At 35.1% G+C, this 144,179-nt stretch overlaps 8 protein-coding genes across 13 annotated transcripts in view; 4 read left to right on the forward strand and 4 right to left on the reverse strand.

Moving 5' to 3' along the window:
- Nucleotides 1-5,457: 5,457 nt before the first annotated feature.
- Nucleotides 5,458-86,169, forward strand: LOC115449483 (BAI1-associated protein 3). The gene is made up of 25 exons (XM_030177323.2): nt 5,458-5,895; nt 25,998-26,287; nt 27,579-27,783; nt 34,458-34,650; nt 44,533-44,752; nt 48,280-48,505; nt 50,019-50,197; nt 54,956-55,119; nt 58,386-58,621; nt 59,014-59,223; nt 61,810-61,893; nt 62,481-62,645; nt 63,080-63,131; nt 66,869-66,965; nt 67,079-67,214; nt 68,391-68,473; nt 71,169-71,232; nt 71,626-71,786; nt 72,684-72,774; nt 75,392-75,554; nt 77,307-77,532; nt 78,784-78,949; nt 79,171-79,330; nt 83,088-83,322; nt 84,057-86,169. Exons 2-25 carry the CDS (start codon nt 26,131-26,133, stop codon nt 84,149-84,151), a joined length of 3,768 nt encoding a protein of 1,255 aa, XP_030033183.1. The 5' UTR covers nt 5,458-5,895; nt 25,998-26,130; the 3' UTR covers nt 84,152-86,169.
- Nucleotides 86,170-97,356: 11,187 nt separating this feature from the next.
- On the reverse strand, nt 97,357-102,040 carry LOC115449476 (lipase 3). The gene is made up of 5 exons (XM_030177315.2): nt 101,842-102,040; nt 99,475-99,679; nt 98,869-99,239; nt 98,149-98,307; nt 97,357-97,823 (listed from the first exon to the last, which is right to left on the reverse strand). Exons 1-5 carry the CDS (start codon nt 101,995-101,997, stop codon nt 97,413-97,415), a joined length of 1,302 nt encoding a protein of 433 aa, XP_030033175.1. The 5' UTR covers nt 101,998-102,040; the 3' UTR covers nt 97,357-97,412.
- A 3,986-nt stretch (nt 102,041-106,026) lies between these two features.
- LOC115449477 (programmed cell death protein 5) lies at nt 106,027-107,462 on the reverse strand. The gene is made up of 3 exons (XM_030177316.2): nt 107,250-107,462; nt 107,032-107,143; nt 106,027-106,896 (listed from the first exon to the last, which is right to left on the reverse strand). Exons 1-3 carry the CDS (start codon nt 107,313-107,315, stop codon nt 106,682-106,684), a joined length of 393 nt encoding a protein of 130 aa, XP_030033176.1. The 5' UTR covers nt 107,316-107,462; the 3' UTR covers nt 106,027-106,681.
- An 895-nt stretch (nt 107,463-108,357) lies between these two features.
- Nucleotides 108,358-110,968, reverse strand: LOC115449473 (tRNA-splicing endonuclease subunit Sen34). Of its 2 annotated transcripts, none has more exons than XM_030177310.1 (7): nt 110,893-110,968; nt 110,546-110,632; nt 110,329-110,464; nt 109,664-109,779; nt 109,368-109,481; nt 108,865-109,011; nt 108,358-108,578 (listed from the first exon to the last, which is right to left on the reverse strand). In XM_030177310.1, the coding sequence occupies exons 1-7, from the start codon at nt 110,951-110,953 to the stop codon at nt 108,382-108,384; spliced, it is 858 nt and encodes a 285-aa protein (XP_030033170.1). In that variant the 5' UTR covers nt 110,954-110,968; the 3' UTR covers nt 108,358-108,381. The 2 variants fall into 2 exon arrangements, with proteins under 2 accessions (XP_030033170.1, XP_030033171.1); XM_030177311.2 differs by having other exon boundaries at nt 110,698-110,906.
- Nucleotides 110,969-112,670: 1,702 nt separating this feature from the next.
- On the forward strand, nt 112,671-116,264 carry LOC115449472 (epimerase family protein SDR39U1). The gene is made up of 5 exons (XM_030177308.2): nt 112,671-112,975; nt 113,152-113,356; nt 114,192-114,426; nt 115,133-115,366; nt 115,843-116,264. Exons 1-5 carry the CDS (start codon nt 112,951-112,953, stop codon nt 116,071-116,073), a joined length of 930 nt encoding a protein of 309 aa, XP_030033168.1. The 5' UTR covers nt 112,671-112,950; the 3' UTR covers nt 116,074-116,264.
- A 124-nt stretch (nt 116,265-116,388) lies between these two features.
- Nucleotides 116,389-124,679, reverse strand: LOC115449471 (purine nucleoside phosphorylase). Of its 4 annotated transcripts, none has more exons than XM_030177306.2 (6): nt 124,401-124,679; nt 121,028-121,122; nt 120,313-120,491; nt 118,560-118,802; nt 117,789-117,932; nt 116,389-117,293 (listed from the first exon to the last, which is right to left on the reverse strand). In XM_030177306.2, exons 1-6 carry the CDS (start codon nt 124,511-124,513, stop codon nt 117,093-117,095), a joined length of 975 nt encoding a protein of 324 aa, XP_030033166.1. In that variant the 5' UTR covers nt 124,514-124,679; the 3' UTR covers nt 116,389-117,092. The 4 variants fall into 4 exon arrangements, with proteins under 4 accessions (XP_030033166.1, XP_030033165.1, XP_037294647.1 ...); XM_030177305.2 differs by having other exon boundaries at nt 121,010-121,122; nt 124,401-124,597; XM_037438750.1 differs by lacking the exon at nt 124,401-124,679 and adding an exon at nt 121,195-121,256.
- A 2,418-nt stretch (nt 124,680-127,097) lies between these two features.
- Nucleotides 127,098-139,977, forward strand: LOC115449469 (farnesoate epoxidase). 2 transcript variants are annotated; one of them, XM_030177304.2, is made up of 9 exons: nt 127,098-130,070; nt 130,418-130,669; nt 130,971-131,196; nt 132,091-132,271; nt 135,587-135,686; nt 138,141-138,327; nt 138,598-138,715; nt 139,031-139,169; nt 139,635-139,977. In XM_030177304.2, exons 1-9 carry the CDS (start codon nt 129,884-129,886, stop codon nt 139,814-139,816), a joined length of 1,572 nt encoding a protein of 523 aa, XP_030033164.2. In that variant the 5' UTR covers nt 127,098-129,883; the 3' UTR covers nt 139,817-139,977. The 2 variants fall into 2 exon arrangements, with proteins under 2 accessions (XP_030033164.2, XP_037294648.1); XM_037438751.1 differs by lacking the exon at nt 127,098-130,070 and having other exon boundaries at nt 130,417-130,669.
- Nucleotides 139,978-140,090: 113 nt separating this feature from the next.
- LOC115449489 (equilibrative nucleoside transporter 4) overlaps nt 140,091-144,179 on the forward strand; it is an 11,394-nt gene continuing 7,305 nt past the window's right edge. The window contains exons 1-5 of the mRNA XM_030177331.2: nt 140,091-141,982; nt 142,330-142,484; nt 142,754-142,957; nt 143,332-143,570; nt 143,824-143,899. Coding sequence (XP_030033191.1) covers nt 141,813-141,982; nt 142,330-142,484; nt 142,754-142,957; nt 143,332-143,570; nt 143,824-143,899 — 844 coding nt within the window. The 5' untranslated portion in view covers nt 140,091-141,812. The remainder of the gene's footprint in view (nt 141,983-142,329; nt 142,485-142,753; nt 142,958-143,331; nt 143,571-143,823; nt 143,900-144,179) is intronic.

Below are 144,179 nucleotides of genomic sequence, written 5' to 3' on the forward strand. Positions count from 1 at the left end.
TAATATTTATAGCAGACTACAAGGCAAACAAAACTAATTTACTAATAAGTTTTTGAACAGGCAGTATATTAAATAAACGGAAGAAAAATTTTAAAATAGTAATTAAGTTAGCAAATTCATGTTGACGTTAGCGAAGACTCAATGTGATGGAAATCAATCTGGCAATATAACAATCAATTAAACTGTACGCTCGTGTACAATCGGGATTGAGCGAGATCGAATGAATGTACGGGATTGTACCCCAAATAATATAGTCCTTCCGGAATCGAATTACTACACACTTAAACCATTCGGATTGGCGTTGGGGGCTCTCGGGCCTCGACTTCAGAGGTTCCTCACGGCATGTTTGGAGAGGGGCCAGTTTCCACTTCGTTGGAAGACGGGGAAACTGGTCCTCATCGCGAAGTATGGGCGCCCCGCGGACAGTCCGTCCGCATACCGGCCCATCGTCCTGCTCGACGAGGTGGGCAAGCTCTTCGAAAGAGTTATTGCAGACCGCCTCGTCGGGCACCTGACGAGGGTTGGGCCGAATCTTGCGGACAGCCAATTCGGTTTCCGCAGAGGGCGCTCTACCGTGGATGCCATCATGCGCGTGGGGTCTCTCGCGACGGGGGATGCTGTTTCCCGGGGTGTGGTCGTCTTGGCGGTGTCGCTTGACATCGCTAATACCTTTAATACCCTGCCCTGGAGTTGTATCAGGGAGGCACTCCGGTATCACCGGGTGCCGACCTACCTCCATCGCGTTGTCGGGGCCTACTTGAGGGATAGGGCCGTCATTTACCCTGGTAACCAAGGGGAATGGATCAGGCGAGAGATGTCGTGCGGTGTTCCACAGGGTTCGGTTCTGGGGCCGCTCTTGTGGAACATCGGGTACGACTGGGTGCTCCGCACCGACCACCCGAGCGGCGTCAGCGTAGTATGCTCCCCTACGACATGGGGTAGCTCGTCGCCCGAAACACCCCAACGGCCCGTGTGTACGGCGCGTAGTGTTCCACGCGCGCCTCGAAGAGCAGTGTTAGTGTCATTGACGGGGCCCTTTGGGGCCGGTGCCTGCCTAGGTTTCAATGCCATCGGATCTTGGACCTAGGCACATAGGCAAAGGATAGGAACACCGTAGGTTTTTAGTCAGTAGAAGTCTGACACGCCCTCCCGCCCATCCCAAGGCGGGAGATAGTCATCTGATGATTTACCTACGTTAAAAAAAAAAAAAAAAAAAAAAGAAACATTCGGATCCTTTGCTATAACAACGCATTCCTCGCATACAGTATTTCGCGTATAACTTTGTCAACACGATATTATGTTTTTGGACCACGAATTGTGTAGCCATTTATGGTTTGACGCAGGAATCGTGAGATTAGAACCTTGCAGCTTAAACAATTCAGTAAACCATATACCTTTGTACATGGACGACGTCAATAAAAAGTTTTAGTTTTACTTAGCTAACACCTCAACCGCCTTTATGTATTTGGGTAATAAAGATAAGCTTTAAAATACTGCGAAAATTTTGGCACCGACTTCGCCGCCGCTATCATCTTTGTAGGAATTGGGCACAAGATTATTTTTGTCTCCCGCTTTTCTACGATGGAAAGTGGGCGATTTATATAAATCCAACTTCCACCTGTAATTTTGTTTGATGAATTATGTTGCGCTCAAAATAGATTTACTCTCTCTCTTTTTCTTGGTATGTATGACTCTCTAGATCTAGAGATTTAGAACAGAGCGAATCCTACGTCTATTCTGTTACATTTTAAGAACATAATATTAGGTAGTTACAGATATAAGTTGGAGCTACAAATTATCATTTGAAAAGCACAAACTAACACTCAGTCTTATGGAAGAGTATATTGTGTTAGGTTTATATATGACTAGTTTTTACCTGTGTGAAAATGTATTTCTGGGATTAAAGTCCCGCTATATATTTTCATGAGATTTCTAAACCCCTTTAGCACTCAGGTGTAGTGTATGTAACTTCCTATTTGTAAAAAAAAAAACAAAATAGGCTTAGTTTCAAATAAATAAAGAAACATGTGTAGATTACTCTTTTTACATAACAATTATACTGATATTTCCATTAGAAGTATAGTATAGTATATTTAAACAATAAAATTATACTCTGAAGAGCTCATGCGACATAAGTTCACGAGAATGACGCACATGGCGGGCATTAGTCTGCTTACCATGAAAAGGATGTGACCGACCCCGCAGATGGCGCCACCTATTGGTGAGCCATCCCATCAATATTTTCAGAGACACTATTGTGCCCATTAAAATATACGTGCGTGGCAGACACAATCCATGATGTTATAATAATATGTCAAATAGACAGATAGATAGCTAAAAAGTTTATTTGTGCATTGTTTCAAAGAGTAAAGCACTGGCAATTCTGCTGGAACCTGGTTTATAGTTCTTGATAAATATTAGAAGAAAAAAAATGAGACAAAGACCTTCTTTAAATATCAGAGGTTATAAATTTCAACATCTATTACAGTATAGCCTAGGCACTAGATTTTTATGTACCGGCTCCATTCGGCTGAACGTCCCTTCCTGGAATACTTTCATTCGTATAATGCACTTTTATAGAATAAAAAGTAGCTGACACCTTTATCTACCACTAGGTCTTTAGCGTATATAAATTGATCTAGCGTTTTATGCTTTTACTATAACAAACAAACATCAAAGCAATTTCATGTTTATAAAACAAATATGAAACAGGTTTCACAAAACATTTATATTTTATGAAATACGTTATAGGCCGAAGCGTGGAAATTTATCAACATTTGTCAATGTATGCGTTTAAATCGCAGGTGCAATATTCCCACACGTAGCATAGAAACATAATCCGGCTTGTTATGCCTGCAGATTGATACGCATGGCACATCAATATACGAGCATCATTATATCCAGCTTTAGTACGTAGGTACATCAGTTTAAGATACGGTAGGTAAGTCTTTTATAGCTCAAATAATTAAACTATAAATATGTTTTATGACTTATGAAGCTTGAATAATTAATATCCAATAAATAAATATTGGAGATAACAAACCAATTTCCTATGAATAGGGGCAAGTTAAAGAATTAGGAAGGGCATAGACACCTTCAATGTCAACTTTCAAGCCAGAGCCAGCTCCTCCCTGAAAAGGGGTCGACGGTTGACAGCCGTAATTTGTAATCGTAAGGAGCCAACGAGGCTCAAGGATCCCATCAATTATAATAAGAAACTCATTCGGTTTCTTCATGTTGCAACACATAAGGAGTAAAATAAGAGATTTACGAAAATTCCTAAACACATAAATCTATTTGATATGATGTGTTACTTTAACTATTTATGAGTATATATCGTCGGTTTACTGCGAGAATTCATTAACTAACAAATACAAAAGTATGAATTAAGCCACTTTTAGTTTTAGTTACTTATATGGTTTTCCCTATATCACCTTAGATATAATTATATAAAAAAAAAATACTATTATATTCTTAAATATTTTTATTCTTAAAATCAAGTGAGTACGTTAAATATTATGTTCAGGGCGTTATAAACTGTAATTGATGATTTTTGCCATTAGTGAGATCTTGCAGTAAACCGACGATTGTATAAAAGTTTCTTACAATCACATCTTTTTCACATTAAAATATCGAAAGTCAATAAGCTAAGAATTTTCTTTTTTTGAACAAATTCTGACCTCATTAGTGGATGTCGAGATAACTTATTTATTAAATAAATAAAACTAGAAATTGTGACCGTACTCACGAGCCTTAGCCAACGTTATTAAATTAAAAATGTTCTTATTTTAGTGCCGAGGTACAGGGCAGTTTAAAACGGTAAAGGTTATGACACAAAAGTTAATTATATACTATCATCACGCGTGGCAGCAACCATTTTTTGCCCACTATTATTTTTGAGGGTAAGTAGGTATTTATTATTTAAAAGTTAAGTGGTTTTTACAATGTCTCAATAGGAAAATAAGTAACTAATTTTATAGTGCTGTTATTTGGTTTCTGGCTGGTGTTATCTTTAGTACTAGGGTCCATCGTTCCATTTCGTTTCTCCCAATTCTCTCGCTCTTAACTATCTTGTCAATGAAAACATTGAGCGAGAACATTAAATATTGCACACACCAAAATTAACAGGCAGTTTATGCAGGAACATTAAAAGTAAAGGCTAAAGTAAAACCCACAGTAATCGCTAAAAAACAAACGTGGTAACATAAAAGTCATAAGAGTTGCCACAACACATACGTCACAATTATTATAAAAGTTACAGAAATTTTTACTGTTCCTATCAATGAAGAAATTAGCCGTAAGCGTATGACAGTGAACGCAAATATAGATCACCAAACAAGTACCTACTTAATTAGATATCTACCTCGTATCGACCTCTTGAGAGGTAGTAGTTAACTAGGTTCTCATTATTTGCAGGAATATAGGTCTCATAGAGCTTTATATGAAATACACTTTAATTATATTACATATATTTACATAACGTGTATGATCTTATTAAAGACCCTTAAGTAATGTACTGTACTTATGTACTACATAAAAATGAGGTGAATATGTTATATTGTTCAATAAAATTATACAGAAATTCCGGCGGTTTCCTGCTTGTGGAGAGCCATACAATCGGCTGTAACGATAGGAAATGTATTTGAGGATGTGTATATTCTATTGCTGTGTCTATTTTGTCTGTCTTAACTAAATTTAATTATTACTCAATGATTAATTCTTCTATCCACATGTCTTAGTGATATAGATCGTTTGTTTTCTCATGTTTGACTGTTCTTAGTTTAGAATTATACCAATAATGTGTATTTAAAAATTTTGGTATGTTAATTTCTCATATTTTCCCTAAAAGATTACAACTGTTTTACCTAAAGTTCTAGTCACCCGGGATTCTCATTTTGTTTAATTTGAAGTCATTCTTAAACGTTATTGAATTTTTTAGAGTATAATATACTTAGTGTGTATTTTACTCACTCCTTAGAGTACGTACTTTATATTCTTTATAAATAATGTAATTTGTGCCGAGGATGGTCATTAATTATCAACGTTAAATATGATAATGTTGTATAATAAAGTAAGTTTTAATAAGAAACTCAATATCACAAATTCAACTTATTCTATTTATAATTTATTAAAGTATTCATTTATACAGGTATACGATACCACAAATGACATGAAAACGGCTTAGTTTGAAACGTGGGTTTCTTCTGTAGGTGGCGATTATATGGAGTCTGATCCAGAGATACCTCAATAAACCGCCCCGCATAGAAATGAGACAAATATTATATAATATCATGGTTTTAATTTTGATTATAAATAATACGAGAACTACAGGGATATTTTTTTCAGATTACTTTAGAAACTCCAACAATTTCTTGAAAACTCAAAACAAAGTTGAAAAGGTCATGTGCTACATTCAACATCTGTTGTAATCCGCCTACCAGTAGTTAAGAACCGCCAGTCTGTAGGAATTGATAAAATCGATAAGGAAATATAAACAGATGTTGGTGATTAAAAGGTTGCAGATCACCTGTCGCGTACACGATCAACAGGAAGGGGATCCGGGCGAGGCTCGGAGGACGGAGGACGGAGCAGGGAGCACGCAGCCTGCGAGGACGCCTCACGCCGGCCGCCAGTCGCCGCCCAGCCGCCCTTCGCGACCGCCGTCGCCTACGAGCGCAATTCGCAGCCCTGTGCCCGCCACACTGCACAATTTATGTCCGGTCACGATCTGATATTCATGTTTTGAGTATTTTACTGTGAAGACGTTTCGCACGCTAGCAGCGTTGCCAAATAACTTAATGTTATCTTAGAACTGGGGACGTCGAAGTTTACTGAGTGCCAACAGATAGAAAAGGATTCTCTTGAACCCTTTTAACGTATTCCGCTGAAGGCGAGGTAAGTTTTAGGTAGTATTAAATGTTTTTTCTAGATATGTTACGTCGAAGCTAAAGTTTAACTGAAAAATTGTATGTTGGACTTAAGATTCGTAAAATACCCTCTTATTACGCCGTTACGTAGACCCTGTACCGTTGAATTTGTTTTATTTTTTTATATGGAAAATATATTTGAGTTATAAGGAATCTTATTAGTCCAACTATAATTTAATTCAAGGTATAGGTACCTTACCCGTATTTTTTGCAAGTGTACTTGTACAATGCATCAATATCAATTATACAAACACAAAAATATCAATATTTTAGAAAGTTATATAAATATAACTATTGAAGTAATCGTTTGAAATAAAAAAACGTGCCTAAACAATATTTTTCATCAAAAGTTCAGTTCACCATTGTATGACTATTGTTTACCTAGTACAAAAACCGCATCTGTTCGAAGCATAACGCAACTCGCTGGGGCATTTAGTCACTGTAAGGTGACTTTGATTTGTTATTATTATTGGTCGGGGGTTCATTAGGCTCTAGTAACTGATCGGCCTCTATGTGACCCGCGACGTGACCCTTGTCCTATCATACACGCCTACCACATTCATTGTTCTACAACGTAGATGGTGTCGAAAAAAATATAATATTATGTAGGTACGCTCGCAGCACCCTTGTTTTGCTCGGAGTAGTGAAACTAATTGATTTCTCGCTCTATTTTAAGGATTCTCGTTTACAAGAAACCTATCAACGAAATTGCTTTTACATTTACGTGAGCTTTATATAAATTGTATTAGATTAGAAATGAGTTTTGATATAACAAAACTATTAATGTAACGTGTGCAGAGAATACACTAAAACTGAATATTAACTAAATATTAATTAAAATGCTACGGAGTAAAACACATTTATTAAGGGATACATTTTTGGTAAAACATATGATTTCTCTGAATAATTAACGAAATTAACTGTATTATATATATATATATATATATATATATATATATATATATATATATATATATATATATATATACACACAGTTATACATATAACGAATGTTTGTGAATTGCGTTCATGTGGTTTATGACAAAGTTTTTAAACACGATGGATGTGAATATCAAACTGATGGCCCGCCGTTAATAATAAATCCAATGCATTTTCAACAACATGTATAAGCATATTATTGCGAGCTGCGACCATTTAACTTGATAAAAATCTTCCACTGACAAGCTTTTGCGTAATTCCCAAAACAATTTGACAGATGTTTTATTTAGCGTAATAAATATTATTATTAATTAAGGATTTCTTTTGTTTTTCTTTATTTTAAGAAACACGTCAAAAATTGTCATCTAAGATTCAAAATTAGGAATCCTGTTTACAGTTATAGTACACTAGGTGATGCTTGCGGTTTCGCCCGAGTGATTGACTTCTCCTGGAATAAAAGCCTCACTGAGTACTTAATCGGGATAAAACGTAGCCTCTATTATATAATCCAAGAATTTTTTTGTTTGGCACAAACTTCAAGCTAATACGTCCAGCATTTTCTGTGTTTTCTTCAAACCAAGCATTCAAAGATCTACAACACTTCTCAATTGTAATATTATGAATAAAATTATTCTCATCTGAATAACTGTTGTCTTGAAACTCCTGAGTTAGGTTTCCATTCACAAAATTCTACATTATGTTCGAGGTTCATTTTAATCTATTTTAACCGTTAATATTTTTCTAAATTCTAACAGTTACAAAGCTACCAAACTACTAAAATTTAAAAACAAAGGAGAATAATGCTGCTTGGCAGCTGTCAAGCGGACCTCTTCTAAAAAATAACGTCATTGTATGCAAACTAGATGGAAAAGCTTTGACGTACAACACTTTGTGCTTTAATAATAATAAAAACATAAGATTTTACGGTCTCGTGTTAAGACATGAACGTGTCAGTCGCGACGTTGATAGAGTGCTGAAAGCCTGAGTAAGATCCGTCACAAGCGGCAAAAATGGCGACATTAGTTACATTTTCCAAGTATTATTTTGTAATGCTTGAGGCCATAATATCTCTTTACTCACTACAAAAGTCGAGCCTTCTTATTCCTAAACGAATGGCTTAATTGTCTAATTTAAAAGGTGTATATGCAGAAATTATTCCCTGACTCCTCATCTCGTCATTTAGATATACAACAAAGAGGAACGTGCGTAAAATCATCAATATTACGAATCCATCAGCTATTGATGCCATCCATTATTTTATGTAGGAAAAAGATCCTTGTTAAAGCTGACCGTAGCAATAACCGACAGTCTTTAACACAGACCAAAATTCTTGTTTTGAATTTTGTAGTTTCACTGGACTCGGGAGCAATTTGTTTTGACGTACTGGAGTTTTGAGAACCCAAGATAATCCCAATACGATGCATAGTGATGGGCTCCGAGGTTTTCCGAATGTCAAAAGCTGTTAGTACGAGATATTTCCTGAGTAGGTATATCGACGATGGGATTTCACGAAGTCGTTTACCAGAGTTTAATAGTGGTATTTATAGGATCTGGATTTAAAACAACTCACGAAATCTTCGTAAGTGGATATTCAGTCGCCAAAAAAATATTTTAGAAAATAAATTCACAACGCGGCGGCAATCGAAACACATTGTAGTGTCCTGTTACTGAAAATAAATTATATATTTCTTTAGACCAAACCGATAATAACATCTAATATAATCACTAATGTTGGATAGCAAAAGTTACTCGAGAATTGCAATAACACATAGGCAAAGTTTCACCACAAGATCCTCTTAGGCGCATCAAATTATGCATAATAGTCCTTTCCGGCAATAAAAGAACGCAAACTTATCTTTCCTGAATCACAGCGTTGAATAAAGTTTTTGCTATTTCATACTACTTGTTTAAGAGCAGCGAGTGATGCAGGTATGACCGAACTACCCCCAAACCTTTTCAGTTTTATTAAGTGTCATTTTTTTGACCAAGCTTTGACTATCTAGTCGGAAATATATACGAACTACGTATGTATGTTATGATATATTACAATATTTCGATTGAAAATTCTCAAGTTGCGAATATTATAGATGTTTAAACTTCCCGTATATTATGTAATATACGTGAAGTTAATAATAATAAGACATATTTTTAGCATTTACACCTTAAAATCGACTTTCATATAAGACCCCTGCGCAATTTTCATTTTGAGTTTACTGACAATAGATTCTTTGTACGTGACATTTTTATTTCGGAACTAACTGTTGCTCGCGGCTTCTTCCGCGTATTAAAGGTTTTCCCTTGATTGTCCCACTTTATATTTACCCGGGATAAAATGCAAATGTATTATATAATCAACAGATTATGAAAGAGAAAAACTAGAGAAGTTCCTCTCTGCGTCTTCGAAGGCCAAGGTCCTGCACAAATTTATGAAATAAAAAATTATCTCTTAACAAACACAAAAGAAAAATTTGCAGATCTACATCTAGAACAACCTTTAGAGTCTTTTATAAACAAAAAAGTAACGAAGTACGGCAATATTGGTCTTCTTCTGTCGTACGGGTACACTATTTCATGTTTTCATGTTTTTCTCTAATTCATGTTTGGATCCTTATTACAGATACCATTGCGATGCGATACTTCCAAGCGATTCCAGTTGGTTGTATTGTGTAAACAATTCACAATGGGCTGTGTGGCAACTTAAATTAAATCCGTCCAGCGCGTTTTGGGTTCGGCCACGCGTGACGCGACCGTTTGCCTTCCACAGACCCGGGCCCCCAGGGATAATAAAGCGTTTCATAGACCTGGTTACGGTTCACATGGTCGAAATATCTGGGAATTTGTAACCGTTATATGCTCTTTAAAGACAGTAACAAAACATTGATTCATTCCAGTACTGATAATTAATGTTTATTGCCATTAGGGCACGACGGTTGTTTCAGTTATGGTTTCATGAGGATACCGAGGGAGGAGGAGAGGGCAGCTGCCTTTCTCCTGGATTTAGTATGACTTCGCACTATTGTGTATGTTGAAATATTAGAGCTACCTTTAAGAAATACTTAATTACTCCCATCTTGTACTGAAAACTAAGTTTTTTCTTCTTCTTCTTTATATCAAACCAGGTCACGCCTATGAGTGGTTTAATTTTCAGTGCGCAAAACTACCTAGAGATATTCACTTTCGACGGGTAATTACTACACATTCCATTGTTCCAGTAATTGCACAGCTGTGGCAACTATCTTAACTGTAATCTAAATAAGAGATTATCCCTTGTGCCTCAGAGAGATTAAGTTATTATTATCTCATAGATACCATCCGTCCTTCAAGCTTCTCACTAAAGGCGGTTCACGTAGTATGGCCCACGTAAACTTTAGTGCGGATATAGAGAATGAACACGTGTATGGTGTTTGTAATAATGTACTTATTTAGGAAGAACTTGTTTGTGTGATCAAGTATGATAACTTATTTCAACAACTATTACGGAATAGGATTGACTAAGAGGCATGAAATAAAATCTGATTGTGTGTATGTTGCCTGGTATCTGGTAAACATTTTTTTAACCGACTTACATGTGGAATTAGTATGATAGAATAATTTCTTATATTTATGCGAAAGTTAGACATCGAAATAAAACTATTTTTTGGATTTTATCTCGGTTTTTTATATCATAATTTTCCCATGCGTAGATCGACCCATCTACATTTATTTTTTTTATTTTTTAATAATAATTTTAAATAGCAGGTAGATATTGTGAAGTAAATTTTTTGGGTGATTATTCCTCATAATGATTTCTTATGTTTACGCGAATGCTAGACATTAAAATTAAACTATTTAGTAAAGTTTAAAAATAAATTATTTAGAAAGAGTATAATATTAAAACCGCGATAAAATCCGAAATATAGTTTAATTTTAATGATTATACCTCAGTCTGCTCCATGATCATGAAATCTGCAGTCTTCGACAAGTCAGGAAAAAAATATTGGAATTAAATATAGCCACGCCACTGACCCAGCCCAGGCAGTTTCTAGGTGCATTGTTAAAGTCATCAAATTTTCGACCATTTCATATAAGTACGTACAACGTTTATGTGTACATTTATTTAAACTGTCAGTTTTCGTTTTATTTTTAATATCCAACAAGTACGTTTGTTAGCGTTATACACACGTACCGGCTGTCTGTATTGTTTACCGAGGACGGGAGGGAGCGTCGCGAATAACGATTTACTTTAACATTATACCCAAAGTTTGCTACAGACACCAACTACAGTTTTAATCAAAGGTTATATAGTAATACAAATCTATGAATAAACTGTAAATTTATGAAACTGTTATCTTCTCATTCGATGTTTATTCCGGGGAAAGAAACAATTAAACGAGTCATTGTTTTATATTTTATTTTTTATTTTGTGTCAGTAGTATTTACGAAAAAAGTGATTGTAATTGACTTATCATCTCCCAAGTATATATTGTATATTATGATGAAATGAAGGTAATGAAAATGCCTATATAATATATCTTCTATTGCCTTAGTAGGCAAAAGAGCAAGAGGTCCGCTTGATGGTAAGTAGCATCTGCCACCCAAAGACTTAGCAATGCCAAAGGCACATAGTCTAGCTATTGTTTTCCGGGAGATGAGAAATAAATTAAAACTTGCTATGTACTTATAGCAGATTTTATTGTCACGAGATTTAAATTACTTATGTTGTTGCCTATTTTGAAAGCAAATACATGTAATTAATTTCTTTAAATCTAATTCTCGGCTATCATTTAACTGTTTTGTCTTAAACATAACAAGAGCCTCGTTTTTACGAAACATCATACCCGCATCACAAAAACAGATATTGTATTAATAAATAATTATACATCTGTTATACTTGGCTTCATAAGTAACACAAAATTTATGACTAACAAAACTTGAATAAATCTTTTACCCATTTAATTAGAAGCACGTTTACTTAATACTTTCAGTAATTCGGGAAGTTAGACGTTTGTTTAACCTTTAGACTACTTTTGCACAAGAGACTTAAGGGCATTTATAAGTAAAGTTAGAGGAAATTAAATATCTGCGCCAAGAAAACTAATTAAAATTTGACATGTTAGTAGTAGTATAATTAATTTAATTTTCTTCTACAACTACTCGAAAGGGTGCCTTTTTTTACATAGGTAGTATACATAACAAAAATAAGTAAGTGGTTTCACATACTAATTATTTATTAATTCATGCTCAACTGCTAACAACAAATAATCTTAATTATAAATTGAAATTTGTCAAGACTATTCGTATAGATAGTCTTCAATCGAAACTAGGCTTAAAACATAATTACAAAAGTTGGCAAATGCAAGGCACAGGAAGTTGAAACACTTTTTGTGTCGGACTTGGGCAATCTTTAGTTACCGAAGTTGAGTAGATTAAAACCCCTGCAAATGCTAAAGCAATTGTAATTTTCGAAGATAAATAAGGAAATGTGATGGCTGTCATTAAAGTGTGTACAAATAGTTAAAAATACTTATGGTTTTCCATTTAACAAAGAGTTATGCCTGCACATAGCGGTTAAAACCACCTTTATACGAATAGTATGTTAAAACTGTGTCAAATTCTATACGACACATAAAATTCAAAACATGAAATTCCTATACATGAGAACAGGTCATTTCTCATAATATTCCATGTTGAATTTCGCCTCGAATGTTTGCACCGGGCTGTCAAGTTTCTACGTCACGTAATTTTAGTTCGACCAGTGCTCACTTCAATCCACGGGCAAATACACAAGAATTTATAGAACCATATGTCGAGATTGAAAGGCCGCTGACGTGTAGCGACTACCAAACGTGTTTCATCCCAAAAGCTTTATATAACTACGTTTGTAGGTATAGAAGTTGTGATTTTGTATACAATGGGTAGCTAATAAATGTAGTTTTATATAGATACATTCATATAAGGGTCAATGGGCTTTCTTCAATCCCTTGATTTTAATAGACATCATGCTTGACGTCGAGTAAATGTATGATACATTACAGAATATAACGAGGTAATATTAAAAGGTAGAAAAGATTTAAAGTTAAAAAAATTATTATTACCAATGATAAACTGCAAGACTTAGGTTCGTTATAATGTTTTTTACGTGTCATAGGGCAGTTGAGAATGTTAACAAAGTTATTTTTTTGTTTAATTCTCTAGGCACTTACTATTGGGTACACGGGTAGATAAAAAAAAATGTGGATTGAGAAATTTAAACTCACATAAAATTCATTATAAACAATCCTTAATCTCAGGCCAAGTGCATTGTAGTTAAGTTAAATCTAAAAACGTCAATCTATAACAAGGTTTAGTCTAATCGATTGTAATCATACAGTATGCAGGTCGGTGCCGAAGCGTGACTCATGGAAATTAGTCACTATTCACTATACCTAACAGGCTTTTCGACATGTCTCGTAACAAATAGTTAGTATTCCTAGGTCCACTCACGCCTCCTTAGATACTAAATCGAATAAAAATCGCCTGAAAGCTATAAAGAGGTGAAAACAATTTAGAGGACGTATTTTATTACCTTAGTAAACGAGCAAGTGGATTACCTTTTTTTATATAATAGTATATTATATAATATAATATCTACTATTTACAATTTGTTAATATTTTTATACTTTAAAAAGATGGAATAATACCAGTTCAGTTCGCTTTTGAACCTACTTAAAAAAAAGGAGGAGGTACTCAATTCGACTGTAGTTTTTTTATGTTTGCTACCTCAGAACTTTTGACTGGGTCAACGGATTGTGATAATTCTTTTTTTATTAGAAAGCTGTCGTTTCCCGTGTAGTTGTTAGACCATTGACTTCGGAGATAAATGAGACATTTCTTAAAATTATGTCGTCAACTACGATGACCTCAACGTATACTGATTTTTACTAACGCAACACAAAAAACGAAAAAATAAAAGCTTTTAATAAACAATTATACCGTCTTCACAAACCACTAAAGACCAAAAATAATTTAACATTACTTACATACTGGTTACCATTTCGGGAGTCGGTGACTAATTAAAATTTATTTTTATAAATTTATTTATCTAGCTTAACTAGCATTAAGCTAGATAAATATATGAACAAATGTACGAAAACTACATGTTCTCTTTGCTCCTACTAATGGCAAGTGTCATTTAGTATAGCAAGACATAACTGCGTAACTGATTTAGAATACACAAGATTTATTATTAGTAACACGGTAAGGGATTAAAACGTTTATTAAATTATAATGTAGGTTATGACATCCGAAAATATTTTAAACATAATTTATTTGAGACTTGATAAGAGTGTACCCTCGGCACGAGTGCCGCCGTCTGCGAAATCTTACTTAATTTGTTCATTAACCCTTAAAAGCTGACCTATATACAGGATTGGTAGGTTTCTGTGAACATAATAAATATAAATAATGACTAAGATGTTAATCTTGTTACATATACCTGCATAATTTTTGCAATTAAAGTATAGTGACTAGGTACCTACGTAATATGGTGATATCTGGATATTTATTAAAATATTACGGCAATGGTGAATAGGTTTTCCCAATTTTTATGCTATTTGGACATATCTAAAAGTGTATAGGAGAGGACATCCTCTTCGTTTTGCTTATCACTCATCGTTCTTGACCACAATCTATATTATCCCCTCGGCTCAAAACATGTACCTATATTTCGCATATGGATCTTCAATTATGTTTTGACAAACTTATACTATCTGACACAGACGAGAAAAGGAATATTTATTCGTGGTGTTTATACGGTGTTTAGCATACAATTAATGTATCTTTAGGATTCATTTACCAAATATAGTGGCGACACGAGAATACATTTGTACTGTCATAAAGTTCTGGTATAGGTACGGTTTTTATAAATATTTCAATTTCATCGTAAAGGCACGAAAATCTTTTTGGCCCTTTTTATTTGATGTATGGAACGGTAGTTCCTTTGACTCTAGATTAGGCTTTTGTGAGTCAGAATGATAATTTCTAACTTCTACTAATCAAACTGCCACTTCATGGCAGATTTCTCTGAGAGTGGGGCACCAGCACAGTTGAGCTAATCTATTCATATAAAGAAATAAAATCCCAACGAGGATCGAGGCCGAGTGCGAGGTTCGAGTACATTAGAAACTTTTGTTTCTAAGTAAAGTTGTATAAGTCCTAGAGCTATTTTTGTTTCGGGCATTGCATGCTAGCCTGTTATCACAATGTTTCCGACCTGCGTATCTAGCATTTTGTCACTGGCTCTTTATCGTACACCAATGAAGGGTGATTTATATATTCGCCACGTTTATATTTCAATCAACCTTTATAAACAATCTTTATAAATGGTGTTTTTTCATAAGACACACAATATAGCTCGTCGTGATTTTCTCACAATGTATTTGAAATGTGGTTGTTTGTATGTGTATAAACAGACGCTTTTCACCTCTTCCCTGTATTTTGTATATTATTCAATTACATTTAATTGCAGCTTAAAATATTATCTACCGTGGCTCGTTCTTAAGAGCTATATGGCTTTAGTAATGCATTTTGCTTATCATCTTTGTCATAATTTTCACATTGCTTTTCGACAGTTGCTTCTGTGTTACATAGTTATAGGTATGCGATTGCCATGCCATTTCTCTAAGGTGAAGATACAAAATTTACTTCAAAGACTGGGCAGAAATATTAAGCACAAACTAAAGCGTTGTCATGGGGCTGCAACTTCAATGTTGTATTTAATATCCTCAAACCAAAATTATGATGAAAATAACCGAAGAAGATTATATTACTATTTATACAGACAAAAGCTTTCAAAATGAAACTAATATATTAATTACGCCGGTTTATTATACATGACTGCTGAGAATTCATTAAAAATGTAAAGTTTATAATCTCTAGCAATTTCCTTTTTATAGGACGTTTTAAAATGATGGTTAATAATGGCGGGTGTCGGAAACATTATGAATGTTTGACACATGAATGAAACGATTAAGTCATAATATGCATGTCGCGTGCTGCGACCACACGATACTTGTCATATACTGAACAGACAATTAATGTCTCATATGATAGGCTGAGTAAGCACGAGTAAGGTTTTTATACGATACCTGCCATTTTGGTTTGACAATGGCGTTAGCTATTAAGGGCTCTTTTCTTAGAATCGTTCCCCAGCCTTCCTATAAGCACGTCCGACCGATCAATGATGTAAGGAAAGTTTAATATGGTAATATCGCAATCTAAAAATTCATCCAGTTTGTCATTGAAGGAGTCTAGACGAAGCAATTGTGCGTTGCGAAGTAAGACGCAAGCGGAACACATCCGACTCGCTTTGTAACAATGTTACTCGTTTGAGGTCCACCCGGTTTAATCGCGGGAAGACGATGCCAGCTCTTTACCCAACTGGGGTAAAGCCGAAGGAGGGTTATTAATTATAGCAGTATATCATATATAAAGAAACGTTACCTCATACTTTCTAAAATACTTATTTCGGCAAATAAAATATCAAGCAATGCGAACATTCCGCATGTCATAGTCTATAATTTTTATTGAGTTTCAATAAAAATGATAGGTTTATTAATTATATTTTTTTATGTGCACAATCACGAAATATATAATCTATCTTCTATACTTATAATAAATCTGTAGAGAGGTCAATTCTGTACATGAAATATATTTCCAAAATAACTATCAGGGGGTGATTAGGGATCGATACTGATGCCAAAAATGCAATTAGTAAAATTTTTGTCTGTCTGTCTGTCTGTCTGTCTGTATAACCGTTATAGAAACAAAAACTACTCGACGGATTTTAACGAAACTTGGTACAATTATTTATCATACTCCTGTGCTGGTTATAGTATACTTTTCATCACGCTACAATTAATAGGAGCAGAGCAGTGAAGGGAAATGTTGGGAAAACGGGAGAAGTTATTCCATTTTTTAAGCTTCCGTCGCGTGTGCAACCTTAATGGTTAAAGCTACACAGAAATCATGTATGACGGAAATGTTCTCCTTAAAATTATGTAAAAAATATCCCACGACAGCATATGTCTATCTTTTATGGTTGACTCACAATAACACGTGTAACTCCCGATAGCTTAGCAGTTCGAAGCTTTCTCATTATATTTGTCTACTCTTACGTTTATAACACTCTCAGTCATCCCTTATTAAATAAGTTAACATTATTAAATATTCCATAAAAAAGAATCATAGATATCGGTATAGAAACACCAAAGTTATACATGAAATACGCTAATAATAAGCCATCATGCGTGAATACTGAATCATGCTATAAGGATTATTTTTGTATATATATAAGGTCGCGAACGCACAGGCAGGCGGCTTGCTTGGCACCTAGAGGCTAGCGAATCACGTAGCGAGTAGCTTCGTAAAACGAACATTCTCGAACGTTCGCGACCGGCTCCATTTTTGAAGTCCGAAATCCACGCGGGCGAAGCTGCGAGCGGAAGCTAGTAGTTAAATAAGAGTTAAAAAACACTACAATCCAAAATATAATTGAACTGTACTGTATATATAGATTAATGAGAAATTATTAAAACAAAAGTAATGTAATTTTCTTTCCAATTTGTATTTTTATGATATGCGCTTTATATTATTTTTGGCATCGGTGATTAATTTTAATTGAATATTTATTCGTGTTTAATATTTACTAAACTTAGCTAGCATTTTAATTAAGCACCGACTCCAAATAAATATTGAGTCTGCATGTATAATATAAATAAAAATACAATAATTGGTAAGATTAAATTGCTTAAGTTTTATCAATTTCTTATTAACTCGTATATAAAGTTCAATATATTATTTTATTTGACTATGGTGGTTTTTGGAGACGGATTCTCTTTGTTAAAAAGATTTATTTTTCCTTTTTTGTTAGTTATAAAAGACATCTAAATGAACCCTGTATGAAAATAATCATTCAGATCCTATTTTATTTTGAGGTGGTCCCTGCTGTGTTATGGAAGTTTAAGGTCAAACTAAAATATTTTAAGATTATATTGAAGTTATGCTGAATAACCAAAAAAATAATCATCAAAAACCAATTTGATTTTGAAGAGTTTGCTCTGCATCTTCGAAGTCCAAGGTCCTATTACCAATGAAATTAAAATGAAACCATTCCGGGACTATGTAATCTAACGGAAAAGAACCACTTAAATTCGATCACCGAGTAAAAAACTATCGTTGAATAAACATTAAAAAAAATACGACGCATGGATAAACCTTACTTCTTTGGAGTCAGTTTAAAAAGTCTATTACCCGTAAGACTTCAGCGTAAGACAAAATCAATCTGTCTAGACTCTAGCTATGGTTTAGCAGAGTTTTGGGCTTGTTACACTTTTAGGCACCGCATTTATAAGAACATGTGATGATTATTGTTACGATTTATAGCAGAATCGCTTAACAGAATTTCTTCATGTTTTTCCTATTCCGGTATTATTGCATAACAAACATGATGTAAAGTATGAATCTTATGGCAATAATAAATATTAAATATTATTATTTTAATTAAATTAAGGTTCAACACACATCAAAGACGCATTGCAAATAGATATACTTAGGCAACCAAGCACGTTGCTTCACGAAGCACGATGTCGCAAAATAACCGTGCCACGCCCATTTACACTCCGATCATGAACGTTACATGACATTTGTTGACATATTCTGTCTAACATAGATAGGAGTGAGGATAGGAGTTAAAGTGTGCTCTTCTATGATTATTCCAAAAAGACATTACACGATGCCGAATAAGCTGAAACAAAAACAACAGTCTATATCCATTAATGCATCTAAATGAGCTTTTGTAAGGTAATATAAATAATGAATAAAGAAATGAACTTCGTACATTCAATTTAGAAATGTCAAAGCCAAAACCAAATTTGTAAAATAAAAATAGTCCATATTTTCTCTCTTTGCTTTATGCAGACTTCATTGGAATTTGGATAGTCGTTAAAATATTTTTCTATATGAATATTTTAACAACATTTTCATTTCTCTTGTTTACTTACATTACATGCATGAATTAACAATTTTATACAGGAGCCAACGTTTACTTTAAAAATAAAGGTAAAAATTACATTTGTTGTTTGAAAAGCATGTTGAAAAATAAAATGTTGATTGTTAGCTCTCATTACGAGACAATTTTCCGTCCATTCCAGCTCCGTTCCTAATTTTTTAATGGCTTGCTGCCATCAACACGTTTTAGCGTCCATCTATGTCTGTATACATTTAATGCGATGTTTGTAATAATGTTTCTACTATATACATTCTGCATAGTACTGTAGGGATCTCTCCAATTAAACTTCAGGCTCGAATATCTTGTATTTATTATTCACTTATTTTTCCTTTTATCACTTCACAATTATAAATCATTAGTTACATATCTATAAACTCTAACTATAACCAACTTAGGTACACTTTATATTTCTGGTACATAACTTGCCCGCAGTCTTACGCCGAATGACCCATCTGCCGAATGCACCCAGTATAAATACCCTTCTTTTTATCCAACTACCCCTTTTGATATAATTTTTATAAAAATGTCATTCCAAAAATATGAAACCTTACACTCGTCCATCCTGATAACGTGTATGTCCCCATACACGACCCTGTTGGAAACCTTACACTCGGTGCACTGACAGACTGGATCATTCTGTTAACAATAGTTTTTAATATTACACAACTTATGATATTGTTAAAACTATTCGTTGATAACATAAGGGGGTATGATTCAAATGATTTCTTACTATTAACATAAATTTTAAGCTCTCAGTAAATTAGCCTATTTTTTACATAATCTATATTTGATACCTCTTGATCATTAATTGAATAAAACCGACGAGTCAAGTTGCGAACCCATTCATTCTCGCAACTTACCCGTTAACCATATAAAAATGACGAGTCAAGTTGCGAACCAATCCATTCTCGCAACTTGCCCGTTAACCAAATAAAAATGACGAGTCAAGCTGCGAACCAATCCATTCTCGCAACTTGCTCGTTAACCAAATAAAAATGACGAGTCAAGTTGCGAACCCATCCATTCTCGCAACTTGCCCGTTAACCAAATAAAAATGACGAGTCAAGTTGCGAACCCATCCATTCTCGCAACTTGCCCGTTAACCAAATAAAAATGACGAGTCAAGTTGCGAACCCATCCATTCTCGCAACTCGTCTGTTCTGAAACAATACATAAAGCATTCTGCAGTTTACTTATAAAGAGAAGAATTCTAACGAGCTGATTAAACAATGCAACAAATAATCTATAAACGTAAACGTTCACCCTCAATGCTTTCACAGTCGTCATTTACGTCTGTACAATTGTTCTCATCGTCATTATCATCATTATCAAGGTCCAGAGATGCTATGTGAATCCAAGGTTGCATCCTATCCGAGGCTACAGTCGTCCTACGCTTGTTCTTCATACCTTCGAAGCCAGGGATAGGTGCAACCCTGTAACGATCCTTCCCCAAGACCTTATCTACTTTGAACGGACCTTCATAAGTTGGCAAAAGTTTAGTGCTCTTGCCATCGTTATGGAATGTTGATTTTACAATTTTTACCAAGTCACCTTTACTATAGATACGTGCTGGTTTTCGCCCTTTGTCATAATAAGCTTTCTGTTTCTCCTGTTCCCCATCCAACCTAGTCTTAATTCTCTCGCGCAAATGAGTCAGGTCATCGGTCTCACGGACTAAGTCAGTGATTTCATTAAGTGTAGGATTACTTTCACTATTCATCACAGTACCAAACATTACTTCAGCTGGTGCCTTACCTATGGTTTTTTGAACCGTATTATTGAGCCCCCACTGAATACGGCCGAGTTTATAATCCCAATCTTTCTCATTGTCCTTTAAATTTTGCGCAGTTAAAGATTCTAAAATGGTTCGATTATACCTCTCCACCTGTCCATTAGACCTAGGGCTTGCTACCGCATTTAAAATATGCTTTACGCCTCTGTTTAAACAAAACTTGCGAAAAGCGTGCGACGTGAAGCAACTACCACGGTCACTTATAACTCTATCGGGTGTCCTAAAGGTATCAAAAATTTCTTCTAACACCCGAATCACGTTGACCGCCTTCGTATTCCTGACGGCTCTTATGAACAGAAATTTAGTTAAAGAATCTACAACGACCAGTATGTGAGTATGACCACGTTTTGACCTTACAAACGGGCCCAGGTGGTCTGTGTGCAACGTATGGAAAGGTATTGCAACCTTGGTAATAGGATGCAATAAACCTTCTCGTGAATTATTAGATGTTTTCTTAGCGTACGCGCATTTCAAACATGAGCTAACATACTTTCTAACAAAACGCGCCATTTTTGAAAACCAATAACATCTTTTGATGCGTTCCAGGGTCTTCTCATAACCAACATGCCCAATGTCGTCATGATTCATTTTGCACACCTGCCACCTGGCCCCCTTCGGCACTACCCACCTCAACTTAGTTTTATCCCCATCTATGTATCTAAATAATTTATTGTCTTGAATGATATAATTTTCTTTAATATACTCAAGACCCTTCGGGTCTAGATCACTGCAGATAATAGCACGGATTCTACCCAACTCAGTGTCACCTAACTGTAGAGTGAAAAGCCAATCTTCGTCATTGATGGCAAATACATTTGGGTAGTCTGGTGCACAGTGGACTTCCTGATCTATGATCGGGTTCCTTGATAATGCGTCTACGTGTAACATCTTTGTACCCGCTCTGTATTCAATAATACAGTTAAACTCTTGTAAGACAAGCCACCACCTTGCGATGCGAGGAATAAGATCGCGCTTTTGGAAAGTGGATCGAAGAGCACTACGATCTGTTACAATCTTAAACTGTTTTCCTAACAAGAACACTCTGAATTTTCTTAGAGCACAAACGACAGCCAGAGTTTCCAACTCATAAGAGTGGAAATTTTTCTCTTCTGGAGTTGTTTGGCGACTGTAATACGCAACAGGTCTTAGGGAATCAGAGTCTTGTGGTTTTTGTAACAAAATTGCTCCTAGACCAATCCTGCTCGCATCTGTGTGAAGCTCAGTTTCCGCAGAGTGATCATATATCGCGAGAACTGGTCTGTTCACCAAACTAGCTTTCAATGCTTTGAATGCTTGTTGCTGGTCGTTAGTCCATTCCCACTTAACGTCCTTTTTTAACAGTTTAGTGAGAGGAGAAGCCAGTTCAGCGAAACCTCGAATATACTTTCTGAAGTAATTTACGAGACCTAGGAACTGTCTAACACCATGAACATTATTCGGCTGAGGAAACTCTGAACACATTTACATTTTGCTTCCCCTGGCCGTATTGCAGAGGAACCTAGCTCATGTCCCAAATATTCTATTTGAGTTTGTAAGAAGCTGCATTTAGACAAGTTTAATTTTAATTTAGCCTCGTCTAAAAGCTGTAATACTTCCTCGAGCCTTGAAAGTACTTCTTTAGTGTCCCTGCCATATATTAGCAGATCGTCTATATATACAGTGGCTTTGTTAAACCTAGCTGGTCCCAGAACACGGTTCATCATCCGCTGAAAAACAGCGGGCGCGTTTGCCAGACCAAATGGCATTCGGTTGAACTCATATTGCCCATCCGGCGTAACAAACGCTGTCAGGTGCTTACATGATTCTGCTATCGGTACTTGGTAATATCCCGACATTAAATCTAGAGTGATAAACCATGCCTGTCCAGACAGACGAGATATCTCGTCTTCTATTATTGGTATTGGATATCGCTCCTTTAAAGTAAAAGAATTTAGCATTCTATAATCTACACACATACAAAATTTACCGTCCTTTTTCCGTACCAAAATAATGGGGCTTGCATAATTTGAAACTGACTCTCGAATTATGCCAGCCTCTAACATTTCATCCACCATACTTCGCAGTTTGTCACGTTCGTGGTGGGATAGTCGATACGGTCTATATACTATCGGGTCGTTGGTGGTAAGCTCTATTTTCATTTCTGCGACATTCGTACAACCTAATGCTGATAATTTTGAAGCAAAGCAGTGCTCGTAACGTTGGAGCAATTCAAGTAACTTCATTTTATCATTTTCAGTTGCAGAATCGCCAAGCTTCACCTGACTTATATCTAATTTGTTGGTTAACTGCGATTCACTAGTCTCGATAGGTTTATAGGGGTCGAGGCAAAGCTTATTAACAACTTTGACCTTTTCAGCCCGAGACAACACAAATTTTTCTTGTATCAAACAAGGAATTGAACAAGGAGTAACGGTTACTTTAACGCGACCTTTACATACCTCATGCACGCCCCCGAGTATAACGTATTGTTCGTTAGGCTTTCCTACGACCTTTGTATCTAACCAAACGTCTCCGCTAAATGTCGGATCCATTTGTGCCACTAAAGACGCTGCGCCAAACAACGTGTGATGAGTTATCATCCATATCCGCATGGATTGTACTTCATCATCGTGGCAATGGGAGGGAACTACTGTGCCTACATTGAAGAATTGTAACTTCGTTGCATCCTTAACTACTACGATGTGTGGTTGCTCTGTAAATGACTGGCCTACTAGCAGTGGTTTGTCAAGTAAACCATCTTCTATAATTTTACACAACACTACGGCACTTACTTCATCTATCGTAATATTCAGTGATACTGACCCTAAAGAGTGCACCAATGCACCACCAAAACCCTTCATTACCGACCGTATACCATCATGGGTAACTCCTATTTTCGAAATCATAGATTTGCTTAATAGCGTTACTTCACTGCCAAGATCTACAAAGGCGTCCATAGTGACATCATTGATGCTAACAGTTTTTATGTACTTATCATTTGGTTTGGAATTAGATATACACATAGTTTTAGGCAACATGGTAGCCTTTGCAGACTGGTTTGGTTGTGTGGATTGACAACTCTCGGATTTATGACCTACCCTATGGCACTTCTCACACTTAATTAGCGGTTTTGTGCACTTAAGGTATGGATGACCTCGTTCTTTACAATTATAGCAGACCAAAGTTGTATTCACATTTGTTCTGCCGGATGTTTTACCATATTGATTATTATCAGCAAAACTTTGTTGCTCTGTATTCTTAGATCGAAAAGGTGTTGAATAGGTGCATTCCTTATTGCTCAATAAATATTGTAATAGCTGTTCTGGTTCTGAACATCGTAATGCTAATGCGCTTGATTTGGTGGTTTTATCAGACAGACCATGAATGATGCAATCAACCGCACGTCTACCCGTAATTTCACATTGATTAATCAAAGCAAGCTTTTCATAATAATAATTTTCAATAGGCTCGAGAAACCTACTTTTACGCCTTAACATATCCTCTAAGGACTGGCCATAATTCTGCTCACAAGGAAAAGCCTTAAGTAGCTTCTCCTGCCATTCAGTCCATGAAAACAAAATTGAAGTTAAACTTTGATACCAAATTTTGGCCAATCCCTGCAGTTTTTGCATAGAGAAATGTATTTTAGTTTTCTCGTCCCAGCCATAGACCATAGCACATTCGTTCACTTTTCTAAGCCACACATCCATCCGTTGGCTCTTATTAGATGGGTCAAATTCTGGTAAAATATTTTTACTATCTATTTTACTCATAGATTGCGCATGATGGTTCAATGGTTGTGACGAGGCTGTTTTAAGCGATTTAATAATCTCTACAATGTCCTTAGAAGAGAAAGTTGGGCTACATGACCTTGAACGACACCCGGAGCGAGTGTCGCGATCTCGATGTTCTCCTTCGTTTCGCCCCGAATCTCGCGACGCCGGTTGACCCGCCGCCCTGGAGTATCTCTGCTGCTCGTCCGTACGGGTCCGGACACGAGACCGCTCGCGGGGCTCTTGATACGATCTGTGTCGAGATTGCTGCCGCTGTTCGTTGCGTTTCAGACGCGCCACTGTGTCACGTTCCCTTTGAAGTTCATGCTCCAACAGGCGGAGCCGCTGTCTCTCTCTTGTCAGTTCTCGATCTTGAACTTGCAGGCTTCTACTGCTGGCGCGACTGCGTCTTTGTTCATTAATGCGACTGCGACTACGCGAACGACTGCGCCTCGCAACGCTATGGCCATGGCATGGGGTTGCCAGCCGCCGGGATTTGTTTTCATTGTCTTGATCCATGTACTGCAACTCGTAACCAAATTGGCGTTATTACTATCATACTCATCATGAATTTATCCTCGAAGCGGTATGCAGAGGCTTTACCAGGGTACCTACTTTTCGCCAAGCGTGTTTCGTACCTTGATGCGATAGACACATTCCAGACCCCGGGCTAACACTGAGCAGAAGAACCCAAATATCACTTTGCTCGTCCCGGGTTTCGAACCCAGGACTTCAGAACGCTGCCGTACTATGCATGCAGTACAACTACGCCACTGAGTCAGTTATTACTATTAGAGTTTAATAAACTTGTGTAAAAACATGGTTTGATTCTACCCCCTAAGATTTTTTTGCTCATCACATTCATTCCACATTGATTTTAAAACAACTTTAATTAGGTACATAAAATCCTCGACTTGTATTTCAAAATCCCTACCGCTTATAATCTTTAAAAAGGACTTCTAGGCATGCGTTCCTTAATTATTATTTTTTTTTTTTTTTACCTGATTGTTTTTGAAATACATCTAGATACTTACGCAGTTTACGTCGTCTATCCCACTTCTGATTTGTAGGGATCTCTCCAATTAAACTTCAGGCTCGAATATCTTGTATTTATTATTCACTTATTTTTCCTTTTATCACTTCACAATTATAAATCATTAGTTACATATGTATAAACTCTAACTATAACCAACTTAGGTACACTTTATATTTCTGGTACATAACTTGCCCGCAGTCTTACGCCGAATGACCCATCTGCCGAATGCACCCAGTATAAATACCCTTCTTTTTATCCAACTACCCCTTTTGATATAATTTTTATAAAAATGTCATTCCAAAAATATGAAACCTTACAGTACAAAGTACAAACAGGGCACATAAATTATAATAATTCATGAAGGATGGCAGGATTTTTGACAAATAATGTAGTAAATTTTTAGAAGATGAACTTTTAGGTCTTAAAGTAATAAAGTCAAGAACTAAATGTAGCTTATTTTCCTGACGCATAAGACTTCATAAAACTTATCTTGAAGCTTTTATGTAACTCATATTTTTTTTTTCAGGTACTAAAGATATGATGTACGATACCTAATAAGTGTGTAAGTGTCTCATACAATGGTTGTACATTAAGAGAAGCTCGTTTATACTGAGTGATAGTAACAAATGTGCGGCGAGTGGCTGTAAGTGCAGTGAGCCATGAGTTTCCTGACGTCGCTGGGTCAGTACGTGGCGGGTGTGGCGGACAGCGTGGCCGGGCTGGCGCTGTCGCCACGCCGCGCCCCACCCTCGCGCCATCGCTCCGCGGAAGAAACGCAAGCGAAGCAGCCGCAACCATCCACAGCCACTATGAGAGGTATGAATACAACATTGAATAATCTTTCCGCCCACCACTCTTATGTGGAAGTGGAGTCTATTTCAACCCATTTTTCAGGCATATTGCAGGCGTAACCTGTATGGCGTCAACTACTTTTGAAGAATTTAGTGTTAATTGCTGAGATTTTGGGTGCAAGAATGAGCAATAAAATAATTTTGTTAAAACTATCCATGTACTTTGTGCGGATTTATATAAATACCTATAAAAACTACAGACTAATTAAAGAGAAAAAAGGTTGCTTTTTTTTTCTCTACTTAGTCGTAACTCAAATATATAGGTATACCAGTGGGTATATAAAATTGAAATCAAAAATGTCAAAAATGATCTATCAAGTACCATATATATCGTTATCATACGCTCATAAGCTATTTCTATAATTTCATTTTGGGAGCCATTTTTAATTCTACGAATATTTCATAATCTACCCATGTAGTTTGTAGACGGTAAGTATTTATTAAAATGACTGAAAATCATGGAAAATTACTATTTGAACATGGACTTTAACTTTTTTTAAAAAACACCACACTAAAATTTTATTTCTCGGGGAGCATACAATAGCCACGACTAACCATAAAAACCTCTTTCTTGCGATTTAGAAGTAATAAGAAGACTGAGGAGTAATATGGTATATTAACGAGACTATCCCGCCCTCACAGCCACCACTACAACTCCTGTAAGCCAGGATCGGCGGAGGCACACATTTTATGACACCGAGCGACGAAGCTCGGCGAGTTTCAGGGAACACTAATTAGTCTTAACCCGCAACGAAATTAATCAAATAGAAGGGAGGAGTTGGATAATAGTATATTACAGCAAACAGATTGCCTGATTACGTGAAGCAAAAATCTCTATCTTTCTAAAAAGGGGGAAAAGAGTTGTTTGTTGATTGAGGCGAAATCCGTAGTCTCGGACGGCGGATCGGACATTTTGTTACTACGAAGTGTTACGAATCCGATCCGTTCATCGCAATATTTCAGACATGGAATTTGTAAGAACTTATAGGGTTTCGCCATCCCTTTTTAAAACCATCTGCGAAAATAAAGTTCCACTGCTATCTCTAAAATAAAATATACGGGGAATTGATCCTATCACTAAGGTAAGCTACAAAACGGTGACGGAACCGAAGTAATATGGTAGTAAAGATAAATCCGAAGTTCGTCGTTTCTTCGTTTCGGACCGACGTTTCGACGTTCGTTTTTCGAAGTAGATCGTCAGGAAACAATTTCTTTCACAGGCTTACAAAACGTTCCTAAAACCCTTATTCTTATAGGTTTCCCACGTGTGTTGCCGACCGAAGGAGCATCGGCGTTAAGCGCTCGCCGTCGTACTTTGGACTGCCTGGCTCCTGCACCACCGCCACGTCGAGGAGGCTCACTCCGGGTTCCAAGGAACCAACCACCGCCAGAGAAACCCACCATGGCGTTCTGCAAGCGACGTTTGTCCTGGCCCGAAGTGGACAACTCAGTGAATTCTGGGTAAGTCATATTGATCAACAAGTGGCTGCTATCCAGCTATCATTTAGTTGTTCGATAGGGGACAGCTCTAATCTCGCCGATGAGGATTACTGACGGGTGTTGACGTATATTAAACCTGTGGTATATGAAATTGCTTGTTCAATTATTGTGTTTTATCTTGTATTTTTAGCTTTATCATTCATATAATTATTACAAGGCGTTATCGCTTATTGTGTCCTGTTAGTATTTTATGTACACATCAACTACAGTAGAATCAAATTGATTTGATAGAGAAAACTCAATATCTCTCATTCAACACAAAATTTATGAAGTATCCTCCACATTCTGTTTATGTAACACAATAGGGTAGTTTCTTATATTTGATTTACTTTATATGTTATATGTAACAGAAAATAACATGAAAAAGAAATTCTTCTGTGAAATCAACATCAAAATTGGTTGAAATTTAAAGCAGTTATTTTGTATTTGAAATATTGTTGCGAACAAAAGAGGGGGTGTGGTGGGATTATCGCGCTGTTCTTTTCTCACTCACGCAACGTCATGGTCGGTGGCACTGGGTGACGTCGCATTTCACTGTTATTGACATTTGGCAGCTCCTCTTTCCATCAAATTTTAAAACTTTACAACTTATTTATTATTGCGTGGATTTCGGATAAAAACATGTTTCATAAATATGAAAATGGACAATAGAGTCAGTACCTCAAAAGGGTAAAACAAACCGGCTGCAAAAATATTTGAACAAACTGTAACTTGCCGTATTCTTTCCCTAGTAATAGTAAAAGTTCAATAATCTTAAAACAGCCTGACTGCAGCCTGTTCGGAGCACCATCATCATCAATAATGTTATTGGGGAAATCTCAAGGCCGCAAAGGATATTAACCTGTTTCTACGGAGGGGAATTGTAAATCTAAGCGGCAACTCTTTAGGGCCCTGTGGACATGCTGGGAATAGTGATGAGATGCCGACGAAATTTCTTATTAACGCTCAACGCTGATATTTAACATCCTTTATTTTTATTTTATCGAAGCTCGATATTGTAAACAGATATTTCTTAAACTTCTTCAAATAAATAGTATACTTAGTTGGGAAAATTAGGAATTTCGAAGCTATTCGAAAGAATATATATTATATTATATATATAAACAAAATACTTACACCCGCATCCCAGAATTGAAGGTAGTATTGCAACTAAGGCCCCTAAAACTAATGTCGGCCCTTTTCCTGAACGATTGGAAGCGAACTTATCGTCACATCGAGCACTTTAATTTTAGTGGAGTCCAACTCACGTCTGGTTTTGAGTTGAAAACTTCGTCATAGTATTTCTATGTCTGACGTGGTAATCGAATACTAGGCCTATCCAATTTACCAAATTCATAAATTAGGTAGACCCTCAAGTTATGTAAAGGTATGTATGTAGAAAAACTAGATTGCGTTCTTACACTACTGACACTTACATAACTTAAAATATTGTATGCAAAAACACAAAAATAATAATAAAAATCCTATTTGATTTCGAGGAGTACCCTTCACCATTTTTGAAGTACCTACGAAGTACTATATTAACATAAATAGCACCATTCGGAAGCTATACAAAATTTACAGAAAAAAATATTTAAATCTGATCCTGAGGCAGAAAGTTATTGTTGAACAAACATTTTTTATGTTGAATAGATAACCTCTTTTCTTTGAAGTGGGTAAATATAATAACAAATTGAACAAAATAAACGCATGTTATAGTTTTATTTTTTGTTTCTTTACACAGACATTGCAAGTGTAGGATATGTTTCGAGTCATTTTAACGAAAGGTTTTCGCACGGTAAAATCAAAGGCATTTTTTAATTCTATCATTGGATGTAAAAGGTAAATTGGAATAAGTGTTTTGCTATGCTAATGCAATGGTGTCGATAAATAAAGAAGGTGGGCGTCGAGTGGCGACGCAGCAGACATTCGTTAGATGAATCAATTTATCAGCGGGAGCCACATTTGGTCGAATAGAAAATTTGATTGCCAATTGCGTTTTATTTATTTTTTTCACTTCAAATGTAATCGATTTTTTCCTGAACTTGTTGAGGGTGTTTGCGGCCCAATTTCGGATTGAGCATTGCATATTACCTTGATAAGATGATTTGGGATAGGTATGGCAGTAAATATTGTTAAAAAGCATTGATTCAAATTATTACTCGTTAGCCAGGCATACAAGTAATAAAAACCTTGATATTACCTGCTACATTATTTTATGTATATAGAATCTAAGATGTTTTTATTACAAAGAATAATTTAAACTCTCATAAACCAGAGTAAGTATTAAATTAAATTTATATAGTTTCTGTCTGCAAATTTTTATAGTAGGCCTATATTCAGCAGTGGACTTCATGTGGCTGATGATGATGATGACGTTATGATAAATAACATAGATGTTGGTAAAATTCTACAATCCACAATTTTACACGTTGAAAATACAAACGGAATAGCACCGTAAAATATTTTATTTTGTCGTACTGAATAAAACAACACACAAAGTAAATTCCATTTTTATTCCGCACCTGATAAAATTTCCCTGTCTCTGTTAGTATGTTGGTGCAAGAAAACAGAAACATTTAATTATAATAGCAAACTGTGGGTCTACAACAACAAAAGGTTTTTATTACAAACGCCACTGTTTACGCGTTTCATAATTGAAAATGAAAGCACGCCGCGCCGGGCTCGAGTGCGTAGGCAAGGGCCTAGGGTGTTTAGCCTACTTGTGGAAATGAAAGGTATAGGGAAAACAGAAATGGCATATACAATGTTGTCTTATGCAGGCTGTGCAACAGGTAACTGTATTTATAATTACAAATGTATTGATTTCTCGTATAAAGGGCACGCGAGCAGGAAAAACGTCGCGCCGTTAGTAAGCGTCTATCAGAAAGCTTTTGAGAAGTAACGAAGAGATGTTTTTATAATAGGCTGATCTATGGAATATGTTCGTTCTCCTACAAAAGCAATAAAAAAACAATATATTTCCAGATAAGCTTAATAACAACAACAAACAAAATCAATGTTCTATTTAAATTAGATATTGACTTCAAACATGTTTGTCCATGTAAACATGACAACATAAATTATAAATAGATTCAATTGCTTGTGTTTTAATCATTTTTAATTTATCCGAACATAAAGTGCAATTATTTTTTAATTGTAGTAGTTTTTGGACATATCTAATTAAACAAAATACTAATAAAAATATGATTATTTTATTTTGAGGAGTTCCTACTGCATTTTCCATGCTAAAATTCAGACAACATTTTTAAGCGCATTTATTTACTATAATCTTTATTAGGACTTGTATTACAACTAATAGTTAATCGAGCTTTGTATTTTTGCGTATGATGTGAGACTACTAAAATTGTTTCACATAAGTAAATAAATTAATTATCCTTTCAAATCCCTGAAAAGAGTAGATTCTGATCATCAAATTACGTAAATAAATGAAATCTGGACTATCAGGGAATGACTAATTCTGTAAAGTTTTTAGGTTCTAATTAGAAGTTCGTTAAGCTAGGTGAGCCGAACATTTGTTCAATGAATAGCGTGTTCAATGGTTCAGTACATTTTCCACGCCGTCGTATTCAATTTAGCTTAAAATAATTCACAAGATTTAATGCTAATATCCTTGAATAATAATACAGATGTTTATTTTTCTTTAACCGTTAACGCACTGTTCGCAAGTCTCGTCGCTGAGTTAGGCCCCTGAAGTATCAACTACTTACATAAACTCGACTCCTTAAGTAACAGTCTGTTTGAATTATAGATTATTTGGAGATCACCATCTGTCTGAAATCCTTATGCATGCGAAGAAACGGTTCTTTATGCATCCTCCGTCATCAATTCCATTGTGAATACTTTGAATGTTCAACATTATGATATTGTAATAATCGTAGGTACTGCCCGATACCGAAGTATGATACATTATTAATATATTTTGGAATACTTAAGATTTTGTTGTGTGACTTCATGAAACGTATGACCCGGGCTCTCTTGTCACATAATATCAAACTTCGTTGAACATCCAATCCAGTCTACTTTATTTTGTTTGCGTTGAACATTACCCAATCGAATTTAACGTCTCTAAACTGACTTATCTGTTGCAAGTGTCAAGCGAGTTACGAAAATAGTTTTTCACGTGATTATTGGGCTGCAAATTACATCGGTCGCTTTGAACACTTATAGCATGCAACTTATGTGTACTAGGATAAAATAGCTAACTCAATGAAATCTTCCAATAAATTCATCTTTTGTACCATAAATTAATAATAAACAAAATAAAATGTTTTTGGTATTTGTAAAAAATAACATGCTCGAAAAATTCAAATTAGTTGGATAATGTAGTAAAGTACGAAGGTATATTATTCATGTTCTAAAATTTCTGACTCAAGGAATTATATTCACCACATAGAAGGCTTTTAATAATATAAAATGCCTACATCTTTTTAAAATATGTATCAATATTGTTAAACTCTGTTTTTACAGTAAACATTATATTAATAATTACAGAATACAATTTTAGAAATTTTTTAACAACGTCCAACCACAGAGAATAGTGGAATAGTCGCCGCGTAACATATGTATCTTCTCTTCTGCCAGCCTGGCCGCGCAGCCGAATACTGCCGGAAACGCCCGATGTCATCGACTAGGATAGCGGAGTGTAACAATATATTTGTCAATATACGCTATAGTCCCACAAACTTATCTGACCCGGTGAGAAAGTCGCTGTTATGTCAGCGAATGGCAGGCAGATTGACTTTTCAAAACGATCTCGTTAGTTCCTCTTTCGGCCACCGGGCCAGATAAGTTTGTGGCACTATACATGAGAGTAACTTTAATAATTCAGCACAGCAGTTGCGCAATAGAGCTTATTAAAGTGGATTGAAAAAAAAAAACTTAATTACATTTTTGAACTACGTAGTTTCAAGCTTTATACGAAGGCGTTCAATGGATGGATTTAAAGTCTCTTACGACCCGTTGGTCCGCCCATGTTGTATCCTATATGCATGTTTTCCAGAGATAACGTAGCGCGCAGACATTGTCAGCTATTCAGTTGAATATTTATTAATTATTTTCCCCGCCATCTATAAGTTATAAGTAACTTAGTTGTATGGTAGGTATGACTACGAAATTGGACTGCTCATCTCCGCCATTTTGTGCCGTGTGCCAGGGTTCCACAGTAAATAAAGTACTGCGCGGCATCTTAAATATGCGCCCAAAACTCCCAAATATGGCGAATGCGCGAATAACTAATCTATAATATTTTATTTGTTTGGTATTCTTAGAATTAACCCATATAACATCGGCTGCCTTTCTTGTAAATTGAAATGTTTGTTCGGCGTCTTACATAAAATTTTACTCACAGCACAAAGTAAATTTTCTAATAATTACTATTAAGGTTTCACTACTCATTTATATAAAGCACAAAGTTATAATTTCTAATACTGCTTTGCTACTCAGACAGCGTGGCTGTGGATATTGTCGGCATGGCGCAGCGTGATGAAAGTGTGGCGGGAGCACGGCGCGACGTTCACACACATCACGTCGCGTCGCGGCTGGGTTGAACAAGCCAAGTTAGGTTTGGCGGGGCTTGACAACTGTCATAATCGTCCTCCAAAACAATTTGCACGATTTGCTCAGTTTGATGAATAATATCAGACGATTCTGACGCACGAGTTCATTTTTATTACTTTTGTTTGTGCTAAAAAGTCAAAAGAGATAAATCAAATGGGTGCGCGAAATAAGTAAACGGAGACAAGAATGTGGACAGTATAACAAGATTGTGTAGAGAGCTTTCATCTCGTCTAGACAAATTTTGCAGCTATTTTCGTCTGTCTGAAAACAGGTTCTAAGAACTAAATATCATTAAGCCTTCAGATTCCCTATATTTTAGTAAACATTTAGATTAAAAAATTCCTTTATAAACTACTGAATGCCTTTTCATTATTGTAGTGGATAGTGAGCAGAATGTAAGGCAATACATATAAGCTCGCGCCTGATTATAGCACTATCTAAAAGTGTACCTAACTAAATGAACTCTTATCAGAAGAACAAACGAACCGTCACACGCATGCCAGGGCTTTCATAGACGACCCGGCGTCTATATATTATGTCTTTATGGGGCCTCCCCTCGTCATAGCCAGGATAATACAATTCCGTGAAGGTGACAGGAAGGTCTCGATCTTTGTTCTGTCAACAGCATTAGATTATGATTCATAAAAGTTTTATTTAAATTCATATAACATTGTTTCGTGAGAAAGAGCCGGCGTACAAGTATGATTTTCCATGTTGGCGTAAATATACATTGCAGCCAGTGTAACTACTGGACATAATAAGACTTAACATCTCATGTCTCAAGATGGCGAGCGCAGTTGAATAGCAAACAATATCTATACTTTGTAGTTCAAGGTGTTAAATAGTATTTCTACTGTTTATGAGTGGTCGTATCGCTTACCATCGGGCAAATGACAAGCGCATCTCGTCATTCAAAACAATAAAGAAAATAAACATATTTGTAATATTTATTGTCTATAGTACTAAAATCAGTTCCTAAATAAAAACCCTATTATATTTGGACTACACACAGATAAGAGAATAAAATAAGTTTGCTCTATTACGTATCGCTTATTCACGAGAATTTACATTACCAGGGTACAAGAGACGGACGGTTCGTACTTCGAGAGTTTTACGGCATTGTCATGGCGACAAGAGAACAGACGATTAGCTGCATTGAGGCTAGCCGAGGCGAGAGCGGAGCGGCCGCCGCCGGCGCCGCACGATCTGGGCCTGCCCAGCGTCCCAGCGCAACTCTCGCACAAAGAACACGAACATTTGTATACAGAGGTAAGCATTGTCACTTTCATATACTTAATCACAATAGTGCCTAACTATTGTCCAACACACTACCGCCATGATGTTCTGAACAAAATACATATCACTTAATAGGCATTTTATTATTTTTTTTGAAGAATATTATAAAATTTAAAACTATGTAGACCAAATTTAAAAAAATATTTTTACTATAGACACTAAACTTGTGAAATACACAAGACAATACTACACAAATATATTACCTTTTTATTTCATAAAATGTATTTCAAAATACATAGTACATAATAGGTAGCTTTAACTAGTTTCTGTTTCTGTGATGCTTTAATTAAGTTTAGCACATTGTTGTGGAGATTAAGGTTTTGTGTTTCGGTACGGTTGTTTTGACTGAAGAGGTTCTTATAAAGTAAAGTGTAATCTTTGTTTGGGCGTCGAGGCTTAGAGAATATTAAATCTAGTACCTACTTATTACAGCTAATCTTATCGTTAGTGAAGGCCAAGTATGGTAGGTTATACTAAAACTAACCGTAAAACGTGACTAAACGCGGCTCACCATTTTACCTTCCTTGCCTAATTTACTTGGAAAAGAAAATTAGGCAAATTCTGGCATAAAATATTAATAGCACACGTATGGGCTATTTTGTAAGCTTATGATTTTTTATTGAATACTAAGAATAATGGTCTTAGAACATGCGATATTGTCTTTATAGTGAACGCCATAAAATAACGACGAACATAATTTAAGAATGTCGCGTGAAATATTTGTAATGCTTTAAGTGTCCGGTTCAATTTATCTCAAGCTTAACGCTTTCAACATCTTTCATTCATTTTAATTAAGAGCATTTCGATCTTGTAAATGTCATCCTGAAAGGTCACAATATAAGCGCAAAGTGCTTTTAATTATAATCATTTATACTCATTGCCTCAATGGCTTAATGAACGTATCAAATTAACGTATTAGTCTGAATTCAGTCATTCTTTACCGGATAGAAATACAACCTGGTAGTAACAAAGGACACGGTTTTAAATATTTTCAAATAAATTAAACAGTATTGTTAGTTACGTATTTCAAGTTGTTTTTCAAGTTTTCAAGTTTTCGTAAACTTTTTTTAGTATAAAACGAATTATATTAAAAATTTCAATGTTCATCTTAATTACGGATAATGAGTTTTACTGCTAAGTAATTTTTAGAAGCGATAATACGTTAAAGCTCGGGGCACCGTCAATCTTGTTCCATTAAAAAATGTGAATAAAATATAAATAAGATATTTTACATTCAAGAAATATTTGACAAATACCGTTTTTTATTTAATGTTTGTATCGTTACACCAAGACGCACTTTGCTTTGAGAAATATAATTATATAGCTAGAAACATCCAATTTAAACCCAAACGCTTTAAAGCATAGAAAGTTAGAGCAGGCAAATGCATGAAGAACATTGTCATTGGTTGTAGGATGTATTGTACATCCGAGATGTAGCGGATAGCGACCACTGTACACAAGGTGTTAAAACCCATCATAATGGCCTGCGTAAGTGTGTCGCGTGCTGGGATCAGCCTGTGTATATTTGGTTCCAACAGGCCAGTATAATTATGTTGACTGCTAAGGGGTAATCATCTCTCGTCAGTCACCATTCTCTTGGACCCCACTCCACTTATCATCAGGTGCCATGGAATCACTCAGTCATGCACGTATAAAAAAATATATTGACAGTTGGCAGGCTAATTGAGATGACCCACATTTATTTAGCAGAGAAGACAACGAGATGGGAAATTCTTAAAATATGCATACAATTACATTTTTTTTGACTTCTGATCATTCCTAAGGCTAATTAGTTTATTAATTAACCGAAATTGACTGCAAGAAAGCTATAAGTTAAACATTTGGCATATTTTTATGTTTAATTTAAGGTAAATTAATTTAGCATGTTTCGTTCTTGCGGTTTAAGGGTTGTAAAAGTGAGTGTAACTCTTTTACCAATTGCAATTACAATGGGCCGAGGGAATAAGATACCGAATTGATTCTCAAAAATTCAGAAAAATATTCATAACTCTAAAACTATGAATAATCGCGGAACATACATGGGAGTGATTCGTATACCCCAAGGGGTGCTCTATCTATGGATCTCCGCTTGACACTATTTTCTGGGTCACCCGGTATTATAATTATGACGACACCACAATTATTGAAAAAAGAACGTAATTCCTGAACGTTTTATTCAACTGCGCTACGAGAATAAGACTTAAAAATAAAAAAATATTATACTAAAAAAATACTACTAATACTAAGTAATAGCTTCAGTAGGTTTGCTATATAAGCTTACAATAGACCTTAAGCCGTCGACACAAAAGCGATATAGCAATATGCGACATCTGGGTTTCCGATTTGCGACGCTATCGGGAAATTTTCTTTGCCTTTTTTATGCCTTTCTTCGTCTCCGCTCAGTGTAGTAGTAATTTACCAGCATTATGTGAAATGAAAGCAGTTATGCTTAGCTTTGCTCAACCAATGGATTTTTATTCCATTTTAAATTTATGCCAGGATCATTGGTCATGAGACCTGCACTTACAACTTTCAGAGTAAGCGTTTAGTATTACATCGCTTAATAAGAAAGCCGGAATTTCAAGTACAACTATTATATTTATTATTAATGTTTACGATCAATTAGCATCAATTTGGCGCCATGGCCGGGACACAATTATAAAATGATTAAACGATTTTTATTTTTCTGTCGGCATGCATTGACATATTATATATATTGAGGTTTAAGGGTCGCGCCCATGCTATTAACTTCTTGCCAAGAAACACTACACTATTTATTATACACCTGACACTCGCAGAAAACTGAAGCAACTGCGCGACCCGTTGTGTCAATGCACCGACGTTGCTATTATTTTTCCATTTCCGTTCCATTACATAAGTTTATAGAGGAACAAATATAGTGATTTTATTTGTTTCAGCCGGAAGATTGATTTGTAATAAAATATCTTAGTTAAAAACAAAATGTAACTCGACTCGTACCATAAATACAAATAAATATTTTAAACAAATATCATGATCTAGCTCAGAATATTTAAAAAAATGCTGTTTTCCTATATCAGCAACATTAAGAATGCTTAGAATTATGAAAAAACTACTTTTGAGAAGAAATAAATATTTGTATTCTAATTCTATGAATAAATTCTACTTATAATAAAACGTACAACATCTATCTAAGTTTACAAGATTTTTTAATATCAATATAACTCGTTTGCTTTGGCTCTTACCAAATAATATACGATGATTAACGTGAAATTCCAAAAAAAAATACGAAAAAAGAACACATATTTTACATATAAAGTTTGCAATTCAATTTTATCACGGTTGGGCGGCGGCATTCCGGCTGAAATTGCTCTTTTTAAATTATGTAAAACGGATAGTGTATTTTCGTCAGCGTTTTCGATAACCTGATTTGTTTTTTATGTGAATACGTGAAGCTGATGCAACGTTTCGTAAACCATAGGCGTCCCTTATATTAGGAGTAACATTACTCCTAAGACTTCTCCAACTGACTCCAACTCTATCAGGGCACTGACACGGTGTAGCTCCTTTGTTGTTTAATTTCCCCCACTCTATGGAATTTACTAAGAAATGGTCCTACCTAGTCCTCTTTTCTTTAATGCCCATCGAAGTACACACGTTTCTTCTGGATTATTCCTAATTATCTTTTATATGTTCCCTAAAAGAAAACTCATAATTGACTCAAATCCAATTCTAATATAATACAATATTATCCTGAACATAAAGACGACGGCATATCAATAAAAATCAATATTGCAATAACATCGATAGACAGTGACAGATAGTAATTGAACATCTATGTTGTTTTACGATCATTTCACAAGAATTTACTCAGTACTCGGAACGACGCCACCCCGCCGGCAATCCAATTAGCAACAAATAGTAAATAGTCATTTATTCAATTGGTAAACAATGTATCCTTTATTAAATTATTGTGAATAAATACATTGTATATACTTGGGTAGACTACAACTTTCAGACTAATTGAAACATTACATGTTCCTAATTCCATATTTAAGTTGAGCTATTGGTATCGAAGATTCATCCGATGCTCACATATTTTATTTACCAAACCAACAAAATAAAAATACATACTATTATTTTTTACATCATATCATGACATTTAAATAAACAATGTAATTATACAGATCGTAAGCATGCATGATGCTTATAAAAATATTATTTTAATATAATTGGTAGGAAAACATCGTAAGGAAACCTGCACACACGGTGGAGGAAGTGGTGGCCGCCATTGTCGGGACTACGGGATGCTCAGCTGAAGAGCTGAAGCCGGGAGCCCTACGTCCCGACTATGCGGGTATGCTGGCCATCACGGTCAGCTGCCCCGTGACGGCGGCCAAAGTGGTGGCTGAGGGCCGGAGGGTTTTTGGTGGGCTGGGTGTCGGCGCAGGTTAAGCTGCTCGAGCCCCAGCCTCTGAGGTGTTACCGATGTCAGACCGGACATCACGTCGGGGTAAGGTGCACCTCGGAGGTCGACCGCAGCGCGTTGTGCTTCCGCTGCGGTCAGCCCGGTCATAAAATCGGCTCGTGCATCGCCGACAAGCCGCACTGCTTAGCCTGTGCGGCGGTTGGCAAGCCAGCCGAACACCGGGCGGGGAGTAGGGCCTGCGCCGCTCCCGCCAATACCGGGGGCAAACGCCGGCCCACGGCCTCCACTGCCGCTTCCGCCGCGGCTCCCGCTAGCGCTGCCGCTGCTACTTTTGGAGAGAGCGCAATGGAATGCCATTAATGGCCCCATTGCGCTTTCTCCAGGCGAACATCAACCATTGCGCCAGAGCTCAGGATCTCTTGCTCCAGAGCATGGCGCGGTGGTCGATTAATATCGCCGTGGTCTCCGAGCCGTACTTTGTCCCGCCCAGGAATGACTGGGTGGAGGACCTGAGCGGCTCGGTGGCCATCATCGCGTCGGCCGCCGCCGGTACCCTGACCCACGAGAGGGTGAAGAGGGGCCAGGGTTGTGTCGCAGCCCGGTTCGGAGGGATAGTCGTAGTGGGGTGCTACTTCTCTCCGAGCCGAACTCTCGCCGAATTCCACAACTCCCTCAGGGAGTTGAGTGACGTCGTCATCGAGTGCGGTTCGCTTCCCGTCGTCGTGCTGGGGGACTTCAACGCCAAGAGCCTGGCTTGGGGTTCCCGGTACACGGATGTACGGGGGCGAATGGTTGAGGACTGGGCCTTGTAGGTTGGCCTGGACGTCCTCAACCGGGGTTCCGTCGCCACGTGTGTGCGGATGCGGGGTGAGTCCGTGGCGGACATTTCGTTTGCCAGCCCCGCATTGTCGCAGCGTGTTGTCGACTGGCGAGTAATGGAGGCGGTGTAGACGCTATCGGACCACCGGTATATCCGGTTCGACGTCTCCACCGATCCCTCGAGTGCGCCAGTCCGACGGGCCCCAAGTGGTCCACGTTGGGCGCTGAGACAGCTGGACAGGGAGCTCCTCCTGGAAGCCTCCATCGTCCAGTCCTGGGTGCAAGCACCGGTCAGGCCGGACGATGTGAATAACGAGGCCGACTGGTTCCGGGAGGCTATGTCCACTGTCTGCGACTCGGCAATGCCCCGAGTCCGCCGAAGCCAAGCGCGGCGCAAGGTGTACTGGTGGTCGCGGGAGCTGGCATCGCTCCAGGCGGCATGCTATGCCGCGCGACGCCGGTACACCAGGTACCGCCAAATCCGCATCCGGCCTGTGGATGCGGTGGCTCGAGAGGCGGAGCTATACCAGGGGTACAGAGACGCAAAAGACGCTCACCAGGCGCGATTCTAGAGTCTAAGAATCGCGCCCACCAGGAGTTGCTGGAGTCTCTTGACGCAGACCCGTGGGGACGTCCTTACAAAATGGTGCGGAGCAAGCTCCGCATCTGGGCGCCCCCACTGACGCAGAGTCTCCGGCGGGAACTGGTCGAGGGCGTCGTTGGCGCTCTGTTCCCTGCGCGAGGGGAGCACGCTCCTCCGCCCATGGCTCCGCCTCCGGCGGCGCCCGGCATGGACCACGACGACGACGTCACTGTTCCCGCGGTGACCGGGGTAGACTTGAGGGTGGCGGTGGCCAAGATGAAGGCCAAGAACACCGCCCCAGGGCCCGACGGCTTGCCTGGAAAAGCCTGGGTCCTGGCCTTGGGGGCTCTCGGGCCTCGACTTCAGAGGTTCCTCATGGCATGTTTGGAGAGGGGCCAGTTTCCACTTCGTTGGAAGACGGGGAAACTGGTCCTCATCGCGAAGCATGGGCGCCCCGCGGACAGTCCGTCCGCATACCGGCCCATCGTCCTGCTCGACGAGGTGGGCAAGCTCTTCGAAAGAGTTATTTCAGACCGCCTCGTCGGGCACCTGACGAGGGTTGGGCCGGATCTTGCGGACAGCCAATTTGGCTTCCGTAGAGGGCGCTCTACTGTGGATGCCATCATGCGCGTGAGGTCTCTCGCGACGGGGGATGCTGTTTCCCGGGGTAGGGTCGTCTTGGCGGTGTCGCTTGACATCGCCAATGCCTTTAATACCCTGCCCTGGAGTTGTATCAGGGAGGCACTCCGGTATCACCGGGTGCCGACCTACCTCCGTCGCGTTGTCGGGGCCTACTTGACGGATAGGGCCGTCATTTACCCCGGTCGCCAAGGGGAATGGATCAGGCGAGAGATGTCGTGCGGTGTTCCCCAGGGTTCGGTTCTGGGGCCGCTCTTGTGGAACATCGGATACGACTGGTGCTGCGCACCGACCTCCCGAGCGGCGTCAGCGTGGTATGCTACGCTGACGACACGCTAGTTTTGGCTCACGGGGGGTCGCATCAGGCGGCGGTCGACGCGGCTACAATTGGGGTTGCGACAGTCGTTGAGAGAATCCGACAACTGGGACTCGAGGTGGCGCTGCACAAATCCGAGGCCATGTGCTTTCATGGCCGGGGAACGCGCCACCTCCGGGTCTCCAGATCACGGCGGGGGGGGGTTCACATCGGCGTCGGGTCGACGATGAAGTACCTGGGACTCGTCCTCGACAGCCGATGGAACTTCAAGGAGCACATCCGCCTTTTGGCTCCCAGGTTGGTAAAATTCACCTGCATAATGCGGCGTCTTTTGCCAAACTTGGGGGGGCCAAATGCTCCCTGCCGGCGGCTCTACGCAGGAGTCGTGCGGTCCATGGCCCTGTACGGTGCCCCCGTATGGTCCGCAGCTGTGGCGCGGCGGCAAGGCCGCTTTCTGAACGCGCCACAAAGAGCGATGGCCATACGGCTGATACGGGGATACCGCACGATCTCCTGCGAGGCGGCGGGCCTCCTTGCCGGACTACCGCCATGGGGTCTCGAGGCGAAGGTCCTTGCGTCACTGTATGTGTGGCGCGGGGAGGCGAAGAGCCGGGGCGTAGCTCCGCTACCGCGACAAATTGCCGCGCGGCGGACGGAGCTCCGGCAGAACCTCATGGCGGAATGGCGACAACGACTGTCGCAACCCTTGGCTGGGCACGCCACGATAGCGGCGGTAAGTCCCCTCTTCGAGGTGTGGCTGACGAAACGTCACGGCGTCCTCTCATTCCGGACGACGCAGGTACTGACCGGTCACGGCTGCTTCGGCAGGTACCTGTATCGGATCCGGGTGGAGGATACGCCCGCGTGTTTTTACTGTGCGGATCGGCCGGAGGACACGGTGGAGCATACGGTGGAGGTGTGCCCAGCTTGGGCTGAGCACCGCCGTGTTCTCACAACGGCCATCGGTGGCGGAGACCTCTCGCGTCGGGGCCTGGTAGAAGCCATGCTCCGGGGCGAGAGAGTGGGACGCAGTCACCTCCTTCTGCGAGGACGTGATGCTCGCAAAGGAGGTGGCGGAACGGATACGGCGCCAAAGCGCCCAACGTCCCATCCGCCACGGCAGACGCACAAGACGCGGGCGTCGAACGTCTGCTGAGGATCGTCGGCCTCCGTAGGCGCGGACCGTCGGGTGACGAGCATTGGGTAGCTCGTCGCCCGAAACACCCCTAACGGCTTCCGTGTGTACGGCGCGTAGTGTTCCACGCGCGCCTCGAAGAGCAGTGTCAGTATAATTTGCGGGGCCCTTTAGGGCCGGTGCCTGCCTAGGTCTCAATGCCACCGGATCTTGGACCTAGGCACATAGGCAAAGGATGGGAACACCGTAGGTTCTTAGTCAGTAAAAGTCTGACACGCCCTCCCGCCCATCCCAAGGCGGGAGATAGTCAACTGACGATTTACCTACGTAAAAAAAAAAAAAAAAAAAAAAGAAACCTGCACACCTGAGAAATTTCCTATAAAAATTGGAGGGTGTGTGAAGTCTACAAATCCGCACTAGCCCAGCGTGGTGGACTAAATCCTAATCTCTCTCAATAGTAGAAGAGGGCCGTTCACAGCAGTAAATAATACAAGGTTGATATTATTATTATAATTGGTACATTAAAACAAATTTCGAATAATGCTATATATACAGGTTGTTTAAAATTATAATCCTTTATAAGTAAGTACCACAAAAATCTATTATAAAGTAAATACATTTCATTCATACCTAAATCAGGTAAGGAATGCTTGAATGAACCAAATGTATGGGAGAAAATGTCTGCACAATTGTTCGGTATATTCTATTACACATTATACAATTTTGCTATACGTATCAGAGGGCTATTATTTGACGAATTCAGCGTAGAAATCGGAATATCGAAGATACAAGGATTAATCACTGCCCAAGGAATCAGCCTCAGGTAAAAGTTACTGTTTAGGAACGCATCCATCATTCCCTTTACAAAGTTATAGAGAATAAGTAAATATGGCACTTTTTAAAAGTTAGGATTTATAAAAGATTGTAGTTTATTGTTATATCCAGATATTATATAGATTTTTGGAAACAATTCTTATACTTAGGTGTCTAACAAACCAGATTCAATTAATGAATCCTTCCAAGCCGAATTACAGCAGCTATTCTCAACGGAGATCAACCAGGTACGTAGAAGATATTGTACTGCACAAGTGTGTGCGCAATGCACAGGTGCACTCTTTGAGGAAAGGAATCAGGCGTAGGCCCAAGGTCTTTACGTGCTTAAACAAGGTCAACATAAGTGAAATAGTGAGGGGACCATAATTAGTCAGCAAATAATAAGTTTATCCTTTTATACGTCTTATAAGGAGAACTGAAATTATGTCCTAAAGTAATAATACGTAACACAGTATTATTCAATAAAGATTATAATAATGGAAACTGAAATTGAAATTATATAAGAAGTATTCTTGAAATTCTTAATCTTGTATTCCCACTTAAATATATAAAAATAGAAAGTAATTACTGAATGACTAAATAATAAATCATCTATACTCATACATATTTATAGGAAAGACATATTATTGGAACCACATAAACTCAGCTTAGTTACGGTTTTTTATTAAATATGGAACATATTTAAAGAAAGAGTAATAAGTTATGCATATTCCGTAGAGTGAGATATATTATGAATCAAAATACATAGAGTCGACTAGTTCCAATAGAGGGAAAAATCCGATAATGTCTTAAAAAAATCATCCGCTAAATACGGCTGCTCCATTTATAAATTGGCGGTGGCAATAACATGATTATAATTTTTATGATATCATAAAGCTTTGTTTAATCAAGTGGCTAATCCAAGCATCCCGCGCGCATTTCCGCCACATCTTTATATAAGAATAGTTATAACTTATAAGTTATAATATATCATTTATAATTATTTATTATAATATATTTTTGCTTACCAATTTATAAATAATATTAATTATTATTTTTCTTTCTTTTTACATTTGTTTCCACGTATTACGCAATTTCGTTTAGACATTGTAGAGCCTTGCTTTAAACTGTAATTTGTTTAGGTGCTGTATTGTATCGAGAATGCAGTCGGAGCTCCAGCACCGGACGGGCAATTCGCATCCTTTAAAGATGAGGTGATAGAATACGCGCGCCGAGCGTTCAGGATATCGCCTGAGGTGCACGCGCGTGCGGTGCGCGCGGCTGGCAGCGAGCGGCCCCCCACCGTGGTCCTCGGATGTGCCGTCATCGAAGCTGATGGACTCGAAGCGAAGGATGCTAATGGTCAGTCGTCATTTTACTTTTAGATTATGAACATACGACAACTTACGATAACTATAATTAGAAAGTAATTGCACACGAGCTAAATTACTTATTTATTACTATTGCTTTTATGATTATGATAAAAATTAAAGCATTTTCGTGTCTTATCGAGCAGTAGGCATGTCCTGAAAAAAACGTATTCCTCATTTAATATTTCGTGAGACGTGTGCCAATTGTTGCATACAAGCCGATAACTCGTCATCCAAGCAATTAATTGGTTAAACACTGACACGCGAGAGCTATCTACATGTTAAGGGGAAAAGAATTTGAATTCAGATTTCCTTACCAAAATAAAGGGCACATGTTACGTCAATCCCTCAGAAGAAGTATAACTGAAGGTCGATTGGTAAATGTTCAAAGGTCATCGCCAGAGAGTCCAAGTTTTTATACATACAATAACCTTAACCATTTATTTCAAAAACTTTGCAATATTCGTTTGCATGAAACAGCGGTGTATGTCTTAGAACCGAGCGTATTATGAATCTTTCGACCAAATTCATAATTAAAGTTAAAGATATAATCTGTTTGCTTGTGATCCTACTTATTAAGTTGAATGTTGAGTTTTCCCTTTGGTATTCATATTTGTGAATAAGAAATATAGCTTTAAAGTCATACCGCCCATTGATAGTGACAGCAAACCGCGTAGGTACTTTAAATACTGGAGTTCAAGAAAATTATCAGGACTTATTTTTTTTTTTAAATCTTTATTTAATGAATAAGCTTAGAGGCTTTTAATCTACAAGATTATGCCAGCCTCATTGTATCCTAAAACTAATTTAACAGTAAAGGAAGCATTTTATGTCCTTTTTAGCTTGCTTACAAATTTATATATTTTAACAGCATCTTCACTGTAAGGTGTAGAACACATTCAAGTTATTGAACACAACAATTATCAGGTCGAAAAATAAAAATGTTGGCATGTTTTAGTCTAAAAATACTTGTATTGGAATTTAAGTACCTCTGTACCGATGAATTATTTTACTTCACAAAAACAAAAATAATCCAATGAAACTTAACGTGTAGATGCGATTTCAAGTTTTGAATTTTTTCAACTATTTGTGTTTTGACTGAACTTAACTGAAATTCCTACTGAAACGATGACGTTAATACCTAAACTAAATATGACATCACTGGAGGTTTCATCAGAAATGTTCAAAGAGCTTATTACTAATCCGTCGTGAATACGGAATGGGAGAAAAGCTAGTTGTACATAACATAACACATGCGCGATATATACTCTAGAATCTCGATGCAAATCAGATAAGCAGTGGCCGTCAGCATGAGGGAGTTTAATATTCGCATGAGCGGTCAAACATGGTTACATCTCAAAATTAATATCTGATGTCGAAAGATACGGATGTTCTTGTACAAACAAAAATCTTCCGTAATGTCCAGCTTGTGGCGGTGAAAATAAACCGTCCTTTCATAGATAGAACTCGATCGTGGCTCTCAAATACGCGCTTTTACATGTCCCAAATCGTATTTGTTGTCACCGCTTTGAGCACTGGTATGAGCAGTTGACGTACTTTTTTCTTGTTTTATATTACTGAATACAGACCGCTGACCGGGTAGATATATCAGATGGATGCGCCATAAAAATATATTAAATTATGATAAGCATTTTTTATAAAACAGGCAATTTTATAATGTATTTGATTATCTATACATTTTTTTCCATATAAAGAAACAAAAAAAATATATTTTTTATTACCTTTAAGAAATGTAATGTAAAATACACTATTTTATGCTGAATTTTCTTTTCGTAGAGTAATAAAGTAATTCGTAACAACCTTTTAGGTACCTACACCCTACAGTTAAAATTGACTTCAATATACTCCTCAATTAAGTTTAAGTACTTAAATTTTAACTATCTCTCCAATCGTAATGAAGCCTTAAGGCCAACTGTAATACATTTTTAAATTAAATAACAATTTTACTATGCATTTTTCCTCCAGCATAATGAAAATGGTTTCGGGGAAAAGCAGTTCATGTTACATGTACGCAAAATAAAAATATTACAGAGAGAATGCGCGACGTATATACCTGAATACTATAGAATATCAACACTCTGTTTTAATAAATTACCTGATAGTAGTGAGTGGCAGGATATGCTATCGCATCGGACAACACTTTTACATGTTCATATCAACATTATTATTATTCAGTAACCTACTCCTTAAACTATGCGTACTAATTAATTGTTTTAGGCTTCTATTGATATTAAGTGTTGTTTGTTGATAATATAGAGAGAAGCTTTAATTTAAAATATGTAGATTGAGTCTTGCGGGTGAAGTAGGAGGGCACAACGAACAGCTTTAGATAAACACTTCTTCACTTGCAATTTGCAACCGCGCAATTTACATGTATTGCGAAAACTAACACTTAGGAGTTGAAATGAGAATTATGACATATAATACATTCTCGTTCCATATTAACACTGCCACATGAACTGAACTGCGCTATTCAATCGCTTCTTTAGCTCCGTCGGTGCCTACGTGCATACAATTTCTTTCATTTCTTATTTCTTTTACATCCCCTATAATATTTGTGTCCCTGCATAATTTTATACACGCTCACGTTCACCACGGGCGTGCGTAACAAACCACGGTTCTGTTTAGAAATCCGTATATAATAATCGAAACGCCCTGGCTTGCTATTATAGACAATCACAGAGCATTTTGATATGTATGTACTTAACTTTCGAAGATTTACATCCAGTCCTTAATACATAATTGGAGTGTCAGTCATATGAATTCACTTAATTTTTTACAGTTAGTATTTATCACGAATATAACATGTTTTTTATACTTTCTATGAAACCCGATATTATTATGTATCTAGGTGACACCACTACGGTTAGTTCCTGTACACTTTACTATACATACATGCATGTATGCAAAGTATAAGATAAGACATCTACAACACAGTAAGCTGTAAGTGAAAACTATAAATATTTTTGTTGCATTTTGTATGCTTCATACGTATTCATTGCCCAACGCATTCCAAACAGAAATGCAACTTGGCGAAAGTTGAAATCAAATTTCTATTCGTACGAAACTTTATTTGAACAACCCTGGCAACTGTTTATGAAAGTTGAACTGGTGTTTAATTACGTTTCTAGAAGTTGTAGGAGCAACGTACAAAGCTTTGAAACCAATAGCATTGGAATGCCATGTCTTTAGTTTCTGAACTCTACCTAACAATTTATTAACCATGACCAAAACAGTATAGTATAATACAATTATATAATAACCGTGAATACATACAAATATCAGTGGAGTTTAAGATAAAATGGATATATATACCTCCATTATTCTGTTTTGGGATACATATACGATATATTAAATATGAATGAGATTACCTCACCTCCTCTTACAGACTAATATGATTTTCTAAAAGGAAAAATCAAAATATTTTATGCTGTAATGTGGCTCATACCACATAGTAATTTAATTATTAATATTTTACTTTACCTCTCATTCCTGTAGGCTTTAGCGATCCCTACTGCATGCTGGGCATACAGCCGGCATCTCTACCAGCCTCTCCGCGGGCTTCAGAGGACGAAGGTCGCAAGCACGGTTTTCGCCTGAGTTTTAAACGTCGTGATGGTCGACAACAGCGAGACAGCCTCGGCAGACTGCCGGCCCGGTACATACGGGCCACCAGCGTCCGCCAACACACCCTCTCACCCAAGTGGAACGAAACATTTAAGTTGTAAGTGTACTTGGAAAATAATCGAGTTTCGATGGGTAATGTGCGGTAAAACTATTTCCAAATCAATGTGGATTTAGTTTTCCTTATACATTTCTAAAACGCCTGATTTCTGTAAATTTTCCCCTGACGAAGTTTAAGTATGATTGAAGTTACAAATAACTAATATTTGTTGAAAAAGTTTTTTATAATTTTATTGCGAAGACCAGCAAATAAGTAAACGGGTCATATTATGTTGATTTAATTGATTCCCACCGTCTCTAAATGTCCCTAACCGAATGAAACGCAATAGCTAAGCTTGAGTGAGACAGTGCTACTACCCCGATCTAACAGGACGAATTATGACGCGGACACCTTAGTGAAAAAGAAACTCATTTAACTATAAGTACTGTTATTCGGGTTAAATAATATTAAGCGTCTAATACACGCATCTCTATAATTGTATGTTATTGTTAACAGCGCTTAACAAAACATTATTAACATTAAATATTGTCCGACAATAATTTAATCTTGCTGTCTGCATGATAATATGGATTCGTTATATGATTTAATTAATTAATTATCCTGCGTCGAAAATGCTAATTGTTGATACTATATAGTTTCAATCAAAACCAGATATATCATATAGTACTCAGTTGTAAATATTCTACTGACGTGTTAACCAAATTGATTGATTCGAAATGTTTTGTGTAGCGTAGTAGTATTGTGTTCTGCAAAAGCATTTTCGTGTTCAAATTCATCAATCTCTGCCATTCTTTTTTGATATAGGTAGTTACAAAACACGAGCTTGTATTACAAATTTTAGATCCTCTGGGAGCACTTCATCTCCCTCCTACTAATAATTTAGCCATTGCGTCAAAGCTACGTTCGAGACAGTTACATCTGTAGTTTGAATAGTTTGGCTTGACCAGAGTAGAAATACTGTCTGGAGCACAAACTCAACTTTCTTTTCTAACCTTTATCCTTTTTTTTGCGGACTCTGGCATTGCGGTGATTTTTTGGCTTTGGAATTCACCTAAGAACAGGCCCACTTGTTCTCTTGCCAGTCTATGGTAGAAATAAGAAATAAGAAATAAATTTATTTTCCAAAAAGTTCCACAACTTATACCAATTAGCAACGATGTCCACTCTCGGCTATGCCTGTATCGTGGACATCAAAAACAAAGTTTAATAGGACAAACCATATACCATCTAAATTGTAGTACATACATTTAAATAAAATAAAAAGGAAAACAAAAACAATAAAAATTCTAACATAAAACTCTCAGAAATTTAAAACTAAAAACTCTGTTGAAAAAATTATAGTGGACGATGTGCAAAAGCAGGAGCCTAGGAATGTGTATGCGTGTGTGTAAGTGTAAGTATGAGTGTGTGTATATGTATGTATTTATGTGAAAGTCGCAATCATTTAAGCCTCAACTTTTAAAAGTCTCTCAGTAACATCATGATTCAAATTCAAAAGCATGCTTTTGACTGTTTTGATAGAAATATAAATATTATTTTATTCGTTGTACAGTGATATCGACGACATATCATCGGATGTTCTGCACCTAGACATCTGGGACCACGATGATGAGAGCTCAGTGCTGGACGCGGTGTCCCGCCTTAATGAGGTGCGCGGAGTACGCGGTCTTGGCAGATTTTTCAAGCAAGTCTGCCAGAGTGCAAGGCAAGGCAGCCAGGATGACTTTCTTGGTGAGTTTTGCTACCTTTTCTTACATAAGTAACATTTTTTTTATTACGAAATGATATTAAATTTTATTATATGTTATTATTGGCTCAGAGACAGTTTTCTAGTTGTCGTTTTTCTGCAAATTTTGAATTTTTTTAACCGACTTCAAAAAAAGGTGGACGTTATCAATTCGACGTGATTTTTTTTTATTCATCTTAACAAATTCTTGACTATAAAACACTAGCATTCATTCTGAAATAAAAAGAACAAAAGGAATAATCAATAATAACAATAGACCTATGTAGTTGTATAAAACATTGTATATTGAGAGAAACTAACATTACAGTAAAGTTGAAAGGGGAACTAATATGACCTCTATGCATATCTCTAACATTTTATGCCTTTTATTGGAAAATAAATGAGTACACAAATAAAAGCAACAGTGTCGTTGTTTTGTTGTCGACGGCAAACGGCTGGGGAAGTGCTCTCCGGGGAACTGATACGCGCACGTGCATGCCGACGACCCGGTATTACTACCATACAATATATGTGTTACATTGTGCTTGGTTTCAACCATGATGAATTTAAACCTGAACTGTTTGTTTCGAATATTTGTAGGATTCAGTTATTGATGTATATTTTTTTTGTGATCCTTCTTTATAAATTATAAAAAAATAAGAAACAAAATTATATCAAGTTTGTTTTGCAGAACTTATTCGTGTTCTTAAATATTTGAAAGTTACTTTATAATAAAAGTAATTACTCGGTCTACTACAGTGCTATTTTTAAACTAACGGCATTGTTTTCCTATTTATGACTTTTCAATAAGCAGTATTTTCATCATCTCAAAATTAATAAGTGGAGTGTTTGAGATTAATTCGCATCTCAAAAAATTCTCGGGAACATCTGCAAGATGATTTATTCGCTCACTATTCCCTAGCTATCTATTTTAGTTACAAAGTACTCTTCACTGTCGACAGGTATAATTTTCCATTAAAGCGAGACTTTCTTCGTAATTATAATTACAATAAAGGGCGAGATTCTTGATAATTAATTAGATATTGTACCGTAATAATGCCAGCTTCAATCATGTTTTCATTAATTACGCCAGTTAATAGACATTTCCCATAGCTGACTACAAAAGAGAAACTATGCCTGTTGTATATAATAGAACAATACATGTTGAGAAAATGATCAAAATTGGTATAAGAATATACTACTTATATAATAAATATAAGCTATTATTCTTTATTTAAAAGTTTTGGAATAACCAGACCAAAATTTAGGTTTCTCAAAAAATATCGTGAAGGAATTAGTTATACATATTTTATTTTTTTATTAAAAAAAATACTTTGTTATACATATAGTACCTACATTGATTTGATAAATACTCAGAGATGCTTCGGTTCTGGAAATATATTATCATGCATCTTACATATAAATAAATCTGGATGTGTTGTAAAAAAAACTAACACTAAATACATTATGAATTAACTTCTAGAAAAAGATTATCATTCTATGTGGGAATTTAGAATCTAATTCTCAACATTATGAACCTAATCTTATGAGCTACTGCTAAAGCAAATTAAGCCGCAGACGCAATAAAGAGACATTGGAATGTTTCCTTCGTTTTTAGGTTCGTTGATAAATTGGCAATAAACGTGAATACGGTGTGTTTGTCGGTTTAATTAAAACAGTCATTCTGTTCTAGGCACGGCTAATGTGAATAAACAGCCAGATTACGCAATAAATTTCTTATGCAAAGAAGCCAAGTGCTTGCATTTTATACGGGAAAGGGACAACATGGAGTCGACAACAGACAAACAAGGCTGGAGTACTTTGTGCCAAATTTCTGTTTAGTCTCATGTACCAGACTTTATTCAGCAGACTTGTGTCGCACAAACACATTAAAACTGTTTATAGGACTCTATAATCTGATAACACAATATCATCGTGTTGGACGAGTACAATCTCGAAATTACGCACATTGACGTCACGCTGCCTTTGTATACAAAATGAGATTGTTTCATTCTTTATACTAGGGCAAACGAATTACTTCACCACCCTCATACTACGTCATGACGCGCGTACTCTCTCGTTCCAGTTATTGCTAACTAGTTTTTGCGTAATAGGCTACAATTGATTAATATGAATTCATAAAATACAGACTTTAATTGAGGAAAATCGTTTCAACTCATAATCGTAATAATTTACGTCACACAGCTTTAGTCTATAAATTGGAAACTTTTTCTCGCGTCTTATTTAGCTGTGTTGATAGATTAAATAGGTAATAATTTGGATACTATTTTATTGGTCTTCTTGGTATTGCATCAAGAGATTTATTTATTGAGTTCCACTAGTTTTAATACATTTATTTAAATGACATATTAAGGAATCTTTCACTCGAATTCGAATTAAAACCTAGTAAGCTGGGTTCTTCTAAAACATCAACATATTAATTGACCGACGATTTTGTACCTTGTATTAGGAATTTTCTTTCAAACATAGCAAAATAATTCATACCTATCCAAAATCCTGGTACAGAGTATTCACATTTAGAAACCCTTTTTGTAAAATGGGATAAAATGCAAAGTTTTGACTAAAATTAGTAGTAACAAGAATGAGGGAAGAGATCCTACACAAGTATTTATGTAGCTGGTGACTGGTATAAGTATTAATCCATTCTAAATGGAAGTTATTGGCATGCGAACTCCGATAGGAGCCGGATGAGTGGTGTATAAAGGTCCAAAACTCACAGCGCACTTGAATGAATAAGCGCTATTTGTATATTATACTATATATCATAATGATTATTGAGGTAGTTCATCCGTTTGTTTGTAGAGTCTCCGAAACATGTCGAAATGCTAGTTTTAACGCACCCGTGTCAATGCATTTAAAAAGTATAGGTAATAAAGAATATTCAAATATTAGGTATATTGTTTTAAAGTACATTATAATGTTATAGAAATCAAATATTTTATTTAGTTTTAACATATGAATAAAAAAATATCTTTTTTATTGAAGCAAATACAAGTTAGGTTCCTTATTGTTAATAGGATTTTTTATTGATGGATGTGTCGTTTTAAAAATAAGTATATTTTTAGTCCGCCTTAAAAATTTAACTAATATATTATGTAATGTGAATGAATATACTTATAACATATATAGATATGCTCAAGTATACACATCTACCAGCATGATTTATAATTTATATTATCTATATCAGTCACAAAACAGAGCCATAAAAGTTTATTTATTTATTTATTTCTTTATTTGGAAAAACAGTAGTTGTTACATTGTAGCATGGATACAAAAATCGTTACAAATAATATATTACAATGTACAACACTTTAAAATATTTATAAATAAATATTGGTATTAAAACGATCTCACTATCCAAGCACTATTCACTTGCAGTATAAAGGAGAAATATTTCAAAATTAAAATTCTTTGAACTCTAGATACCAGACCGTACTAGGGATTTGTTCCACAATCTTACTAAACAGATTTAGTTTACAATTTCTATTAGTACCTAAGTATTCTTTAAAAATAAATACTTAAATAATTATTATTAACAAAAATGTGATAGCCTATTTGGACTGTGAAGATAGTAATTACCTGGATTAAATTAGGCGCGGCACTATGTTTAGTATTTTAATTTTTCAAAATAGAGTACGACGCTTTGTTGTTCTAAATTTTAGGTAGTGTTGTTTACGTGTAGTTGTAGCATTACAGAACTTTGCCAAGAAAAAGTTTACGTAGTGTTTACGGGAGACCGACACGTATCCGCTTTGGAGGATTTAATCAATTTCTAATCCTTGACAAATCATGTTACAGCAACATTTATTTTTATACCATAAATTTACTTGCGGATCTGTCCACGAAAAATTCTTTACCTGAATAACAGCTCCGTATGTAATGTGAATTTTTGCAAGAAAAAAAATAGCTTAAATTTCTCGCCAACCTTGAAACGCTTCATTCGTTCTATACATTTACAGCGTACGAGCTACGGAAAGAAATATGAAAAGATTTACGAATAATTTATTCATAAAATAAATTATAAGTGGACCTGACACTTTTTACATGCCAAAATGTTTCTTATTTAATTATCCTTTCTAAAGTATTGTTTGCAAATTGAAATGATGTGTTCTTTAGGTGATGATGCACGGAATCAACAATTTAGTAGCATATTCATTATGAAATGAATGAAACAATATCCACATTATATTATAAAAAAAATATTAAACAACAAAAGTAAAAATAACATATTTTAAAAATATGATGTTTTTTTCTTTAAGCATTATAAATTTCGAATCGAAGAGAGCTTCTACAATGGCAGGATGCCGTTTATATTTGAATGAATTAATAATAAAAAATAGGAGACAACCCTATTACTACCAATTCCATGACTCTAATTTAATTTTGTTAAAAATTGCAAAGTTAACGAAATGAAGGCTTTAAGCAAAGATCGTGCACGCGATATTGTAGATATTAATTCTTCGCTTATACACGAAAGTTATGTTGCGCTCGTTCATAGCTTTTATATGCCCCAAAGGTAATTGATTTCCCTTTCTGGGTAAAGCGCCCCATTATGTCGCTTCATTAAAGAACAAAGTAAATCAATGGAAGCGTAAAAACTGTTAATTGACAAGCATATTATGCTCTATCAGATGACGTCTCGTAAAAATATTTTATATATATTATATGTTTTGTTGTCAAATTGCAATTCTTATGTTTAAATGGTTGTCGAATTGCAATTCCATATCTAATATTTTAATTAGGTTGCGTTAACATCCCACTGCGTGAGATTCCTTCAACTGGTGTAGAAGCCTGGTATAAGCTGGAAGCCCGTTCTCAGCGATCATCGGTGCAGGGTCGCATCCGTCTGCGCCTGTGGCTGTCTGCCAGGGAGGCAGGCCGACATGACGATGACAACTGGCAACAGGTAATAAATTCTGGGTAGCCCGTTTTTTTCATTAAAGCAATTACAGGCTAGACCGAGTATAGTCATAGAAGTAATAAATCATGAAGTCTTGTCAAAATATGACACATTGCGTAGACGGTTTATGATAATAGTATATTGGTTTTGATGTATTTTGAATGCTTGTTTATAACGAATAAAATATACATAACGAATATTCGTATTTATTAATATATATTGATTATACATAAGTTAGTATTTATAAGGATTTTCATATTGTGTTTTGAGTCAGTCATCTAATTTTACTTCTCTTCTTATCTTACACTTAATTTCAAAGTTTTTTTTCTGTTTGGATCTTTTTACTCGGAATAACCACCCGCCCTGAAACGCCCGGAAAATGGTGGTTTAGTCTCCCTATTGTTGACCGTGTACGAAAATTTTCCTCTAACATTGCTCAATATTATAGACTTATGGATTACTGCCTGTTTTTGGAGAGTGTTGATATCTGGAATTGTGGAATTTAACGTATATATTTGGATAAAACTTTTGCTACTATATCCATTGACAACAACCATATATCTACTCGCTGCCCATTGAACACATTGAATTGTCACTATAGAGATGATCTGTGTTACTTATTAATATTAAAAAAAATGTGAAATTTTTTGTAAGCGCATCAAAAACTAAACAATTTTGGATGAAATGAACTAGATTAAATCGAAAGTTACTGTTTATTCCAATAATTTGCTCCCATGGGAAATAATTGAAATTCTTAATCTGTTTTAAATGACGACATTGGCGATTGAGGGACTTTTGTAGCAGGAAAGGCATTTCACACGGGCACAGTCCTGAGCAACACCTATAATGGGAATAAATTCAAAATTCTTATAAAACTCACAATTTTTTTACTTTTACCTAACATAAAGTTACAAATTTCCCATTGCCACCACTACGAAGAGCTGTTTGTTTCGCTCGCTCTACTAGTTTATCGGTGAAAGCTATAGTCAGATAGTTGAATATAAAAACCACAGGCATTTTTCCATGCGTTTTTATAACCTGTTCAATACTCAGTAATTGACGTACGCGAAATCTATGATAGATAATACTGTTCCTGCAATAACGACTTATTGGGCAATAAGGCACATAATGGATTTTACTATATTGTATTACAACATAACAGAGCATCTGTAATCTTCAAAGCCAGTGCACCGTACATAAAATAATTTATTGGCTTTTTGCAACGAACAAGAACCATTACCTAGTCGGTACGTCAATACACGTAGTGTGTAGCCTTTGTACCCACCGCGGCTCGCCGGCGGCGCCCGGCGGTATATCTACTGTACGTTATCGCGGGGACGAGCCGCTACTCGCGCACGCTCCGTCGCCCGTGTTGTTATTTTGGATCATATCGCCCCTTTTATTAGTTCAACAGCCCATAACCGATATAGATTTATACACCAGTGCCACTTTATAATTAACTTCGTATACCATAACGTCATTACATAAGCTACGGCTGCAAATTTTCGCTCAGACCTACAAACAAAATTTAAAAACAAAACTTGCACCTAATGGATTCCGTGTATATAAATTAAACATTCCAAGATAGCGTGATTGTGAAACTAATGTGAAGAAAATGAATCGTATTAGCTATTTGCAGAAGGCACAGATTATTTGAGAAAAACCGACAGTCCACCCGCTTGACGAATTCGCAACGAGAATTTAGACAACGTAATGTTGAAATGCATTATAAAGATATTTATCAACTTTTCATAATAAAATACAAATTCTGAAAAAAAATACGGTAGCATCTTCAGTATTACATTTATAAAGATCAACATAAAAAATGAACAAAACCATCTTTATAAAGCACCAGATTATCGGCGCTTAAACGCTAATAACTTAAAGTATGCATACCGAGGGGACAGTTCGAGTAGCTACGGAACAAACATTGAATACATTTACATCGAATATCACGATAAAGAATTTCCCAGTATCTCAGTAACGTATTCAGTGTATTCAGCGAGTGAATCTCTTTTGGCCCAGCGTAATCAAGTGAGCGAGCGAGTAAAGCGAAATTGCGATTACACGATAAATCCAATTCATTCGTCATAGGTGCTTTTTCTGTGTGATTCAGTGGAACTGGCTTTTTTCGCTTCAAAAATTTTGACATCCCAATTTCATTATTCAGCGTTTTAGGCTGTTCTTTGGTATCACCTTTTCCAAATGGTTAGAGATTAATGATCGGCGTACATTTTCTCATGCGGCTTAAGACCCGCACTCGACTAACTTAGAGGGTGGTTTTACAATTAACATACTTATTATGTTCAATTGGATATTATCATATTCTAGTTTTAATTTTTAAATCGTATTTTAAGTAGTCTATTTCGAAAGGAGTTCATGCGAATCTGACACGATATCAGAAAACAGACGCCGACAATAATAGTGATAGTTGGGAGACAAGTGCCATATTACAAAGAAATGACGTTCTATCATATTACGAGCAAAGAAACAGAACACCGGCGGATGAAACGTAAAAAGAGTAATAAAATTAAAATGAAACCTCGACTGCAAAATACTATCTTGACTGGGACATGAATATTCACTGCATAGTTACGAGCTACAGGTTCGCGATAGATTAAACATAACCTATATCCAGAAAATAATGACACTTTATTTGAAATACGAAACGAGTAATATACATACATAGTCCGGCATATTTGTATATATGGCATATCACTTCTTTAATAACTATGTAGTACAAAATGCTCTGGATTCACTACCTTGCTATTTTTTTCTCTTTCATTGTAGCTATAGGCACAGTCACACAAAAACTGCCTCACTCGTCTACCCAGACATATGTCCGAAGGAACGTCGTGGAATATTCCACAAATATGTAGAAGCATTCCCAACTTTCTAGCACATTTAGATCCGCTCCGAGAGTTACGAGAAATTTTCGAACTACGTAGATATTTCTAGATCATGCCGTACTCAAATATTCCACACTTAATACAGTACAAGTATTTACATGTATCAGCCAGCTTAATGCTATAAAATGTTTAACTTTAAATGTGTCTCCAACTGCGGTATTCATTTTTGCCTCTTTTTTTATTATTTCATTCTTCATTAATAGACAATGATTGACCCACATCTGATATTTTACATTCAAATTTAAACGTAACCTATATGGATTTCTACATCGCCGATAACCCAGTACGTTTATTCTTCTTTATTGTCCTATAGGTGATACAAAATAATGTAGGTAGTATATTCTTTATGATTTTTTAAACCAGGTTCGTCAACACGAGAGGCTTTTTGGCGTATTATTGGCGCATGAAGTGGAGACGGCGGCGAATGCAACGGGTGCAGAAGGTGAAGCCAGCGCCGCCTTTGAAGGAGAACTCTGCGGTGCAGCCCAGACCCTGCTGCACCAACACGCCATACAGGGCGACCTTAGCGCGCTACAGGCTGCTATTGCACGCTTCGCTGCAGCTTGCAGGCTCAACAGTGACGCCCCGGTTGACCCAAAGTAAAAATAAGATCTAGAACGTATTTTACGATTTTATATTTCTTTGACGCTCGTGGTTTGTGTTCATTCTTTGCCGAATCTATAGGTATAATAGTGCTGCTAGCACTATGTTTATTTGTGCTGTTTACCTACGAAACGGAAGTGTTATTCTGAAAATTCAATGACAATTTGAAATTAATGTTCTAAAATAAAATAATTGAGATATTGAGACAACGCTTCTAAACTAAAAAAGAAAATACATAATTTGTGTTAGTTGTAATAACCTATACGCTTTTTAGCTTTTATTTGGGCTGTTTATGACTGCCTAAAATGCAGTCTAATAAGCTTAAAATTTTCGGAATACACAGTTCAGCGTAGTTAATAGCGTTTGCATAGTTACTTATAATATTTAGGTACATGTACAAACTGCTGACCGAGTTGGAAAGGGCGTGGTGCTCGAGCGAGATTGACGCAGGCGCGGGCGCAGAGTGCGGCGCCACCGTCTCCCGTGACGAGGAGCGCTGGCTGGCCGACTGTTTTGGCGAGCTGGTCGAACGCGCGCTCCACCAACTACGCCTGCACAGGGACCTCTATCCTGTTCTACATCGCCTCAGTCTTAACAAGTATATACTCCTAATTTCATTCCATTTAATATTGATTTATTTACGTTTACCAAAAGATAAATTAAACGCCGATCTCGCATCGATATTTTTTTTACTTTTGCGGATGTTTATGGACGCAAACCTGCTACTGTTAAAAACCTCCTATATAATCACTTCTATATGACACTTACATCGTGTGTTCTATATTAAAGTGTAAAACCAGGGATAGGGACCTACGTCAGCGTTTCATGTTTTGCGATTAGCCTCTACTTGATTCGGACTGTGCAGGCCAGCGTGACTATGTATACTGGCGAGGTATAACATTCTCACGTCATTCATTATTCTATCTGAATGGTACTATACTAATCATCAAGTGCAGTAGTCACCTGCTATGCCAGAAAACCACTGTACTGGAACATCGACTCATGACGAACAAAATAATTTAACACGCTGCACTATAGTGTACCTAAATGAAATCCCAACATGTTCGCTGTCAGACTCATTAGCAATTGACGAGATCAGTAGCAACACTATTGGACAGATTCAATTAACGTAATGATATCTAGTTTATCTGTCCACTGCGAAAGCTCGATAATGTAATTTACATTTAATTTGCAGAACCAATTAGTATCATAACTTTGTCTTATTAATGTGCTGCGGAAATTAATTTATTAAACAAATTATAGACTATGAAAAAGATAGTTATATGATAATTGATCAAAATAAAGTAATCTAAAAATGCTTGTCTTTGAGAAAAGAGCTTATATTAAGCAACAATAATTTATTTTTACAAAGTTTATTATCTATATACTATTATATAAAGCTGAAGAGTTTGTTTGTTTGTTTGTTTGAACGCGCTAATCTCAGGAACTACCGGTCCAAATTGAAAAAATATTTTTGTGTTGGATAGCCCTTTGTTCGTGGAGTGCTATAGGCTATATATCATCACGCTATACCCAATAGGAGCGGAGCAGTAATGGCTAATCTCAGGAACTACCGGTCCACACTGAAAAAATCTTTTTGCGTTGGATAGCCCTTTGTTCGTGGAGTGCTATAGGCTATATATCATCACGCTATAACCAATAGGAGCGCAGCAGTAATGGCTAATCTCAGGAACTACCGGTCCAAACTGAAAAATTCTTTTTGCGTTGGATAGCCCTTTGTTCGTGGAGTGCTATAGGCTATATATCATCACGCTATACCCAATGGGAGCGGAGCAGTAATGGCTAATCTCAGGAACTACCGATTCGAACTGAAAAAATCTTTTTGTGTTAAATAGCTCTTTGTTTGTGGAGTGCTCTAAGTTAAATATCAGCACGCTATGACCAATAGGAACGGAGCAGTAATGAAACATGTTGCAAAACGGGAACAATTTATTAGTTTTGAGAGCTTCCGTTGCGTGCGCTGCGTAAACGGTTAAAGTTATGCAACAATGATGTATGACGGGATTGTTCCTCTTAAAAAGTTCTAAAAAATATATTATAAAACAAAGCCCCCCGCTGCATCAATCTGCCTGAACGTGTTAAACTCAAAAACTACCCAACGTATTAAGATGAAATTTGGTATGGAGACAGTGTTAGACCCTGGGAAGAACATAGGCTCCCGGGAAACTACTACTTTTATAACGGAAAACTTTAACCTGAAAAACTTTATAACGCGGGCGGAGCCGCGGGCAAAAGCTAGTTGCTAATATCAGAGACTTGTTACATCCAAACTTTTTTGGTATACGAAACATAGGTTTATCCCAATGGTTGCCGTTTGTTGTTTTTACTTAAACATAACTTTTTTATCCTTCATATTTCAAGAATAAGTTATCATCAAAATATTTAAGTATAGCACCGTACAATAATAATTACTGCTACAAATAAAATAATTCATAGCTAATAATATACTTGTCTACCTGTCGCAAAATCACTTACATTTGTTGAAAAACAATTATTTTCAATAATAATGAATCTTTACTAATTATCATCGCACTTAATGTTAAGTAGATTTTTTTAATATATCAATTCACATAAACAAACAAAAATTTCGAATATTTAAATAAATAACAACCGATGACTTAATGTAATAGTATGTCTCTAAAACTGGAGAAAATATACATATACGGACTATAAACTGTATTCTTAATAAAAAAAAATCTTTAAATCGGTAGTTCTTACGGATACAGATTTGAGTGCTTGTTTCATAGCTAGCCATCGCTGTTAGATTTCAAAATGGCCTCAATTTCACAGAGAGGCTTTGTGGTCAGAATAAGGCTAGGCAATGGCCACTCTAGTGCTAGGATTTTAAGTAACTCAAAGGAATGGTTGTTACCACTTCACCACAACCGGCTCAGTGTATATGCTCAAAGGTATCCCTAGTGGCTGGATTGAAAACACTAGCTTTAATAAACAAAATCAATTACGTAGAGACTCTTATACTTAATTATCTGGTTTTAGAAACTAACACAAAGAAAACAAATGTAAATAATCATTAAAACCCTGGTTGAAACAAAATGGTTTTCTTTTTATTTTTAATACAAATTGTTTACAGAATGATTTATTATTCGTCAAACATATTCAATAAGTTAAATGTTCAATGTTTCGAGGATAATTTTATTTACAGGTTGGAATATTTATTACGTTGTTTGAGCCAACTATCTCAAATGAAAGCATTTTGGCGCTGCTGTCCATTCAACAAAGAAATCAGGCAAGTATAATGATTTTCCAAATACAGGGCCCTTTAAAATTTTATTGGATTAAACATTCATTTGAAATCTGATATTAATTTCTGTCGAATTGTCTCGCCAAAACATTTATTGTTCTTGTTTAACATTTCGGCATTTGCTCTTTGTTTAAAATATAACGTTTTATGTGTAAAAGATATTTCATTATCTTTCAAATCGACAGATTCTAATGGCAGTTTTATTTTAAAGATTCGTTTTGCAAATATTATAAAGTTTACCAAACCGTTTCAAAAGATGTAAGTTTATAGTTCTTTCCTTTTGCTATTTGTTCACAAGATTTTACTAAACTGAAGTGTTTCAATCATAGCCCACCACGTGTTTCCGAAAAAAATCACTGACGGAATATTCATTCGAATTATTTTTATAATGTTGTCAAATAAATACAAATTATTATGCTATGTCACTACACATTTTTTTTTTAATTCAGTGAGCATATTTTATTACCATAACATTTCCATATGTGGATACTTATAGCCCTAGGACAAGTTTTTTTTCTTTATTGATTCTATAGAAATAAAACTGTTATGTAACAATCCACGATATACGACAGGAGTGAAATAGTGGGCGCCCTACGTAAAGGTACATCGGAGTGGTACGAAGCTCTTTGTGCTCAAGACACTGAATCGGAACGGGGCGAAGATCTCGTCAACTTGATCACGCTTGTGCAAATTGATCTGCAGCAGGGACTCACATACTATCATCCGCTGTTTGAAACGTGAGTAGTAAACCAACGCCCTAACGTTGTTAACAGTAATTTATTAAATCCAACTGCACTACGATAGCACGTAGATAGATTTGTTTTGACATGCTCTAGTTTTTAGGTTCAGACTAAATTTGCGTTCAAACACGTAGTTACTGATAATATTATGATAATGATTTGGTAGATAAATAATAACTGTTTGAGGCACGAGATGATCACGTTTTACTGAACCACGGGGAAAAATCATCGCAGATTATTGCTAGATCAAAATTCAAGCATTAAAAGAGGCTCACAGTAATAACTTCGAAGTGAAATACACAAAATGTTCTATGAAACACAACATAACTCTATGTGATATCCATGAAAAAGGTCAAACTTTTGTTGTCCGCAAGACTTCTTTATGTTTGCTCAAGTAAATTTCGCAAGATGACGCAAACTTAATATTTCAGAACGAATAATGTGCCGTACTTCAGCGTCGTTTTCACACAGATCGATAAAATGGTAAGTAAAGTATATGTCTGGATTATAAACTAGTCTTTGTTCATTTTTATAATTATAAAAAAAACTGCGGTTACTACAAATAATATATATTACTAAATCGATTTTTCTGTGAATACTCATTAGTCTACGGAGTACAGAGCTTGTGACATTTACTTTAAATAGATTAAGATGTAAATAACCCAGTAAGCTATTCAAAATTAAAATGATTTAGGATATAGGTACATGGAAAACTAAAATAACTTCCAGTTTGTGCTTAGAGAACTACGTATATTACCCATATACGCCTGCTGGCCACGATTTAATCTAATTTTAAAATTTTAGTAACTATTATACTTCGAAAAAACCTTACCTTGTTAAAATGTTACGTAAAAGAACCCAGAAGCGAATACTAACAACCATCAATGTGCTCACAGATTAAACAGAAATAGTTGTCGTAGGTATCTATATATCTATATATCAGTGGCGAAGGGTGAAAATTTTCAAAAGGTAACCCGACCCAATCAAATATGGCCTTAGATAACATATCGAGGCCAATTTTACAGAAAACAAAAACTAAGCCAACCATAATAAACCTAAAAGGGAAGCCGGCAGGCATCGGGTTGTATGGACGCTTCGCCACTGCTATATATATATATGTGTGTGTGTGTGTAGGTATGTACTTCTTAGCCATCCTGTAAAGCTAATACAAGAAAAATTTATATATTGGATGATCCATTGATTTTAATTGGGCTATTTTTTGGGTCCGTTACTGTAATCGAATATTTTATTACCTTGACAACTAAGACCTTCATTGTATTGTTAGTAATTTAATCAAGATGTATAATATATATCGCCAATTTTTTTGCCCGATGCCTCGAGGCAATTTTGTAATTACTAACAATAACACCTTTCATTGTCACTTTGTCTGTTAACTGGTATATCATTTACAATTTCAGTTACTTTGCCTCTTGGGCAATATTATATATCTAAGGCCCTTAGATTTCAGTTTGTATTTTGTACGTGCTCAGGTTTAATACATCTAACCAATAATTATTTGTATAAGTGAAATGAGTGTTTTAATCATGAATTACGCGTATTATAATTAATTAGCTGTATTATATAAACGACTCTCTCCCAGGTTAATAAATAGGTCACACAGTAAAATGCGGTCAATGATTACGTGTCATTTACAATGAAACGTAATTCAATTCAAGACTCATCTGCGTTAATAGGGTACCGGACTCATTTTTGTTCTTAACAATTATCAAATATTTACATAATATAAATTATAACACCAAAGAAATTATTAAAATCCAGTGAAAAATCAACAAGTTATAAGCATTTGAATTTTGGTGGAAGGGGTAATTAACAAGAAACAGAAAGAGACAAAATATCCACATGTGACGTCATCGGGAATTACGACGCGTGCGAAAGAAAGAGATGAAGCGATATCCCCACATCGCGCCCACTTCTGCACATTACAATATTTTAAATATGAATTACTCGCTCATTTTTTAACCAATTTTTATGCTGTTTTCGCAGAAGTGCTTCTTTTTCGTATTTAAAGCCATTACATATAGAATAATGTACAAAATCGAGCATAGGCCGGTCCCCTATTGTTTTGTGGGAAATAGGTTTATGCTTTCATTATAGGAAATCAGAAGGACATATAAATCGATAATTAAACTTCTGTACTTCTTACAAGTAAAATTAAAACTGAAGCTCCTGACAAATTTAATATATGGACAAGCGTATATATTTTTGGTTTAATGTCAAAATCAAAAATGAAAAGTAAATTACCTAAGTTTATACAAATTTTCATAATCTCAGCACATTCCCCAGAGGCCACGTGACAAATTGAGCTGACAAGCCTCAATTGTTTTACCGCGATATTTTTCCCCACATTTAACCTCAAAAAGCATGGATAGCCAGTAGGTATTTTACTGTCATTTACTCTTCGGTGCATCCCGTAGATAGAATATGCAAAAGTAGTTTGAAATCCGTCACGCAATATCGCCGACGCGACGCCGCACGTGCAATTATCATAATAAAGGGGCGTGCGTCCATCTTTACATTACAGGGCTGGGCCCATTATCGACTACATTGACCCAACGTGGCTCGATAGATAAAGTATATAGATAGATAACTATATAACTGTAGATAATTATTAACAGTTTTTATTGATTTTAAAACATTGTAGGTATGAAGGCTTCTCCATAACGATATGTATTGCAATTTGAATATAAACTTGCAACTGTTGATTCACATAATGCATAAATAATTTCCTTGCTTGTTCTACGTACTACGCGAGTACTTTGGCATAGAATTATAATACTAATTTCATGTTATACTAATACAAGAAAAAATCACAAATAAAAAATATTATGTTAGTCATAAGATTCAATATTTGTACCGACGGTAATTAGTAACGAATCCTTGTGAATTTTTAATACATTCAATAATTGTTTTGTCCATACATAAATACATTTCTATTATTTAAAAAAAATCAATTAACTAAATACAAAAGTTTTGAAATATTTAAAATCGATACAACACCCTAATAAGCAACAAGCTTAATTGGCATCAACAAAGTTTCAGCACAAATTGCCAATTTTCTAGATGACTTTAAATTTCTCAGTCTGTGAAAGCAAATCTCAATGTCTTTAAAATGATGGACAGTCTCCTAAGATAAAGTTTTGTAGCTACAGGGGTCACGGTAGCTACCTTTACTGTCGCGTCTCCAAAAATGTCTTTTTCATGTCCAAAATTCCATTTATAACAAAATTTCAGAGCCACTTTTTATGATATCTGTCTATCAGTCAATGTTAAGTTTTTTAGTAAGTGAAATAATAACGTCGTGTCTGTTAATATGAATAAAATTTTGTTTATGAAAAATCAAAAATAATTGTACTTGCGAATACAACTAAATATTCACAAGGAATTACTTTTCACATTCTAAAATCGATACCAACTACATTGCATCTTTAATCAGGATCAATTGTTTTATAAACCTATAGATAAATAAATAAATAAATATAGATTAGCGTAGATGCACGTCAAAATTTAGAAAAGATTGAGTCAAACCATTTTTAAATAAATGTCATAATGGTCGTAAGAAGCATTTATCAATTAAACTACAAATCATGCTTACCTAAGGCACGTAGTAACACAATCTGTAAATTGATAAATTTTGAGAACTAATGCTTATTACAGCCACTAAAACATATAATTATATATAACTGCACTTATGTAATATTAAGAGATTCGTATACTTTAAACACTAATAATTCTGTTTGCAGTTTGTCGAATTGTCAATAATGTTATTATTTATACAACTATCTTATTCTATTTCCTTTAAATATTGGATAATAATTGTGCGCAATACTATGCCGAGGAGTAGATATGTAACAAAAGTTTCGAAGCGACATACCTCGAGCTAAGCACACTTAGAACTTGGAAGTACCTATTATTACTTCTGTGAGTATGTCGTTTGTATACAATAAATGTTGAAGTAATCTGAAATTGCAATCGAAGGTATCTGGTACACAATAACTTTCTTGATATTGAATAAGAAATACACAATTTTATAGTTTGATTGTACCGGCACATAAATGGACCGTTTCACAAAAATAGAGTGGACTAATATCATCCTATATTTCTTTTGTTTATTGCAAATACTAATTAATTATTATATGCAATTGCGATAAAACTAAGTATTTCTGCTGTAAACAATGCCCTAAAAATCTTGAATTTCTTAGGTATCTGAAGATATTAGGCAATGCGTAGAACATTGGGTAGCTGAAGGCTGGTGCGGAGTTGCCGAAGAAGAAATCTATGACGAACAAGGCAATGGAGGTAAATTAATGACGAATTAATTGTCTTAGCATTGTATTAACGTACAATTACGTATTACACTTTATTTGGATATTATACAAAAAATATATTTTTGTTTACATTATCTATTGTAGTAATATGCGTGGTATCGGCAAAAACACTCCCATTTGAGCTACTAGCGGCGGTTCGGGAGCTGTGCGCTGCCGCTGCGCCCGCGCCGCACCCGCACTCCCCGCACGACCCACCCTCGCAGTTGCTTCAAGCTTACATGTAAGTCTTATAATAAGATTAGAACAATTTCGAATATTACAATGGACTTTATTAACAGCAAAAGCCATTCTCATAATTCAGCAGAAAAAATAATGTGTACAAAATGTAAAAATATTTTGTATACGTATGGAAATACGCGTAGGATTGATTTAAGCTCGAACTATGTATTACACGTTAATTAAGATTTTCTACTTTATTAAATGATCACGTACTCCTCACGCACTACTTATTTTTTTACAGCTCTATCATAAGTAAGCAACAGGCTTTACCACTAGACAACACCCAAATATACATAGATAGTGTATGATGTTTACTCTCAGTGTTTACTTATGAAAATGGCGTGGTACTGAAGTTTAGAGACGAATAGTATAAAAACAGGTCCCAACTATATAACAAACAGGTTTTAATCTCCTAGCAGCTTCGAAATCTGGTAGACAGAATATGGCGATCTCATATATTATATTTAACGCCAGTACATATATTAGAATACGGAGGTATATTAGCGTATTCTCCATTTAAAACACGTCTAGCTGAAAGCTGTATTTTGTAAAAGCTTCTTTGCATTCATTCTTCTATGCAAATTAACAAACCTTTTGTGCTGTATATGCTATTCTATTCAATATAGAAAAGTTCATGGATATTGAAATGACCGTCGAAAAAATAAACCTGAAAATAAAATACGAGAACAGACGGTATCTGTTTTCCAACACAAAATGTTTTCTTAATATTATGTATTATGAATTGCAAATTTTGTAATACATACATATCTACTTGAATAAACCATGTGAGTGGGCAAAATTAGCAGGCAACATGAAATAAAATAAACACATTCGTGCATTAATTACTGTTACAAAATAGTAGAATCAGTCCAACTCTAATATTTTAGATTGAATTAAATAATGTACATGCCTTAACAGCGCTATACAACACCCAATTATAAAACAAAAATTATAATATGTGTATGTGAGTTGTGAAAGTTAAACAGATTACATTAAAAATTCCACGAATGAGTGGTACAAAGCTCTAGGGGTGTGTACTATGTACGCATTATTGAGATGGGAGCAATTAACTAGTGTTAATTAAGGATTGTGCCGTAAACGGGCCTCGTGTAATTGTTGTGTAAGCATGTAGTTACATCGGCGACACGTGTTGCGTTATACTGGTTGTTGGTCGCAGGTGGTTCGAGCCGCTTATTGATCGATGGCTCGCCGTTACCAAAACTATGGCGCTGCAGAGAGTGCGCGCCTCCGTCGAACTCGGTAAGAGAATACAAATGTGTTCTTTAATGGTTTTGTAATAATTGAAGATTTCTTTAATGTATGTTTTACTGTTAACAAATAGTAGGTACCTGGCAAGATTTTTAATGAAATTTCTGAGTTTCTTTCACACTGAAAAAGTATTTGATCATTTTAAATGCTCTTAGAAATTGTAAATATAATCGTTTTTAGGAATGGCCTTTAAATTAAATTCTATCTTCCATTTGATTAAAAAGATATCTTTACGGCTTTTGAGTTTGAAGATAAACAGAAATTAGACAGCGAGATTAATGCAGATATTTTTAGAAAAATGTAGCCAGTACCTACTTGGATACGAGTTAAGACCATAATATGATTACAGTGGTGAATTAACTAATTAAGGTATTTACAGATTTACTTCATTATAATACACAATACGTTAAGAAAATAGGTAGATCCTATTTACTATTCTCGGTATATATATAGCAACAGCACTAATTTGATCATTTAGTGTACATAACTAAAGTATACATAATTTTGGAAATTTCGGCGAAAGAGGGAAGGGAACTGAATGGTCTTCTTCAAGTCGTAGGTACTGATGAATGCATCTTATAAAATATTTAAAATATGTTTCTTATAGAAAAAGGTATTCTTATCTATGTTCGCAGGATTGTTAGACATTGAAATAAAACTATTTTATGAATATCATCGCGGTTTTTTATATTATAATTTTCTCCCGACGTTTCGATTCCTATGCAGCCTTCATAGTCATGGTCTGAGGTGTTGGTCGTCGAGAAGTCGAAGATACAATATCTATCTATGTTTTAGAATTATAATTTTTTTTTAATCCGGAGAAAATTATAATACACTAATGATTTCTTATGTTTACGCGAATGTTAGACATTGAAATAAAAACTATTTAAACGGATTTTATCGCGGTTTTTTATATTATTATTTTCTCCCGACGTTTCGAAGACTTTGCAGCCTTCATGGTCACGGGGGGGACTGAGGTGTTGTTCATCCGTAAAGTCAAAGTTACAATATCTACCTACATTTTTCAAATATACAACTTTTTAAAATTTTTTATCTGTTGACGGTCCGATCTACGCAGAATGAGCTCACAGTGTCTTGAGGTCTGGCAGCCGGTCTTTTGGGATCCGATTTAATTAAATGTAGAACAGGATCCCAGGCTTGTGCAAGCTTCCAACCATCTTCCCTATTGAAATTATAATACACTAAGCCGCGATAAAATCCATAAAATAGTTTTATTTCAATGTCTAACATTCGCGTAAACATAAGAAACAAATTATACAAATATGGTAATTTATTTTCTTTTGGTATCGAAAAAATAAAACACCCATGGTGTGTTTTATTTATGTACATTGTTGTGGGATAATGTTACACGTGATCAGAATGGCACTGAACTATGTTTACAGAATCGAACACTCAAGTTGCTAGTTTTTCTCTATTAGAAGGCCTTCACCATCGCCAACTATTTGCCAAATTCGAGTCTTGTTTCAATTGACCCCAGTCTCCCCTAATTATATTGTCATAATATGTTACCAATCAAAATGGAATTTAGGATACAAACACAAAAAGTGATGATTCTATCACGCGAATAGAACCTGAAATCTTTTGTATTGTATCTGCCAATATGAACATCAATCCAGAAAAAAAATTAAACAGCATTTAATGAATAGTTTCAAATAACATTATACTATAACAATGTAATTTAAATCGTCTTTAAATGGCGTAGTTACCCAGCCAAATACCTCGTAGCATTTATTTCAAAACAATAGCATGATAGAGATTGGAGATGCGGTCGAAATTAGAACAGCTCGCTTACGATAGATACTTGTGCGGTTTGAAGCGACCCTAATCAAAGGAAATGAACAACACACAATCCGACAGAGCATTTCCGGGCATTTCGCCTTTAGGAAAGCAGAATGTTTTTACAGAATTTTTGATTGTCAATAATGAATTTTCGTGTTGAAGATAAACAACATAGCGAATAACATTTCTTTTAAAATTTTAATGTAAAATTGCTTATTGTTTTATATACCTAGCATCTTTGATATGTTTGAATTACATTAGTATATTATCGTTACAAAAATTCAAAGTAAAAAATATTTGATCTCTTCAAAATAAAAATCTTTGGCAAAATCCCCGTGAATTTCTCCATGAAACCATTCTTTTGCAAACGTCTAAAGGACTAACGCAGTGAATAAAAAGACGATTTTCAAATAGCATTGGCATTATCGTTGAGAGGGCAAAAGGCGAAGGTTCACACCCCGAGCCGAGGCAGGCTACTATTTAGATAAGCATCAGTATCAAACGTTGCTGTAACACGAAACCTTTTATTTCGAGGAGACAAGGCTTTCGTTATCTATGTTATATTTCGATTATTAAAGGTAACACAGGATATTTAGTGAACTATTTATATCGGTTTCGAAAATTTTCAAATACACGGAGTATAATTAATGCCCACTGTTCGCATTGTTTTTGGTTCACAAAATTATGTCAGGGTAAAATGTCTCATAGGTACCCATAACGATAAAATAAAATCCGATTGCGCTATTTCTAAATAACAAAGCAAGTCTAAAATAAGATACTAATAATATAATATCGAAATTTCTGATCTATTTATGCGATTTTAACAAGGTGAATACTTTGAAATAAATTCTAAAATATTACTTGTAATCACTGAATAATGTTTTAGACCGTCCCGTAGAGGGAGAACATCTCGTGAAACATAGCACTTCATCAGTGGACACGGCGGCTTGGTGAGTACCTACACCTGTAATTTAGTTTATAAACCTGCTGGCTCTCCGCCACGCAGCGATGTAACGTGGGCCAACCAGCTTACAAAAAACTACTTGATAAACCTACTTTCGTGCCAAAAGGTAAATTACGTTAATATGTATTAGGTACCTTGGACAACTCTGCATATTTACAGAAATGAATGTATAAAATATTCTTATGGCAACAAATGCAAAGTCCGACTGAGACGAAACTCCACTCACCATTGAAACCCACACTGAGCACTAATGCTTTTGCAAAAGTCCCAGTAAAAATGTGTATCATAATTTCTAAGATGCTCTGCTGTGATGTCATTTGTTCGGTTGGATACCAACTCATGATGCTCATTCTAATTTATATTTGTTACTTAACACCAGCCTATACCACATGCGACTGGTGTGGCGCGCGATCGGCGGCGCAGAGGAGGGCACGGCGGGTGGGTCCCTGCGACTCCTGGAGGCGGCCTGCGCCACCGCCCTGCACTACGCGGACCTCGTGCACGGCGCACTAGCTGACCAGGGATATTATGAGAACCACGGTTAGTGAGAACACGGGACTTTGCTAAGCCCATGTTTTGAGCAGTATGTAGAATTCAAAGTACTTATTTAAATATTATCATATTGGTATTGATGCTCTCTACGGTTTGGACTAGGTATACATTATATATTTTTTTTTAGTTATCATTACGTGCATGCCATAAAAAAATGGCAGGTATCTTGTTTTCAGAGCGCTCAGTTTTCCGAATTTATTACAATACTAATCATATTTCCCCGCAGATTTTTTTTCGACTTTGTAACATATTTTATAAAAAACGCTGACAAGTTAATCACTCTTTAGCCGAAGCTAGATTGTTTGGCTACCTTTTGAGTTGGCAAGAGACCAACGAACCATTAAAGGCTTGCTATAACTATGAATGAAATCAAGTTATTTTGGTTTACATAACAAAAAATAGTCTCGCATATAATTTTCATGTTTTCAATAATGGCATCTCCCATGGACTATGTATCGCACTTGTTACCTTAATGGATGTTAAATTGTTATTTATTTTAACATAAATGGAACAAGCCTTTGTTTTCCATGAATATGAATATCTACGAAGCATTACGAAAACTAACATAGTATTCGTAACATGACATTTTAGTAGCCTACTTATGGTGGTCAGGTAGAAATATAACGTGTGAGCTTATAGACTTTTCTAATTGAAGCGACTATTTCGATTTTTATATAAGATAAAAGTTTGTTTTCACGCCTTAACGGTTCTTGGCTGTCTGCAATTCGTCGCATTTCATACGATAGTATACGTGATATTCTATATCAACATAAAAAATGGGTTCAACATATGAACAAGTTAGCTATATTCTAAAATTCACGTATATTTGTAGTCTAAACACACGAATTCTTATAAATGTATGCTAAAATGATCTATCTGCAACAGGTCAAAACAAAACAACGGAAGAAATATGTACGATCGTTAACAATCTTGAGTACGTCCGCCGCTCGTTATCCGAATACGACGATGAACACATGTAAGTACCTCGACTAGCGCCAAACTATCATCGCCTGGGTTCTAATTCTATATGCTACTCGTTATTTTGACAGTAAACGTTCCGTGTTGCATTGAAGATAATAGAACTATTAAGATTATTGACATAGACTCTTGCTGTAATCAAGTATTTGATCACAGCAAGAGTCAGAATGAGTGTACAATAATCAGTTTCGAAACAGTTGAATCGGAAATATAAGCTTGGAATTAGCAATACTGTGCACATGGTAGAAATTATATAAATTACGAGAAGCCTAACGCTTAACTGCACTACGTAATCATTAGCCAAGTTAACCATTGAAGCAAGACCTAATTAGCAATGTACAACCATGTCTGCAGTAGAAAATCAATTATAGATTGCCCTAACTACCTACATTTATTTTATTATAATTTATTGTGAATACATTCGCGAGTTTTTATTTTTTATTAAAAAGGTAATTCAGTGAAAGCTCTTTTTAACATTGAATTATAAAAACGAATTCTGAAAAAACATCAAATAACAACGGAAAAATATTATTTGAATATCTACGAAATTCATTAGAATTGTTTGTTATTCTTTTAATTTAATAAATATTTCCAATGATAAATATTAAAAAAACAAGACTACATGATAAGTTTATCACACTGCTATTAGAATAAATACTTTTTTGTTTTTTTATATTTAATTTTTATAGTTTCAGTGACCTATTTTACTCTGTACCTATGCATATAAGAACCTTGTGAAAACGAACAAATTTAGCTTAACAATGCGGCTAAGCGATTGTTAAATATTCGTAACATTGTTTTACAATGAGCGATTATCCTTTATTTTATGAAGTCATTACTATACTATATGGAACGTTTACAAACATTTCTAACAATTAACCTCCACTTTACTACTCTGATAAGTTGAGTACGCAGTCTGGTACGTTGTCTTTGTTGTCTTGTATTAATTTCTTCAATATTTTGTGCGGGTATAAAATATTTAGCAGGAACCGTTATAAGAAGTGTTGTATTTTTGAAAAATTTAATGTTTCTAATAATTTATGACATTAAATTATTCTTTTTTTTACTTACGTGTAAAAATATGCTTTATATATAATACTTGTGTACTTTAATATTTTATTTTAGGTAGATATTCGTTGTATAAATAAAACGCAGTAAGTACTTATATACTGTTTTTTTACACTATAGGTCTTAAATAAATATTTCAATATCAAATCGACTAATATAAAATAATATATTTTTGTTATATTTGTCAAGATTCTATCAGTAATAGTAATAATATCCGTCCAGTATATATATACTGTCCCATTGTTGGGCACCAGTATCCTTTTCTACTGTGATGGTTTCTATTATATAGGAAAAACAATAAATCTAAAATAATAATTCCATAAGCGGTAAAATATTCTTAATGCGTTTTCATTGTTATCGCTATAGTGGGGCATATTATTAATGGAACAGTAATGATTCCTGTTATTGGACATTTACTAGACACATTAGAAGCGGCGGTAGCCTAGTTGGGTGTGGAATAGACTGCCAAGATGAATGTCCGCAGGTTCAAATCCCAAGGGCACACACCTCTGACTTTTTTAAAAAATCATGTGCGTATTCTTTGTAAATTTATCGTTCGCTTTAACGGTGAAGGAAAACATCGCGAGGAAACCTACACATCTGAGAAGTTCTCTATAGGCATTTCGAAGGTGTGTGAAGTCCACCAATCCGCACTAGGCCAGCGGGTTTGATTAAGGCCTAATCCCTCTCAGTAGTAGAGGAGGCCCGTGCTCAGCAGTGGGCAAGTATATAATACAGGGCTGATATTATTATTATTATTACTAGACACATTTCCAGTACAAATTACCCTTTTAGTCGATCAATGAAAATTTTATAGGACACAAGCAGCTAATATTTTTACTTGTCCCTTTTGAATTCTGATTGAGCAGAACTAAAATTCAGGGTTCGCAGTCCATTGTGTATAGTAGTTTCGGCGATTTTAAAGTAACTATATATTAATGTGTATAGATATGACATATAATTGTATCTTTTACTGTAGCACCAGTTGGAAATTTTACCACCAGTTTTATCTACAGAGATAAAGGTCGCGGAACTTACTGGATGTAGACCGCTTGTAATAGTCGGTTTGGAAATCTCTAGACGAGGCCTATTTTCAGCAGTGGACTTTGAATGGCCGATGATAACTATGATTATGGAGACTAACGGGCAAGGATAGTCATTTCTTTAGTTAGACATACATACAATACTTATATCTTAAATCTCATGACCGACCAAAAATTCAGTTTGGGAGTTAAATTCAGCTAAAAATCTACTTATAGTTATATTTTCAGTTTCGGGTAAAAAAACAGCCATAATGACGGTTGCGCCGAAAATCATTGCTCGTGAATTGTCGCCCTTAGATAAATACAACTATTTTTCTAACATAGGTACTATAATTTTCTTTTTTTTATGTCGCTTAACATGAAATAACATAAACTATTTTTAGCTAACAAGAGAAATTTTACCATGAAATTTTCGGTTTCAATTTCAAATCTCGTATCGGTGGGACACTAATCCTAGATTATTATTTGTTGTCAAATTGTGTACTTATACATGTGTTATGACAGTGCAAATGACGACAATGCTCGTCAACTAGTGCGCGGTGCCCTGGGCACGTTGGATGCCCGTGCTTGCCGCGCCGCGTTGCCGCTCGCCGCCCGCTCGCGACCACCTCTCCGCAAGGCCGTGTTCCATCTAGCCTGGTCACCTGACACGCTGCCCACTGCACAAGTAAGATCTATCTACTGAAGTTGCTTTTTAATACTGGAATTTACATAACTAATGTTTTTTTTTTAACAAATGGCAATACGGTAAAATCGACGACTAACCACAATAGAAACCAACTACAAAAACTTTTCGCATAAAGCAGCGTGAGAGTTTGTTTTGCTTATAACTCCGAAACATGATAATTTTGATATCTTATTGCTCAGAAATTTCATATCTTTCTTTTTTTATCTTTAATCTTCCTAGTATCTTCTAGATATTACGGTTAGAATTTTGATTTTCACTATAGATAATTATTAGTACTATTCGGTGTGTATCCAGTGATTAATTATACACCTGCTTCTGTCAATCTCTACTCCACCTTAAGTTTGACTGAGAGAGAATGCCCTTGGCATTAAGTCCGCCTGTATACATACCATATTGTGTACAAAATGTTGAAATAAATATTGGCGTTAAAGTGAAATAAGAAAATTGTACAAACTAAATTGTGTACTGTAATAACATTGTTTATAATTTGATAAAAAATAAAAAATGCAAGCAAACCCATTATTTGTTCATTAAGTCATATATTACATGCGACATGACACATGAACTATAGTAAGCAGAAACCATGTAGAGACTGGAGGCGACAATATAAACAATGTTGCAGCTCCGCTCGTAATAACACACGTTGACATCCCAATCCAATATTAAACCGTAAACCACGACACTAGTGCACGGTGCAATAAAATTGCTCGTTAATCTAAACCCATAGAAGACGTACGGTATTGTCATCTCCAACGACGAACAGAAAATACTATTATGTTGGAACGAATAACAAAGAGACTCTTAAGGTCACCATAGCGTATTTCTGATTTATACGAAACCTATGCATAGAAAAAGTGCTTGAAATAATTTAAATATATTTTGAAATACTATTCATATTTATGATTCTAAAATCTACTTACAAGAAATTTACGTACATTCGGGTTTGGATAGTGTGTATTATATATTCCAAGCTCTACCGTTGCATGCCACTTTCAACTAGTTTTCAAGAAATCAAAAAATACATCGTACTTTAAATTAATTTTTCGTTGTTCCTGCTAATAGAGTTGCCCTTCACTAACTTAGCAAGCATAGTTGGGCTTCCGCTTTAGCCTATTAACCAACATAAACAAAATAAGATCTTACTTTCAATAATATTGTGTATACAAATAGAGCTATGACTTTAACGGTATAACAATAAGTGATATTTAATCACATTACTTTACTAGCATTATAAAAGAAAAGAGATAAACAAAATATTTGTACTTAAAATGCTGAGATTTTTAGATAATTTGCTGCTTGGGTATTTTAAGATCAAAAAATACTTTTATTAATAATTGCTCTGTCATAAAAATATTTCTATAAATCATATTTATTCAGTATAAGTTTAATAACATTGCAGACAACACGAAGTTTCACAAGGGCAAATTTAATCTTAAGGGAAAATGAATTATAGACGCCACGTCAGCTTGGTTCCACATGTTTAAGCTATTTATATTCTTAGCAGAACGTACTGACGGCTGACGCATATAAACTAATGAGTAAATATGCATTTCAGGAACTACGGGATTATTTGAATGAATTTAAATGTCATACGTAACTCCTTAAATTATGCCTTAATAAATTCATAGATTGTTATGTTTCCTGGCATGAAATTGATAATTAAAATATTACATAATATGTAAACTTCGGTTTCGGAGTCAGTACTATGTATGAGATTTTTTTATATACTAGGCGATAACACCACTGCTGGAATTCCTGGATCAACATCTGTCTTCGCTTAACACTTGGTTGCTTCCGCGTGCGTTTATTCGCGCTCTGGCGGGCTGCTGGAGTGCTGTCCTTAAAGAAGTATCATCGCAAGCTGATGCAGGCGGCGCAGAAAGACCAAGAGTTTATCATCACAGGCTAAGGGAAGCACTTGATCTACTAGCAGAATTCTTCCATGCGGAAGGCAAAGGTATTTTGATATGATGATTATAAGATCTAATATTTTACATCTTTTTTTAAATACTTATATAAATTTATCCACCAAAGTTTTAAACCGATTTATTGTTATATTTTTGCCAAATAATATGCTAAATTATTATTATATAAATCTGTCAATTTTTAAATTCACTGAATTATTTTTTATTATTATAAAATTTCAGTTTTGGATAATTTTATCATAATATTATTAAAACTTACGCGAGACATATTAAATTAGTCAAAACAACACGGTTTTACTCACGTATAAAAGTAGTCGGAATCGCCGACCAGTTTTATCATAGGCTAGGGCTATATAGGTGACTTTTTCTTTATTGATTTTTTAGAAATAAAATTGTTTTCAATTCGTTATTTCAAAGCAATACTTAAATGTCGATAGCATAATTAAGTACAATACATAATATTACACTTTTCACATGGCGGTTCAACATCCATCTGTACTTTTTTTTTGGCTTTTTAATGCAAAAACACGCAACTTACTTCTTTTATTATTAAATTTGTTGCAATTTAATCGAAGCGTTTAATATAAAGATATTCCTTCATGAAACGATTTTATTAAACTATTTTGCAATCAAGTGGGATCAATGGTTAAGTTAGAAATAAAAAAGACATAAAAAATATCAACTAAATGTTATTTTCTTTAAAAACCAATCTTTTTCCCAATGAAACATAAATTGGCTATCTCGTAAGAATTATAAAGAAATTCCAACTTGCATTTATCATTTTCGCGAGAAAGTTGAAATGTTATCCAATTAAAAGTTACTTTACTAAGTTTTTCTTGAAGTTTCCCAATCAAATTATTTCAAATCAACGATCAATTTACAGTAATAACAAAAACAGACCAGGGCAGATCATCTCGTGCAACCGGCGTTAGATGATAACAATGAAGAATACATGTCAATTAATCTTGCATTTTTTGTCCTTCCGTTTGTAGAGAGAACTAAATGTTTGATGGGAAAATTATATTGTATATTTCAGACACGACTTACCGGCATTATAAAGTGCATAACTGTGCTCCCTAAAACTGTGGCTTATTTTTTCAACAATTTGAATTATATCTATATTTTATTTGTTAGATGAAATTCATTATTAATATATAGATGTCTAACCGTGGTTTTATTTGTTAGAAAAACTAGGAAAACGAAATCAATGAATTCAAAACCTTGATTTGTGATGAATTCGTCGATGCGCATAGTCCAATATACCGGGCATAAATTAATTCTAGGTTTACCAATGTCGGAAGTACACAGTGTCGAATGGTCCCGCGTTGAACAAAGGATGCAATACCACCAGGCTCCGACAGAGGAGTTATTAGAACTCTGGCTAGCAGATAGACTGGCAGAACAAACGCGCACTCAGTTGCCATCGCCGTATGGATCTATCCTTGTAAGGTAAAACTAAAATTAGGAAAACACTATTCCTTAATTATAAAGAAAATCCAAACTTTATAGATATACCTACGTAGTATACTACAAACACGTCACATTTCAACAATAACATATGTAGACCAATTTTGTAAATATGAACTTAGTGACATTTACATAACTGAATATACTTGTAATGAAACCACAGAACAGTATATAAGCTCAAACGATCTATTTGATGTCATTAGGGTGTATTTCAACCACGATTCGCTGTGTGTGGAGGTGTTGTCTGCCCGCGACGTGATACCTCTAGATCCGAACGGGTTGAGTGATCCCTTCGTTGTGCTTGAGCTGTTGCCAAAACGACTCTTCCCGAAAACACACGAACAAAGCACTAATGTGCAAAAGGTAAGGAATTTATTTTTTATAAACATTCAAGGTATTTGTTACTAGGTAAAAGAGAAACACCTTTCGTTTTCTTTTAAGCATGAATTAAAGATTGATATCTGTTTCCACATTTACAATAGTTTGACGGATATCTCTTAAACTAAAAGGCTTTAGCTGGGTTAAAATTATAAAAATATTTTATTAATGCCCTATTACAACGTCTTGCTTAAAGATTCATACTTCATATCGTTATCCATCTAATTCTATTGCGGCGATGCGTATTGCGCTCTGTAGCTTATTTTGCAGTGCTTCATTTATTATATATAAAATATATATATAAAAAACCCTAAAGTTTTTTGGACGCACATTAAAAATTTGCGCAAAAATAGCTCGAACTATCCACCTACCATGTACTTGAATGAATTAAAATCTAATAATTTGAACGATGTGTGCGATTTGTTTGCAACGCACTTTTCCTCCGTTTACGAAGTCGACTCCCACACTGAACCCGCGGGTGTGACTGTAAGTGGTGAATGTGACCTTCGCATAGATATGCAAACAATCAAACGTGTCGTTAAGCAGCTTAACTTAAATAAAGGTGTCGGTCCGGACAATATTCCTCCTATATTCATACATAAAACTATAGATAATCTCCTAGTTCCATTACAAGCAATTTTTAACACATCATTATCAACTGGGATTTTTCCTGATAAATGGAAAGAAGTTAGAATTGTTCCGGTTTTTAAAAATGGTAAAAAAGACTCGATCTCTAATTATCGACCAATTTCTGTTCTTTCTAGTTTTGCAAAAATTTTTGAATCTTTAGTTTACCCGTATATTTATAATTTATCAAAAAGTCTCATATCACCACGCCAGCACGGATTTATGTTAAAACGATCCACTAATTCTAATTTGTTGGAATATATGGATGACGTAGCTCAGTCTGTAGATGGTGGCTATCAAGTAGATGCAATATATACTGATTTTACAAAGGCATTTGATAAAGTAAATCACACAATACTACTAAAAAACTTAATAAATTTGGTGTAGAAGGCGCACTACTGCGTTGGTGTGAATCATATCTTAAGAATAGAACCGCCACCGTCGTAATAGATGGATGTGCGTCCAAGTGTTATGTAGCATCTTCTGGGGTACCGCAAGGTTCGAATCTCGGTCCTCTTTTTTTTAATGTATATATAAATGATGTTACTAATTTATTTCAATATTCTCAATGTTACCTATTTGCTGACGATTTAAAGTTAATACGAGTAATAAAAAATGTAAGGGATTCTGAACTATTACAATCAGATTTAAATAAACTTATGGAATGGTGTTGCATTAATAAAATGTACTTAAATCCATTAAAATGCTATCATATAAAATTTATCTTAAAACGAAATCTGATCTACACTAATTACAATATTGCTGGTAGTATATGAAAAGAAGTACCTTGTGTTCGCGACCTAGGAGTTTATATGGACACTAAATTAATTTTTTCTACTCATATTGACGAAATGCTTAGTGCAGCTTATAAATCACTTGGTTTTGTGCTTCGTAGTAGTAAATACTTTACAATTGCTATGTTAGAAGTAAGCTGGAATATTGTTGTGCTATCTGGTCGCCCAGTTATAAAATACATATCAATAGAATCGAAGGTGTCCAAAAAAAATTCCTAAAACATTTGGCTTACCGTAGATACATTCCCAAAAATTTAACATCGTATCAAGATAGGTTAATTTACTTGAATATGACTTCTCTTAAAGTTAGACGTGATACTCTGAACATAGTGCATTTACACAAATTATTAAATAATAAAAATGACTGCCCCAACTTGTTGTCAAAATTTAGTTTAAGTGTACCCTCACGCCCTCCCCGGCAGGCTCGTCCTGTGCTACAAGTCCGTCGTTGTCGAACCAATGTAGGAAGACATTCACCCATCCCTCGTCTGTCAGCTCTCTATAACCGGCTGTCTATTAAAGTAAAAAATTTAGACATTTACCATGATTCCTTACGTACATTCAAACAAGCTATTTTGGCAAATATTGATGAGGTATAATATGCATTCTGATAATAATAAACTTAAATATTAGTTATTAGGTATATAGTATATAGATTTATATTATTAACTATTTCTCTTTTTTTATTTTTATATGTTTAAATTATTTTTTCTAACCTTGCGCATGTTGTGGTTGCCTGTAATTAGAATTGCAATTAGTCGAGATGTTTTTTTTTTTATTTTTAGTTATTTGTATGTAATATTGTATATTCTGTTAGTGATCCTTAATAAATAAAATAAAAAAAAATAAAAAAAAAATAAAATTTCTTCACTCCATTTAATCGAACTAAAGCTCTTTACTTCAAATTTATTTTGTGTTAAATGGGATAGAACATATCACTAGACTTTTACTAATGATCCGTTTAAGTCTAAATTTACATTGCAGCAAACTATTAATAATAAAATGTTTTTAAAGTTGGGCCATTTCTCATTAAAACTATAGAGAATGCAGGCAGAACCGGTCTAAACTTTTATTAAACTTTAAAAAGCCCGAAATACTGCATATTTATTATGACTTTTTAAATGTGCTTATTTAAAATATTATAGTTTATAAAATCAGAAACAAACCAGAAAAACGAAAATAATTGCAAACATACCGTTACAAAGCAATGGTAAACCTATTATTCAGTCTATTACATAAAACGACTTACCTATTAGTTAAATGGCAATATATAATACTTTATCTAAGAAATAATTCGGTTGAATTCACGGTTCAAGGAGCGTATTATGAGCTTCACAATTTCAAACATAAAATGCTCGGAAATTAATTTTCTGTAGAAAGGTTAAAAAGAATCTCGGTCTACTCTGCAAAAGTACTTTAGCCGGCTTCTGATTGCACCAACCCGCTAGCCTTACGTACCTACAAGTAAAAGACAAAGACAACGAAATGAAATCTGTGATGAATTTTAATGCATTGCTGAATGATTAATTGAAATGGTGACAGTTTCGGCAATGTAACGGACTACCGAGACGAATGTCCGCTGGTTCAAAACCCAAGGGTATGTATCTCTGACTTTTCTGGAGTTATGTGTGTATTCTTTATGAATTATAATCGTTTACTTTAACGGTGAAAGAAAACATTATGAGGAAACCTGTATACCTGAGAAGTTCGCTATAAGAATTTTGAGGGTCTGTGAAGTCTGCAAATGCACATTAGGCCAGCGTGGTGGACTAAGGCCTAATCCCTAGCAGAAGCAGACCTCTGGGCCCGTGCCCAGTGGTGAGACAGTATATGTATAATACACGGCTGGTTTTATTATTATCCGATAATATGTCAATATACTCTCAAATACATAATGAAAAATATTGTAGAATCTAATAATTGTTCAAAAGTCTCGGTACCAAAGACGAGACTTAATCCTTTTTAGGCAAAGCACGTACTGGAACGAGATTTTCCTTGAAAGAGAAGCTTTTTACTATTATGATATCGTTTTAAAATTAGAATGTAAAAGAGATTTCCAAGAAAACCTGACCTTATATTATACGTATATTAAATACCTAATATACTAGTTCAAAGTTGTATTTACGTTTATATTCAATTTTGTCTTCCATGGTAGTATCGTTTCTAGTGAACCGATTTCAACCCACTTCCAAAAAAGAAAGAAGTTCTCGTTTGTTTTATTGCTCATTTCCGAGATTTTTAAGTCTTTTTTTTTTCATACACATTACACCACATATATCATTATTTTTGTGTTCATCATGCTAAATAATTTTGTAAACTAGAAAACTCTAAACCCGGTGTGGGACGAGTGCTTCGAGTTCGCGGTGTCGCTGGAGTCGTGCCGGTCGGCCCAGGCGGCGCTGTCGCTGTCGGTGTGGGACCGCGACGTGCTGACGGCGGACGACTTCGCGGGCGAGGCGTTCGTCTCGCTGACGCGCGTGCCCGGTGTCAACAGTCACGCGCCCCCCGACCCGCTGCGGCCCATCGAGCTGCCGCTCATGCAGCTACATGACCGAAGTATTAATAGTGTTACATCTTAGACGTATTATAAACGTAATTTATTGTCTCTGCGTGACATGGTGTTCTTTGGACCCAATAGCTTAACCTTAGTGTAACCTAAATCTATATACAGTTATCAGTTTACATATAATATACTTAATAAACAGTATGGTATAGTGTCTCTGTATGCTCGATATACACCTATAGAGTGCATTGTGGATGTTTCTATATTAAAGTAATTTGTTTAACTCCTCCGGCGGCGAAGATGTATTGCGAGTGCGGTAAGTACGAACACGGTTCTGAGTTTCCGGGTTCGAATCCCCGAGATAGGACAAAATTATATTGTGTTTTTCTGGTCAGTATCAGCCCGGAGTTTGGAATTTGTGCCAAATATGGCGATAGATGCACAACCCAAACGTCGTGGAAAGGAACACACAGGACGAAACTCTAAAATTGTTGTAATTTAGACTTGAAATAGTTTTGTAAATTAGAAACTGATATGATAACTGCAGCAAAGATTATTCTAATTTGTTGACTTCACATAGTTCAGTCTTGTAGATTCGACTATTGTGGAGCGAAAAGCATTTTGTAGTTGTCAATGGACCCACATCATAAAATCTATAATACCTTGGGGTTAACTTAGCCCTTAGATGTGACTGTCAGATGTGTTAACTATAATATCACTTAAAGGATAAATGGAAACTTTTCTCTTTTATCCTTATTACCTTTACTCAATTAATATTCCTTCACAGGTCATCCCATTCTACAAATATTGGAGTCGCGCACTACAGATAAACTGGCCATGGATTTCATCAAAAAACAAAAACTCAGATTCGCTGAACAGTAAAAAAATATTATGATTTTTGAAATAGTCATTATAAACTTCTGTTTTCTATTATGTTTCATTGTTTCTATTTACGCACAACGTCCACTAAAATGTCGACAATATTATAAAGATATTTTCGAAAAAGAGTATAATATTTTTAAAGTCTAAATTTAATTATTATGCGAATTGTCTATTTATTATAAATTGTTAAGATGTAACAACACATCAGTATTAATGTGTAAAATATACTACAAAGACTGTGTAATTCTTCTACTCATGAGAGATATATATACATGGAAATATGTATTTGTGTATGTGGTCTTTAAATGCATTTTATATGTGTATCTAGATAGTACGCACCCTCGGAGCTTATGTCCCTAGCTATTAGTCTCTATTAGAAGTTCCCGACCAAGTACTTTAAGACTCGTTGCTATTATTTCGTCTTACATATTATATATATTATATTGTCTAAACATTATACATACCTATAGAGTACACATATTGCGAAAATAAAATAACTTTATATATGAACTATTAATATCAGTTTTGTATTATTGTTTTATATAATATTTCCGCATTAAATTTTTCGACGCATTGTTTTATTGCACAAAACTATCAAATCTGTCGAGCCTAAATAGATTATCGAGCAAATAAAATTATTTTATATCCTGCACTTCATGAGCTTGCTTACCGACATATTCCTATGGATAAAAAAACACGGTATTTTTCTATTAGTTTATATATTATCTTATTATATAAAACATATATCTATAAGCGTATATAACGAGCTTTGGTACTACCGTCATATCTTTGTATTGTATCACAACACAATGTCATGACTGATTTTCATGATTAGGATGTGTTTTATATACGGGATCCTTCATCACAATGTGAACGCTTGCGTAGATCTCAACTTTTCACCAATCCTGTCTCATTATAGGAACAAATGTAGAAATGTACCTTCCGCTGCCGAAATTCTTTACAGTTTCGCGAAGGACCCCTTTATTAATATAGTTATTATACATATATTTTATAACTTTATGTGACAAATGTTCACTGTGTAGGTATACAAGTCGTATTGTATTATGATAGAAATAAATTGTATTTCGATGTTTTGATTAGTGATCAAATATGCCATACAATTGTTTGTGTAACTCTATCGTAAATATATTACAATTTATTTATAATATTGTGCTAGGAAAAGGGGAAAGACAAGCGTAGGCATTGAAAGATATGCTTGTATTGTATGTTATGTCCATGAAGTTAAAAACAATCTAGCATCTTTATCAGTTTGGCTGTTCGGTGGCCTAGACGGTTTTTCAGTTAAAATAGTAATTTGTCACAAGAGTCACTACATTTTATTTTATCAAGATATTGTCTATTACGATATAAAACTATAATTTTTACATTAAGCCACTGGTAAAAAAAATTATATAAATGAGTATATCTTCCTGTTAACATGGCACACGGTTATTACGTAAAGCATAAAATATAACATCTGAATATAATGAATGTATATTACATATTACAGACTGCATGCTTGTATCAACCGCATACATAATTTATTATATTATCCACAATGTCTTCTTTATAAAATGGTATATTAATGTTTATTAAATAAATGAACTAAACCATATCCAATTTTGAATCCGATCATATCACATTGAGCTGTATGCACAGACGTATTTATACATATTTTGTATATTACTATCCTGTCTAAGAATTAAAACTATTACGAAATTTTATAAAACGAAATGTATTCGAACATACATTGATTCAAAGTCGAGAAATCTTTTACCCAGGTATTAACATATAATCAAAAATCCTTCATATCAAAAAATATTCTTTGGCAAACTAGACCATTCCAAAAGTCAATTATTTAAAAATAGGCTATTCAGATAAAATTATTTTACATTCGATATAACAAAGTAGATATTTTAGAACATATTGCTAATGTGGCAGGTACTGCTATGATTTTTTTAAAAATAAAATCCATTTACAAATTGTAATTTTTGTATAAAGGAGAATGCCCATTTTTGTATGAGAGTTGGGCTACGCTTGCGTCTGTACAAAACCTTCACAAAACTATGGGGAATATATCTTAATTTTTATACAAATTGAAAACAATTAGATATTCGATGGGAGTTCGGAGTGATCAGAATTTTTATAGCGCGGTTATTTTGAGGTTAAGTATGGACTGCAATAATGTAAGGTAGAAAGTACCTATGTGCCTGATTAAGTTCAATGTTGCAGTACCTACTGGTTATTGCTATAAGCGATTAGTGGACGGTCTTTTCACCTAGCTTTAATCGCCCTCATAAGCAGACGCTTATCAGTTGATAGGTCCTAAAATATCTGATAAGACGAAACTCCAATAAAACTTTTAACATATTATGGCGGAATATTAGTTTTTTCACGGAGCATACATATGTTACCTGACCTTTTGTGTATATGTTTTTCTGACTTACGACTTATTCTATTAAATGGATTACCTAATCTTTATTTCCACCTACCATTATCTCACTCCAATATGGCGTCAACACATATTGTAGAATAGATCCAGCTTAGTTTTTATGGCCGGCCTTATGCCTGTCGCCAACCCTATTTGGAGGATTCCGATCCCAGGCAACTCATGTTAAAAATACCGAGATAAAATGTTGCTTGGCCTGGAAACCGAACCCAGGAACTCACTTCACAGCCTGATTAGGCCAGTAGTTATTTATCATAGGGAAAGAAAAATAAAACCAGAAATACGAAATCCGATGCATATTTTTATATAGATGTATATTTTTAATAGAGGTATATATTCTTGGCATCCCAAAATAAAAACAAGAATTTAATATAGCTGCAGCACGTTTATATATACTCCTGAAGTGAGTGACTTCTTGCAGCGCTGGTCGGGTCATGTCATGTTGTTGTTGTCTGTGAACCTCTCTATTAGCTGATCTCCAGCAGGAAGCATAAACTCATTTCAGCCTTGAAACCTAAAATATAATGTAGAAGTTGAGTAAACATGTTCAGATTATTATTATTGTTAAACTGTTTTCTTTAGCTAAATATTTCCCACATTGTGGGTATGTTAATAATAATCTACATAACTAACAAACTGGACAGCTTGTCCAAGGAATATACTTGTCTTTGCTGTGGCGCCGCAAAGGTGCACAGTCAATACACGGCCGGGATATGCCGTCTCGATTAACTGTCCTGGATCTAGGCTCTAGACGACATTGTGTTACTTATTAAAAGCCTTCGGTCTCAAAGTTCGAAACGCACACTATACACGTTGTTTTTTAAAAGAGGATTTTTCAACTCAACATTAAAATACACTCCGATCTTTAGTAAGATAAAATATATTAAAATATTTTAATGATTTAACATTCAAACAAATCTAAAGTGTCAAAATGTCATTAATTTCTGTTGCCAGTGTAATAAAAATTTTTACCCATATATTCATTAATTAAAAATAAAGTCCAGACATGTTTTAGCCGACTATTGTATTTCTGTCAATGCAAGTAAAAGTTGCTATTTGTTTGTTTTTGGAACAATTAATATTTTCTTTTTTACCCGCTATTTGAGTTTGGTCATAATTATTAAGTAAAATATATTATTTTATAACAATATATTTGAGATGAATAATATATTTAATACATACATTATAGATTCAAGTACGGGCACATTTATTGTACGTAATATTTACTTTTTTATTCCATTTAAAAAGGGAATTTGTTATGAATTGGTATCAATTCGCCATATTGGCAGTAAATTATCCGGTGTTTAATTTGCAACAATTAAACAACTTTTTTCATATCTTTTAAACCCCCGTTCGCTTATGACTGAAATAAATACAAATGAAGTAATAATTAAAATGATGATTTTTCGTGAATATTTGGTTAAGACGCATGACTGTCGCAAAGATAGCCTGGTTTTGGGCATTGTCCTTTATATAACAATTTGGAATTTGTTGGATGGATACAATTAGGTGCTGTAATCGTGCTTAACGGTGCACGTGAAAGATTGGCTCAATACTGTCTCAACAGTTTGCAACATCGTCTAACCCCTTTCCCCATGAGAAGCAGAGTAAACCCTAAGTTAAAGTGAAGATTTACTTCACTCCCCACGCACATAGTCATAATGTTCACACGGTATGAATATAATAATATCCTCCAAATAAATGTGGAACACGCTTTTCCTCTTTACGATAAAACTCAACTGACTAGTATAAAAATAAACGTCTACTTACCTTCTAAAATAGGTGTGGTTATATGCAGAACCTATTCCGTGTGTGTTGTATTTCAATGGAATTTAAATTATATGTGTTTATTTATTAATTGATGTTTAAGTAATTATAACAAAAATGTATCACTAACATTTGTGTTCCTGGCTTTAATAAAGTATATAAACGTACATATTGTGTTTCATTTATCAATGGTTCCTTAAATAGTAAAAAAATATTTCATTTATTAGAATCAATTCCTCTGAAACGTAAAATATAAAACAATAATCTATCTATACTTATAATAAATCTGTAGAGAGGTCAATTCTGTACATGAAATATATTTCCAAAATAACTATCAGGGGGTGATTAGGGATCGATACTAATGCCAAAAATGCAATTGGTAAAATTTTTGTCTGTCTGTCTGTCTGTCTGTATAACCGTTATAGAAACAAAAACTACTCGACGGATTTTAACGAAACTTGGTATAATTATTTGTCATACTCCTGTGCTGGTTATAGTATACTTTTCATCATGCTACAATTAATAGGAGTAGAGCAGTGAAGGGAAATGTTGGGAAAACGGGAGAAGTTACTCCATTTTTTAAGCTTCCGTCGCGTGTGCAACCTTAATGGTTAAAGCTACACAGAAATCATGTATGACGGAAATGTTCTCCTTAAAATTATGTAAAAAATATCCCACGACAGCATATGTCTATCTTTTATGGTTGACTCACAATAACACGTGTAACTCCCGATAGCTTAGCAGTTCGAAGCTTTCTCATTATATTTGTCTACTTTTACGTTTATAACACTCTCAGTCATCCCTAATTAAAAAAGTAAACATTATTAAATATTCCATAAAAAATAATCATAGAAATCGATATAGAAACACCAAAGTTATACATGAGATACGCTAATAATAAACCATCATACGTGAATACTGAATCATGCTATAAAGATTATTTCTGTATATATATAAGGTCGCGAACGCACAGGCAGGCGGCTTGCTTGGCACCTAGAGGCTAGCGAATCACTTAGCGAGCAGCTTCGTAAAACGAACATTCTCGAACGTTCGCGACCGGCTCCATTTTTGAAGTCCGAAATCCACGCGGGCGGAAGCTAGCATTAAATAAAAGAAAAGATATCTGGCAAATTTTCAAAATTGTCAAGTAAATTTCTTTATCACCTGGTGAATTTCAAATTCTATTTGAATGATATTAACATGTTAAATGGAAGACGATATTAGAAATATATATTCAGATATCATTAATATTTAAATGGAATTACATACTACATACACATATAAGGCTTTTTCTTATGTTCAAAATAATCTCTCTATTATAAAGCTAATGTATAGACACATTATATTTTTTTACTCTAATCTGTACTGCTGAACATAGCCTTTCCACAACGATTTTTAGGCCAATCTATTGCAGGTGTTGAGGCCAAGCTGATTTGCGGTCATCAACAACGCCTTGCAATCTTTATGACGTCGTCTTTCTTACCTACCTTAAAAAATATATAATACTTATTAAAGTACCTAACATTTGCGTGCCACATCTACTTCTGTAAAATAAAAATCAGTATACCTATACGTTGAGGACATCATAGTTGTGCGACGTTATTTTATAAGTTTTCTGATGTATCTTCGAAGTCAAGGGTCCAACAACAATAAAATATATATACATGCGCCAGACGGGAAACACCAGCTTTCAAATAAAAAAAGAATCATTAAAATCGGTTCAACCAGTCAAAAGTTCTGAGGTACTTAACAAACACAAAAAAATACAGTCGAATCGAGAACCTCCTTCCTTTTTTTAAGTCGGTTAATAATACTAATGCAGAGACTTAAGTATGTAATTGAAAATTGGTTTCCGTTTGAGATTGAGACAGTCAGCGAGTCTAATCGAAATAGGTATATGTTCTAGCGTGAAACATATATACGCAGACCACGAATAATCAGATCTGAAAAACTTATAATATTAAGACCCGATTTCACCAAAAGTATGTTATTTCACTCTTGGCGTAGATACCGAATCGTCGGAGATAGTGCAATACCGCGTAACTAGCACTGGCGTATACCACATAAAACTTAAAGATTATGAATTTATACAGCGGCATTTTAAAAGTACTTAATATATTTTTAATTTATTTTATATTTATCAATTACTTTAACAAAATATTTTTTCTTGATATATTAAGTATTTAACGTCTGTACAAAATCTTGGCGTGAAGCAAATAATGTACCAAGAAAGAAGGTATGTGATTTGTATATGTATTTATAAGATTATAATAATATGCAGATAATTATGGGATTAGACATTACATCATTAATTAAATATTATTGGGTATTACAAATATCTTTTAATTCCATTGCTATCAATCGACGATATCTTATACCTGTAATAAATGGTATGTGATCGTAAGCAAAAAACATTTTTATATTACTTAAAAATATATCATTTTATATTGCTTAAAATAATAAACTGCGTTTATGTTTTGCCATATTTAATAGAATAAAGGTAATTGGCATTATTGTTTTAGTTGGCACGTCCTTTCTGAGGAAAAAGACATTGTCGAATACACCGTAATCATCTCCCTCAAAGGTCTTATAATAAATATCAAAATGAGCTACGATTTCAGCCACTTTCAAAATCCAAACCATTATATCCGATTTACGGCTTCGACTTTGTGGTAATTGATGGTTAACGTACTGCGCACGTTATCTAAATTGCACGTTCAAGTGGCGATGCGGCGGGCACGACCGGCCACGGCGTCAAAGTGACCGCGCGAACCGTCTGCGGTTTACTAAAACATTAATGAACTTCTCGATTCGTGCTCACTCGACGGAACTTTTCGATTCGTGCTCCAATTTTTACGAGATTAAACCTTATAACAAAAGATTACTTAGCGCACTAAAATCAAAAACCGTTTCCCTTTTTTAATTTTATATTTTTAGCTTTTGTTCACATTTCTTTTCAAACGGTTAGTTACTGTAATAACTAATTATTGCTTATTATTACCCTGGTGTGTTTCTATATAAATATATATATTTTTGAAAGTCAAGTGTCTGCTGTATTTGTTCAAGTTGGTAGCCGGAATTATCCAGGTGGGGATTGAATTTTTTATGTTTTGTGAAAGAATATCCCAAAACTATTCTTTTTGACTCTACATAGATTTAAAATTTAACAAATAGGTACCTAATCTTATCTATTTGTTGTATGACTAGTACTAATTAGGTCTAATACGTATAATTAATCAGCTTGTTTTACGCGAACCTTTACCGCTTGAATGGATTCAATTGATCGTTGAGGTTCAATAATCATCACCATCTGCTCATTTATAACTAAATGTAAGTATATATCACTTTCCTAAACTTGTCTACATAGATTAAATTAATGTTTATGCAAAGTATCCTTCCATCTTTAAATTCACCGAATCAACAAGATATTAAATGTTTTAATAGTCATACTGATGTATAATAAATTTATTTTGAAAAAAAATAAAGATTAGGCGAACAAAGTGCTTGCTTCAGTAAGCATTACGACTTTCCATAGACAGTAGCATCACCACAGAGAATTTTTAATTTACTAAAGTCTGTTTCTACGTTTCCGAAAGATAATGTCCATTAATTGCAGCTATCATCATCATCATCAGCCGCAGGATATCCACTGCTGAACATGGGCCTCCCCCAAACATTTTCAGATCGCTCTATTGGAAGCGGCCCTCATCCAGCGACCTCCTGCGACTTTTATGAGATCATCTGTCCACCGCGTGGGTGGACGTCCGACGCTGCGCTTGCAAATTGTCTATTGGCTATAATTTTCTATTAACCGAAATACAACTGTGTTTATATAAATGTCATGGAAACACTAAGCATTGCGTGATATGATGGCAGGGTCCGAGGGACTTACCAGCTGATAATACTTACTCGTTTTTCAAAGCGATCGTGCTATAATAATTATAATCCATATCCTATTACAATATGTAATTGGTGAGATCGAATTTACTCTCTACAATTTTATAGAATCTAACTAGTCCTAACATTTAGTTTGCTGTATTCGAATAATCTAAGACAGCAGTGGCGAAGAATAAAATTTTCTAAAAGAGAACCCGACACAGCATATAGGTACTAATTTGTATTGACAGTTAGACTTAATATAAATTACGAAAAGGAAGCCGGCAGGAATCGGGATATACGGACCCTTCGCCACTGTAAGCAGCAAATTTAACGTCTCATTTTCATGCAGTATTGTATTTGCAAGCGTCAGAACGAAACACACAAAGCACAAAATAAATCGAAACAATGTATTGGAAAGTAGAGGAAGTAAATGTGAAACTCGAGAACAGTATATGCTTACTGAATTGTAGAGTACGCCGATTGCACGGGTTGATTTCTTCGCGGCTTTTAACTTGTGTATTAGACCGCTTTATGTACGTCTATTCTGTCCTGGTGGACATATCAAGATGAATGAGTTTACTAAAATAAGTCTTGCTTAAGATATGCTATTACATGAGTTGCGTAAAAGGAGCTTTAAAATGTAACAAATGGTTTGTATTAGCATCAACTTTTTTGTTACTAAGGTATACGCAAATTTAATGACCAGCTAATCATTAAATATGCAGATAATTCAATATAAATAGTATTTTCATCGCAAATCCACATGATAAAACATTCTGCAAGGGTCCACCGTCCACCGTGCATGGTCTAAGCTTTCAATTTAAAATACTATCACTTGTAAACCTAGTACGGTTTAACCGTACTGGCTTGCAGACTGTAAAATATATAAGTACATAAAGTACGGCTTCCCCTTAATGTATTGTGAGTCCAAATAAATCTCTCTATTTCCTCCGTTTGTCTTCAAGACACCATAAAAGGATTTTTCACACAAAAGATAGCAGAAACGTTGTCTACAAGTTGACACAATTAATTTTATTTAGCAACATTGTCCGACCACTATGTAACATGTTTGTCAGCGTAGGTCGAATGAGAGCGGAAATCGGTAAAACTACACAGGCATAGGAACAACGTCAGCATGAAAGCTTTAACAGGAAGTCGCAAGTAAATCGAATTCTGTTTACAAAGCACACATACCTACCTATGTTATGTAGCGGGCAGGATATTTCATCTAACAACCAATTAAATTTTGTTGGGTGAGTGAGTTTATATTGATGTCTCTAGATTCTTTGAACTGTAACTAATAATTATCATAATATATAATAATAACTAATAAATGTAATTATTTCTCAAGGATATTGGGCTATTAGTCAATGTTAAAATGTCTCATCTTTTCATTATAGAGCCGTCTTAGATCGGATTGACAGCCGCGGCAACACTTGGTGTGGGTTTTTCAATCACGATAAAAAAATTATCGTTCTTATGCGATTTCCTTACTTCAAAAAATATGTTTCGCCGACCCCACGATAAAGTGAGATAAAGGCATGTGCATGAAGAAACAGTGTAATGTACGTACAATTCCAATTCGGTTTTAATACGTGTAGGTGATTATCGCGTGTGAAGCCAAATAATTACCATCAGATTTATTGATATCACTATCAAATAAGACCTAAGTACCGAATGAATTATAGATACCTATATATATATATTTATTTTAAATCCTATAAAATTGTTAGACTTGTATTGCATAACTTTTGGTAATTCCTAAATAGATAATAATAAACTTGGCCCATTTAATTTCTTACTTTTACCATTATTATTCTAATTAGTTTGTATAATTTTAAGAAAATCTCCCACGGGATAGCATTTTCTGCCGCAAGGCATCATTTAATTTTATTTAAGTAGTTAAGTAAAAATTCTCAAAATTTCAGAAATAAGCGGTTACAGACTTAAAATTAAGCTAAGTTGAATATTATGGCGAGTTACTAATAAAATAATAATCAGAAATACGGTTAATTATTTTCACGCAGTTTTTTTTGCTCTACAGCGATCGTATTAATTATACCCCCCGTATAACGAGGTTGTTTTTCGCGGTACTCACACCTTTATCAAAATTATTCAAACTTAGGTACTTAATGCTGATAAAATCTTCTGAGAAGCAGGATGGTTTTCAGGATTCAGTTTTCATTTTGGTATTTTTGACGAAGATATTATACATAAGGTTCTTACATTTTTAAATACATTTGCTGTTCAAAAATCTTTGACACGCATAGATATTATTCAAAATCATCGAATTACGTTACAAGACGTTAGTAACGCAACTAATTTGCTTAAACAATACAATTTGTAAATGCCTCCACAAATAACATCAAGCTATTGCCTATTCTCATTCAAGAAACTACCATTAATCTATACGTAATAGGGCAAAGGTGAAGCCAAAGGGCGGTAATATCACGTTATTAATTAGGTTGTGGTCTTGTTATCGCCATAAAGTGGGCTCGTATGCGGTTATACAGGAACTGCATCAGTTTATTGCGTTAACTCGAGGCTATAGCTTCCTAACTAGATATCAACGCAGGACAATCACGTTAGAATATCAATGTATTCTCGATACCTGACGCTCTTCTATTGAAATTTATTGATTTTTACGGATATAATAATTATTATCTTAATGATTGTTCTATTATTAAAATTTATTCTGTAGATTAAACTAGATTCCTGTATTTTATTTGTGTTATATTTACTAGTCCCAATAACTTGTGACTTCATATTAATTAGTTATCTGAATCTGTCAGAGTTAGTAGTAGTAGGTAAAATTACTTGTATACATACATAATTAGGAAATAAAAATGGGTATTGAATACAAACTTGCTGAGCTAACAATATCAATTTTCCGGTAAAGAATAATGTATGCACATGAATAACCAAAAGAAAAATTATACGAATTCTAAATATTTATGACATTTATATAACATTTTTATATTCCTGTTCTGTAATCATTTCATCATAATATTGTATTGTGTTTGCCCTGTACATGTGTTTCGTTTATCTTTACAGTGATTTCAATTACTATCTACTATCACACGATTAAGGAAAAAAATATTAAGTGTTAAGATTTGCCAAATGATTATGATATTGAAAAGGATTTAAAATAGCATCTTAAGTCACCTAAGCCGTTTTAATAAAATCAATTAGAAAAGGAAAAGGTGGTTATATGGCATGCTACTTCGTTTTATACGTTTTATTTAATTACTCTACTCTTATTAGGCAATACCCCTACTTGTTTTCTGCTACCATCCACTAAACTAAGATCAATAAAAGTATTAATCTAAGAGACTGATGACAAGAAAGGCCATAAAAACTAAAAAGTTCCTATTAAAGGGCCCTATGTTCAATTGAAAGATTTACGTTATAGAGTTATACCTGAAAGCTCAGCGTAAATTTATAATAGGTATATGTGTTTATGAATATCTCACCAGCTGTTGCTGCGAATCTAGAATCAGTCTATAATAAGTGTCTTAAGATTCTGAGATACAAGAGTGGCTTTGGTCGAGAACTCATTAGGCACAGTGACAGATTGATTAATAAAATTTAATGTAACCCCATTCGAAAAACGTCGCAGGCAACAAGATCTATCACATCTGTACAAATTACTTCACAATCAATTAGACTCATCATACTTATTAAGCTTATTAAATTTTAACACGAAGTATAATCCGCGTTTACCTATGAGGACGTTTAACTTACAAACTATGCAAAAATAATAGATCTTTCTATAATCCTCTTACAAGAATGTGTCGCCTGTATAATGAACTATCTATAAAACATCCCGCACTTGATATTCACACTTCAAAATATTATACTTTCCGACGCTCAGTAAAACACATATTATCCACAGCACCCAAGTCAAATAAAACTCCCACATCGTCTGCCTTACATTAGCCAACATATTTTATATTTATCATTATTATTTTGTAACTAAATAACATGTACGTGTCACCTAATTTGAATAAGTTGTATACACTTCTATTTGGATTCTGACTAGCCATTAGATCCACTGTAATGTAATTTTAGATAATTATTGTCAGTAATCTGTTTAGTGTATCTTTATAAATAAATAAATAAATCTGAACACACACGCTCTGACCAACACGGGTTCAGTCATCAGTCTTTTGGCGCCAACATGGATGGAAGCTAGCACACAGCATAATGTTATCGAATTAAGGGATTAATTAATTTACCAAGATTGATTGTATATTATGTCGACTGTAAACGTCGTATGATATTATCACGACATTTGTTACATCGTGTTAATTCGATTCAATCGATTAAAAGGGCGGGTAATACCTACATGTTTTCATTCACAAACCTATTTTAGTAAATCACTACAATAACGAAATCAATCATTCGGCAGCATCAAATCGCAGAGCTCAATGTGCCACATAAAGTCATAATAATGCTTCTATGTAGTTAATTATAAGATATTAAAGTTTTTATGAAAATTAAGACAGCTTGGGTAGAACGGATGCTACAGTGCTTATCATCAAGTGAATAATATGATAGTCGTACAATTCTGTTGCATGAAAAATACATCACCGGAAAATATAAACTATAATGGAACACTTTCTAAAGCAACATGCGACTAAGTCGAAAATTAAATCTAGGTGGAAAAGTTATAGCATAAATTATACAATACTACCCTTAAAAAAAAAGTAATATCTGTGTGCAACGGTATTCTATTTCCAAATTTTTTTCCTCGAATCGTCAGTATAAGCGATTTTTCTTGAATTATATTTCGTTTCTGCGAGATCAGATCAAATGTTCCGTGAAAGATAATTTTACCACATTATTTGAAGGTAAGAATTTAACCAGCATAATATTATGAAAGATATGAAATTAAGAGAACCTAATATTTTGTTTACTTAGAAAAATAGTTTTTTTTATTTAGGATAATGGATATATTATAATACATAATTATGTGAATTTAAAACTGACACCTACGATACAGGCACAGCCTAGTGAGGACAGCATTGTTCAAAAGTATTATATATAATATATAGGCACATATTCTTAGGATTAATAAACATTATTGTTATGAAAATAAAACAAGTCATTTTCGGATTCATTTCTATAATATTGCGTCATTATGATTTCAGGTGTACCTAGTACTTACAGAACAAGGTTATCTATACCACTCCTTTCCACTGCTCTTACCAAGTTAATAACCCTATCGTATATTAACTCTTTCGCATTAATAGCCCATATATAATCAATATGGTTGAAAGCGGGCAGAGGTACAAGGAACTTACCAACCGGTCTACCCAATTCTCTAAACAACCTCTCAACATCTTGTACCTCTGCTAAAGGATCATTGAAGGAATAATGTAAGAACACCGGTGCAGTCACTTTAGATAGATCGTAATTAGGGGGTCTGCGTGAACCATACGCTTTCCTGTTGGCCATCCTGCTGCCATGGTCGAACCGACGAAAACCTTTGTCAGCGATTCCTTGACCATAATGAACGAACTGGCGAACGGAAGAACCCGCAGGCGAGTGGCCGAATATAACTGGCATCATTGTCTGTAAGTAATAAAAATATGTTAAGGTTTATCCGTTTTTTTGTATGTAGTAGTTCTACATATCTAATAGCGTGCATTGCAATAAAGTTTTTTCTCAATTAAAGATATACATTTTTACATTAAGATATTCAACGAAAATACCCACATCTACAGCATTTTATTACAACAAAAAGATTTTCAGTAAGTAGGTACCCAGGCAGTTTTGCTACGAATAGCTAATATAAGTAAGTACCTGCATAATATAATGTTATGTTCAATAAGAATGTATTATGAAACACGCGATCAATGTACTGTAACCAAATATATAATGGTTATAAAATTCTAACCTTATTAAGTTGTTCTACATTCCATCCCCCAATAAGAAAGAGAATATTGCTGCAAACAGGCTGGAACGTGGATTCGTCCATACACAGGTTTTGACCAGCCCATGACATAATAGCATTGTTTGGCAATAATTCACCAATTCCCATTAAAGAACTAATTTTCTGAAAAATAGATAATAATATCAGCTCTATAAGTATATGGAATAAATAAATAAAACATTGGATATGGAACAAAAATTACTGTTCCACTCCTGGGCACGGGCCTCCTCTATTACTGAGAGGGCCTTATTCCACCACGGTGGCCTAGTGTGAATTGGTAGACTTCACACACCCTCAAAATTTCTATAGAGAACTTCTCAGGTATGCGGCTTTCCTCACGATGTTTTCCTTTACCTTTAGATAATTCACAAAGAATACACACATCATTTTAGAAAAGTCAGAGGTGTGTGCGCTTGGGATTTGAACCGGCGGACATTCATCTCGATAATCCGTTCTACACCCAACTAAGCTAAAAGCAGATAATGCAAGAAGATAATTTATTTCTAAAAAGATATTTGATCATTCTATCTATCTCGCGCTCACTTATTCCGAAATCTCAAAAATTGGAAACATAATAAATAGATTTCGGACTAGATTTATACGCGCGTAGTCATAAGTATTCAAAACCTATAACGTGTCAGGTCCTTAAAAATATTAACGATCATTTTTAGATTTAATCCTTACCTCAACATCGTTCGCCATTGGAGCCATAAATAACAAAAGTGTATTTCTGTTGTGGGCCATATAAGCCACAGGTGCCAAAGCGTGCATAGAAATTATCTTGTCATTGTATACTGGACGCAAGGAATTCATGACAAAAAATGCAGTAGTACCCTGAGAGTGTCCGACGTAGTGTAGTCTTTGTCTATTAGTTTTAACAAGAACGTAGTCAATCATTGTAGGCAAATCAATATTTCCAATTTCATCCCAAGAGAATTTCCAGTAATTTGTATTTAAAATAGCATCAGGATTCAGCCGGACGTGCGTGCGAGAGTAGAAGTTGCCGCGCGCATTTCCCATCCAAACGTCAAATCCTGCTTCAGCCAGGATGTAAGCTGAGATAAAAAAAAATTGTATTAATTTAATGTCTATTGGGCTAATGCTCTCCGATATTCATCGATAAAATAAAAATACCTATTCTAATTCTATCAACCTATTTTCAATTATCTACTAACCACTACGAAACTTAGACTATTAATTATTAAGTCTTTAAGATTATTAGACTGATATTGTTCTTTAATTAATATTTTTTGAACAGCAGTTTTTACAGAAAATGACCTAAATAATTACCAAATCCAGCTCCAGGTCCCATTATAACCCAATCTGCGGATGAGCTCACTATACCATGCATTAAAAATATTACTGGTTTATTCTCATCGGGAACGTTATTTGCGTCGCGTCCATGACGAATACGATGCATCCCCAAAATGTATCCATCGGGGGTAGTAACGTTATGCATTTCGATAGGATACCCATATTTCTTTACCAGTCCTGGCTAAAATAATAAGCTTAAATAAGTTTTTTTCTAATTGGTTAAATAGGTAGGTTATCTACCTACCACACAGATTTAAAAATGTTATATGCAGATAAAGGGACTTTTTAAATCCAGGAATGAACAGAAGATAACTATATTACGAATGGCAAATTCAATAAAGTCAAAGCGAAATTGTACACATCCCACAATGGTCGTCGGACATAGTAGGTACCTACTACGTAGGTAGTTAAATGGAAGCAACATAGTCGTACCATATGACAAAGCTCCTTAGATATGGATTTAAAAACACATCTTATCTAATTTAAGTGTAGATTACTCATTCTACTGGTACTTGCGTAAATTGTCAGTATGTAAACATGTGGAACTCCTTACATTTCCATAATATTTATGCTGATACCTACAATTAAGACATATTTGAAAAAGCCCAGTATTTATTTACATGGGCACAACAAAGTGACCGCAATGCACCTGATGGTAAGCAGAGTGGGGTTAAGATACCGTGTCTACTGATAAGAGATAATTTCCTTTCATCAGTTGGTGAACAACCTCATATCGGCCTGTTTAAACCGGATATATCTACAAAACATATATCAGTCTCAGGGTGACAAGCGCTGTACAGTACCACAAAATGACTTGTGGGGCAGCGTGTAGGTTGCTGCGACTGTAGAGGAACAGATGGTTGCGTCTTTAAAAGAGAAGATCTCCTGGCAGGCACACGTTGGGCGTGACCGGCCGCAGCCACTCCGACGGTTCCCATTCGGAGGTGCTATATAAATAGCGGTTCGCGGAAATTCTGTTACTGCAATTCAAGCTAAATTGACTATCGCCATCTAGTGTGATTATTGAGCATTATTCCCTCATTATCAATATTCATCTGATAGTTCCAATGAAGTTGACGAAAAGGCGGCGTCTATAGGTTCTCATTGTTTTATAGACAGTCGTGATGTTTACAAGTAGCAATGGACCTATCATATAGACCTATTTACGATATAATTTATACTAAATGGGTGCTGGGTGTGGCCAAATTTGCATGTCATAAGTCATGACACCCTCTAATAACAGCCACGCACTTTACTAATGGCCGTAATTATTAAATGATCTTCACCCATAGGTACCCGGATCCATCACGGAAATGATATTCATCAGAACATAATTAGATCCCAACGTTTCCATATTATGGAGCTCTAAGTTATTTTTGATAGATTTATTTCCGCGATCGAGATTTATTATATTAATTTACACTGTAAGTAAATCAATGTATATATAAATATAAAATAGCATCAAGCCATTTTACCTTTTCAGGAGTAGGCAGAGGGGTATTAGCCCCCTCATTCCTCTTTCTACGTAAGGAAAAGGTAGCCAGGAGGTCACTAAACATCCTAACTATACGAACTGATGATCATGAAATATTGCACATACGTTGTCAGGCACAGAATGTCATGATATGGTACCTTTCATCCAAAAAAAAGAATTGTTCCCGATGGACAGATATTTATTATATCTTCATTAACGCCTCCCTTTAAAAGTTGTCACACCTACTTAGGCGAGGGCCGAAGGTATTGCAATGCAATACACTACACTCTATAAAGTATGGAATAAAAGGGAGTCTACTAGTCTAGTCTCTATTCCTTTACTCTCATAATACGATGCAAACTGACATAACGGGAGAGAGGTCAGGCGCTGGACCAACGGATTTACGAACTTTCCTAGACTAGTATTGCGTCTGAGCAGATAAATTACATGACAGAAAAACCCAGTCACATTTTTTTTTGTTCGACCCAGATTCGATCCTGTGACCTCGGCACAGCGGTCGTACCCAGAGATGGATGTGCAATTGAAGTCACCCTAAGGCAATGCAACCATTGAACAGACACCCTAGGACCAGGGCTCCGAGTCCCCGTGGCCTCAGGAACCGTCTGTGCCTATACTACTTGTGCCTTATCTAAAAAGTAATCACCTGAATACTATGTAATTTTTGTTCTGTATTTAAAATTATACAAAGCCTGTTCAGACCAGTAAAAAATATTAGTAGACATAGATGAGGCTATTAATTGAAGTTATAAGGCGTAAATTAGACAGCTGTGCCTATTTCTTAGTGACAACCTATCTAGCCTGTCAGTATGGGTTATGTAATGATACACCCGTAGTCAATAAGCACTTACCACGTCCAAATTAGCATCTTCAATAATATTGTTAGAGTACCGGGCACCTGAATCGCCAAACAATAATTTTACATATTCAGAATTGGGTGAACTACCACCCTCAATAGAGGGTATGTTAGCATAAACACAAAGCGCGAGCAATACTACTTTCCACATTATGTGGAAGTTATTGACATACTACAAAAAAACCGAATAGTTTCTCTATATATCTCTTTCTAATAATTGGATTTGATAAAGTAATTAATGATAGAAATAAGTATTTTAATTTCGATCAATTATTTTTATCTCAATCATTACAAAGATTATTATGACGTACTTTGCATATATAATAATTATTATTGGATTGAATATGTAGTTATTAGGAACAAAAGAAACATAATAATAATATCAGCCCTGTATTATATAAGGTGCGTTGGGGTTATGGTTATGGTTATGGTTATGGGCTCCTTTTTCCGCACTTAGCCCGTAAAAAAGTCGGGCCATTGTGCGTGACGTGCATGCCGGCTACAGAGCAAGCCAGCCTAACTCCTTCCAGAAGCGCAGGATCCTCCTGGTGTCTCCACAGGCTTCTCGGAGTGACCCCGGCGAATCGAGGATTTTTGCCCGTTGCGCAGCTACTCCTTCACATTCCAGGATGACGTGGTAAGCTGTTTCGTCGGCCAACAGACATCCCCTACATAGGGGGCTGTCGGTCATACCTAGAACATATAAATGTTTGTTTAGTGGGCAATGTCCAGTAATGGTACCTACGACTATGCGTAGGGATGCCCTGTCCAAAGATAAAAGGCGCTTAGTCAGACGAGAGTCCGGGTGTGGCACGGCTTCCCGGGATTGTCTGCATGTACTGATACTCGCCCATTGATCCGCGTGTAGTTTATGTGTTCTGTGACGCAGCCATGTTCTCAGCTGGTAATAGGGGAGCGCCATGATTGTTTCGGGACCCAGTAAAGTCTGGTCCGATCCTCTTTTTGCCAGCTCATCAGCTGCGTCATTTCCTAGAGAGCCACTGTGCCCTTTGATCCACTGTAGGGTAACTGAGTTAGTCTTTCCTATACCCTCCAGTGCTTGGTGGCACTCTAGTATGAGCCCTGATTGAATGGTCTTGCTATCAAGGGCTCGTAATACAGCAGCGCTATCGGATACAATGCGTATTTTGTGGCCTATAAGGCCCCGCTTTTCCACTGCTCTGGCTGCCTCCGTGATGGCGACACATTCACATTGGTAGATGGAACTGTGTGCGCCTAAGGCCATTGATATCTTGATGTTAATTTCTGGTGAGAACACACCTGCCCCGATCCTGTCCTGGTCTTAGACCCATCGGTGTATATTCGCAGTTCGTGTGTGCCAGACCAGTCATGCTGTTCTTCGGTCTGCCTTACGGTGTAGTTTTTCCGAAGATATATTGTTTGGGTACCCTGTCGTTGGGAGCGGCCATCAGTGGTTTATAGTTGATGGCCTCTACCAGAATTTCGGCGTGGGCACCTATTGCTGTACCCCAGAGCTTGAGTGTCTTTAACCTGACTGCTGCTGAGGCTGCCTCTTGTTGGATAAAGAGATCCAGGGGCGGCAGTCCCAACAGGTAGGTAGGTAGTAAAGCAGCTGTGGGTGTAGTTTTCATGCAGCCCGTTATAGCTGTACACGCTAATCTCTGAAATTGCTGCAGTTTGTTTCTAGCTGTGGATAGTTTGGTTCTGGGCCACCAGACTACAGCTCCATAGGTGGTGATTGGTCGTACCACCGCAGTATATAGCCATCTGGCAATTTTAGGGTGTACGCCCCAAGTTTTGCCGAGAAGTCTTTTACACTGCCAGAATGTGATACAGGCCTTTTCTAGTTTGTGGTCCAGATGTTTATTCCATAACAGTTTATCATCCAAAATGACACCTAGGTATTTCACCTCTTTTGTAAGAGATAACGTGGTGCCTTGTAATTTAGGTAAGCGAAAATTTTCTATAGTTCGCTTTCTTGTGAACAATACGAGTTCGGTTTTCGATGGGTTTGCCGTTAGTCCTTGTTCTAGGCACCATCGTTCGACGATTTTGAGGGCCCCTTGCATGAGATCGCATAGGACGCCTTCGAATTTTCCCTTAATCAGGATCGCTACATCGTCTGCATAGCCTACAGTGTGGAAGCCCGCCTCGTTTAGTGACCTAATTAGGGCAGCCTTTCGATACAATGGCTCGGACTTTGCCATTGACTGTCACCTGCACCGCTCCTTTCCTTAGCATATTACCTATCCAGTTGGCTGTGGATGGGTCAGCACCATGGTTGAGCAGTGCACGGCTTATGCTGTTAAACTGCGTCTTGTCAAAAGCTCCTTCGATGTCAATGAAGGCTGCAAGCGCTGAAGATTGAGTTGATAGTGCGCTCTCTATTGTCGTAATGACATTGTGAAGCGCTGATTCGGTTGATTTGCCAGAGGAGTAGGCGTGTTGTTGGTGATGTAGAGGGTGGTAAGTTAGAGCCTCATCTCGGATATCTCGATCACACAATCTCTCCATTGCCTTAAGAAGGAAGGAAGTGAGGCTGATTGGTCTATACGATTTTGGTCGTGTAATAAACAAGTCACAAGATTTATTTCCTATATGATAGTATATACCTACAAAATTAATTGAAAACAGTAAATACTCAATTAAAATTAGGCAAATTATTGCATGGGGTTAATCCGGATCTGCCAGGAAACGACAAAACACCGATATTCTGTTTGTTAGCACCGTAAAATTTTTTTACTTGACGGATTCACTCATGTGAACTAGTGGAACGTAGGGTACAAGATGGGGTCGCAGGTAGTGTTGTCCGAAAACAAAAATTATAACACAAATACGAGTTATTTGATTTATACGATGTTATACCTCCTACGATCTTACCCCAACGCGCCTTACTGTCCCACTGTTGGGCACGGGCCTCCTCTACTACTGAGAGGGATTAGGCCTTAGTCCACCACGCTGGCCTAGTGCGGATTGGTAGACTTCACACACCTTCAAAATTCCTATAGAGAATTTCTCAGGTATGCAGGTTTCCTCACGATATTTTCCTTCACCGTTATAGCAGTGTGTGCCCTTGGGATTTGAACCTGCGAACATTCGTCTCAGCAGTCCTTTCCACAACCAACTAGGCTATCGCTGCTTACAGAAAAAACATAAACTAAGTTTATGCTGTTGGCAGGATATATTTTATATCCGCCCGGATGGCGACCATCGTACACAAAGTGTTAAGACCCACCATAGTGACCCACGTAAGTGTGTCGCGGTCCGGAATCAGCCAGTGTATATCCGGTTCCAACAGGCCGGCATAACTGTGTCGACTGTCTTTGTAATCATCTTTTGTCAGTCGACGTTCTATTGGATCCCATTTCACTTACCATCAAGTGCAGGGGGTCACTTCGCCGTGCTCGTATAACAAAAATTAAGTATACATACGTAAACAGCTTGATTTCCCATTGTTACTATATAAAAATATCATATAATCATTACTTTCAAACAGGCGGAACCGCGAGTAAATACATTTATATGATTAATATGTTTTGTTACATAATAACATAATACAAGACGGATATATTAAATTACATCATATAATATTCATGCTTTGGAAGTCCCTTATTGAACAAAGACCCCGCCTAATGATTTCCATATCAACCTGTTATAATCAGCTTGCATTCAGGAAGTTCTTGTGACTTTTACCAGGTTGTCTGCCTAACATTGACAAACATATTGGTTTATATTATACAATTTTATATACAATGAGCCATCATAAAATTTGCGATGATTGGCTTATTTTTTCCGGACCTGACTTACCTTCTTTTTATCTGACAAGGGTCGAGAGGAAGGGGAACGAGGCGAGGGCGGAAATGTAGTCTTGTGTCATGTTGGAGTTTCAAGAACTCTTACAGAGGATAGCCAGTGATATATCGCATCTGGATCAGCTAGAACTAAACGCAGCAGTCTTCATTTAAGGTGGTTAAATGGAGCATTGACATGACAAAAAATATTTTTTTTGTATGTTGACTCAGCAGAGTATTATTTTTTCTTAATATGCCTGCTGGTTCATTTCCATATGTAACATAGTAATTTATAATTTTCTTTGTATTGTATTTCTTAGAAGCTGTAACACATACCCAAGACATTATTTGTCATATTCATTTAGAAAGGCTACACAAAAAGGATAAATAATTATGTAAAAAAGTTCTTCCTGTGAATTTATTAAATCTTATTACCATAAAATTTGTTCAAATTTTAGTTCTTTATTAGAAATTTAAGGGAACATAACTACTATAAAGTAATAATTTTAACCTTTATTATAATTAAATTTCAATTTACATATCATTCCTCAATACTTAAAATTATGCACCAAAAATGGAAAAATGAAAATTATAAATATCAGTTACTTATTTTTTATTTAGATTTAGTTAGATTTAGGTGAGTAAAATTATAAAGCAACATTTATTATCTTCCATTGTGAGGTACATTAAGCACAAGTGGAACTTGTATATCATAGAAGAAAGAGACGAGTGTAGTGGCAGCATAGTTAAGCAAACTGCAGTGCAATTAGTACTGGCTTCTGATTCCAGTTTACGTAATCACAAATGGAATTTACACAAAAACAAATGTCTAAATTGCCCAGAATTGTAATATGTGCTTGTTACTGCCAAAGGTAAATCATTTATTACATAATGGAAACAGAAGCATGTGAATTTGTGGCTGAACCATTGGCTACCCATCAGGAGTCAAAAAATGCCCCTTGGTTGTATAATATAAATGCAAAAGTTAACTCTTTTCTTTCTTATAAACAATAATTAATGTTAATGCATCCATTAAATAAACAAAATAAAATATTCAGTCTGCTACAAATCATCATCGTCTGAGTCGAGAGCAGCCCTCCTTCTATCAAATTTAACAGTACTTGTTGTCTTGGGCATTTGTTGGTTGACAGATTCTAGCAGCTGAATTAGTTCCTGTTCTGTTATTTTATTGGAAACTTGCCCCATCTGTGCCATTCTACAGATCATATTTTCCACCAAAGCGCCTTTTTCTGGTCTGCTAAGTTTGATTGTGTTTACTGAAAAAACAAAACATTAAGTAACCATAATAAGTAGGGTATATGAGTACAGATATTAATAACGAAGGTTGGAAATTCAAAAAAGAGATTAATGACTTATTGCAACGGTATTTGTATAAACAGAAATGTCATTACATCTGGCTCGAGCATCTTGACTAAGAGCTTGTGATAGTATAGTGTGTTTTGCTTCTTCCATTGCTTGCATCCTTTCCTCTTGTGCTTTGGCATGACTGGGATCCCCAGTACCCTGGGAAAAATAAATACAAGTCAAACAAACTGAAGAATCTAGCGAACTACAGCAGCCGCGGGTGAACTAAGTAACCTCCTAATTTGTATTGATATATCATACGCACCCCACGTTGAGCCTGCATCTGAGCAAGACGTTGTTTTCTAATATTTTCAAGTTCTGGGTCGTCCATGTTGGATTGATTTAATGAAAAATAGAACTAAAAATAAAGTTTGTGATAACGAAATATGACTCCACAAACCACAAAGAGAAATGACAGATCAGATGACACATAAAAGTTCAGGGTTACCACTATTTCTTGAATGATAAAAAAATATTTTTTGTCTTTTTGAAAATACTACTAAAATATTCCAAATTGTCTTTATGTAGGTTGCAAATTAAAATTATGTGCTTCTTGTGTGAACTTCAGGGGATGAATGGAATCAACAATTTAGTGGCATTTTTATCTTGGAATAACTTTTCGAGTAGAAAGCGTTTTGCTGAGAGTGGGCCTTAGCTATGCGTTAATTTAAAGACGATCTTGAATCCTACTATATACGAGCCACAAAAATAAAAAACCTCTGACAAAATTGAAAACTTTAGATCATCTATAGACATTAGATTATGATAGATGCATGTTTATCTAAAATAAAGTTAAAACATCCTGATTTCGAACACAACCAAAGTTTTCTATAAATGGCAGTGGCCATGAGTAAATCGAGAATTTTGGTGTTGCAGGGATAAAAATACTGTTTTTAGTTAAAATTACTTATAATTATATAATACTTATATTTCTACTGTACTTTGAATTAGAGTCCCTTTATTAGAGATTTCCCACAAACAAATGTAATTAAATGCATGGTAATAATATAAAATATATTCTCACCTTGACGGTAAATTACAGTGCATCTACCACTACGATCTATCGTAATTACCATGTAGTACATGGAGACTAAGCAGGGTTGCCATCTTATTTGGGAAAATAAAGTACATTGTTAAAAGCGTTAAGTTAGAAGTAAAAATAATGGTATTAAAATAAAGTACAAATTAAATTTACTTCATTTTTTTCGTATTCTTCAATACAAATATAAACCCTCTGTGAATGCCAAAGTGGAGGGAATCGATAATAAAAATGTTACATGCTTACAACAAAAAATATATAGCTTATTTAATACTTGATGGTGGCAACCCTACTAGTTAGTGGGAAGGTGTCCTGAAGATCTGATAAAACAATCTTTTGGCTTCTATTATTTATTTTGTTACAGAGTCACACTGTCATGCCACTGAAGTGTTTGGTATTCAATGCTTCCGAATGGATTACAATAAGCAAGAACTGCTAATTTATTAACTGCCACTGACAACCTTCCAAATGTTACCATATTAGTAGGAAGAAAAGTTGTATCCTTATCACATATGCATCTAACCATGTATGTAGCATGGAATTTCACTGGATCTCCTGAAATATGAAACAAATGGATTTACCTCAATGTATGGATAGGTATAATTTTAATAGATTATTTAATAAAGTTCTGACTATAAATTAGATATTTTCTTCTTTCGTAATATTTTTATTAGATCATAAACTTTTGTTTCATAATATTATTTAAACATGGATATATTTTTTTTAAGAGAATTGCATGACATTATTACAAGGTTTTAAATAATGCACCTAAAAACTGGACAGAAACTAAAAACAACTATTTTGCTTAAGTGTATAATATTATTTTATAAGAAATAATTACCTGGATATAACAGATAGTCTGAACCAAATTTTGATCCATCAGTAATATAAAAACCTTTTTCCCACAAATTCTTAAAAATCAAGTACTTGATATTATTCTCTCCTTGAGGACTGTGTTCCAGGACATTGATGTCAACTTTTTTCTTTTCTGCAAGTTCCCATTGTATCTTAAAACAATTAACAGTTAACCAGGAAATCACCGGGTGCCTTGGGCTTAGGACCTAGTGCATTACCAACTAAGAATCTTCTCTTTAGGCCCCCACTCTGTTTACCAAAACTTCTTACATACAAAATTGTTGACACTGGGGAGCCTTTTTTGTGCTCCAGCTCTGGTGCCCCACATTGGTCAGTACCAACTTTTGTGCTCTTTGCCAGTACAAAGAGCACGAAAGGTAAAGGGTCTCATAAACATCTACTGCTTGAAGCCTTGTGTTGGTCAAGACCGACACTGGTTTCAAAGAAATTTACATGTATTACAATGAAATATATAAGTGTTTCGTTTACCTGTGCTCAAGTTATGTTCAGTAGGTAAATGGACCAATGCATGAATCGGAGCTAGTTTTGGCATTTTGTTTATTTCTTCTTCTAATAACACTTGTTTGTTCAAAATGCTTGTATCTGTATAGAATAAGAAATAATAGAAATAAGCAAGAGATAAGCATATTATAATGGAAGAAAGTAAATTTACATCATTGTTGAACATGATTTATATTTTCTTACATTAAATTTATTCTTCTATCCTTACCATTAATATGTTATGTATTCTATAAACAATAATGATTACTTATTAAGGTTATTACCAGTTATGCCTTTGGATAACAGTTTTTCTTTCTTTCCTGCAACAATAATGTCTATTTTTTGTGAAAGCTGTTCAATTTTTCTTCTCTTTAATTCTTGTATTTGTTCTAAAAGTACTCTGCCAAAAAAAAACAAATATTATAAACTAGCTCACCCAACAGACATTGTCCTGTTTTCACTATGAATCCTCTGTCAATTGCTGACAGTATGTAAAATTTATATTGTTGTTAAATTTTCTAATGTTTCGCTCAACTTCCTTAATTTTTTCCTTCATAAGAACCTTCTCCTGACAATAATTAACACAACAATAAAAGAATTAGCGAAATTGTTCCATCCATTCGCGTGTGATGCGATGAGCGAGGGATAGAGATTCATTTTCATATACTTACATCAATTTTAAATATTAAATTTTAATTTTACATTTAACATTGAGTTGCTTACAATAGCCTATAGTATCCTGATAAGGTAGACTATGATTAAAGAATAATGCATCAGTTTATGTTTTGGTAAAATATTTTGAGAAAATATGATAAAAATTAATGTTTTGTTTAAGTAAATCTTTTTCAAAAATATTTTACTCAGGTTTAAGTGGATACAATGGATACCAAGAATCCACATAATTCTAATTTTCCTCTGATTGCAAGCTCTAGAAATTAAAAATACATACTTGTCTTCCAGGCTTTTTACTATTTCTTTTTCTTCCTTTGAAGGTTTCCGAGTAACATTTGGTAGCTCATATAACTCACAGAAACCTTTCTCTACTAAAAGTGTGGCTTCTTCTGATAGTAAAGCCATAGGTAATCCTGAAATACGTTATTTTAAAATATAATATTTATCAACGTAGAATCAATCTACGTTGATCTAATATTTATAATTAATATTACCCAAAAAATCATTTTGTCTTGGAAACGAGGGAGCAGAACCTATTAGTGCTCCACATATTCTATGACGGGTGCGTAGTACGTACCAGTCTGAAAAAAAATTAATATTAAACATATTTTGATCGAAGTAAATACAAAAAAAAATTAAATCTAACCATCTGAGTTCCACACATATGCAATGCCATTTATGACATAAAGTGGTATCATCACAATAACTTGCTAGTAAAATAAGTCGATGTAACAAATTATAAAAACTGTAGTTATTTATTTTTTGACGCTCGAAATAATTTGCAGGGACAAGCAAAGAAAATATTATTTATACATAAATAATGTATGAAAACAAATATTACAAATATATATTTTTTTATTAATTACGGCTCTGGAGATAAGTCTATTGAGCCCGTCTTCCATATAATACAATTTCCCAAAATGATTATGTTACAAGGTTTCTAGTTTCAGAGGCGGCCTTTGGGGAAGGCGAACAGGGCAACCGCCGGGGACCTTACGCTTACAGAGGCCTCGCGCGGTGTCTCGCAGGACCTTTTTTTTACGTTCCTACTGACGAAACTGTTAAAACAGGGGAACGTTTTTTTACTCTGCCCGTGGCCTCGCGTCTGTTGTTTTTTGCTTTCACCTAGGGCCTCGCGTCGTTTAGGACCGCCACTGTCTAGTTTCAAACAAAAAAATAAAATTCTTCGATCGTCGATCGCACATATTGAAACAGTGATAAAATTCCTCTTCTTCAATAATTCTGGTACTGCTTATATTAATTAATTCATAATAAAGATAATTCTTTGCATGTTAAACTTGGGGCAGGATATTCCACTTTAGGGAATTAATCTCTTTTTCGGGACAAACTGAATTATTAAGTCAAGGGCTTTTTTGGCAAATGATTTATAAAGAATTTTCTTGTAAAATCCAAGGTATAACATACCTTGGATTTGGACCCGTACAAAATGGTAAGTGGAAACACTGGTTACAGGCCTCGTCACAGAGCTCGATAGCTTGCTCAATGTTTTAGTATAGAACTTTTGATTTCAGAACTATTGCCACCACTAGCTATTCTATTTATCTATACTATTATATACTTAAAGCTGAAAAGTTTGTTTCTTTGTTTGTTGTTTGAAGGCGCGAATCTTAGTACTAAAAAACTACTGGTTCGAATTGAATGATTCGGATAATTTTGTGCTTGAAAGCCTATTTATCGGGGAAAGCTATAGTCTACATGACATCCTGTTATGACTACTAGGAGCGGAACATCAATGAAAAAAGTTGCAAAAACTGGGATAATTAAATTTTTCCTCTTGAAAGCTTTTGTTGAATACTCTGAGTAAACGGTTAAATTTACGCAACAAATACTTATGACGGAATTGTTTCTCTTAAAAAGTTCTAAAATAATCCTATGACTTATCCTACTAGTTATTATTACTTATTTTTATTAGTTGTCAAATACTTTTATTTGTATTTTTTCTCCACTTGTACGGTGATGTGCATGTACTAGCTTATAAAAGTAACTAATCAGACTTTGTATACAAAGGACTTGTAAAAAGTCCGGAGTTTCTTTCTGCCTTTCTTTTTCGGGTAGTATTCGCTTAGGTAGCTAGTAAAGGGCTGGTAGGTTAAAATGTTCCTTGACTTATCATAAAGTGCAACTATGTTCGCCTACGTGATAAATAAAGCATTTTTTTTTATACTTATCCTACTAATATTATAAAAAGTTTGTGAGGATAGATTTATGTTTATTCCTCTTTTACGAAAAATCTACTGAACCGATTTGGATGAAACTATACAGTAATATTGATTATAAATCAAATAACACATAGGCTAAAATTTATAATGATTTTTTGTAATTTGGTCATAATATAACAATACCTACGTTTCAAGTAAGTCGGAAAAATAAATTATCCCGAAAAACGCCTTCACAGTATATTATAAAACAAAGTACCTCGCTGCATCTGTCTGCCTATCTGAACGCGATAAACTTAAAAAACTACCGAACGATTTCGATTAAATTTGGTATGGAGATAGTTTGAGACCCTAGGAATAACATAGGCTACTTTCTATCCCGAGAAAATATATGGCGGGATTTTTATCTCGGACAACTTTTTAACGTGGGCGGAGCCGCGAGCAAGCGCTAGTATATTATAATTCTTTTCAAATTTGACACTGGCAGAATTGTCCCTATTGTCGTAAAAACGATACAGCCAATCATAACATTAGATAATTCTCTTCGATTCTACCTGGATTCTACCTATATTTGTTACAGCTAACATAATAATTATTTAATAATTTTCGTCTGAATGAATCTTCTTGTGTAGTAGGTATTATTTGATTATGTGAAAAGTAAAAAAATAAGTAATATTGGAATACAGTTTTATCTTTTGAGATATTAGATAACCACCAGAATAATGGCAACTAGAAGAGTTGTGATCGGTAAGTTTGTTACTTTTTTTTATAAATAAGTAATTTACATCAACTTATTGCACATGTATTGATATCATTTGTATAACATAAACAATGAAGTTAATGTATGTAATATAATATAAGAAGTGCTACTTTCGTTTTTCTTGTTTGATCTGTATGGGGCGAGAAAATATTTTCTTTTGTAGGAGGTGGAACTGGATTCATAGGTCGCAGTCTAGGAGAGCGTTTGTTAGCCAGTGGATATAATGTGATTAATGTAGCCCGTATGCCAGCTGCTAATAACATATCGTGGTCAACCCTTGAAGTATCCGGGCTACCAAAAGCAACTTGTGCTGTTGTGAATTGTGCTGGCCAGCAGTTTATGGACTTTACAAAATCTTGGACACCTGGGTAACTATATTTTATGTTTATTTATAGGGCAAACTATAGAAGTTGTGTTTCTTTTAACATAAATACTAAATAGTAATTATATTTTAACTTTTACATTAAAAATGGGTAAACCTAGTTTGGGTTTAATTTTTCAATCATAATACCACATCCACATACCATCTTTACATGTGTGATGAGTTGCCTAAAAATATAATTTGTGAGCAAAATGTTGATCGGCACATCACTATCCTAATGAGGTACAAATAGATATCTCAATGAAATACACTGTTGCAAACTCTTGTTTACAAATACCATGTAATGCCACTGGACTTAGAACAAATTCCCTACAATGTTAATATTATTTGACTTTGGTTGGTGTGCCTTGATATCCATAGAATGCAATACTGTATGTAGCAACATGCTTCAGTATCACAATGTTGAATCAGTAGGAATAACTGACGAACAATATCAAGGAGATGAAAATGATTAGCCAGATGATTTTGAGCCTCTAAGCAACAAGCATTCAATGCTGAAAAATTGTTAGATAAAAATACTTTTAGTGTAAGCAAGTTGAACCCACACTATCCTGAGATATGAATAAAATACTTATGAAAATAAAATTAATTCACCGGGTAGCAGTAAAAAAACTCTTGCCAAAGATAACAGACTATATGCTATAAGCATTTTTTGTACTGATATTAATATTTGTCATATGTAATTTTTGGATATATCAGTATTTATACATATTATAATTGTAAAATAATGTCCATTTTTCTTTTTTCCCTCCCCATTTATTGATAACTCTCAATAATGCCATATTACCTGCAGTCCCTTAAGTTTCGCTTATAATTTACAGATTCAAGCAGAATGTTCAGAATTCACGCATTTACACAACTAAGGCGTTAGCTAAAGCAATAAATCAAAGCCAAGACAAACCAAAAGTCTTTGTGCTTATAACGGGAGTCGGTGCCTACGAGCCTTCAGAATCGAATAAATATGATGAGAGCAGTCCCACTACAGGACTAGACTTCTTCTCCAGACTGGTGGTGGACTGGGAAAAGGCTGCCCAAGTAGATCCTCCAGTTAGACTTGTAAGTAAATAAGGCTTTTTTTCTATGTGGAATCTCCACTAGAATATAGTACAAAAGGGTATCATTGATATGACCAGTTTAGCACCATATTTCTCAATTTAGGTTTGATTACTTTAGTTATGAAATAAGATCACAATAATATTTCTCAAACATTTTATTGGGTTTGCAAGTATTCTACCAATTAGGGGCCGTTCCAGTATTACGTAACGCAATTTGAGCGGGAGGGGTGTCTTGTAAAACGTTATGACGCGTTACATGGGCGGGAGGGGGGTCTCGTACAAAGCTTTATGCAACATAATTGTAAATATTACAAAAAATGGCACTTTAGAGTGGGGGGCGGGAGCGTACAGGAAAACGTTACGGCGCGTTACAAAAATCTTCAAAAATTGCGTTACGTAATACTTGAACGGCCCATTACTGCATTCGTGTAAGTGTACCTTGAGTTGGTTAATGTCTGTATTGGCCTGACATGTTTGGCATTTTAGTTATGTTTTGTAAAATATTTACCTGGCCTAACTATAATATTGATAAGCTATACAAAAGTCTATAACTCTCAATATCATACCACTTCACAGTATGATGTAGGCTATGTTATGGCTATAAATTTATACCAAATAATGAAATACCAGCATACCAAACTTTTTGTAAAATAGTTTAAAGATTAATTCAATATTAAAATTTGGAATGAATGAATAATATGTTTCAGGTAGTGATTCGCTCAGGAGCTGTCCTAGGCCGATGGGGCGGTATGATAAAGAACATGTTTGTGCCATTCTACTTGGGAGTTGGTGGACGCATTGGTACTGGCAAGCAATATTTACCCTGGATACACCTCAATGATCTAACACGACTCATCCAGTTTGCTATAGAAAATGATAATGTTAAAGGTATATTAAATGGTGTCGCACCGCAGGTCATCACAAATGAAGAATTTACAAAGGTAAATCTATAATTATTATAAGTAATAAACTGATCCTAATAACATCAAAATACATTACTTACCAATTGCTAACCATAAGGAACAATGTACTAGTCTCAAAAATACTATGTTTAGTCCCTGTTTGCTATTTACTTTTGTATGGTGGCTGATATGCTCGCAGGTCTGAACACTGCCCCTTCCTTTCTGAACGTCTTCTCTTACTTTATAGCTGGCTATCCATACTTCATTTGAGGTTTTATGTGCTTATGGATAATGCTAATACTACACTCACTTCTAATTGGTTGACCTATGCTATAAAACAGATTGAACTAAATTTTAAAAACACCATTTTTGGAGTTTTGTTGCTTTGTTGCATCTAAAGCTTTAACACACTTAATTGTTTTGTAGCAATGATTAAAAACAATTTCATAGAATTGTATGTGTGTCTAATAATTTTGAGCATTTGTAGAACTAATGAGTATTCGGTATTATTTCAGTCCTTCGCATCAGCACTTGGACGTCCAGCACTTTTCCCAGTTCCAGAAGCAATTTTAAACTTTTTGCTTAATGAAGAGAGAGCAATGATTATGACCAAAGGCCAGTATGTGGTCCCAAAGAGGGTTATGGAGTATGGGTTCAAATATGAATATCCAGAAATAGATCAAGCCTGTAAAGAATTTTCTCATCTTTGGCCTAAACAAGATCCGGTCAAAAAGACTACATTGTAGGTAAGTAGGGGTCAAATGATATGGAAATTTCATTATATTGGAATTTATTGTTTGCAAAACTCATGTCGCTGCATAAGTTACAATAATGAGATTGTGTTTTTTTGAAGTTACTAGTCTTGATTTGTACTTTTTTAATATTTATTGTTGTTAAGGATATAAAATATTTAAATATAATTTATTAATACATTATATAACTGCATTTAATTTATTTACACCTGTCACATTCATTTAAATTACACATGATGAATCTGTGTTTAACATGTTTATCTTAATATAATTATCTACATATTTGTATCATAAATAAAACTATACATATTTAATTAATATAACACAGCAGTATATTTTCCAACATATAGAATTGGCTAAATACCAGTATTTAATATTATTTTATAAAACTACAATATAAGTACTTTCTCATTAACTAAATAACAATTTCAAGTAAGTTTCTTATTGCTTAAAGTTAAGATAAATTGATCATATGTTTAGGCAACAATGCTCAAAATCTTAAAAATGTTATCCCATAGATGGGTATTATACCTTATTAAGATAAAAATATATAACATACAAATTTTACTAAAGCTATAGCCAACTATGCAGATAAATTAATGAGTGTTTAATAAATTACGTACATTTAAGGATAATATAAATATGAAAAAATATATTTGTAGATTTCTTTTCTAACAGTAATTTACATATCAGTAGTATAGAGACGAACATAACATTATAATTTGTTACATTATCATGTTTGCAAAATAGAAATGTATTACTTGTTGCGGCGCATTAGCAGCAATATTATCGTTGTTGGTGTTTTTATTTATATTTCATGGAAACTGCTTCAATATGCGAGTCGATCGAGTTAAAAATATAAAATTTGATTACATTGCGATACATAATAAATTATATAAAAAAAAGATAGATCATATCTATTGTGGTTACTGTAACGTATAAAATCGCCGTTTACATCAAAGCGGGCGAAAGTACACATTGATATGGAGTTTCTTTGGTCAAACATAGGAATTTCATGGCGATTCAGGTTCTATTTGTGAGAATCTGTCGACGAGTCTAGAGACGTATTTTCTCAGTATGTCTTGGCGCATGCGTCCAACGTCTAGCACTTCTTCGTGGTTCGCTTCCATATCGTGGTCGTAACTAGTGACGCACTCGTTCGTGATGAGGGATAAACCGAACACTTTCATGTCACAATGGCGGGCCGTGATCACCTGGAATTGTTTAAAATAAAAGTTTTTACATTTACATGAAAAAATCAATCCTTACTTAGGCCAAGTGGTTAACAAATATAAACTCATATCCTTACTGTTCAGTGTTCAAACTAGAAAAATATTTTGGAACTGTTATAGATTAGGTATCAAGAGGTGTTTTACAATATTGAGCTAAAATAAGCGTCTGTTTTATGGTTTCACCAACTATTTTAGTAAGATTGCTAAAAATCTGATGCATGTTTAAAATAACGTAATTACCTATTACCCACATATTATTCCATTAGTTATTTAAATTTCCAATTTCGCAATATAGCAGTATGTAACTAGGCTATTATCAAAACATCATGTTTATGAGATTAGACGAATAAATTTTAATAATATGGTTTAAATTTTTGATAAATTTTTCATAATTTGACTTTTTTAAAAACCCAAACTCATAGTTTGTTACATAGCTTTCAATATGATACATTTACATAAGCAGATTGCTTTTTTTACCTCATGTACGGTAGACATTCCAACTGCATCCACGCCGACCATCTTTAACATTTTCAGTTCAGCGACAGTTTCAAAGTTGGGTCCTCCCAGACAAGTGTAAACGCCCTCCCGTACCATGTTATTAATGTTCAGTTCTTTAGCCACCTTAAAAGCGACGTGTTCATATTAATATCTTCATTCAAAATATTGTATTGTCGGTATTACTAATAGCGTAATGCGAAAAAACAACTTAGAGATATTTTGTATTTATAGAATTCTCGGAATGGACTTTTTAAATCTATCTCAGCTTTAGGACTATTCATATTTTATTTAACAAAATCATGATCAGCTGTTTTAACATGATTTACGACTTTTAAGTTATGGAAGTTAATATAATTTTAAACCTGCTTCTTCAATTATAGCGCACTGAACTTTAGCGCGGAAAACATGCGTCATATAATATTCAATGACGTTCAATGATGCATTATTTTTTTGCAAATGCACTCTTAAGAATCTTAATAATAAAACTTGACAAGGTAGACAGGAAGCGAAACAAGTTTCCTATCTAAGCAGCACTAGGCGAGATATAATACGCTTCCATCTTACAATTTGTAAATTGTGGAGCGACCCTAGATAACCTTGTCTACAGACATGGTACTAGTATTATTCTGCGTTGCTTCTAACATTTTTTACAATATGGCTGATAAAATACGAGTGCGCGCAAAATAAATAAACACTGTTTATTAGCTACTCGAATATTATTATTATGAACGTAAAATATTGTGTTATTACCTCCTTAGCAATCTTTCTATGTTCGTAGTTGTAAGCTTTGTTCATCGGTGGGAAACGTGGTCCAAATCTCTCATCGTTGGGGCCGTGTAAGGGATTGTTCCCGGCGAAACCCATCATGTTTATGTGGTCCTTAACAATCATCAGATCACCAATCTTGTAATCTGGGTTCAATCCACCGGCGGCATTTGTGGCAATTAATGTTTTTACTCCAATTAATTTCATCACACGTACAGGCAGACAACACTGTAAAAATTTCACCATAATTGAGCATGTAATCAGGTAGAATCTTCTTAGTATAAAATAGTTTAAAACTTGATTTCTTATAGAAAAGCTAACGAAACGGTCTATATCTGTAGTATGTCTAGTAAAAATAATTTACTCTTACATAAAAAATAATATTATTTGTTATGTCATAGAAAATTCTAGAGTATTCGTGTATACGGGTGGAAAAACATTGACGCAGTAATATTTATCTGAGGTTCAATATCTTGCGCGTCCTTTACTCTCCATTGTAGCGCTAACAGAAAGAGATAACCCCGTCGCTGGGGGTCGATGCTTGTTTGCATCAGCCGTATAATACTCGATTGATTTTTACAGATATATTCCATTATTTTTATTATAGTATACTTTATGTTGTGTAAAGATTTTTAAAAGGAGATTTAAAATATAACCATAACCAAATCAATTTGCTTTAACTATAGTTATAAAATACTCATAATCAGTAAATGTTCAAGAAATATAATTATATCACATTTTTGTGTTTAAAATCAATTAGTAATAAAGCTAAAAAATGTTTAAAATTGAAAAAAAAAACAGCCTAAAATGTTCACATATAAAAAAAATACTTCTTAATGTTAAAGAAAATCACTGCATTAATTCGCAGCACGGTGGAATACGAAGGGGGACACATTTCGAAGAGGTCTTGGTATACTATAGTGAAGCCAGCAAACGGCTCTTTTAAAAAAAATCTCGAAAAAGGCAACCAGATTGGTAATCTGAGTTATGTAAATATTTACGCAATAAACTTATATAAAAAAAGATAAAGCAATAAAATATATAAATTAACATTAGCTAAAATGTATAGTCCTAAGAACGCTACCACTGGATTTGTGAGGCAATAAATCAAAGAAAAAATAATTATAAAACAAGTTTTATGAGAATTGCAATAAAATTCATAAAAGACCTTAATGGCTGTGCTAGTCAACATGAGTTTATTTATTTTAGGAAAGGTGAAGGATTGCTTGAGTTTACAATATTTATTTCAAATCTACGCATATGTTATAATTACTTATGTTATTATAACTGCTTATAAACAATCACAGCATGAGCCAGAATATACAATATACACAAGCATAAGGTGCCTGATTGTTTTGTCCCTACCAATTCTACGTTTATGATGCATAGGAAAATGCGTTACACGTGTTTAAATTTCTTTTAAATTTTTGTGCATATTTTTATAAAAAAGACGGACTTTATGAGAAATATACCAGATTGAATTAGATACTGGTAATAGCTCCTGTGTTTAAAATACTGCCTTCCACAACAGGAAGTACTACTAGTAACATTGTTCTTATTAAAGAATTTTATTGCCTACTCATTCTATATGTTATATGTTCTACTGGGTCTTGACAAGGGATGATGTGGCTTTTCAATAGTGAAAGAGTTTTCTAAATCGAATTAGTAGCTTCAGAGATTATTACCGCCTGCATCCAAAATTAAATTATCGAAGTAATTTTATTGTACATAAACTTACCTTCCATAGTGGATATCCTTCATAGTAATGGAATCGTCCTTGCATGGCTACTACTGGTGCACCCTCAATTTTACCAAAAACCAATCTACCATGGTGTCCTTCAACTGTGCTTACTGGAAAATTTGGTATATCTTCGTATGGAATACATACTCCGTCCTGGATACTTTCTGCTAAGGAACCTAGAAATAAAAACAAGAATTATATTTATAGGCCTAGATCCAAAGAAATATTAATTCAAAAAGATTGTAACAGGGTCAATGATTTTAGTAAACTGAAGTGACTACAAACTATGTCGTCTAGGAATTGCTTTCAGACTATAGTTACCATCCTCAAGCTATAGCTGGCAGAAGCAATAGTAATGGCAAGTCCATACGGTATATACATATAGAGTAGGTGAGGTATAACATATTGGCATATGTAATAACGCATACAATATGTGAAGATGACAAATTAGCCCTACAGTTTCTGAGAACCAATGTACATATTATGTATTTTAGATTTACAAATGCTATTTCTTTTCTTGCAGTTACTATTATAATTTATAATATTATTGTATATTATGTTTAGAGTATTTGACAGAAAATATTTAAATGTAAAATGCATGGATAAAATTTATAATTTATGCTACAAGACATACTTATATTTATGAATAATATTATGAAGTAAGTAGGTATTTATAATTTAATTTAATATATACCCTCATTCCAATACGAACCCATCCCAGAGCCGCATATGATGCCAATGCGCGGCTGGATTGTGATGCGTGAGAGGAGAAAGTTCGCTGTTTCCAATAATGTTTCATATGAATACCTGAAACAAACCATAAAACAATATACATATGATCTACTTTTGTTTATATAACAGACATAAAAAAATACATACAGGTACATGTCAAGTTTTGTTGGGAATACATCAATAAAGCCCGCCATTTCCGTAAATTTCGCCGACAAATAAATATTATTTTAATTATTTAAGCAATTATAACGCAGCAATTAACGGAGAAATCACCTTTTTTCACTGTGGAGTCGCAAATGACAATGTAACTGTTTAGTTTTATATAATTTATATTGTAATCAATGTGTATGTAAATTACGATTTCACAATAACATTATTTTATTATGAATTCAATTGTAATAGCATTCCCGCAAACCTTTAATTCAAAGAACTAAATGTATGAGTGTTAAAATGACAATACTTTTAATCGATAAATGATAGCTTAAGATTGCAATATAACACAGCTACGATAATGTTGTTTACACTGAGTAAGCGAAATGTAAAACGCGTAGATTGAGCACTTCTGCACACCACTAATAGTGCTGTTTGATTGTACGTGAAGCAAGCAAGATACGTTCTCGAATTATAAACTGGTTTTAAAAATTATATTAATTTATGATAATGTAGTTATCGGTTAAAGAGTGTAAAGTTTATAAATAGGATCAACTTGGGATGATAATGATTGAATTAATGCATAATTCGATCAGTTTATTATAAATGATCAATAGAAAAACACAATATAATTGTAAAATATTTTTAAAGATGTCAATATTTTGGTAATATTATGTAATTTAATTTATGAGACAGTATGCACTACGTATGTAAAAATAAGATTTTTAATAAAGTTTTAATATTCATACGTCTCTACATGATAATTAAGGTAAAACTATAAAATAGACTATTGAACTAAAACCAACCATATTCATAGTTTGCATTATGTCTAAATACCAGTTTTATAGTGTTTACTTTTGTACCCTGTCATAACAAGCTAATAATATAAAATATTTTGTTTATAGCTTTGTATAACTAGACGAGCTTGCCGTTCGCCTGATGGTAAGCGATACTCGACCGCCCATATACCGTAGAAACACCATCCAACACTTACAAAGTATTGTTTGGTATTCATTGCGCTCGCCATCTTGAGACATGAGATATTAAGTATCATTATGTCCAATAGTTACACTGGCTACAATGTCTTTCAAACCGGAACACAATAGTGACTACACACTGCTGCTTGGCGGCAGAAATAGACATTGCGGTGGCGCCTTCCCAGGCAGACTCTCACATATGAGAGACCTACCACCAGTAACATTTTTGATAATTGATATTTGTCCTGAAATTGTACGCCTGTTAATTTTATTTCATTGTTTTGGATCACCAAACTTAAATGACGGAAATTCCAACAAAAATAGAAATAAATTGTTTTTGTGAGATAAAGAAATTTATGATTAAAATGATATTATGTCTTAAAAGGTTGGAGTATTATTATAGCCTAGTTATTCAAATTTATCTGATAAAAGAAATATATAATTTTATACAATTTTCGAGATAGACCTTGGCCTATGAACTTTTCTGTTTGCGTAAGAAAAAAAATACACATAAAATGTTTTTTTTTCGTTCGGTAAAAACTCACCCTTTTAATATAAAATAATCTACTGGCTTACCAAAGTCGCAAATTAACTAAACAATATCAAGACTAGTTAGTGAATTATAGAAAGAACATAACTCTTTACGGATTCTACACGCTTGGTCTCCTTTGGTTGAGTAGCGGCATTCGCGCGAGCAACTACGAACGCATATAATTTTTTTTATATAATAAAGACGGAATAGTTGACTTGTATTGATTTCTATCGTCAATGAAGTAGAAGTAATATTTATGAACATAAGGGTTTTTCTTTTAAGATCACTAACACAATGGCATCCAACCAATGCCGTATTACCGGTACAGTAGCAAATGATGTTAAAACTTAAAAGTTGTGTTGTCCAAGAGAAATTTACACGCGGCTGTATCCACGTGAACATATTCCACTTATTCCTTCTATAGTAGTTGCAAATTAAGATAAAATATAGCCCTGACAATAATATACTACAAAATAAATTTTAGTGAGTGAAATATTTTGAGAAACCGTTTAATAACACTAGGGAACAAATGCAATGTCAAGAAACAAGTTATGTCTGTATAATATTGTTAAAGAAATAGAAAATTTGGCCCGAGAAAAATAAGTAAAAGATATTATTAAATTTTCATATGTATACACATTTGAAATTATATATTTCAAATGATTACGAGTTCGTTGGTGCATACTTTGGAGTTAGTTGGTGGGTGGCAATTTTGAGGACTCGGAAGGCATATTGTACGAAATAAATTATTATAATAGGTGTAAAATTAAGCTAAGATAATGTTCATAAGGAATTTTTCTTTCGTGCCGACTAGCCTGACCTTACTCAACCAATTTGCTATTATTAAGCAAGTTAGTGTACGTATATTACACAGGTATGATTATAATTATTTTAACCATTCCAAAACTATTATTAATTTTATTCAAAGCAAGCAATAAATTCTATAAGGCAAGGCACATTCCCGGGTGATCCTTCTCAAACTTCTTGGCAGTCCACTTCACACCTTGTCAAGACTCTTCTTAATATACAAGTATTTAATTAGTTATAGTAATAATGTTGTAAAATTAATTGGCTGGGCTATTAATAGGCCGGTGACCCATGCACATGGTGTAAATATCGATAACATAATTAAAAAAGATTTTTAAAATCAGCTTTCGATTTATTCATTTTATTTTGTAAAATGTTCGCATATTCACACCGTTACAATATAAATATGAACATCATGGAATATTCTAACGGTCATTTTCCAGTCATCTATATAAATTGATCAATTGAACTCGGTGCCACAAGGAATTCAGAATTCAAGGACGGGCAACTGTTTTCATTTACAGATAAATATAGACTGAATAACAATATTTTTAAAGATATTATAATTTATATTTCTCAATGTCTGTTAGAAAATACAGGCCCACGCTAAAAGAAAATAATGTGAGGGATACGTTTGGAATTACGACGTTTTAATTACAACTTTAAAAATAAAACAAAGTTTATGTTAACTTTACATTAAGTATTTCCAAAACAAAGTAAAAACAAGCCGAAGTATTTTGTCAAAATTATTATTTGCGGTGATATATTCTTCACATATCTGACGCCACATTTAACACTGTTACATCATGAGCAGTTTGCTAAAGTATATCTTGCTTGTTTAAAATATTTACATGTTATCCTTGTAAACATCCTACAAGTGTACTCACCCTTTACACTTTTCATTTCCATTGGCGCTCTCTGTTTCCACTTCTGGCAGAGCTTTCTTCGCGGGCACATAAGCCTTATTCTCGTTTATATCGGTCACGTTAATTGGCGCCATCACTGCACTTATTTATGGAATTATAAAACTTGTGTTCAGTCTGCGAGGTCCGAGTATGTAATGAACATGTCCGACGGTTTTGTGTACGTTTTATAGCGCCATTAAATGGACGTCGCTGAGGCATTTATCATTAATCGTATGATTGCTTTAAGTTCAACTGGGTATTGTACTTCTGGCGAAAACATCACTTGTAAGTCACAACAGATCAACGCAATTTTAATCATTATTTCTCTATAAACATGTTTTTGTCACTCCATTATTAACATCATTGAGGGTTATGTAGATTCGTTGGTCGGTATTGTATGAACATTCAAAATAATGTTTTAAAGTATCAGTCGCTTATTATAAATGCAACTTTTTGTATAACCATTACATTTGCGAAATCCCGTATAAATATTTTTATAGCTCGAAACGATTATAAAATTAAGTGACATAAGCACCTATTAAAATTTGCGCACTTTGGCCTAATGTGTTATTTAATGATAGCACCGCCCCCTTTCAAAGTTTAATGCATGAATGTAGCATATCCTAGATCTATCGGAATCAATTCTGAACATTCAACAATGGAAAGCTCTTTCAAAATAATTTTCGTCAATGTCATACCGTATATTAGGTATATACTAGCTGCTCCGACCTCAGAACAATAACAAGCAGCCCCGACAGACGTTGTCTTGTCTTAACTATGAATTTGCAGCGCGCATTCTGTCGATCGCTGACAGTTATTTCAAACAAGTGACAATTACATAATATGTATAATGAATATTTTCGTTAATAGTCCATTGAAATGTTACATTTTTTAGGCCTTACCTTGCGTTTTTTAGAGGACGCAATTTTATTTTTTAGAAGTGTAGGGGGCGTCAGTGTTAAGCTAAAACCAAGTTTGTGGGGTCGCCACCCTTGTCCCACGGCCGCCATCTTGGTTTGAAATGGTTTTTTACGATGTATCTCTTAAACTATTTATCTGACAAAAAAATTATAAACATTTTTGTTGCAAATTAAATTCTCTACAACTTTGGTCTAGTAACTTTTGTCGTAGAACTATAAATAAAAAAAGTTATAAGCGAAAATGTTAAGAAATTCAATGTTAAGCAATGTCCATTGCAACGTCATCAGAACGTGTGTTTATAAGGTTCATAATACGTACAACACAAACCCGCGGTTGTCGGCTTGTACGCGAATTACTGGATCCTGAATCGCTTTGGGACAGATGAAGCAATTGCCTAACATTTTTGCTTATAAATTTTTTATTTATAGTTCTACGACAAAAGTTACTGGACCAAAGTTGTAGAGAATTTAATTTGCAACAAAAATGTTTATAATTTTTGTCAGATAAATAGTTTAAGAGATACATCGTAAAAACCATTTCAACCCAAGATGGCGGCCGTGGGACAAGGGTGGCGACCCCACAAACTTGGCTGTAGCTTTACACTGACCCCCCCTACACTTCTAAAAAATAAAATTGCGTCCTCTAAAAAACGCAACCCCAAATGTAACTTTTCAATGGACTATAAGTCTTCTTAAATTTTCAAATGTTCCGCTTAACCTATTTTTTTTTTCTTTCATACAATTTTTCCTGACAATAACGAATAAATATCGACGGATTTATGCAATGTGGTGCAGTTGCTTGGAAGTTATGCGCGTACAAACATTTCGGTGTTTAATGTTTATTTATATAGATTAATGCTTATTTTAGTTAGTGTTTTATAAATTTAAGTAGCGATAAAATACTCTCTCTAAAATCTAAATTACTAGAATTGCAAATGCAGCTATGCAAACCATCTAAATCCCAGTCAGTAGAAGATAAATTTCATTGTCTAAAATGTTATTGCCTCCAGTAAGTAAAGAAAAAAAATGCAGAACCTCCAAATCTTTCAATACATTTAAAAAAAATTACATCAAAAATAAATTCAAACTTTATAAAGTGTGTCCGGATTTAGGAACCAAGATTAAAAAGGCGTCGGCTACAAACTGTTGGCCTTAGGTATTAAATCAATCTACAAAAAGGTATGGCGTTATAAGAATGTTTATAATGTTAGTGCTAATACCGCTAATAATACATATTGTAGAGGATTGTTAATGTCAAATTTTCCTGCTTGGTTTTGAAATAAATGACTTAAAGTATGTTTAGTTTGGAAATTATTTACGTTGGGAGTTTTCCGTTCTATGGTTCGGCTAGCCCTTTCGATGCAAGACCATAAGCTATGTTTTCTTTTATGACCGCAATGCGCCACAGAGCGGATGTGTAGCGCGGGCAATCAAGCACTACCATACAATTTCGTATGAAACAAGCCGAATTTTGACTAGATGCCTCCCACGTGTTCTGCATGCCAAGGTCCTCGCCATTTCCTTTTACTTTAGATGCAGCAGGGACCGGCACCTAGAGGTAGAAATCTCTCTAATATTAAGTTAAATAATTTCACTCTAGGCTGGAGAAGCCGATAACGGGTCTTAGGACTGTTGCACTGTTTACAGCTCTTGGTCGTTTTGGTAAACACCTACATTTGTACCGCACAGTCGGCCCAGAATACATACAACACATCAACTCTTTTACTATTTTTTGTCGGTGGTATCCAAATATAGTATAGTATTTAAAATGAGTATAACCATTTTAATGATAAATCAGGGTCAATATTTTTCTAGATGTTTTAGTAAACAAATTTATATCAGTAGTCAGGCCCCCGAGAGTGGAGATAAAGTGTTATGTTCTTACGTAATACCCGATTCCCGTTACTGGGTTCATTATCTTTACATCTCAAGAGTATCTACAAATACGAACATATCTTATGTATTATTCAGGTTAAGAGTTGGAAATGATAATAAATATCACTAGTGTCTCCAGAAGAAGTAAACTAAGGTTTAGAGGTGTGGATGTCGACTCTGTGACTGGGCTAAAAGATAATAGACAAAATAAAGCGTTAAAATTTGAATATATGTAAGGGTTGATAAATAAAATTCGTTTTTTTTACGCCTATTTCATCAATCCATTAGTTTCAGTCCGTTTAGGAACTATCCGCAATATTTTTTTGAACTGAATTAACCTCTTTAAGCTAGCTGGAAGTTAATATTTTTTTATGTAATAAGCGTATGAATATGCTGGAAATGATGACCTGCAAATTATTAACAATGAGTGATGCCGTTTAATGTGCCGAAGAAAGACACCGCGGGGTTTCGGTTGGTATGCCCTGTATGGGGTTTACAATATAGTGCTAGAGACTTGATGTCTCCAAATAACTTAATACTGGGTCGTAAGACCGATGACTCCAACATAATCGTCTATTTTGCCCTGGGGTTCGGCGGTAGTGGTAATAGCACTATCTTCGCGAATACATAAAAACGAGTGGATAAGAGAAGAGATAGACGAAATTACCATTAGGAATATTATTGACCAAATAAAATGGCTGTATAATGGGTGTATTTATCGATAGACCCCAGAATTATTATGCTTGTCTGTTTAATATTCATCTACCTTTTGATTGACTTCTGGATGAGAACGTAACGTTGTAAATATAAGCACGACATGCATATTACATATTTTGTTAAGAACTTCTATGCTATTTATTTATGCGCAGGACAATTTGTCACTCAATACCAAGCATGGAGTAGTTTTTGATTATTTAATGTTACCCAAAAGCTAATACGAAATAATCAAAAACTACTCCGATGAAATGTTCAGTCTCGATGTCGAATACACATTACCATGCTTTACACTCTACAGTGTTACATGAACTTCAAAAAGCTATTCGATAATACGCTTAACAATAATCCTTCAAATTATATATGTAGTTCAGGCAAACGGAGTCGCGGGCAATTGCTAGTAATATATAGCCACCTAAAGTAAGCTCAAACTAGATGTTAATTACCAGCTCAACTCTCGGCTGTAAAGATAGAAGAAAGGAGATAACATATAAGTAAATCGAATATTAATTTAAAAAATAAAACATAACGTGATATTATGAAATCACGTTGCGTCACTTGACACATGAAACTCAACGTGACCCAATTATTTACAGCACCAATCCGATCTTAGGATGATCCATTACTCCAACTACTTTTGTTTGTCTCCGGTCTAGTACATTAAGCTAAATATATTTTTCCTCATGGGTACCGGGGATTTATTGACCAAGATAAATAGATAAATAATTGTCTTTGGAATGAATGAACGTCGCTTTATGATTCACTGTCATGCACAACTGCGATGTGACTCAAAGCCTACGGCGGATATAAGTTGTGGTGAACATGTTACTAAAAGCTAAGTAAACCTTATATTACAGCGCAATACATTTTTAGAATCTACCGCGCACACCTTTACGAAATGGTTGAAACTCTTGGGCTTTAGTGCCCAAGAGCTTTACGTAGTTTTCACTGATTGGTGGAATAAGAGTAACTCTGAGAGTTCAAGGCGTGAGATGGATAATTACACAAAAGTTGTTCTTAAGATGTTCGATATATTTGTTAGCACGGATTGTTGGTTTTGCTTCTGTCATAGATCCCGTGGCAGATTCTAAAACAGTAGCAAATAGTGTTCATACTGGTTAGTCCCTCTTTCTGCGATATTCTACATTGTACTAATTCGAACAGTTCGCACGTCATATTCTTTAGGAGAAAAAACTTTAGCAAACCGAGCGCGATATAACCTTAAACAGTATGCAAATAACATCTATATTTATTTCTATATTGAGCTTGTGGAGACTAGGTGAAATTTCCGGTATCTGTCGTTTTACCAGCCTATCGGTAACAAATGTAATATTTCTGACTTTTAAACAGCGCTTATTAGACTCCGTATTATTTTATCCGTGGGCGGAGCTTGCCAGGAGGTGTCTCCAGTTATATGTATATCTTTATATCAGGTTCTTTATCTTTCTAGTTCTACAATCTACATGTTGCCTCTAGCTTTGCTTCAGAAGAAACTTAACAATTATAATTTATTTCAAACTTCTTTTGTAATATTACTAATATTTAATTTTACTATGGCATTAAACCCAGGCTCGATGAGCTTTCGTACTCTGGTTTACTAAAGCGCATGCCTTTGCTGATCCTTGCTTACAGGAGTTGAGACTGTGCCGATCGGTACCGTTTAAGTGGTACCTACACGTGTACAATACATATTAAAAATATACACACATGTACAATTAGGTATGTATGTCATCCCCACGTGCACATAGTAAACAAAACAAATTTCAGCAGAAAAATATGATACATTATTTACCTAAACAAGACTTTGTCATACTATAATATTATTTTTTATTCAGTTTCCTGGTTTTAAACATCAGGTAGGTATTCTTGATTTGAATGAATGGTAGGTATTGAATAGAAATTATAATATGAATAGATTCCACTTAACCTTTACCGAAACCTTATCGTTGGTTGTAGATGGTATCTTTATTCAAATTATTTCTATGTTATTTTAATACAAGAAAAACGACTAAATATATTCTTATGTGTAGTACTGTTGGCTGTACGGGTGTGGTCGACATGTTCCTGTTAGTAGTTATTTGTATCATTTTAATATTTTATTATGTCGTACAATGGTTAGAAAGTTATCGTCAGTACCCACCAGGTAGTGTAAACTTTTATTACTTGATTGAATTCGGTAATAAGTTCCCAAGGGTCCTAGTTTTTCCATTTTATGTATTACCGATAAGTCATAGATCTGGCATAACTCAAAATAATCATTCTTAACGTCCTTACGCATAATATCTCTTATTGAATCATGTTTGCCACTATAACATGTGAGTATAATGACTATAGATACCCAAACTCCACTTTTAAACATCTGCGGTTTGTCTTGTTCGGTTCTCTCTGTGCAAATCGTATTACTATTTTAGCATGACTAAAGTTTGCCAGTAGTCCAACTAGAATAAAAATTATAATACTCACAAAAACATACGAATTGCTACGTTTTAGGTCCAATTTCATTACCCCTCATTGGTAACTTGATATCAGTTTTACTGGAAGTAAAAAAATATGAATGTCACCATACCTTGTGGCAGGCCTGGGCTCGAAAGTATGGAAAAATAATTGGTTTGAAACTAGGCTTTGTCAATGTTGTTGTGGTCTCAGGGCGAGACTTGATCAAAGAAGTTTCTTTTCGAGATGTGTTTGAAGGAAGACCTGACGGTTTTTTCTATACTATGCGATCTTTTGGAGAGAAACTTGGTAAGTTCTTAGATTAAGTCTTCATGCTTTAAAGTAGAATTTATTCAAATTTTATGATTTATGGTGCAACTAAAATTCTGCACTACAGTTTCTTATATAGTGAAGATCCCTTGTATCTATTAAATAATATGTAATTATGGATTTACTTATACTTATGTACCGAATGAGTTATGTTGGGAAAAGTTGTTCAAGTTTTAGTTGCAGTAACATTTGTTACACCTTGATGCTCAGCCTTACTTCAACACGAAATAGATTTTGTTAATACGGTGATAGAGCTAAATTACAGGTAACAATATTACAGGTATTGTATTTTCGGATGGACCCGCTTGGAATAAAACAAGACGGTTCGTACTGAAATATCTGAAAAGTTATGGATATAATTCTCGCTTCATGGATAACTACATAGCCGAAGAATGTAGAGTTCTCGTTAGGCAACGAGAGAGAGATGCTGGACAACCCGTATTAGTTAATGACATGTTTCACATCCCCATAGTTAATATACTATGGAGATTGGTTGCTGGAGTAAGGTCAATAACTAAAATATTTTTTTTATAATTTGAGGTCATTTATAGGTTTAAGAGTACGAAAAAACTACTTCTACAACGCTAAATGAATTTTTGTTCTTCGCCTTCCTACTTTGAATTATCGGTGATCATCCATCTGTAAATGAGGGGCCTCTTTTTTGCTCCGTGCTTTCCCAAGCCATTAGGCGTCTACTTTGTATAATCGGCGCCTTGGAACACTATCCATCTGAAAATTGGTGACGTTTTCTCGCCGCTTCACCTGTCTATACGAATATGCGAATTAATAATGAATAAAATTGTTGTCGACTTGAACCATCTGATGACACTGTATAAGTGTGTAGTCGCAAAACCCAAACCCCCTTACTTGCCCAGAGACACTTTTTTTTTAATGTATATGGGGAACGAACTCAGCATATTATTATTTTGTTTGTTTATAAATGTATGTTGATATGATTAAATTGACTATCTATAACACTGTCCACAAATTACTAATATATTTATTAGTGTTAGATATTACAATGTAGTGTGCTATCTGAGTTAGTCACGTCTAGTATTGTGTTTATTGTTTTCGACAAGTGATGAATAAGTGTAAGTGAGGAAAATGTAATGTGAGTTTTCGTATGCGAATAATAGGTATTTAAATGTATGACAATTATATTTTTTACGAACCGCTATACCGTGTGAATCAAGTATGTATATACCGTCTAAGTGGCTTCAGTCACGTCGCCTATTTTTTTGAAATTAAGAATCTACATTATTATACTATAATTAATTGAAGTTGTAATATTCCCCAAAATATGTACGCTTATCGATGTGAAAACTTCATGTTTGTTTTGTTTGCTTACGTTGAAGAAGAGAAAACAATATAATTTTCTTTAAACAATTATTTTGCTCTAGATATGATTTAGAAGATGTTCGATTGAAGAAATTATGCAGTTTAATTACTCGATTATTTAAAGCTGTTGACATGAGCGGAGGTGTTTTGAACTTCATGCCATTTCTGAGACATTTTATTCCAAATTATATTGGATACACCGAGTTGAAATCAATTCATAATACCCTACACGAATTTCTTGCGGTAAGTAAAAATATGGTAAATTCGGGGTTAGAGTTCAAGAACGCAATAATATTATTATCATTATAAGACGTAATGTAACTAATAGCAAACAGATAAGCTCTTATTTAGTTCGGGGACGTGTTTTCTGCAAAACCTCGATAACCTCGATTTGCTGGTGGGAGGTCTCTCATATGTGAGAGTCCACCTGGGTAGGTACCACTGCAATGTCCATTTCTGTCGCCAAGCAGCAGTGTGTAGTCACTGTTGTGTTCCGGTTGGAAAGACATTGTAGTCAGTGTAACTACTGGACATAATGAGACTTGTCTCAGGTTGGCGAGCGCTGTAAAATACCAAGCAATACTTTGTAATTCAAGGTGTGGGATGGTGTTTCTACTGTTTATCTGTTCATCAGGCGAACGGCAAGGTCGTCTCATCATTCAAAGCAATAAAAAAAACCTAATACATTTAGAATTTAGCCACGAAAACGTAGAAAAGCAGCACATGTACAGGCGTTTCAAAAGTCACATAAAATCATACAATAAGTTGTGTTAAACGCGGCTAAATGGATAAAGGTCCAAGATATACTAACCCATAATATAATTTGCAAAAATCTTATTGTAAGTTCGGTTAACGGTATAAGAACATGCACAAGCTATAGATACCAGCACAAAACCGACACAAGATGCACAATGTGGATAAAAATACACTTTTCAGACCTATAATGTGATTGTCTCTAGTTGTTACTGGTAATTGTTTGCGACAACATCAGTCGTCGTATGATAATCCCTATCCTAGATCACCTACTCCCAGTCATTTCGCACATCATTAATGGTTCCCTCACCTCTGGCATATTCCCGTCTCTATGGCGTAAAGCCATTGTAATTCCCCCTTCCCAAAACCTCTAACCCTTCACATGCGAAACATTTCCGTCCAATATCCATTCTTCCTTTCCTCTCCAAAGTGCTTGAGGCCTGTGCACATAAACAATTGTCAAGATTTGTGCACCAAAATGATCTGTTGTGTCCACTGCAATCCGGTTTCAGGTCTGGTCACAGCACTACCACAGCACTACTTAAAGTGACTGACGATATTAGGGCGGGCATGGAGGATGCCAAGGTCACTGTGTTGGCTTTGGTTGATTTCTCGAACGCCTTTAATACCGTCAGTCACGACATCCTTCTAGCCATCCTCTCCCACTTCTTGATCTCTCCTTCGGCTCTGGATTGGTTTTCTTCTTATCTTCAGGGACGCCAGCAGTTGGTGCGACTTGGCGATGACTCGTCCGGCTGGTGCCATATCGAGTCTGGAGTCCCTCAAGGCGGCATTCTATCCCCATTATTGTTTTCTATCTTTATTAACCTCTTAACTCAAGAACTTCAATGTGCGTACCACCTGTATGCCGATGACTTGCAAATATACTCTAGGGATGGAGTAGATTGTGTAGCCGCGGCTGTGGACAGGGTGAATAGGGACCTAGCCAAAATTAAGATCTGGTCTGACAATTTCGGCTTATCTGTAAACCCTGCAAAATGCCAAGCAATTATTGTGGGTAGTCCAAGGATGATTTGCCGGTTGGATAGTACGACCATTCCGCCTGTTATATTCAACGGCAATATCATTCCTTGGAGCTCCAGTGTTGTAGATCTCGGTTTGCACATCGACTCCACTCTGAGCTGGAGACCCCAGGTAACATCTGTCTGCCAAAGAGTCACCGGTACTCTTCGGACTCTATACCGCCTGAAGAACTTCCTCCCGCTCAAGACCAGGACTACGCTCGTGCAAGCCTTAATTCTCCCTGTAATCGACTATGGTGATGTATGCTATTTTGATCTGAATGCAGACCAACTCAACAAACTGGACCGACTTCTAAATAACTGCATTCGATTCGTGTATAATCTCCGTAAATTTGATCACATTTCTTCCTACCGTCTTGATCTAAAATGGCTACCTATACGCCAGCGCCGTTCTTTGCGGGCACTAACCACTCTATTCTCTTTACTTACCTCCCCTACTCCTCCTACTTACTTATCCTCTAACTTCCAATACCTCTGTAATAGCCATGATAGGAATCTCCGCTCTTCTAGCAATCTTCTCCTTAAATGTCCATCTCATAGCTCTAACTTCACTCACTCTTCTTTCGCTATCCAATCTATTCTTCTATGGAATTCACTCCCCCCTCGAAATTAGAGCGGCTACTTCTCGGCTTGCCTTCAAAAGGAGAGTACGGCAGCTTTTATTAAAAGAAGCAGAAGAGTTGTCACTTTAATTCTAAACTTTATATTATTAGTATATACGAGTACATATTATATATTTATGTATTTATAATCTGTATTTTATGTATTTATAATATTACTTATATTATGTTTGTATTTAATATAGTTATACATTATAGTTACTTTTATGTATGTTTATGTATTATTAAATATCCTTATGCACCTACCTTATTTATCTCTGCACCACCCTTAGGTTGACTGGGAGAGAATGCCTTTGGCATTAAGTCCGCCGATATACTTATTATGTATATAAAGTGCAAATAAATAAATAAATAAAGTAATGTATTATTTGAAATTATTAATTCGCTGGTAGTAGCATATCTATACTTAACTATCCGCCAGGACAAAGACCACCGTACGGAAGGTGTAAAACCCTTCATAATGGCCCACGTACGTTTGTTGCGTTCTGGGCTCAGCCTGTTATATCTGTTTTCAAACAAGCCAACATAATTGTGTTGACGTGCGAGGGATGATTATTTTTTGTCAGTTGACACTCCCTGAACCCATCAGGTGCAGGGCCACTTTGCCGTGGCAGGAAAAAAAATATGAGCGACATTTTCAATGGATGTAATGTAATGTAAGCGGCGATAGCCTAGTTGGGTGTGGAACGGACTGCCAAGACGAATGTCCGCAGGTTCAAATCCCAAGGGCACACACCTCTGACTTTTCTAAAATCATGTGTGTATTCTTTGTGAATTTATCGTTCGCTTTAACGATGAAGGAAAACATCGTGAGGAAACCTGCACATCTGAGAAGTTCTCTATAGGAATTTCGAAGGTGTGTGAAGTCTACCAATCCGCACTAGGCCAGCGTGGTGGACTAAGGCCTAATCCTTCTCAGTAGTAGAGGAGGCCCGTGCTCAGCAGTGGGCAAGTATATAATACAGGGCTGATATTATTATTTATTAATATTTCAATGAATGTCACTCGGCCTCTCCCCAACCACTTCGTTCACCATCGATGGTAGCGATATGAGTTTTGAAACCTAAAAGTCGATTTTCTCCCTTAGAAATGAAATGACAATAAATTAATTAAAAACTATAGTCAATTTAAAAAATTTGCAGGAAACCATAAAACAACACAAACAAAATATAGATACCGAAAATCCACGAGACGTTATTGACGCATGTCTTATCGAAATGATGAAAAACAAAGATCAAGCTCGTAAGTATCAATCATTTATTACTCTATGTTTATGTATCATGCGAAGTTTTAAGGCCCTTCTTGGAGTATACGGCCTTGAGAATTTGTTCCATGGCACAGACATCGGAGTATTAAAAATTTATTATATCTAATGATTGCCGAACGGTTGGATAATGGATACGAATTAAAGTTCTGTATCTCAATAATAAAAAAATATTATCAATACAATAAGATGTACGTTTCCTAATTACCTACTTGCGAAATCTAATATTATGACAAAGATTTGTTGATAACTGATAGAAAGGAACAAAAAAGCTTTATAATAGAAGTAGAATTACATGTTTTTTACGTAAAATATAAATTTTTATTGAGAATAATGAGCCAGTTTCAAATCCGTCTCAATAAATTCTGTGACAAATGTAGAATTATTATAATTATATCAATGAATGATACAAATGAATGAATAATATCTACAAAAACACGTTATACAAGGTTTATTAATATTGACGCGTTTAAACGTGCGATAACTGATAGTAATACTGATTAGTGATCGAAGTTTATTTTCAATAGATATTAGCCATTTACATAAAACTTAGATGACCTCGTTGCTTCAGTTTATTTTGGCTGAGGGTCGGGAGGTTCTAGTTTCGATTCCATATCGGGCAATAATTATTTTCTAAAGCAATAGTCTCGGATTGGATCCCCCGAGGCCCCTAATCAGATTGACGTCACTCAGGTTGGTCGTAAAAACTAAGTTATTTCCTTTACGCAATATCATTGAAAAAGAAAAGGTGCGTTGACTGGACCCTACATTGAAATAGCAAATGGACATGCGGAAGAGAGTAGCCATTAACGTAGGAATGTAGGTAGATACGTATACCTAAGTACCTATTTTAGACAGGTATCAATAAGCACCTAATAAAGAAAAAAAATCCGCCTTCCTGTGTTGAAAATACAGTGAATTAAATTTAGTTTGAAGTGTATGGAAACTTATACTTTTGAGCTGACCTTAAAGTTTTTATTAGTTTTTAAATAACTTGGAACCAACTTGCATGGAAAAATACAGAAATAACACTTAATATGTAGGTAATAAAAAATATAATTCACCTCTTGTCTCTTCAGTCTTGTCTGTTGAAAAATATAATATGAAGATGTTCAGTGGTATTACATTGTTTGTGAGACAATATTTTATAAGTCAAGTATCTTTTCTTATCGCAAACACGGGACTTAAGTTCGGAATTATAATTTGAGTCCAATATACCCTATTATATCTATGGCCACAAACAGCAGGCACATTAGTTGGACTCAGCTTTCCTGCGGTAATACAAATGTGAGTTTATATTAAGAATATGTTGTTATATATTGTGCAATAGATACAGCTCATTCAACTTAATGGCGTTATTACATGATAACGTATTATGGCACCTAGTAAGCATATAATTACGTACGCAATTGAACACATTATACAACGTGCTAAAATGGTAGTGTTTGTTATAGTTAATCAGTACGAGTTTATTTTAAAGTCGTACGTTATGTATTTCTTATAATTCTTTACTTATTACTGAGATACTTTAGTAACACGACTTATTGATTTATTTCATAACATTATGTTAAATTGGAACATTTTTTTAGAATGAGCCAGGCGTTAATGACTACTTTAGGCAATTACTTTCTGAATTAACATGAATATGAATTAGCCATTAGGCTACTTTTGAACGGTACGTCACGTTACTTTTACTATTACTTTTGAACGGTAATATCCTTCGAAAGTATTCGAATACTATTATAATAGACATTGCACATTCATTGGCTAGACGAATTGTCTCTACTTTAATCGGCCGGCTCACCTGGAACTCATTTCACCTACTAATCACTGGCTCACTATTACAAGGGCTTATGATAATTGTGATATATGTGCTAAAAATTTCATTAATGGTTGCATATTTCTATAAATGTGTACTGAAAAATACATAGAGTCATGTGACATATATAATTCAATTTTTAGGAAAAATATAACAAAGAACCTTGTGATAACGAGCCAGAGAAATGTGTCCAAAATAACAACTTATAATGATAGTATGGTGACTGCATTTTGCACGATGGAGCCGTAAGTGACATTTCGAGAAGCTCAATGTTATTATTTTCGGTAATAGATCCATATCCCTCTGATATTATTGGTGTTTATGGGCGTTGGAAATTGTTAATTTTACGTGATCTATTGCTCGTTTGGGGGCCCTTGTTTTTAAAAAATCTTTAAAACGAAGATCAGGAAATTGGAACAGAATAGCTGACGGAAATAAATAGATAATTATCTCTACCAATTTTGTTTAGGTTCAGTCCAAAAATAAGTGAAACATCATCATATATAAATCATCCATAAGATTAATGAAAGGATGAAATTAAAAGAATGGAAAAATAAAAACAAAAGACACATTCCAATCGAGGACCAGCTAATACATTTTTTTGTTCGTTTAGTTACATACAAAGAGCTTCAAGTAGTTTGCTTGGATTTACTGGAAGCGGGTATGGAGACCGTATCGAACACAGCAGTCTTTATGCTGCTTCATATTGTACGGAACGATACTGTTCAACAGAGACTTCAAGAAGAAATAAAAGCTGTGATTGGTCAAGAACGTTTTCCTACGCTGAATGATAGAATAAAGTGAGAGCTAAGATTATGTATATTACTTAAATATAACATTTCATTTTATTATTCGTTTACAAAAATAAAGAAGAATCACTAACAACATTTTGATTTATGTCTCTGGGAACAAATGTTTTTCATATTTGATCTCATTTAATTGCGAGATACAAGTTAGGAATACAAATATTAATTATGAAATAAGTCTCGGTGAAAATCTTGGTGTTAGTGTATATTTGACTTTCGGATTTCTACCGCCAATAAATTAATTTCATAACGTTTGTTGTTAAGAATGCCATACACCGAAGCGGTACTTCTAGAGTCGTTGCGCATATCCAGTGTGGCAGCAATGGGCATTCCACATATGGCCCTCAAAGATACACAACTGGGCAACTATAATATACCAAAGGTTAATTTTGTTTTTACATTTTTCTTTTTTTGCTTACGGTACACATTTGCACCAAAGACACTATATGCACCTACCACTTGCTTTAAAATAAGTAGGAATTTCTTATATTACAAGCACAGAATTATAAGTATATATTTGTATATAAATGTAGATATTATGTATCTTATTCTTTTTGCTAGCATAAAAAAGTTTTTACTATAATTATTCAGTCAGGTCTATTGGATAAGAATATTTCAAAATATAACGACGCGTTGTTGTATGATCAACACGTATAGATAGTATCTATTAACTACATCTTTTTCTTATTGTTTTTAGGGAACATTTATATTAATGTCACTGTATGATCTTCATAACGGAGGTCATTGGAAAGACCCCGATGTGTTTAAACCAGAACGATTTCTTACAAAGGATCGAAATGTAATTCAGGATGACTGGCTCATGCCGTTTGGGACTGGTAAATAATTTTTATTTTATAATAATCAGATATATTTAATCAAAATACTGCATGTTGTACACGTATTTTAAGAATGTTTACTGTTGTGTATGTTGTGTTTATTATATGCGCTGTATTTTTTCTAGTGTAGAGTTCCTGTAGTGTCTACCATTTTATGTGTAATTATTTATTTATTACAAATAATAATATAATAAATAATAACACGGTTTAAATTTGAATAATAATAATAAAAAATATATACTAAATAATAAGTGTCATTCCCCAGGAATGATTTTGACCTATAAACTTATCAAGACGTGTGACTACGAACGTCCATATAGTAAATACAATATATCTACTTTTGACATTTCTATCGTACGTTAAGGACAGGAACTGGTTTCGCAAAGCCACCTGGCGACGCTGAACTTGACGAGTGCGATGCACTTGTTGGTTTTTGTCGCGGCTAATCGATTCTTTGCATTCCAGGAAAAAGGAGGTGCATCGGCGAAGGATTGGCTCGAGCGGAGTTGTTTATGTTTGTTACTCATTTACTGCAGAAATTCAGTCTAAAAATACCCGAGGGGGAATCGTTACCGTCTACGGAGCCTGTTAATGGACTGTCTCTGTCAGCCAAGCCTTTCAAGATTATATTTGAACCAAGAATATAATACAACGCATTTTATTTTATATAAAAATTTACTGGAAAATTAATTTATGTTAAAAATTTCAGCCTCTTTTATTAACTCGAAATACGTACTACATATTAATCATACTTATAACAATGATAAAAATTAAGATTCATACATGTAAGTAAACTTCTTAAAACTAACTACAAAGACTTTTCTTCCTATTGCACCTAACATTCTCCAATGTTGGGTCATCAAAACCCACTTTCTCAAGCATACAGCTCGGCCTTGTTTTTAGACCGACCTTATAACCTTTACCTGTTTGAGATCCAATCCTCAACAAATCGTATCAAAAAGAACTCATAATCTTTTCGATGTGGGAATTAAACCAAGGACAATAGTCCACAGTCATACACCGACACTAGAACCGAGTTTATAACAATGCGATAACTATGTTGGTAGGTGACGGGCACCTATATTGTGCAATTTATTAAAATATTACTTTTGCTTCGTAGCCGAAAAACAGACTTAATTTACAAGTGCGATAACGCGTTCACGACGCTTGTGCCTGTTAGACTTTTTTTATGTATTGTAGAAATTCTTCTGAATTATTACGAGTTACGTTGCAACTACTGGTATTTCTACCGTTCCTATCAAAATCCTTATATGTTTCGTACTACAAAGTTATATTTGATCATTAATGATATACTTAGTGATCGATGATTTAGTATGTCGTTTTTACCTATTTTTTATATAGCGATTAGCGACATAATATAAACTCAGCATCACAATTCCTCAATGCGAGTCGGCAGCGTTTGGACCACCGTCAATGCTGCCTCAGAACGGTATGTAGAGTTGCTACTGTTAGTGTGCTGAATAGTATAAACTCTAGCATACAAAATAACTCACTCGCACAGTCATCACAGTTGTTTTCAATAAACGATCCCAAACTGAATCTTGAATCCGATTACAAAAATAAATCAATCAAAATTAACAAATTTTTAAGCGTGTCACAAAAAAACTTTGTTCTGTTGTTCCATTTTTTAAATAGATTGAAAAAAGCTATTGGGATCATTTATTTAAAATGCGATTAGTTAGGCAACAGAATATTACTTTATCGCTTTCTTGTCGACTAACCTATTAATTTGAGAGGATAGAAATATGCAAGAAATAAAAATCGGAACTATATAACCTTAGCCATTATTACTACGTACTGTACTACCTATAATATGTCGAATGCCAATTTCTGCGAAATACGCTTATTTATCGCAACAGTTTCAAGTGTCTCAGGCACATGATTATTTTAGAAACACGTCCATTTAGTTACTAAAAATTCGTGCGTAATGAATACAATGTGTCGACAAAATTAGGTTCAATTCATAAATGATAACAAAACTCGACTGAGCTTGACGCCACCTCTGTTGTCGTCGGCGACAAATTAAAGTTCACGCTTTTTGCAGCACACATACAGTAGATGCAGTAGCCCCATTGCAGAGATAATGGCTAATATTCTCATTGGGTGCCATCAAATAAAATATATAATAATATATAAAAATACGTAATATTTTTTTGATATTGCAGACAAAGGTTTTGACCCCACACTAAAAATCAATGTAGAACGCGCATGCGTGTTAACATTAATTTAAGTAGTCTGTGTCAAGAATTGCCGGCGAAAATAATTTTCCTGATCAAAATGTGAATATTTACAAGATATAGTTGCGTATAATGAAATATTAGTAAAAATACTTACAATATGTAATCTAATAACAAGTGATTTGTGGTTTATCGGTAAATGAAATAAAGAACGAGTGAAACATTTTTCTAATTGAACCAGAATACATAAGATTTTTTTATTGCAGTTATTTTTTGTAAAACTTTTATTACATAGTAGTTAAGATGAATATAAGAAGTGATGAACTCTGTATTATAAAACCGATACTAAGTAGAGTGAAAATATAAATATACAAAAAGAAGATGGCAAATATTAAGCAAGTACACGAATATGTAAATGGTATAGGAAAAAAATAAAAACATCAAAATGAACGAGACACTGGGCAGAGGGTACGCCCGTATAGACGCGATCCGTGCGGCCCGAGGCGAGCCCTTTTCCACCCTGACGGACGCGGGTGCTCCGCCCGCCGACCGCTACAACTGTGTTTACATGACATTATTTCTCGCTGGTGCTGCTTTCCTGCTCCCGTTTAATAGGTATCATTTTTAATATGACTGTTTTTTCCACTTTAGTCTTGAGGCCTTCTTCTTCATTGTGAAACTCAAAGTCTTAACATAACACGAGTTTTGGTAAGTACATGAGTTTTGGTAGGTATGTCCATTGTCCAATTTGTTTTTGTAATGGCGATGCAATGAAACTGTAATGTAAGGATACATAAACAATATGTAGCTAGGATACATTTGATTGCGAACACTGTGTAGGATTTTTATAACTTGTGGAATTAGTCGCTCAAAAACAAAATAATCATATCTTTACCTGACAAACGTATTATTTGAATTACCTACATGAGCGTACGCATTAATTTGGGTAATCTGAATTTCAGCTTTATCATGGCAGTGGATTATTTCCAGAAGCATTATAAGAATACAACAATAATGTACGACATTTCGACGGTGTATATATCATCGGCATGTTTCGCGGTGGTCGTGAACAATTTACTTATTTATTTCTTCCATTATACCACTAGGATCACTTTCGGTACGTCTATTTGATATTCTAAAAATAATGTCATTATAATATTCTACACGATCCTTCTTACTTACCGCGTTGGTATATTCTGTTAATCATTGCGAATACGAATTTACTATCTCAACAATTTATTTTTATACTTTGAGTGTAGACTCGTCAATTTTTATTAGTCAAATTTTTCGTCAAGTAATTGCATTCCACCTTTTCTCCGGAACATTTCTTTTTGTTTTATCCCATAAATGTGATTGTATATCTCCATATTATGTATTTTATTTCAGCTATACTGTTCACTTTATGCACAATGTTGTTCGTGACGATATGCAACATTGGTTGGGACGTGTTCGTGCCGCACGTCTCCTATACCATCAACCTGGTGGCGATAGGTTTCATCGCGTTCGGCTGCACGGTGCAACAAGCCTCGTACTACGGGTTCACTGGCTGCCTGCCGCCGCGGTACACGCAGGCTGTCATGGCTGGAGAAAGTCAGTACCTAAATATGAATTCATTCCTTTAGATTTTTTGTAAATTTTAATTGTAGTTTGTTCTTTGTATGTGAATATTCAATAAAAAAAAAGATAAAATGATGTGAGTTTTTAGTTTTCGTATGTTTGCTCGTGTTTAACAGTACAGGCACTAATTTATTCAGAGAATGTTTTTAAGACATAAAACGTTTAAATTAAGTTTAAATATAGACCTAAAGAATTAAAATGCTGTGTTTTATAGCTACCTGTTGGCATTTAGTCTTTCGTTGATTTATTTCATTTTGTCGAGCCCGGACAATAAAGGCAAACTATTAAAAAACGTCATTGACAACATCAACAAATTATTTAAACTCCATTGTTATTATCCATTTCAGGCGCAGCTGGCTTCTGGGTATGCCTCGACAGAATCATCACCAAGTATGGATTCCCTCAACCACAACGCAGCACCTTCGTGTTCTTCATATTTTCAATCCTGGTTCTGTTGGGTCACTCGCTCCTGCACCACGTGATGATGCGCCATCCATTCGTGCAGTATTACTTAAGACTCACCAGGGAATCGCAACTACGGCGACGTATACAACTGCACTTGACTCCCAATGACGACGCTACTTTGGTATAATGTTAAATTCGTAGATTTATATTTCGCATGTCGGTAACAAGCATGAGTGCTCCCTGTAGGGTAACTTATCACATAAAAATTCAGTGGAATTTAAGACACCTTAATCCTTTTAACTTTAAAGAATAGTCTTATAACTCTAAATAATTGTGCAGTCACTTTGCCATGCCAAAAAAAAACTACAATGTTTACATACGACAAAACTAGACTAAGTATCCGTTTTTTCCTATGAAATTACTTTTCCTTGTAGATGGAGAACGAAGCAGGTGAAGCCAGCTTTGGTGTTTTAAAATTGCAAAGTCCAGTCCTGTCTACCACTGGGCAAGGTCAGTAATAATATTAACAATCAATAATTTTATTTAGTAGAACTGAATGCCAGGATTCTTGTAAACAGTGGCGGCTTAAACGACGTGAGGCCCCAGGCGGAGCAAAATAAAAAAAAATCCCTGGTCTTAACATTTTTGTCGGTATGATCGTAAAAAAGGTGTCCCAATGCACCGCGCGAAGCCCCGGATGGTTGCTGGGTTCGTCTTCCCCTAAGGCCGCCTCTCCTTGTAAAGCGCCTGACGACATTCTTTGGCATCGGTGTCGGCGGGAAATAATCTG

The sequence above is a fragment of the Manduca sexta genome, chromosome 15 (genome assembly GCF_014839805.1).
Source record: "Manduca sexta isolate Smith_Timp_Sample1 chromosome 15, JHU_Msex_v1.0, whole genome shotgun sequence".
NCBI classification, from domain to species: domain Eukaryota; kingdom Metazoa; phylum Arthropoda; class Insecta; order Lepidoptera; family Sphingidae; genus Manduca; species Manduca sexta.

Excerpts from the sequence above, each read along its gene's own strand:
- LOC115449483 (XM_030177323.2), top strand. The coding sequence starts at position 26,131 with ATGAGTTTCCTGACGTCGCTGGGTCAGTACGTGGCGGGTGTGGCGGAC. Across the intron at positions 27,784-34,457 it reads GACAACTCAGTGAATTCTGG|GGTACAAGAGACGGACGGTT; the intron begins GTAAGTCATATT and ends TTACATTACCAG. Across the intron at positions 72,775-75,391 it reads GAATACGACGATGAACACAT|TGCAAATGACGACAATGCTC; the intron begins GTAAGTACCTCG and ends GTGTTATGACAG.
- LOC115449476 (XM_030177315.2), bottom strand. The coding sequence starts at position 101,997 with ATGTGGAAAGTAGTATTGCTCGCGCTTTGTGTTTATGCTAACATACCC. Across the intron at positions 99,680-101,841 it reads AAGATGCTAATTTGGACGTG|CCAGGACTGGTAAAGAAATA; the intron begins GTAAGTGCTTAT and ends TTATTATTTTAG. Across the intron at positions 98,308-98,868 it reads CAATGGCGAACGATGTTGAG|AAAATTAGTTCTTTAATGGG; the intron begins GTAAGGATTAAA and ends TCTATTTTTCAG.
- LOC115449477 (XM_030177316.2), bottom strand. The coding sequence starts at position 107,315 with ATGGACGACCCAGAACTTGAAAATATTAGAAAACAACGTCTTGCTCAG. Across the intron at positions 107,144-107,249 it reads AGATGCAGGCTCAACGTGGG|GGTACTGGGGATCCCAGTCA; the intron begins GTGCGTATGATA and ends TATTTTTCCCAG. Across the intron at positions 106,897-107,031 it reads TCAAGATGCTCGAGCCAGAT|TAAACACAATCAAACTTAGC; the intron begins GTAATGACATTT and ends TTGTTTTTTCAG.
- LOC115449473 (XM_030177310.1), bottom strand. The coding sequence starts at position 110,953 with ATGGAAGACGGGCTCAATAGACTTATCTCCAGAGCCGTAATTAATAAA. Across the intron at positions 109,780-110,328 it reads GTAAAAAGCCTGGAAGACAA|AGTACTTTTAGAACAAATAC; the intron begins GTATGTATTTTT and ends TTTTTTTGGCAG. Across the intron at positions 109,482-109,663 it reads GTTATCCAAAGGCATAACTG|ATACAAGCATTTTGAACAAA; the intron begins GTAATAACCTTA and ends TATTCTATACAG.
- LOC115449472 (XM_030177308.2), top strand. The coding sequence starts at position 112,951 with ATGGCAACTAGAAGAGTTGTGATCG. Across the intron at positions 112,976-113,151 it reads AACTAGAAGAGTTGTGATCG|GAGGTGGAACTGGATTCATA; the intron begins GTAAGTTTGTTA and ends TTTCTTTTGTAG. Across the intron at positions 114,427-115,132 it reads TAGATCCTCCAGTTAGACTT|GTAGTGATTCGCTCAGGAGC; the intron begins GTAAGTAAATAA and ends AATATGTTTCAG.
- LOC115449471 (XM_030177305.2), bottom strand. The coding sequence starts at position 124,513 with ATGGCGCCAATTAACGTGACCGATATAAACGAGAATAAGGCTTATGTG. Across the intron at positions 117,933-118,559 it reads ATAGAAAGATTGCTAAGGAG|GTGGCTAAAGAACTGAACAT; the intron begins GTAATAACACAA and ends GTCGCTTTTAAG. Across the intron at positions 117,294-117,788 it reads GAATGTCTACCGTACATGAG|GTGATCACGGCCCGCCATTG; the intron begins GTAAAAAAAGCA and ends AAACAATTCCAG.
- LOC115449469 (XM_030177304.2), top strand. The coding sequence starts at position 129,884 with ATGGTATCTTTATTCAAATTATTTCTATGTTATTTTAATACAAGAAAA. Across the intron at positions 130,071-130,417 it reads TTATCGTCAGTACCCACCAG|GTCCAATTTCATTACCCCTC; the intron begins GTAGTGTAAACT and ends GCTACGTTTTAG. Across the intron at positions 132,272-135,586 it reads CCCTACACGAATTTCTTGCG|GAAACCATAAAACAACACAA; the intron begins GTAAGTAAAAAT and ends AAAAATTTGCAG.